Source organism: Pelophylax lessonae, assembly GCF_965119305.1.
Source record: "Pelophylax lessonae genome assembly, chromosome: 3".
Lineage (NCBI taxonomy): Eukaryota > Metazoa > Chordata > Amphibia > Anura > Ranidae > Pelophylax > Pelophylax lessonae.
The window spans coordinates 157,376,936-157,503,911 of NC_138770.1; the positions used below are offsets into that span (position 1 = coordinate 157,376,936).

The 126,976-nt window shown below is 47.1% G+C and overlaps 1 protein-coding gene across 1 annotated transcript; it reads left to right on the forward strand.

The window, feature by feature from the left end:
- Positions 1-6,978: 6,978 nt before the first annotated feature.
- Positions 6,979-106,002, forward strand: LOC309550417 (ribonuclease H1-like; the record flags this gene model as incomplete). The annotated part of the gene is made up of 9 exons (XM_082250800.1): positions 6,979-7,069; positions 10,615-10,804; positions 13,184-13,305; positions 22,447-22,632; positions 34,228-34,327; positions 56,433-56,487; positions 101,951-102,035; positions 102,134-102,258; positions 105,853-106,002. 9 exons carry the CDS (start codon positions 6,979-6,981, stop codon positions 105,946-105,948), a joined length of 1,050 nt encoding a protein of 349 aa, XP_082106926.1. The 3' UTR covers positions 105,949-106,002.
- Between the last annotated feature and the right edge of the window lie 20,974 nt (positions 106,003-126,976).

Here is a 126,976-nt window from a genome sequence, read left to right on the forward strand (position 1 = left end):
TACTCTGTCCTCGTTGCTGACTCGCATGCAAGCTCTAGGCCTGATGGCATCTACCTTCGGGGCGGTTCCGTTTGCTCAGTTCCACACGAGACCTCTGCAAAGGGGTATTCTTGTCAAGTGGAGCAAGGATCCAAAATCTTTGGACAATCTGATTCGGTTGAGTCAAAAGTGCTCTTCTGTGATGGCTCCGTTCCTTGGCCCTGGTCAGGGCAAGCCCTTCCTTCCATTGTATTGGATTGTGGTAATCACGAATGCCAGCCTGTCTGGCTGGGGGGGGGGAGTACTTGGAAAGCTGTGTGTCCAGGGGATCAGGGGAATGGTCCCTGCACCCGGATGTGTTTCACCTGTTGTGTGCCCGGTGGGGACACCTGATGTAGACCTGTTAGTTTCTCGGCTGAACAAGAAGGTACAGAGGTTTGAAACCAGGTCTCTGGATCCTCTGCCTGGCGCCACGGACGCACTGGTGGCTCCTTGGGGTCACTATCGGCTGATCTATGCGTTTTCTCCGCTTAAACTTCTGCCAAGGCTTCTCCGCTGAATAGAGGTGGATGGAATTTTCCGCAGATTCTGGTGGCCCCAGACTGGCCTTGCTGGTCTTGGTATGCAGATCTTGTAAGATTTGTCGCAGATGCTCCTTGGAGACTTCCTCTCAGGGAAGATCTGCTGTCTCCAGGGCGGATCTTCCATCCTGCTTTACAGTCACTGGCTTTAACGGCGTGGCTGTTGAAAGCCAGGTATTGAAGGACAGGGGTCTTTCTGACTCAGTGATTCCTACACTGTTGAAGGCTAGAAAGTCTACTTCTAGGAAGATCTATCACCGTACGTGGAAATCGTACATCTCATGGTGTGATCGCTGAAGGTTCATCCACGCTCCTTTTTAGTGGCTAGGATAATGGCTTTCCTCCAAAGAGGGGTTGAGCAGCGGTTGTCCTTGGGTACTATTGAAGGCCAGGTGTCAGCTTTGGCAGTGTTTTTTCAACACCCTTTAGCTACGCATTCTTTGATTCACACTTTTATCAAGGGAGTTTGTGATGTGGCTTACAAATGGTATATATATATATATATATTACCCTTTGTCTTTGTTTGGTTTATACAGCCATATTTTTTAATTTTAGACCAACAGAAGTCACATCTTGTTTTGTGTCTTGTATAATACAAACTATGCTGACAGTTGTGCAAACATGGGAGGAACCATGGACTCCCATTAGCACGCTCGAGTATTGTTTACTTCCGGCCATATGCTAGGATAAGGAAGGAAGGGGCGGTCCTCTTACGTCATACGTGGGCGCTTCCTCTCTTAACAGAGTGGCGGCGTCTTCCGTATTCATCATAAAGAGGAAGCCGCTGTAAATAGGATCCGGTCCGCTCATCCAATCTCAGAGCGGTGAAGGGGCGGTCTTCAAACGTGGGGCATCGTCATTTCCGCTCTATAGAGAGCGGAAGTGTACTCTGTAGTCCTGGCGATGGAGGTCAGCCAATGAGAGGATCCCGTTTTCCGGTCCAATTAGCAGATATGGTGGTATATTTAAGGGGCGACGTCTACTACCTACCTTCACATACCGCTGAAGAAGTCCCCGCCCATTGGGGGACGACACGCGTCCGGGGGAAGGAGGAGCTTGCAGACGTTGCCCACTGCTGTCTGGAGATCCGGTGAGGTACCTACGGGACCCGTCGGCATGATTGTTTGATGCGATTTTACCTTTTAATACAAGTAAGAGGCTGTCTTTAACTTCATTTTTTGAATAAAGTGTATCAGTGTTACGCTATGGGCTTGCCCGGTGTTTTTCCCTATTTCATGGTTTTAAGGGGAGCTACTGACTGAAGCCTATCTGTGAGCAGTGCATAGTCCGCTCTGGGAACATTGTGGTGTTGTGTCTGTTCAGTGTGAGGTCTCTTGGAGGTGAAGTACAAGAAGGAGTGCATCCCATCCACCGTTCATGTTAAGGGGAGATCGCTATAAGAGTTTTTGAGTCATATGCTTATATCCAATAAGCCTAAGGTGAGAGGCCATTTCACTCGGTGGTGGATTCTAACACTTAGAGCACCTGTCGATCCTGCCAGAAAGTGTTCACTTTTCATCACGGGCTTGGTGCATGGACTCTGATTTCTCCCTTTATATTTTATGATTTTATGATGTTATTAGTGTGTTATTAGTGTGTTTTTAGCGCTGCCTATTGCATTACATATTATTTTACACAGGAATTGTATTTTGACCTGAGGAGTGCAGCTGCTTTTCGATCTATTATTGTCCATTCTGCGTCGATATTATTCTTTTATATTTGTGGCTTGGCACTGTCTGTTCTTCAAAAACCTCCCTTTGAAAACTTAGGGAGATTCCACTGCTTACACTGTCACAGGTAGCCTTTTTGGTGACTATTACCTCTGCCCGCAGAGTGTCTGAATTGGAGACGCTGTTCTCCTCCTCCTCCGGTGGTCCAGAAATTAAGTAGTACTTCGACCATCAGTCGTTTCTTCCTAAGGTGGTTTCTGATTTCTGTTGAATGAGAACATTGTGCTGCCTTCACTCTGTCCCAAACCCAAGCATCCCAAGGAAATTGCCTTTCATTCTTTGGCTGTGGTTCGAGCAATTAGGTTTTGCCTGGCAGTTACTAAGCCTTTCAGGAAATCAGACTCTCATTTTGTCCTCACGGTAGGACCTCGGAAGGGATTGGCTGCGTCTGCTCAACCATATCCAGATGGATCAGGCAGGAGATGGTACAGGCGTATTCACTTAAGGGTCAGGTTCCACCTTTTCCTGTGAAGGCCCATTCTGCTAGGGCGCTGAGTGCCTCTTTGGCCTTTCACCATCAGGCGTCAGTAATACAACTTTGCAAGGCGGCAACATGGTCGTCTGTGCACATGTTCACTAAATTTTACAAAGTAGATGTGTTGGCATCCTCAGATGCTTCTTTTGGCCATAAGATTTTTCAGGCTGCTGTTTAAAAGAGCATTTTTTTCTCTTTGATGGTATGTTGTTCCTGGTTAAGCTCCATGTTACCTGGTTGGCTAAGCGAATTACGTTCTTTCTTTGCATTTTTTTTTCCCACCCCTCATGCAAATACTGCTTTGGGACATCTCAAAGAATATGGAGCTGCGTCTGTCAATGAACGATAGAGAAAACTGTATTTTTTACTTACCGCAAAATCCTTTTCTCTAAAGTTCATTGACAGACGCAGCACCCGCCCTGCTATTTCTGAGTGGGTTGGGGTTTTTACTTCTGACACTGCTTGCAACAAAACTGAATCCTATAGCATAGCATATAGAGTTGAGTGGGTGTATGCCTTCAGGGACTGCCCCATAGGCGTGGTTAAAAAAAAAAAAAAAAACCTTTGTTTTTTTTCTCTCTTCCTAGTGTTCTACTCCTGTAGGGGGACAGCATAACCCAATGGTTAAGAAGAATAGGTACTGTGTCTGTCAATGAACTTCAGAGAAAAGGATTTTACGGTAAGTCAAAAATCCAAGTTATTTGTCCTCCCGGATGGACCTCGCAAATGGTTGGTCACGTCGTCCGTGACCATTTGCAAATGGACAAGACGGGTGGTGGTGCAGGCCTATTCCATCGGTTCAGGTTCCTCCGTTTCCTGTTAAGGCACTTTCTACGTGGGCGCTTAGTGTCTTTTGGGCCTTCCCCTATCAAGTGTCAGTGGTGCAGTTGGCAAGGCGGCCACCTGATTGTTTGTGCACACTTTACACAAAATTTTATACAATAGACGTGCTGGCATCTGCAGATGCTGCTTTTGGCTGCCATTCTGTCTCCATGGGTAGCGATTGCGGGTGGCTGGCAGACTTTGCGTCCACCGGACGTGCTGATTAACTCCCCCTCTGGCCAATTGGCGCGTGTACGCGCCGCTCTGTCTATTACACGAAGCGACATACAGGTGTATCGTTTCGCATAATAGAGCCGACCTGCCACTGTAAAGCTACGGCGGCTGGTCGGCAACTGGGCAGCACAGTGGTGTAGCGGTTAGCACTTTCACCTAGCTGGTACGAATCCCAACCACGACACTACCTGCCTGGAGTTTGCATGTTCTCCCTGTGCCTGCGTGGGTTTCTCCGGTTTCCTCCCACACTCCAGACATGCTGGTAGGTTAATTGGATCATGTATAAAAAAAAAAATTGGCCCTACTGTGTATGTAATGTGAGTTAGGGACCTTAGATTGTAAGCTCCTTGAGGGCAGGGACTGATGTGAATGTACAATGTATATGTAAAGCGCTGCATAAATTGACAGCGCTATAAAAGTACCTGAAATAAATAACTCTCCCTCTGGGCTCCTGCCAGAGTGTTTGCTGAGCGTTACTATAGACTTGAATGGGAAGCGTTGAAGGGCTTCAAACACCCCCTGTGTCGACATGAGACTTCAATTTTGAAGGGAAGCGAAGCGAACGCTTCATGTTTTTATATTGTCTATTGTATCATTGTATCATTTGCATAGGCGTTTGAGGAGCATTTTAACGCCCCTCAAACGCCTGCTTTTATTGCCAGTGTGAACTCAGCCTAAAAGTGATCAAAAATTTTAAAAGGAAAGTGTAAAAATAGACCAATAACCATTTTTCAAAGCGCTCCTGTCCCCTTGTGCTCGCACGCAGAAGCGAAAACGCATATGTAGGTCACGCCCACATATGTAAACTGCATTCAAACCACATGTAGTTAACGTGAACGCATTAATTATGGCACAGGACCTCCTCTGTAACTCTAAACTGGTAACTTGTGAAATTTTTTAAAGCGTAGCCTATGAAGATTTTTAAGTACCAGTTTGCCACTTTTCCACGAGTGTGCGCAATTTTAAAGCATGACATGTTGGGTATCTATGTACTCAGCATAACACAAAATTGGGCTAAATTTATTATTTTGTATTTTTTATTTTTTTAATTCATGAAGGTGACACTGAAGTGTATTTCTGATGTGGGCGTAAGGTTTTATCCATAGCTCTCTGGAAGGTAGCTGGAGCGGAATGCAAGCCAAACGGCATTCTTTTATACTGGAAATGGCCATCTGGGGTGGTAAAGGCAGTCTTTTCTCAGGCTTCCTTCGTTCAAGGGATTTGCCAGTAGCCTTTGATGTCTAAGGTAGTGATGTATAGGGCTGGTCCCAACCTCTCTAATTCATCTTCTCGGGGCATCGGATATGCATCTAACTTCGATACCTCATTGAGTTTACTGAAATCATTACGAAAACGCAGAGTCCCGTTGGGGCTTTCCAACACAATCAGGCTCGACCACTCGCTCTGCGATTCCTCACTGATATCGAGTTTGAGTATTTCCCGGACTTCCTCTAACACTACTTTCCTATGTGCCTCGGGGATGTGATAGGGTTTAACTCGAACCTTCACATTATGTTCTGTGACCATATCCTGTTCAATAACTCTGGTAAGACCTGGCAGTCCTGATAACTGCTCTCTATTCCTCTGTAAGAACTCCTTTACCTGCTGCATTTGCGGCTTGGTTAAGGAGGTGGAAACTGGTACCAAGTTCTCCCCTACCGGGGGCTTAGGACTAACCTCTGCCAGGGCAACTTCCTGCTTTACGGTCCTTCCCCAAGGTTTTAGGAGATTTACATGGTATATCTGATAGGGCTTCCTTTTCCCAGGTTGGTGTATCTTCTAGTTAACCTCCCCATCCTTTTCTACCACCTGAAAAGGCCCCTGCCACCTGGCCAGGAACTTACTTTCCACCATAGGTATAAGCACAGACACCCGATCCCCAATCTGGAACTGTCTAAGTTTGGCAGACCGGTTGTACACCCTTCTTTGTGCCTCCTGCGCCTTTTGCATGTGCTTCTTGACCAGAGGCATCACCTTCGCAATCCTCTCTTATATGTTCTAAAACTGTCATATGAGGAGAAGACTCCCTTTTCCATGTTTCCTTCACTAAGTCAATCAGTCCCCGTGGCTTTCGCCCATACATCAATTCAAACGGAGAAAAACCTTTGCCTAAGGCAAAACATCAATGCTAGGAGTAGACAGTCCCAGTCTTTACCATCTTGTTGCACAACCCTAAGCATTGACTTGAGAGCTTTATTCAACTGCTATACCTGTCCATCGGTCAATGATAGACCGATGTGTGCAGCTGCTTGATTTGGAACAACTTGCACAGATCTGCCATCACGAGACATGAATGGGGTGCCCTGGTCTGTCAAGATTTTCTTTGGGAATCCTGTCCTAGAGAACATTAGAACTGCCTCTGCCTCTGGATACCTAGTGGCATAATCGGGTACCACAAGGATGTATGGTAAAATCGGCTCTGGACCACCAAAAGGGCCCACCAAACTCATCGCAATGCGCTCAAATGGTACCTCGATAATGGGCATCGGCACCAATGGGTTCCTCAAGTGGGGCATTGGCGGGGTCAACTGGCAAGGTGGGACATGAACTGCAATAACGTCTCACCTCTGCTGTCACTCCTGGCCAGTAGAACCAGTCTGCTACTCGTGTCTGTCTTGTCAGCCCCCAGGTGACCCCCCCCCAATGCGTTATTGTGAGCTAAGTTGAGCACCATGCGTCTGAAAGGCTGTGGAACCAATAACTGGTCCACCACTTCTCCCCTAACCTCGGTAACTCAGTATAGCAGCTCACCGATGACCACAAAGTGGGAAAACCTTTTTTCGGCCTCAGGGACTAGGGACACCCCATTAAGTACGGTAACCTGTTCCCAGGCATTTTTCAGTGTGGGATCCCTCTTTTGGGCAGAAGAAAATCTCCCCCCCCCCCCCCCCCCCCGTGACACCTTGAGATCAGGATGGGCAAGATTAGAGGAGCTTTCTCCCTTGTCGTCCTCTGACATAAACTGCAGAGGGGGGGGGAGGCTTTCACTATGTTCTCCCCAGCCATGACTTGCATTAGAGTGGGTTCCCCCACCTCAGGGGTCCCTTTAGCTGGGGGACCTTCTGCTCCAGGGAACAGAGCAGTCCAGCTGTCCTGGTAGTCCTTTGTTCACATAGTCCCACAGTTCAAATAACGGGCAGTTCCTTCCTATGATAACATGGATGAGGTCGGGTACCAGCCCAACAGTTTGTCAGAGGACGACAAAGGAGAAAGCTCCTCTAATCTTGACAATTGTGCCACAGGCTGTGGTGATTGTCACTGATACCAGTGGGTATTCCTTGGTGTCCCCATGTATGCATACCACCCTCAGGGTTCTTGCTCCCGACTCACTTCCCTAGCTACTTCTGGAGTCCCAACGGTGTTCGGGCATTAAGCTCGTTCACCCAAAGGTCACATTCAAACCGCCCCCCAGTTAGGTCCAGGTGGGCAGCACAGACCATCTGGGCATAAAACAAAATCCTTTGTAGAGCACCACACTCCATGGGTTCCTCCTGCAGGGGACAGTGGATCTGGATATGACCCTGGGAGTGGCACAGCATGCCCTCGTTCCTGCGTGCTGGAGCAGAGCTCTGGGATGCTAGGGTGGTCGCCCTTTGACTCTCCAGGGTGCCGACTCCCTGGTTTATGGATGGCTTGGCTCTTCTCACGGCAAGTGTCCTCAAGGCTTGACAGGTCCCAGTAGATCCTCCACCACAGCGTGTCTCTCAACCATTTCCACTAGTTCCTCTGCGGTCTTGGGGTCCCCATGACTCACCCAGCACTGAAGGTCATGTGGCAGTGACCTCAGGTACCAGTCTAACACGACCCACTCTACATTCTGGGGACCCGTTAACAACTCGGGCTGCAGCCATTTTTTGACCAGCTGACTCAAGTCATGCATCTGAGCCCTTGGCGGACAGTCCCAGCGGTACCTCCAACGGGTGTACCCTTTGAGCCCGCATAGCAGTAGTCACCCCAGGGCAGGCCAGGATTTCTGCTTTCAGCCGTTTGTAATCCTTAAAATCAGCAGATGACAGTTTGAAATAGGCCTTCTGGGGATCTCCAGTGAGGAACAGAGCAATATAACCAGCCAACTGGTCTGGGGGCCATTCCTCTCTTTCTGCTGTTCTCTCAAAACTAAAAATAAATGCCTCCACATCACTGGGTGTCAACTTTTGCAGGTAGTGGCCGGCCCTTACGGCTGCCTGGTTGCTAGGAGCAACAACCATGTGTTCCTGTCCCTGTGCGAGATGCTGCACTTTTTTCTTGTAAACCAGCCACCTGTGCTTGAGTGGTTTGCTGCTGGACTGTGAACTGGGTAAGCAGCAAGTGAGTGGTTTCCTTATGGTGACGGTTGGCCTTTGCAGCCAATGGCTCCCGCTGCTGTCAAAAGCCAATTAGGACTACGAGTCCCCAGAGAGACAAGGTTCTCGTGGATATCGCTGGATTGAGAGGGAGCTCAGGTAAGTAATAGGGGGGACTGGGGTGCTCCTGCACACAGGTTTTTTTACCTTCATGCATAGAATGTGCATTTACAAACCACAAACGGACTGCCGCAAGCACATATACTGCGGCGGTCAGCCCCGTGCAGGCAAAGTGACGTATGGGTACATCACTTGCCCGCGAGCCAATAGGGGGCGCGCTCCCGCCTGGTCATCTCCGCGCGAGTAACCGGCGGCTCCCATGTCCGCCGGTCACTCGTGATCTCCCGCTGGAGAGGGAGAAAGGCAGGCGGCTGATGTAAACAAAGCCGCCTGTCATTCTCTCTGATGTAACAGCAGAGATCATATGATCCTGCTATGTAGGATCCTATGTCTCTGTGGTTACATCAAAAGCCACACCCCTGAACCCTAGCCTTAGCCTCCCTACTCCGGCCTTGCGCGGGTTGGGTGGGAACCACCCTGCTCCCCGCCCACTTTGCCCTATAGTACGTTTTCACTTTGTGATTAGATTTGTGGCTGAAGTTGTGGGATGGGGGTGGCAGATGGTGGGGAAGCCCGTGGGTGGGTCACCAACCCCACCCACTAGTGCACGTTACAGTAGCTTCATGTGTTTAAAATTTCAGCAATGATACTGAGTGCCTTGTTGTTCCCCATCATCCCTATGGCTCATGTAACATTGTCGACTGTTATGGGTTCCTGTTGATCCCCCGCTTTTGTTTATTTTGCATACCCTGCCTCATTGCTGTATTGTTACTTGTCTTTTATTTTCTTAAATAAAGATTATATAAAAAAAAGCCACACCCCTTTACAGTTAGAAACACGCCCCTAGGGACACACTTAACCCCTTGCTCTCTAATAGTTAATCCCTTTGCTTGTAGTGTCATTTTTACAGTAACAGTGCATATGTATAGCACTGATTACTGTAGTAATGTCACTGGTCCCCCAAAAGTGTCAAAAATGTCAGTCAAAGGTCCGATCTGTCCGCCGCAAAGACGCAGTCCCGCAAAAAAAAATCGCAGATCACCGCCATTACTAGTTAAAAAAAAACAATAAAAATTACATAAATCTTTCCTGTAGTTAGTAAACGCAATAACTTTTGCGCAAACAATCAAAATACGCTTATTGCGAATTTTTTTTTTTTTTTTTTTTTTTTTTTTTTCCACCAAAAATATGTAGTGGAAAACAAATTGGCCTAAATTGTTAAAAAAAATTTGATTTTCTTTCTTTTTTTTTTGGGGGGGGGGGGGGGGGGGGGAGTAATTTCATTTAAAAAAAAAAAAAAAAAATTTGAAAAATATTGTTGTTTTTTCAAAATTGGCGCTCTTTTTTTATTTGTAGCGCAAAAAGTAAAAATCGCACAGGTGATCAAATACTACCAAAAGAAAGCTCTGTTTGTGGGAAAAAAAGGGAAGTCAATTTCATTTGGGTACAGCGTCGCATGTCCGCGCAACTGTCTGTTAAAGTCACGCAGTGCCAAATCGCAAAATAGGCCCTGGTCTTTGAGCAGCCAAATCCTCCGGGGCTTAAGTGGTTAATACATAGAACTATGCGGTACCAAAAAAAAAATCGCGGGACGCAATACGCTCCAAAGAAGGTCTTGTACTTTCTTTTTTTTTTTTTGCGCGATGTTACCGCGATTCGGCAGGCGGAAATCGCGGCAACATCGCTCAGCGTTTGGGGGGCTATTGCAAATCAACGGGCAATGCACAGGCGTCCCGCGATTTGCAATAATCTCCAGATCGCGGGCGGAACCACGGCTGTTCTGCCCGCGATCCATACGCTGACATGTGAACGGAGCTTTAAAGACCGAGTGCAATGTTTGTTTGTTTGTTTTTTTTGTTTTTTTATGGTTAACTTACAAACACTTTAAGGTGCAAGTAAAGGCAGAACCTAACTAACTCCAAGCCTGCTCTCACTGTAAGATTAATCTATCTAGCTCTGTAATGATCGCTATACTAACCTATTTTGAAGCCTGTCTGGTCTCCGGGGGCACCCTCTGTGTGCAGGAGACAGGCAACAGCTGTCTGCTGCCTCTTCTACACACTGAAGCTGCCACTGACAGATCAGCCTGGAACCAGAACGGAGCAGCTGCAAAGTATACCAACCTATGTGGCTCATGGCCAAAAGTTAAAAATGCTTTACTTCCACTCTAAGGTGGCCACAAGAGCCACAGTGAGTGGCTCTTGTGGGTATGGATACCCCCAGATGCCTCCAGTTGGGTTATCATGAAAAATAGTTTTCACACAAAATGAAACTTTGATTGTTTCTGTTTGCCTGCCTGACATCTGATGTCTATGGTGGGCTTAAAAAAATAGTTGTTAATCTGGACCTTATTGGAATGCTAACAAGTATTTTTTTCTTCTGCTCTTCAGGATGGACTGTGCTTATTAGTGATTTTGCCGCTTCTCCAAAGTGTGGTAGATGGGAGATGTTTAAGCTATCTTACAGTGTCTTGCCTTCCTCTCGATTACTGTGTGCTGCCATTGGAAGCGCACAGGCGTTGATGGTTAGAATGTTCTATGCAGTAAGAAAAGGACGGAAGCCAGGAGTATACAACACATGGTAAGAGATGCAAAATCTGCATAACAAAATACTAAGATTAAAGTGTTTGTTACCCCCAATATTTCATATTCCTGATATGTGCCTGCTGTACCATGTACTTGTATTAAAAGGTATCCTGTTCTCTTTATATTGCTTCCTTTGTGTGATATCCCTGGTGTTACTGCCAGTCCCTCTGCTTTCCTATTAAAAACTGACCACACTAAGCAGGGGGGAGCACATCATGGTAAGTTCTCTAGCTGTGCTGGGAAACTCAGCCGGCTTTCCTTCATTGATCAGACTTGTCCTGAATCGCCCCCACTGCACAGCGTCTGAACTGGCAGTGTGCTGTTTTTTTCTTCTCCCCCAGCTCTTATGCAGCTGAGAACAGAGGGAATGCTTTGTATGCATTAGGATAAAAAACCTTCTGTGTGCAGCAGCCCCTAGCACCCCAATACTTGAGCCCATCTCTATCCTGCGATTGTTGCAGGGGTGTCTATGCTGCCTGGGACTCCCCTCCTCATTAGCTGAGACAGCAGTGTGGCGCAATTGGCTCCGACTGCTGTCAATCAAAATCATTCAGTAAATCAGGAGAGAGAGGGGGGTGGGGCCGGGTCATGGCTCTGTGTCTGAATGGACACAGGGAGCTGTGACTCAAGTCTGATGTGTCTAAAGCAAGCTGCTTGCTGTGGGGGTACTCAACAGGAGGGAGGGGCCAGCAGAGCCAGTGGGACCTGAGAAGAGGAGGACCCAGGCTGTTTTTTGCAAAACCAACTTCATAGAGCAGGTAAGTATAACATGTTTGTTATTTTAAAAAAAAATTAAAACGAGACTTTTGCAATTACTTTAAAATTTAAGTGTATTAATATTTACAGTATGAGTTTGTTGCTTACAGCTAATCATAAGGGAAATCATGTTATGGTCACTGATACCAAGATCTTTTATATGAACATTAGTAATAATCTCTGCATGGTTTGAGATTACCAGGTCCAGCAGAGCATCATTCCTCGTCGGGGCCTCAAACTGGATGATAAAATTATCTTGTAATAGGTTTAAAATTTTTGCCCTTTAACTGTTCCAGCAGTGCTATTACGCCAGTCGATTCCTGGGTAGTTTAAAATCCCCCATTATTATCACTGTCCCAGCCCTTGCAGCCCTGTGAGTGTCTGTGTTGGTGCAAGTGCTTAACTATAAAGTTGATTTTAAACTTCGGAAGTGTGTGTGGCTCCATTTCCTTAAAGCGGCGCTCCACCCTAAAGGGGAAGCTCTGCTTATTCCACATTTGGCACCTTTCGCGGCAATCGTTGTGCGGCGATCTACGCAATTTCCGGCCCCTCCTCCTTCACCCCCTTCTGCTGCCTTCTGGGAGACCCACAGGTCCCAGAAGACAGCGGGACCTTTAAGAGAGCACAGTGCGACTCGTGCATGCGCAGTAGGAAACAGGCTGTGAACCCGTAAGGCTTCGCTTCCTGTGTCCCTTATTGTAAAGATGTCGGTGCCTGCACCCGAAGCCTATGGATGGATCAGGTTCGGGTGCCCATATTGGGGGATCCCTGGACAGGTAAGTGCCCTTTTATTCAAAGTTGGCAGCTTCAGTATTTGTAGCTGCTTACTTTTAATTATTTTCCCCCAGGCTGAAACTCCCCTTTAGTGCCAGTTCACACTTATGCGATGCGGGAAGGCTGGGAATTTGCAGCCTGTTCCCGCATCGCAAACGCACCCCTGGCAGTTCACACTGCCATATGCGATACGCTGGGGGTGTCAATGAAATGTAACGACACCCCCAGTTTGATAGCATATCGCAGTGCGATCTTACAGTTTGCACAGGATCGGATCACACAAGTGTGAACCACTGTGCGATCCGATCCTGATGCGGCTGCAAAAAAGGGTCCTGTGCGTCTTTGCTGTGGGTGCAGTGCGAATTTAGCCATACAAAGTGTATGGCTGAACTCGCACCGCACAGCCGATCGCTTGTAATGAAGGAGCAGTGCGCTCCGACATTACATGTGATCGCCGTCCGCAGCCGCACATGTGAACCGGCACTTAAGGCTTGTTGGAAATGTTTGACAGAAATTGTTTATCAAGTCTGAATTTGAAAGTTACTTCTTATTGCACACTGGTGGCATTAATGAAAGTACCAAAATAACCCCTAGGTAGCAGAGCAAAATTTACCTTTTTATTACCTTCTTTCTGTAACCTGCTAATTGGTTGCCCTGGGTTATATAAGTTTCCATATTCTTAGTTCAGGTAACTGTTGACATCCTTATTGCTGCATTTCCTACTGTTTTTTGGTATAAGATCTCCTTAGATGAGTAAACAAAACTGGAAGTAGCAGACTGTTTCTAGAATCAAGTCTGAAAAGGTTGGAACGCTGAATTTGTCTTATTTTATTTTTCATCTCAGGGATGAATGCAAGGAACAAGTGGATCGCTTTGCAGGCGCCAGGTACAAGAAGTTTGCCTCCGAGGAAGAAGCCTGGAAGTTTATAGGAGAACCAGAAGGAGCACCCTCAAAAAGTTCAGAAAGTAAGTTAAGGAAGGAATCGTAGAACTCAGGTGTACTAAGGCATCCTTAGATTCTCAAACCCTGTTTGGTTTCAACTTACCTTTCTGCTGTAGACCTCTTCACTTGCAGGAAGCAGGTGTATCTTATTGTCAATTTGTTTTGTGTTTGTGCATGGTTATAAAAGTTCTAATACCCTCTTGCCCTCACCCTTCGAAGCCCAGGTCTCTAATATTTTGGGTATTGTTTCCTTTTGGCCAAATCTGAATAATCTGATTGATCTGCCCTGTACGCCTAGATTATGTAGTAGACTGTATAAGAAATCCTATTTTACATACTTTATTACGTCTTTACTTAACTGCTGGCCCCAGTTAGCCAGTAAATTAAACTAGTCCTCCTAGCTATTTCCACATTATCATCAAAGTACAGCTAAAGGTTCCTGTGTGATAGTCCAAACCAGTCCCAAATCTAGTTACTATGTGATGCTCAAGCCTTATAAGGTAAACAAAAAAAATGTCCTTTACCTACTCTAAACCAAAGCCTTCTTTTATGTCTCGCACGCTCTCCTCCCAGACACTGCAGCTCATAGACTGAGGGTTTCTGCAAGAGAAGCACTGCTGTGACTCTAGAAAGCAGAGAGCAGGGCAGGGCTGGGTGTGGCCAGGTGCTGATTGACAAGCTACAGGTGTGCCAATCAGCAGTGACCATGTCAAAAGCCACACCTCCCTGCAACATTTCTCTTACGTCCACAGTCGCCTCCCACTCATTCAGTCATCAATGGGTATTGACCTCTTATCCATAGGAGCAAGCTAAGCATAAGACTTGTTAAAAACAAAGTAATTTACATAGATGGACCAATGGGACAGCCCCTATAGGTTTAATACCCCCCTGCTATCAGCATCCCAACTCAGTTTTGTCTTCTGCCTAGTTAGGAGTAAGATAGGCTATCCCTGTGCTGGGGCTACAGTCTCTGCCTTTTCCTATGTGTTTTATTACTTTTTTATTTTATGAAAAGTGTTTTCTTGCACTACTAGCTTTTTATTTGTTCCTGCACTTAGTTGGATCTTCGGAAGACTACAGCGTTTGCGGAGCTGGGAGTCGGACTGGTCGTCCTGGTGTCCCAGGACAGAGGGCCTTATGGAATCCCAGCCCGCCATCGAGCGTTTAGAAGGCTATGCGTACGCCCTGGCCTCACAAACGAACTGTCCCGGTCTTTAGGACGAAAGCCCGCGAGGTAGCCACCTTGCTTGGACGTCTCAACCGCGGTTCCGTGCGTTGCTTGAGTCCTTTTTGGCTGACGGCATCCCCACCACCTTGGGTGGGAGGCTTCTCGTCGCAGAGAGGCACCCACGCCATCGTGGTACGGTGAGTACATTCTGTCTGGGGATGGCAGTCGGTTACGTCTGTGTTATCCCTTCATGTCTGTGTGTCTGGGGCTCGCGCTACTCCCGGTCCCTGCGGGGGCTCGAACGTGTCCAGGGCGCTCTGTGGGGGGTTATTGGGGTCCCTAACCTCCGTGGCACTATTGTGATAATGCTGGGTTCAGACATGCTTAGGTGACCCGCAGCGGTGAAAAACCGCATCACCGCCATTTTGGGTGTGGGCGGCTGCTTTGGCTTCACTGTGGGAGCTTCAGCAGCCATTTTCCTTGCAGTGTATTGTGCCCTTCGGGCGCCATCTTGTGTGTGGCGTCTGGCTTTATACAGAGTGTTCGGCAGCCATTTTCCCGGAGCCTCCCATTGTTTTCTATGAGCAACCATTTTCCCTTAGTATACATCCTGTTTAGCCTCTAGGGCGTGACATTACTTCCTTTCTTCACATACAGAAGGATCGTCGGCAGCGTGGTAACACTTCTGGGGGGTCTGTCCTTGCTGTTTTTTGGGGAATATCTCTTGGCTATCAGTTATATTCCTGCCTGAGGGGGTTTTCAGTCTAGTCCCTGTTTGCAGTGCATTGCAGTGGGATCGCTGCTATTGTGATTTAAAGGGCCAGCTCCATAAAGTTTTTCACCAGCTTTGGTGGATGATTCAGGTACATCTGAATCATCTGCGATTACTGCTGCACTTGCGACTTTAGTGTCCAAAGTGGATCTTTTGATGTCTGAACGGGTTTCTGGGAAAAGGCCTAGGTTTTCTCACTCCTCTGATTCAGAGTCTGACATGGTTGCCATAGACATTGTGCCCCTTGAAGGGTCTCAATCCTTCCAGTCTGAAGGGGAGGTGGAGGACGAGGAGGGGGATGATTCCCCCCCCTGGGACGGCCCGAGAACGCGCTGCTATGGCAGCGCTTATTACCGCTGTAAAGGATACACTGCATTTGGAGGATGAGCCCAACACTCCGGGTAATCGGTCCTCATTTGGGACCCGCAGAACCCAGAAGGCGGCACAGGTGTTTCCTTGTCCCGCTGAGTTTCACGAAACGGTGAACGAGCAATGGCGCAATTTTGTACCGAAACGGTTTCCACCCGGTTATCCCTTTGCGTCTCCTATGGATTTGCGCTGGTCCGTGGTCCCTAAGGTGGATCACACAGTGTCCAGGTTAAATAGGGCCACTTGTACCCACTGAGGATTCTCCGGTGTTCAGGGACCCCACAGATAGTCGGATGGAATCTCTAGCTCTTCACTCCTATATGGTGGCGGGTTCCTTGTTGAAACCTATTTTCGCCTCCGTCATGGTGTCTCAGGCTGTGGCAGATTGGGCCAAGGTGCTCAGACGCACTCTCGTGGCTGATTCCGTCCCTCCTACTACTTTGGAGATGGTGGGCCAGATTATTCAGGCTGTCCTGTATCTGTGTGACGCGGCCTTGGATGAGGCCACTTTAGCCGCGCGACTGGTGTCGGCGGTGCTTACCCTTCGCTTGGTATGGCTGAAAAGCTGGTTGGCCGACCAGACTTCCAAGAAGACGGTGTCTGACATCCCTTATGCGGGGACTCGCCTTTTTGGGGACTCCCTGGACGAATTGGTTAAAGGGGGTCACTGGGGGCAAGAGCACTCTGCTGCCTCAGAATCCCAAGGGTAAGTTTTTTCCGCGGTAAGCGGGGCCCTTCCTTTAAACCAAATCAGGGGTCCTTTCGTGCCTTCAAAGCACAGGACAAGGGGAAACCTTTCAAAGGCCATGGTGGCCAGAGGAAGGGCAAGTCAAAAGCCGGCCAAGCTGGCGCGGCGGCCCAGTCTGCCTCGATCTGAAGGGACGCCCTCACCCGTTCCAGGGCTGGGGGGACGTCTGCGCGGTTTTCTCAAACCTTGGCTGCTCCGGATTCCGGACCGGTGGGTTCAGGAAATCATTTGATCGGGTTACAAGATCAAATTCCTTTAGCGGACAGGTTCTTTCCCTCAAATCTTCATTTGACCCCAGATCGTTTACAAAATCTTCATCGGGCGGTTCAGGATCTTCTCACCCCCAGGGGGTGATCGTCCCGGTGCCACATCGGGGACAGATTTTGGGGGTTTTACTTCAATCTGTTCACTGTGCCCAGAAAGGAGGACAAGGTACGTCCAATTCTGGACTTGAAAGCTCTGAACCGCTTTGTGCAGGTTCAAACATTCCGCATGGAATCCCTCCATTCGGTGGTAGCCTCCCTTAGTCCGGGAGATTTCTTGGCCTCCATCGACCTCAAGGATGCGTATTTAGACATCCCCCATATTCGAGGGTCATCAGAGGTACCTCCGCTTCGCAATCGCGGAGGAACACTATCAGTTTGTGGCGTTGCCTTTCGGTCTCGCTCCGGCTCCAAGGGTGTTTACCAAAGTGCTGGCTCCTGTTCTAGCCCTGTTGCGGGCGCAGGGAGTTGCGATCTTGGGATATCTGGACGATCTCCTGTTAAGGTTGAGTGCCAGTCAGAGCCTACTGCGCGATCTGTCCACTACGGTTCAGACACTCCAGGAGTTCGGGTGGACCTTCAACGTTCAGAAGTCGACTTTGTCTCCTTCGGTTCGTCTTCCCCCTACTTGGGGATGGTCCTGGACTCCGCCCAAGCCAAAGTGTTTCTGCTGGAGGACAAGCTCCGGACTCTGCAGACCGAGGTCAGGTCCCTCAGGGACAGCGAATCCTCATCACCCAGGTCCCTGGGATTGATGGTGTCAGCCTTCGAGGCGATACCGTTTGCACAGTTCCACACACGATCTCTTCAAGCGGAGATCTTGGCCAGGTGGGACAGGCATCTTCAATCCTTGGAAAGGAGGATATCTTTGAGTCGCCAAACCAGAGAGGCTCTTCTGTGGTGGCTCCAGTCTCCGGCCATGACGGAAGGGAAGTCTTTCCAGTCGTTGTTGTGGACGGTGATCACCACGGACGCCAGCCTATCGGGCTGGGGTGGGGGCACGATGTCTGCCCAGAGCACTTGGTCGGAGGAGGAATCCTCCCTGCCGATAAATGTCTTGGAACTGCCAGCGATCAGACTGTGCTTGCTCCGTTGGTCAGATCATCTTTGGGGCCGTCCTGTGCGGGTGCAGACGGACAGTGCCACTGCGGTGGCTTACATCAATCACCAAGGGGGCACCAGGAGTGCCCGGGCGGCCAAGGAAGTGACCAAGATTCTGTCTTGGGCCGAGACGCACGTCCTGGCGATTTCGGCATTTCACATTCTGGGTGTGGAGAATTGGCAGGCCGATTATCTGAGCCGCCAGACCCTGGACCAGGGGGAATGGTCCCTACACCCGGAGGTGTTTCAGATGCTGTGTGCGCGATGGGAATCCCCGGATGTGTATCTGTTCGCATCACGGCTGAACAACAAGGTAGAAAGGTTCGTGGCAAGAACGTGCGATCCTCTGGCAGACGCCTCGGATGCGCTGGTGGTGCCTTGGAATCAGTATCGCCTGATTTTATGCCTTCCCTCCGATTCAGTTGTTGTCCAGGTTCCTAAGCAGGTTGGTCTCGGAACTGAAGTTGTTGATTCTGGTGGCCCCGGACTGGCCGCGGCGGTCTTAGTACGCGGACATCATGCAACTTGTCGTCGAACCTCCTTGGCGGCTCCCCTTACTGGACGATCAGCTTGTCTCAGGGGCCGATCTTCCATCCTGCTTTATGGTCGCTGGCTTTAGCTGTTGAAAGCCAGGTCCTGAGAGATCGAGGTCTCTTGTCAGTGATCATTCCTACCCTGCTTAAGGCTTGTAAGGCCTTTTCCGGAAAAATCTATTAACGTACCTGGAAGGCTTATTTTGCCTGGTGTGAGTCCAGGGGCATCCATCCTCGCTCCTTTTAGGTGGCGAGGGTGCTGGCCTTCCTGCAAACTGGTGTGGACCAGTGTCTTGCACTGACCACAATTAAGGGTCAGTTGTCTGCGTTGGCAATCCTTTTCCAACGCCCCTTGGCGTCAAACTCTTTTGATACGCATCTTTATTCAGGGTGTGCGTCATTTGGCTCCTCCTAGGAGAGCGCCTTTACCTCCTTGGGACTTAAATTTGGTCCTGTCCGATTTGCAACGTCCTCCCTTTGAGAACATCAGGGAGATTCCTCTGTTTGTGCTGTCCGGAAAGGTTGCCTTTCTGGTGGCGATCACATCTGCCTGCAGAGTGTCGGAGCTGGCGGCTCTGTCTTGCCGCTCCCCTTACCTGGTGGTTAACAAGGATAAGGTGGTCTTGCGACCTAACCAATCTTTCCTACCTAAGGTGGTGTCGGATTTTCACCTTAACGAGGATATTGTCCTGCCTTCGCTGTGTGCGAATCCCAAACATCCTAAGGAGTTTGCTTTGCATTCCTTGGATGTCGTCCGGGCGATCAGGGTGTACCTGGCGTCTACTGAATCCTTCAGAAAGTTAGATTCCCTTTTTGTCCTTCCCGAGGGCTCTCGGAAGGGTATGGCTGTGTCTGCGGCGACCATTTCAAAATGGATCAGGCAGACGATTGTACAGGCCTATTCTATTAGGGAACGGGCTCCGCCCTTCCCTGTCAAGGCGCACTCTACCAGAGCGGTGAGTGCGTCATGGGCTTTCCGACATCAGGCTTCGGTGGCCCAGGTGTGCAAGGCAGCGACTTGGTCGTCTGTGCACACCTTTTCCAAATTTTACAAACTTGATGTTTTGGCATTAGCAGATGCCTCCTTTGGCCGCAAAGTTCTGTGTGCGGCAGTGCTTTGACGGGGCCTTGGCGTTGGCCGGCCCCGTCTGTTGGGGTTGTTTTCTCCCCTTTTTTGTTGTTTGCTTTCCTGAGTTGTTTGCTCCAGTTGAGCTTTTCTGTTGCCCAGAATTTTTACCTTTCTGCTCAGATAAGGTTCCTTTCTCTGACCTGGGTGCTGCATTGCCTTTGTGACGGTTGCACTTCCCACCCCTCATGTCTACACTGCTTTGGGACATCCCATTGGTGAAGACTGACTGAGTGGGCGGCGACTGTCAGAGAACGTAAGAGAAAACCAAATTTTTGTAAAATTCCTTTCTCTAAATCCTCTGACAGTCGCCGCCCCCGCTCCTCTAGTGGGGTTCTTTTGGACTTTAACTGCTTGCTACCAAACTGAGTTGGGAATGCTGATAGCAGGGGGGTATTGGACCAGTGGGACAGCCCCTATAGGTGTGTCTATGTAAATTACTTTGTTTTTAACAAGTTTTATGCCTAGCTTGCTCCTATGGATAAGAGGTCAATACCCATTGGTAAAGACTGAATGAGTGGGCGGCGACTGTCAGAGGACTCAGGAATTTTACAGTAAGATTTTACAAAAATTCAGTTTTCTCATCTCGCCTATAGTGCAAGCAGGCACAGTCTAGATGAGAGAAATTCTGCTCTGAACTCAAGTCGTAGAGCCTTGTTGCCAACCCTCATAGAAAGCTGCAAGGGGTGGGCTTCGCTGGCAGGATAAACAGATATTTGTGGGACTTTGCCAGGAGTATTAAAGGGGTTGTAAAGTCAGTGTTTTTTTTTTTTTTCACTTAAAACGTTTAACCTTAAAAAAAAAAGATTGATCCTGTTCCCTTTAAGCATGTTATACGGAGCTGTGCTGTGTAATCTGGTCACTTCGATCGCCTAAAAAATCTGGCTGATCCTGCATGGCTATGTCCCCTCTGTAAACTGACCATGGTATACCATGGCTGCTGAGTCCTGACGTGACCCCCCCCCTCTTTTCCTCTCCTTCGGACTGACGCCAGCGGGGAATCCACGGCCCCGCCCACTGCAGCCGTCAGACAGGGTGAGGAGAAAGCTGGCGGGTCACGTGAGCGGCAATCGGCGCTCTGAAAACCTGGTAAAGAACGGCTAATTTTTATAAAACATAGACACAGGGGCACAGAGGATTATTAAACAGACAGGTTGGTATAAAGTGGCTTAACCACTTCAATACAGCCCCTTCCTACCCAGGACAATTTTCAGCTTTTAGCGCTGTTGCATTTTGAATGACAATTGCGCGGTCATGCAACACTGTACCTAAACCAAATTTATGTCATTTTTTTTCCCCCACAAATAGAGCTTTCTTTTTGGTGGTATTTGGTCACCGCAAGGTTTTTTCTTTTTTGCTAAATAAATAAATAAAAAAAAGACCGAAAAGTTTGAAAAAAAAAATAAAAAATTTTTTTTGTTTGTTATACAATTTTTTGTGAATAGATAATTTTTTTATTTTTTTTTTCCTGCACTGGTCAGGCACGAACTAAGGAAAGCCGATCAATGGGTCTTCCTGTGTTCTATGTGACCAGCTGGAATCCAACCAAACACAGGTGGGACCGCTCTAGGTGAGGTTTAATTCAGGTGCAGGTCGGATACACCATCCAGATAGTCAAACATAGAAGAAAGTGACTGCACTCCGAAAATTCGAATCAAAAAGGAGTAATTTTATTCTTCATCACAGGCATCAAAAATAAGACTGGTGAGACATGGGACAATAAAAGGTTGACACGTTTCACGACACAAGGGGTCGCTTACTCATAACCACAAGTGTGATTGGTCACATGGTAAAGAGCCTACGTCAGTAGGCTCTTTACCGAGAGTATGCTCTTTACCGAGATCGGAGATGCAGTGCGTCAGAGTGACACGCCGCATCACCGGGGGTGCGCAGAGCGCATTATCCTGCCGCCGTCATATGACGTCTGGTCAGGATAATGCAACCACTTTCCTGCCGTCAATCGCCTATAGGGCGGGAAGTGGTTAACAGCCACTTTAATGCATTCTATGCATTAAGGTAAAAAAACTTCTGTGTGCAGCAGCCCACCTAATGCTTACCTGAGCCCCCTCTTGATCCAGCAATGTCCATTTCTCATTGGCTAAGACAAAGCAGCGGCACCATTGGCTCCTGCTGCTTTCAATCAAAGTCCGTTATCCAGTGAGGAGAGAGGGGGCGGGGCCGAACCGCAACTTCATGTCTGAATGGATACACAGAGCTGTGCCTCTGCTCAGGTGCTCCCATAGCAAGCTGCTTGCTGTGGTGGCACTCAAAGGAAGGGAGGGGCCCGGAGAGCTGATGAAGAGAATCCAGGCTGCTCTGCAAAGCCAACTGCACAGAGCAGGTAAGTTTTTAATAGGGTTTGTTATTATTGAAAAAGAAAAGACTTTACAATTTAAGAAAAGTAATGTAAATACAGATGCATATATTTCCCCACCCATCTTCCAGGACAGAAGCCTGACAAATGATTGATTCCTCCCTCTACAGCAGGGTAGGCAACCTTTTGAGAGGTGGAGATCTACCTTAACAACCTAAAGAGAGCAAAGATCCGGTGTTCAGCACTTTAAACAAAACCTTAACTAGCAAGGCCTAACTAAAAAGTAAGGAAAACTTACAAAAATATAATAGAAGAAATGTCACTGTAAAAATATAAATTTAGCTACCTTTACAGTGGACAGCGTCTGTTGGGACAGAGGTTGGTCTTGGTAGAAGAGTTGTCAGTCAGTAGAGTAGTAGATGGTGTCAGTAGTTTTTTTACACTTTTTAAAAAAAAAAAAAAAAACTTTAAAATACTATTTTTACAATTATTTTAGCAGCCCTGTTTGGGGGGGGCTCTTTGGTGACATATCGGGTCTCGGCTCACGCCTCAAGTAACTGTGGATTCTGATTAAAATGGTCAATTGGTAGATTCCAATCGAATCCCCCCGCTCTACAGGAAAAATGAGCCAGAATAGTGAAAATCCAGCCCTCCACCCCCCTCGTCACATTGCAAGTGAATCAAAAATCGTTTGTTAAAACCTGAACTTCTGAAGTGGGTATTGTGTTTGCTTGCCTTGCCTAAAGAATTGTGAATTGCATTTTTTCCAGGTAGTTGTGTCACACAGATTCCTTCCACAAGCAAAGAAAAGCCGTGCCATGTAAAGCCTTCATTCTGTGCCAAAAGGCCTCTTCAGCCTTCAAGTTCTACGAAAAACCCGCCTTCACCTAAACGGACCAAACTGATTGAATTTAGTTCCTTACCACCATTGTTTGGACAGTCATTTTCTCAAATGGGTATATTATTGTTTATTAATAATATAAATATGTGTATATATACAGTATATATAAAAAGTCTACTCACCCCTGTTAAAATGTCAGGTTTCTGTGATGTAAAAAAAATGAGACCAAGATAAATTCAGAACTTTTTCCACCTTTTTTAATGTGACCTATAAACTGTACAACTCAGTTAAACAACAAACTGAAATCTTTTAGGTGGAGGGGAGTAAAACTAAAATATGGTTACATAAGTGTGGCCCCCCCTAAACTAATACTTTGTTGAAACACCTTTTTGATTTTATTACAGCACTCAGTCTTTTTGGGTATGAGCCTACTATCAGCATGGCACATCTTGACTTGCCAATATTTGCCCACTCTTCTTTGCAAAAACACTCCAAATCTGTCAGATTGTGAGGGCTTCTCCTTTGCATAGCCTTCTTCATATCACCCCACAGATTTTCAATTGGATTCAGGTCTGGGATCTGGTGTGCACATTTATGCAACCACTTTTTTTTTTTTTTTTTTTTTTTTTTTATTTTTAGTTTTACTCCACCCCCCTCCTCCCAAAATATTTCAGTTTGTTTTTCAATTGAGTTGTACAGTTTATAGATCACCTTCAAGGTGGAAAAAAAAATCTGAAATGATCTATCGCTGTCTTAATTTTTTTTTTTTTTTTTTTTTTACATCAAGAGAAACCTGACATTTTAACAGCGGTGTGTAGACTTTTTAAATTCACTGTGTGTGTATGTATATGTATATGTGTGTGTGTGTAGTGTATATGTGTATATGTATGTGTGTATATATCTATCTATCTATCTCTCAATCTCAGACCGACCTTGTTTTGGATAGAATGGGTGGAAATGTGTTTTTATTTATAGCTGTGTTCAGTTATGTTGAGGCGATTACACTTTACATCCTGACCCATCACAACTATTTTGTGAAGTCCAAAAACATCTTTCAGCGAGGACACACATCTATACAAACTGGACATAAACTTTATACCTTTTTTCACTCCAATTCAATCACACAAACATGTTGGTTAGAGTTCCACTTTATATCTGATTACTTTAAGGTTATTATAAACCGTAACCATTAACTTATTTGCTCTCTTTTGGTCAGTTGAATATATCAGTAAAAGGTTTTACGATAAATTGTAAAAAAAAGTATACTTGTAGATCCTGCTAAAAAAACTTCTCAGCTGACATTTTCCTGTGCTCTCTGCCTGTATTGCACTCTTATCAGTTACGTTGTTCCCAGCTTTGCCTGCGGACTACAGAATTCCTCCCCTGTGTGTAATGTGGAAGAGGAGAGGGGAAGGTTCTGTAGGCCTGGTGCTTTTGCATCTATACAGTATGGTGAGTCAGCATTGACAACCTAATACAGCAAGTGTGGTACTGGCAGGACCACCAAATGAAAATCATGGTGAAAAAAATCTCTTAAGCAGTCATCACATCTCTGGACTTGTAAGCTGCAATATATTATATGTTTGCTTTTTAGATACACTCTTTAAGCTTTGGTGCCCTTTCACTCTTTGCCATGCTTCTTCCACCCATACCTGGCAGACCAGTAACTTCACACTTTCTGGGAATACGGCCCGGCTGCGCAAAATCACGTACATGTATGTGATTTTTGTGCAGGAGATGTCAGGGGCACGCGCCACTCTTGCTGTGGTATGACACAGCAGTTTCAGCGGCCGCAATGGTTGCCGGGACCCGCCGATCGTTCGGCGGAATGACAGAATGGCATTCTGCCTATGTAAAAAAAGGCAGACCACTGTTCTGTCAGAGAGGAAGAGAGAGATCTTGTGTTTCAGCTAAGCTGAAACGCAGATCTTTTCCTCTTGTGCACATATGTCACGCACAAGGCCCATGGGCCAAATCCGACCCACCAGGCCATTTTATGTGGCCCTCACACCTCTCCTGCAGCTGCGGCGCCACCTTTGTCTCTGCCCCCAACCTCCACTCCGCACATAGGGAAGAACTCCTCCAACATACCCTGTGCTTCTCCATGCATCTGCAGAGAGGCTTGTCTCTGACCCCCCCCCATCCCAGAAGTTGGCAGCAGACACGAGGACAGAACTCCTCCTCTTTGTGCGCAGCTGCAGCACCCCCTCGTCTCCGTCTTCCCTGGTCTTAGTATTCAGCAGGCTCAAGCCCTCCTCTGTTCCTCCTCCAGACTGCACTTTCTGCATCCAAACTCCTCCAGCTTCTTCCCTCCAGCAGCACAATGTAAGGGGGGGGGGGTGCACTGTTAGGTAAGAGAGGGTGAGGGGCCTCTTGAAATGTGTATGTTGGGGTGCTCTGGACATCGAGTCTTACAGATGCAAACTGGCCCTTTGAGGATGACTGTAATGCTGATGTGGCCTGCAACAAAATTGAGTTTGACACCCCTTTTTAGTGCATCCACTCCCCCTACAGTTAGAAATCACTTCCTAGGAGCACATTTACCCCCTTGAGTGCCCCTGGTGTTAACACCTTCCCTGCCAGTGTCATTTATACAGTTACTGTGCATTTTTTTGTTAGCAATGATCACTGTATTGGTGTCACTGGTCGCCAAAAAGAGTCACTTATGCCCCATACACACATGCAGATTATCTGCAGACTTTTGTCTGCAGACTTACCAAAACCATATAATATGAGGTCAAACCTAAACACTTTCAATTTGTATGCAATCCGGCAGGCCCTTGCACTACATAGAAAAGGTAAGTCTGCAGACAAAAGTCTGCAGATAATCTGCACTTGTGTATGGGGCATTAGTGTCAGTTTTGTCCGCTGTAGTTTCCCATGCCTGCTAAAAATCACGGATCGCCGCCGTTACGAGTAAAAACAATAAAAAAATAAAGCCTGAAAATCTATTCCATCGTTTGTAGACTCAAACGAATCAATATACACTTTTGATTTTTTTTTTTTATCAAAAATATGTAGCAGAATCAATATTGGCCATATATATATATATATATATATATATATATATATATATATATATATATATATATATATATATATATATATATATATATATATATATATATTTTTTATAGTGCAAAAATAAAAACCGCGGAGGTGATCAAATACCACCAAAAGAAAGCTCTATTTGTGTGTGTGGGTGGGGGGGGGGGAGATGAACATCAAGTTTATTTATTTGGGTACAGCATCGCACAACCACGCAAATGTCAGTTAAAACAGCGCAGTGCCGTATCGCAAAAAAATGGGCAGTTTATTAACCACTTTACCACCGGAGGATTTTCCTGCTTTACGTCCAGGCCACTTTTTGCGATTCGGCACTGTGCAACTTTAACTGACAATCGCGCGGTCATGCAACGCCGTACCCAAACAAAATTTACGTCCTTTTTTTTCCCACAAACAGAGCTTTCTTTTGGTGGTATTTGATCACCTCTGCGCTTTTTTTTTTTTTTTTTTGCGATATTAATAAAAAAAAGCGACAATTTTGAAAAAATAACAATAGGTTTCTACTTTGACAGTTAAAAAATATCTAATATATTAAATTTTTGTCATATTTAGGCCAAAATGTATTTAGCTACATGTCTTTGACAAAAAAATTCTCAATGAGCTTATTTTTAACCGCTTTAAGACCGGATTTTACCCCATTCCTGACCAGGCCATATTTTGTGATTCGGCACTGCGTTACTTTAACGGACAATTGCGCGGTCGTGCGACGCTGTACCCAAATTAAATTTTATGTCCTTTTTTCCCCACAAATATAGCTTTCTTTTGGTGGCATTTGATCACCTGTGCGATTTTTACTTTTTGCGCTATAGACAAAAAAGGGCAACAATTTTGGAAAAAAAACAATATTTCTCTTACGTCCTCCGACAGTTGCCGCCTCCTCTAAGTCATCACTATTGGGTATTGTCATCTGCTCCGCAGGAGTAGCTAGGCATATAGACTTAGTTAAAAACAAAAGGCATTTCCATGTATACACCCCTGGGGGCTGTCCTATCTGGTCAATACCCCCCTGCAGTGTCCACTCCCAACTCAGTTTTTAATTTGCCTAGCATCAGGAGTAGTTAGGCTTTCCCTGTGCAGGGGCTTCGGTCTCAGCCTATCTTCTTTATTTGATTTTCTTGGAAAATGTAAGTTTTTCTTTCTTTACTAGCTGTTTATTTGGTCAGCTTTAGTTTTTAGTCGACTCTTCGGACGAAGATGGACATGCGGTGCTGGGATTCGGACTGACCGCCCTGCTTCTCCAGGGCACAGAGGGTCAGATGGACCCCCAGCCCGCCATCGAGCGTTCAGCTATGGTTCGCCCTGGCATTATGAACGACCCATCCCTGTTCGCAACAGGGATGCAGCTGTGAGGTGGCTACCTCACTGGACACATCTGCGACTTAGCAGTGTAATGTCCCTGGCAAACGGCATTCCCTGTCAGATGAGGACAGCGGATTTCCATTCGGTGAGGCTCCCCACGCCATCGGGTACAGGTAAGTGCTTCTGTGTGGGGCCTCTGTGTGGGGTGGCAGTCCTGGTTGCTGTGTGTTCCCCATGTCTGCCTTGTGTGACACCCTGCTGCGATCCCTGCGGGGATCGCTTGTACATGCGCTGCGGCGCTGTGTGTGTTTAGGGGTCCCCTCCCTGGGTCACTTAGGTGTTTGGGGGTGCAGACTGTGTAAGACTGTGACACCGCGCGGTCCGCCATTTTTTATACACTGGGCAGGCATGTGAGCTTCTCTATGGGCAAAACTACATGCTGAATTGGCGCCAATCGCCGCCATTTTTGCGGTGACCGATCGCTCGGTTCGGCCACATGTCGGCGGCCATTTTGGTGGAGTCTCCCATACGTTCCTATGGGGCAGCCATTTTCCCTGGGTGATGCAGCAGATGGTTCAGCCTACTTTTACAGCACTTCCTCTTTCTTCTGAAGCTGGACAGCGGTGGCAACACTCTGCGGGGGCTCTGCAGGTTATTGCTCTCAGTATATCTCTGTACTGTCGCTTCTGGCTGTTTTGTCTCCTTCCTGTTTGGGGGTCTTTTTCTATCTTTATAGCTGGAGCGGTGGGCTGCGCACTCGCAGCGCTTTTAAGGGGACAGCACCTAATTCTTGCACTGTCCTTTTTTTCTCACTTGAGCATGGATTCTCAGGATAGCAAATTTCCACCAGCCTTGGTGGGGACCCCCAGTTCTCCTGTGGCCCCTCTGAGACCTGATTTGGCCGCTGTAGTGGCGACTTTGGTGTCTAATATGGAAATGCTGATGGCTGAACGTGCTGCTCGTAAGAGGCCCAGATTGTCCCTCTCCTCTGATTCAGATGGTGATATGGCTGCTGCTGCTGCGAGCGTGCCCTTTTCAGGGTCCCGCTCATCCTTGGACCTGCAGGGGTCTGAGGGGGAGGCGGAGGTAGAGGGGGTTGATACCTCTTCTCCGGGGTCGCCCGAGGAACGGGCGACCATGGATGAATTATTTCTGTGAAGGACACTTTACATTTGGAGGATGAGCCCAGTCCCCCGGGCGTTGTCTTCTTTTGGGACGCACAGGACCTGCAAGTCGGCGCAGTTTTTTCCCGGTCCCGCTGAGTTTCATTACACTGTTAATGAAGTGTGGCGCACGTTAAAGCGTCCGTTCGTGGTGCCTAGTCTGTTCAAATTGCTTTATCCCTTTGCACCGGCTACGGAATCGCGCTGGTGTGTACCTCCACAGGTGGATCACACGGTTGCAGTGTTGAATAAGGCTACCTTGGTTCCTACGGAGGATTCCCCGGTTTTCCGGGACCCAACGGACCGGCGTTTGGAGTCTTTGGCCCGCCATTCCTATACGGTGGCGGGCTCTCTGCTCAAACCGATTTTCGCAGGCGGTTGCTGATTGGACTAAGGTGCTTAGGAGCAACCTCGTGTCTGATGATGTTCCGCCTGCCCGGCTGGAAATGGTGGATCAAATCCACCAAGGAATCGTGTATCTGTGTGATGCGGCCTTGAATGAGGTCCCCCCGGTGGCTCGCCTCTCCAGTGTCGCAGTGCTTAACCGACGCCTGATATGGCTGAAGAGCGTGTTGGCCGACCAGTCCTCGCGGAAAACGGTTGCTGATTTTCCCTATGCTGGCTCTCGCCTTTTTGGCGAGGCGTTGGATACCCTGGTAAAAGGCGTCACGGGGGGCAAGAGCACTATGCTGCCCCAGAACCCGAAGCACAAGTCCTTCCGGGGCAAGCGGAGTTCTGCGCCTAGATCCAGTCAGGGTTCCTTTCGTGCCTTTCGGAACCAATCCAAGGGCAAGCCCTTCAAGTCCCAGGGCGGACAGAAGAAGCCCTGGGCGGGTAAGCAGAAGTCAGGCAATACCGCTTCGACGGGCCAGTCCACTTCTGCCTGAAGGCACGCTCTCACCCGTTTCTGGGGTGGGGGGACGTTTGCGCGGTTTCCTCCAACCTTGGCTGCTCCGGATTTCGGACAGGTGGGTTCAGGAAATCGTTCGGTCGTGATACAAGATCGAGTTTCTTTCCCGGCCAGCCGACAGATTCTTCCCCTTGAATCTTCATTTGCCTCCGGGGCGTCTGCAGGACTTGCACCGTGCGGTTCAGGACCTCCTTGCTCAGGGAGTGGTTGTCCCGGTGCCTCACCGAGACAGGTTTCGGGGCTTTTATTCCAATCTGTTCACTGTGCCCAGAAAAGAGGGCAAAGTGCGTCCTATCCTGTACCTGAAAGCTCTGAACCGCTTTGTGCGAGTTCGAAAATTCCGTATGGAGTCTCTCCGATCGGTGGTGGCTTCTCTGAGCCCAGGAGAGTTCCTGGCTTCGATAGACCTCAAGGATGCGTACCTGCATGTCCCCATCTTCGAGGGTCTTTAGAGGTACCTTCGGTTTGCCGTCGCGCAAGACCATTACCAGTTTGTGGCGTTGCCTTTCGGTCTCGCTTCGGCTCCCAGGGTCTTTACCAAGGTACTGGCGCCGGTTCTGGGCCTACTGAGGGCTCAGGGCATTGCGGTCTTGGGGTATCTGGACGATCTCCTCATAAGATCGAGTGTCAGTCAGGACCTGGTGCGCGATCTGTCCATCACGGTCCGGACGCTTCAGGAGTTTGGATGGACCATCAACATTCAGAAATCATCGTTGTGCCCTTCGGTTCGTCTTCCCTACCTGGGGATGATTCTGGACTCTGCTCAGGCGAAGGTGTTCCTGCCGGAGGACAAGCTCCGAACATTGCGGGACGAGATCGGGTCCCTCAGGGATGTTCCAGCATCGTCACTCAGGACCTGTATGCGGGTCCTGGGGTTAATGGTGTCGACCTTCGAGGCGATACCTTTTGCTCAGTTCCACACGCGGGCTCTCCAAGCGGAGATCCTGGCCAAATGGGACGGACTGGCTCAGTCCCTGGATCTGCATATCTCCTTGAGTCGTCAGACAAAATTGGCTCTTCTGTGGTGGCTCCAGTCCCTGTCGGTGACGGAGGGCAAGTCTTTCCGTCCGTTGGTTTGGACGGTTATCACCACGGATGCCAGCCTGTTAGGCTGGGGTGGGGTCCTGGGCACCCTGTCTGCTCAGGGCACCTGGTCGGAGGAGGAGTCCTCCCTTCCGATCAACGTCCTGGAATTGCGAGCGATCAAGCTCTGCCTCCTCCAGTGGTCGGACCGTCTACAGGGTCGTCCTGTCCGGGTACAGACGGACAATGCTACCGCGGTGGCTTACATCAACCACCAAGGGGGCACCAGGAGTGCTTGGGCGGCCCGGGAGGTGACGGACATTCTGTCTTGGGCCGAGCTTCATGTCCCAGCAATCTCAGCGGTTCACATTCCGGGTGTGGAAAATTGGCAGGCAGACTACCTGAGTCGCCAGACCCTGGACCAGGGGGAATGGTCCTTATACCCGGAGGTCTTCCAAATGCTGTGTGTGAAGTGGGGATCCCCGGACGTGGATCTGTTCGCATCTCGGCTAAATCGAAAGGTGGGAAGGTTCGTGGCATGAACGCGCGATCCGTTGGGGGACGCCTCGGATATGTTAGTGGCCCCTTGGCATCGGTATCGTCTGATGTATGCCTTTTCTCTAATTCAGTTGCTGTCCAGTTTCCTCCGCAGGCTATCCTGGGAGCTGCACCTGGGGATTCTGGTAGTGCCGGACTGGCCTCGCCGGTCCTGGTAAGCCGACGTGGTTCACCTGGCAGTGGCGCCTCTGTGGCGTCTGCCCATGCGGGAAGATCTTCTGTCTCAAGGACCGATCTTCCATCCTGCTTTACAGTCGCTGGCTTTAACAGCCTGGCTGCTGAGACCCAGGTCCTGAGGGACAAGGGTCTCTCCCCTGAGGTCATCCCTACTCTGATCAAGGCTAGGAAATCCTCTTCTGGTAAAATCTATTACCGTACTTGGAAAGCTTATTTCGCCTGGTGTGAGTCCAGGGGGTTCTCCCCTCGTTCTTACTCGGTGTCGAGAATCTTGGCTTTCCTCCAGTCTGGAGTGGATCAGCGCTTGGCGCTGGCCACGATAAAGGGTCAGGTGTCTGCCCTGGCTATCCTTTTCCAACGCCCTGTGGCGTCTAATTCCTTGGTCCGCACCTTCATTCAAGGTGTGCGACACTTGGTTTCTCCCAGAAAGGAGCCTTTACCTCCATGGGACTTGAACTTGGTTCTGTCCGTGTTACAGCGTGCTCCCTTTGAAAATATCAGGGAGATCTCTTTGCCTCTGCTGTCAAAGGTCGCCTTTTTGGTGGCGATCACTTCGGCTCGCAGGGTGTCGGAGCTGGCGGCGTTGTCTTGCCGCTCCCCTTACTTGGTAATCCATAAGGATAAGGTGGTGTTGAGAACACTTCCGTCCTTTCTTCCCAAGGTGGTCACTGAATTTCACCATAATGAGGAAATTGTTCTGCCTTCGCTTTGCACGAAGCCTAGGCATCCGAAGGAGATTGCTTTGCATTCTTTGGATGTTGTCCGGGCGATCAGGGTTTACCTGTCAACTACAGAATCCTTTTGTAAAACGGATTCCCTGTTTGTTCTTCCTGAGGGATCTCGGAAGGGCTTGGCTGCGTCCGCAGCAACTATTGCCAAATAGATCAGACAGACCATTGAGCAGGCTTATGCTTTGAAGGATCGGGTTCCACCCTTCCCTGTGAAGGCGCACTCTACTAGATCTGTGAGTACGTCCTGGGCTTGTTGGCATAGGGCCTTGGTGGCCCAGGTGTGCAAGGCTGCGACTTGGTCGTCGGTGCACACTTTCTCAAAGTTCTACAAAGTAGATGTTCTGGCATCAGCTGATGCTTCCTTTGGCCGCAAAGTTCTCAGTGCGGCAGTGCCATGAAGGACCCTTGTTTTTTTATGGGTCTCTGGCTGTTGGTATTTGCTTTCCTGGGCGGTTGCTCCTGTTGAGCATTGTTTTTTTATTTTTTATTTTTCTGTTGCCCAGTGGGTTCTCTTACAGTGTATGTAAGGTTCCTTTCTCTGATATGGGTACGGCGTTGCCTCTTCTACTGTTGCGTCTCCCACCCCTCATGTCTATACTGCTTTGGGACATCCCAATAGTGATGACTTAGAGGAGGCGGCGACTGTCGGAGGACGTAAGAGAAAACTGAATTTTTGTAAAATCTTACCTGTAAAATTCCTTTCTCTGTGTCCTCCGACAGTCGCCGCCCCCGCCCCTCTATGGGGTTCTTGTTACTTACTGCTATGCTACCAAACTGAGTTGGGAGTGGACACTGCAGGGGGGTATTGACCAGATGGGACAGCCCCCAGGGGTGTATACATGCAAATGCCTTTTTGTTTTTAACTAAGTCTATATGCCTAGCTACTCCTGCGGAGCAGATGACAATACCCAATTGTGATGACTTGGAGGAGGCGGCGACTGTCGGAGGACTCAGAGAAAGGAATTTTACAGGTAAGATTTTACAAAAATTCAGTTTTTTCACATTTTTTTTATATGAAATTCCCCCCCCAAAAAATGTAAAAATCAAAATTTAACATTTTTTGGCCAATTGTTTTTTGCTACATATGTTTGGTAAAAAAAATCACAATAGGCGTATTTTGATTGGTTTGCGCAAAAGTTATCGCAGCTACTAACTACGAGACATTTATGTCATTGTTATTGTTTCTTTTTTAACTAGTAATGGTGGCGATCTGCAAATTTTTTTGCGGGACTGCGACATTGCGGCGGACAGATCGGACCCCTAACTGACATTCTTGACACTTTTGGGGGTACCAGTGACATTACTACAGTAATCAGTGCTATAAATATGCACTGTTACTGTAAAAATTACACTGGCAGGGAAGGGGTCAACTTTTATTGGTGATCAAAAGGTTAATGTATGCCTGGTGCTTACTGACGTGTGTGGGGGGAGGGGACTGTGTGACACAGGCACAGATCGCAGGTTCAGCTATGCTGAATCCTGTAATCTGTCCCTGCCTGTCACTTAGGAGATCTTCCCGCTTTGTTTACACAAGCAGGCGGATGGAAGATCGGCGGTAATCACCGCCTCTCCTCCGCTGGCCCGACTCCCGCTGTGTCTGAATACAGCGGGAGCGAGCCTCCGGCGGCGCGCGGCGCCCACAAGTGGAGGAGTCCAGCGACATAAACCTACGTCGCTGGACGATAACGAGCCACTTTGCCGCAGTACGCTCAATGTGACCGGTCGGCAAGTGGTTAACCACATCCCGCCCGCCCTATAGCAGAATGGCAGTGGGAATGTGGTTGTGTTATCCTGACCTGAGGTACAGTGTTGCATGACCGCGCAATTGTCATTCAAAATGCAACCGCTAAAAGCTGAAAATTGGCCTGGGCAGGAAGTGGGTGAAAGTGCCCTGTATTGAAGTGGTTAAGGCGGTAAAACCTTCCGGAGCTGAAGTGGTTAAAGCAGAATATCCATGCAAAATGTATAGCTATTTGATTTAGGATGCATCAGCTGCTCAGAGCTGATGTATAGTATATGTGTAAATTGTTACCTGCAGTTTTTTAGACCTATTACAGTTCACAGGGGAAAAAAAAACGTATTACATTTGCAAGTAATTGAATATAACGCAGATGGTCATAATTGTAGTTCTGAATCCTGGTTAAAGTTCCCCTTGATGGTATCTTGCAACCTTTGTTGATTCAGAACACCCACCCAGCGCTGTTTTATCCTACTGGGCTTCCTCCATACAGGGGTAGGGAAGCCATGATCAGCATGTGAAATGCTACAGATAGGATCTTACCAGAGTCATTTTGTTTCATTTTTTTTTTTTTTTTTGCATGCACAAATGTTTCCTGGAAACGTTTATAAATTAATTTAGAAATGACATTCTAGACAACCTGCCATAGAAATGCACCGCATAAAGATACCTCACAAAGTAGCAAACATACTGTATCCAAATAAAATGCTTAGCACTCATGCCCATTGCCCTAATACTTTTGCACAAACTTCTAAACATTAAGCATGACAGTGACTGTGCCTCTCCACCCCTCAATGCATTGCTCAGTGCCTGAATAACCTGTTGCCATATCCAAGAACACATGAGGAGTCTGGGGTATAGTCCTCATTTTCATAGTATGTTTGAGGGTTCATGTGGGGTTCGGAATGATGCCTGCTTTACAGCTGCAAGGGCAGTTTGATTTGTATGACCCAGTGACAATATCTCTCTAGTTTGTCTTGCATTTGTGGGTCAGTCAATAAAGTGATAACAAGGTATATGTAATGCTACATGTGGATTCTGACAGGAGATGCCACCGTGGTGTACACTGATGGTTGCTGCTCACGAAATGGGAGACTGAAATCACGAGCTGGAATTGGCGTTTTCTGGGGACCAAACCACCCTCTGTAAGTAGTTTAGCAATTGTTGCTTACCCAGAAAAATATTGGAATGAAATCGGTTTTTGTTCTGAATTGGTGTTTTTTATTTATTTTTTTAAAAGCCGAAGTTTAGGTAATTTGTGTGTGTGTGTGTGTTTTTTTTTTTTTCTGTAAATTTAACAACCTCCCACCCGCTGTGTGTTCAAATGGCGGGCGGCGCTATCGTTCTGGGATGACGTCATGTGATCTCAGTGATGGTGCACTTTGTCCCTGGGGCACGCCGCATCACTGATCTCAGTAAAGAGTAGATGACAAAGCTCTTTACCTATGTGGTCAGCTGTGTCCAATCACAATTGATCACATGTAAACAAGAAAATGCCTGTTATCGGCATTCCTCCCCTCACCCTGACAGCATGTGGGGAGCGGCATTTCCACACAGGGGAGATATCAGTACCCTGAATATTAGTGCAGCCCCAACAGTGACCAGCAATGATGCCAGTCAGTGCCGCCCATCAGTGCAGCCTCATCAGCGCACATCCGTGAAGGAGAAAAATTACTTTTCTTACGTCCTCCGACAGTCGCCGCCTCCTCTAAGTCATCACTATTGGGTATTGTCTTCCTATCCGTAGGAATAGCTAGGCATATAGACTTAGTCAAAAGGCAAAAGGCATTAGCATATACACACCCATGGGGGCTGTCCCATCCGGTCAATACCCCCCCTGCATCACCACTCCCAACTCAGTTTTAATTTGCCTAACGTCAGGAATAGTCAGGCTTCCCTTGTGCTGGGGCTTCTGTCTCATCCTTCCTAATCTTTTATTTGATTTTCTTTTGAATATGTCAGTTTTTCTCTTACTTTACTAGCTGTTTATTTTGTCAGCTTCTAGTGTTAGTCTTCTCTTCGGATGAAGATGGATCATGCGGTGCTGGAATTCGGACTGACCGCCCTGGTTCTCCGGGGCAGAAGGGTCAGATGGACCCCCAGCCCGCCATCGAGCGTTCAGCTATGGTTCGCCCTGGCACTACGAAAGACCCATCACTGTTCGCTGCAGGGATGCAGCCGTGAGGTGGCTACCTCACAGGACTCGTCTGCGGTGCTGCAGCGTAATGTCCCTGGCTCACGGCACTCCCTGTCAGATGAGGACAGAGGTTTATCCGTGCATAGAGGCTCCCCCACGCCATCTGGTACAGGTAAGTACTTTTCTGTGTGGGGCCTCTGTCTGGGGTGGCAGTCTGTGTTGCTGTGTGTCCCCATGTCTGTGCCTGTGTGACTCCCTGTGCGATCCCTGCGGGGTTCGCTTGTGCAGATTTGTATGTTTGCCAGGGGGTCCCTGTCCCATGTTCGGGGGTGCAGACGGCTGTGATTGTGCGGCGACCGCTGCGGGGCAATTTCGCGCAGTCCGCCATGTTTACTGTGGGCACACGTGTATAGCTCCTCTGGGGCGATTATACATGTCATTTTGGCGCCATCCGCCGCCATTTTGTGGGCGGTGGAAGGATCGGTCCGACCGCATGTCGGCGGCCATTTTGGCGTAGCCTCCAATGCATTCCTATGGGGCAGCCATTTTCCCGGGGTCTGGCTTATAGTCCAGCAGCACTTCCTTTCTCCATCAGCAGCAAGGACACTGGCAGCAACGCTCTGCAGGTTATCACTCTCATACTTCCCTCTGTATATCGCTTCTGGCTCAGTTTCTTTTCTCCTTTGGGGGTCTTTCATAGCTGTGACAGTAGCGGTGGGCTGCGCACACGCAGCGCTCTTAAAGGGGACAGTACACCGTTTTTTGCACTGTAGTTTGTTCTGATAACTCGAGCCATGGATTCTCAGGAAAGCAAGTTTTCTCCAGCTTTAGTAGGGGGCCCCAGTTCTCCTGTGGCCCCGCTGCGACCTGATCTGGCTGCTGTAGTAGCAACCTTGGTGGCAAATATGGAAATGCTGATGGCTGAACGGGCTGCAAAAAAGAGGCCCAGGTTGTCTCTCTCTTCTGATTCAGATGGGGATTTGGCTGCTGCTGCGAGCGTGCCCTTCTCAGGGTCCCGCTCATCCTTGGACCCCCCGGGGTCTGAGGGGGAGGCTGAACTGGAGGGTGTTGATACATCCTCCCCAGGGTCACCTGAAGAACGGGCGACCATGGATGAGTTGATTGTTTCTGTGAAAGAAACTTACATTTGGAGGATAAGCCCAGTCCTCCGGGCGTTGTGTACTCATTTGGGACACACAGGGCCCGCAAGTTTGCGCAGGTTTTTCCCTGCCCAGCGGAATTTCATTACACTGTTAATGAAGTGTGGCGCACGTTAAAACGTCCATTCCTGGTACCTAGTCGGTTCAAATTGCTTTATCCTTTTGCGCCGGCTACGGAATCACGATGGTGTGTGCCTCCACAGGTGGATCACACTGTGGCCGTGCTGAACAAGGCTACCTTGGTTCCTACTGAGGACACCCCTGTTTTCCGGGATCCCACGGACCGGAGGTTTGAGTCCCTAGCCCGCCATTCCTATACGGTGGCAGGTTCGTTGCTCAAACCCATTTTCGCGTCCGTTCTGGTGGCTCAGGCGGTGGCTGATTGGACTAAGATGCTTAGGAGCAATCTTGTGTCTGATGGTGTTCCGCCTGCCCGGCTGGAAATGGTGGATCAAATCCACCAAGGAGTCATGCATTTGTGTGATGCAGCCTTGAATGAGGCCCCCTTAGTGGCTCGCCTCTCTAGTGTCGCGGTACTTAACCGGCGACTGATATGACTGAAAAGCTGGTCGGCCGACCAGTCCTCATGGAAAACAGTTGCTGATTTTCCCTATGCTGGCTCTCGCCTTTTTGGTGAGGCGTTGGATACCCTGGTGAAGGGCGTCACGGGGGGCAAGAGCACTATGCTGCCCCAGAACCCCGAAGAAAAAGTCTTTCCGAGGCAAGCGGAGTTCTGCGCCTAGATCCACTCAGGGGTCCTTTCGTGCCTTTCGGAACCAATCCAAGGGCAAGCCCTTCAAGGCCCAGGGCAACCAGAAGAAGCCCTGGGCGGGTAAGCAGAAGGCCGGCAATGCCGGCTCGGCGGGACAATCCGCCTCTGCCTGAAGGGACGCCCTCACCCGTTTCCGGGGTGGGGGGACGTCTGCGCGGTTTCCTCCAACCTTGGCTGCTCCGGATATCGGACAGGTGGGTTCAGGAAATCATTCGATCAGGTTACAAGATCAAATTCCTTTCCCGGCCAGGTGGACAGATTTTTTTCCCTCCAATCTCCATCTGTTTCCGGGGCGTCTGCAGGACTTGCATCAAGCGGTGCAGGACCTGCTTGCCCAGGGAGTGATTGTCCCGGTACCTCATCAGGACAGGTTTCGGGGGTTTTATTCAAATCTGTTCACTGTGCCCAGGAAGGAGGGCAAAGTGCGTCCTATTCTGGACCTGAAAGCGCTGAACTGCTTCGTGCGTGTTCGGAAATTTCGAATGGAGTCCCTCCGTACGGTGGTGGCCTCCTTGAGCCCAGGAGAATTCCTGGCTTCGATAGATCTGAAGGATGCATACCTGCACATCCCCATTTTCGAGGGTCATCAGCGGTACCTTCGGTTTGCTATCGCAGAGGACCACTACCAGTTTGTGGCGTTACCTTTCGGTCTCGCTTCGGCACCCAGGGTGTTTACCAAGGTGTTGGCACCGGTCCTGGGCCTACTGCGGGCCCAGGGCATTGCGGTCCTGGGTTACCTGGACGATCTGCTTCTGAAATCGCGTGCCAGTCAGGACCTTGTGCGCGACCTGTCCATCACGGTACAGACGCTCCAGGAGTTCGGATGGACCATCAACGTTCAAAAATCAGCGTTGTCTCCGTCGCTTCGCCTTCCCTATCTGGGAATAGTTCTGGACTCTGCTCAGGCAAAGGTGTTCTTGCCGGAGGACAAGCTCTGGACTTTGCGGGACGAACTCAGGTCCCTCAGGGACAATCCATCCTCGTCACTCAGGACCTGCATGCGGGGCCTGGGGTTGATGGTGTCGGCCTTCGAGGCGATCCCCTTTGCTCAGTTCCACACGCGGGCTCTCCAGACGGAGATCCTGGCCAGGTGGGACAGACTTTCTCAGTCCTTGGATCTGGATGTCTCCCTGAGTCACCAGACCAGATTGGCTCTTCTGTGGTGGATCCAGTCCCCGTCGGTGGGGGAAGGCAAGTCCTTCCGTCCGTTGGTGTGGACAGTGGTTACCACGGATGCCAGTCTGTCGGGCTGGGGTGGGGTCCTGGGCAACCTGTCTGCCCAGGGCACTTGGGCACTGGAGGAGTCCTCCCTCCCGACAAATGTGCTGGAATTGCGAGCGATAAAACGGTCTCTTCCAGTGGTCGGACCGACTTCGGGGCCGTCCTGTTCAGGTACAGACGGGCAATGCTACCGCGGTGGCTTGCATCAACCACCAAGGAGGCACCAGGAGTGCTCAGGCGGCCCGGGAGGTGTCCAACATTCTGTCTTGGGCCGAGACTCATGTCCTGGCGATCTCGGCAGTTCACATTCCGGGTGTGGAAAATTGGCAGGCAGACTATCTGAGCCGCCAGACCCTGGACCAGGGGGAATGGTCCCTACACCCGGAGGTCTTTCAGATGCTGTGTGCGAGGTGGGGATCCCCAGATGTGGATCTGTTCGCATCTCGGCTAAATCAAAAGGTGGAAAGGTTCGTGGCAAGAATGCGCGATCATTGGTGGACGCCTCGGATGCGTTGGTGGCCCCTTGGCATCACTATCGTCTGATGTACGCCTTTCCTCCGATTCAGTTGTTATCCCGGTTCCTGCGCAGATTGGCCTCGGAACTGCACATGGTGATTCTGGTGGCACCGAACTGGCCACGCCGGTCCTGGTACGCCGACGTTTACCTGGCAGTGGCACCTTCGTGGCGCCTGCCTCTGCGGGAAGATCTCCTGTCTCAGGGTCCGATCTTCCATCCTGCTTTACAGTCGCTGGCTTTAACGGCCTGGCTGTTGAGACCCAGGTATTGAAGGACAAGGGTCTATCCTCTGAGGTTATCCCTACCCTGATCAAGGCTAGGAAATCCTCCTCTGGTAAGATCTATTACCGTACCTGGAAAGCCTATTTCACCTGGTGTGAGTCCAGGGGGTTATCCCCTCGTTCTTACTCGGTGTCGAGAGTTTTGGCTTTCCTCCAGTCTAGAGTGGATCAGCGCCTGGCGCTGGCCACGATAAAGAGCCAGGTGTCCGCACTGGCTGTCCTTTTTCAACGCCTTGTGGCGTCTCATTCCTTGGTGCGCACCTTCATTCAAGGTGTGCGACATTTGGCTCCGCCCAGGAAGGAGCCCTTACCTCCGTGGGACTTGAACTTGGTTCTGTCCGCGTTGCAGCAGGATCCCTTTGAATATATCAGGGAGATATCTTTGCCTCTGCTATCAAAGAAGGTTGCCTTTCTGGTGGCGATCACTTTGGCTCGCAGGGTGTCGGAGCTGGCGGCGTTGTCTTGCCGTTCCCCTTACTTGATACTTCACAAGGATAAGGTGGTTTTGCGACCACCCCCATCCTTCCTTCCCAAGGTGATCTCTGAATATCACCTTAATGAGGACATTGTCCTGCCTTCGCTTTGTACGAAGCCGAAACATCCTAAGGAGATTGCTTTACACTCCTTGGATGTTGTCAGGGCGATCAGGGTTTACCTGTCGTCGACGGAGTCCTTTCGGAAGACGGACTCCCTCTTTGTCCTTCCTGAGGGACCTCGGAAGGGCATGGCTGAGTCCGCAGCGACTATTGCCAAATGGATCAGACAGCCCATTGAACAGGCTTACGCCTTGAAGGAACGGGTTCCGCCCTTCCCTGTTAAGGCGCACTCTACCAGGTCTTTGAGTACTTCCTGGGCCTATTGGCATCGGGCCTCGGTGGCCCAGGTGTGCAAGGCGGCGACTTGGTCGTCGGTGCACACTTTTTTTTCAAGTTCTACAAAGTAGACGTTATGGCATCAGCTGATGCTTCCTTTAGCTGCAAAGTTCTCAGTGCGGCTGTGCCATGATGGACCCTTGAATTTTCTCTGGGTCCCTGGCTGTTGGCATTTGCTTTCCTGGGCTGTTGCTCCTGTTGAGCTTTGTTTTTTCTGTTGCCCAGTTGGTTCTTACGGTGCATGTAAGATTCCTTTCTCTGATGTGGGTACTGCGTTGCCTTTTCTAGGGTTGCGTCTCCCACCCCTCATGTCTATACTGCTTTGGGACATCCCAATAGTGGTGACTTAGAGGAGGCGGCGACTGTCGGAGGACGTAAGAGAAAACTGAATTTTTGTAAAATCTTACCTGTAAAATTCCTTTCTCTGAGTCCTCCGACAGTCGCCGCCCCCGCCCCTCTTTTGGGGTTCTTATTACCTACTGCTATGCTACCAAACTGAGTTGGGAGTGGTGATGCAGAGGGGGTATTGACCGTATGGGACAGCCCCCATGGGTGTGTATATGCTAATGCCTTTTTGTCTTTTGACTAAGTCTATATGCCTAGCTATTCCTACGGATAGGAAGACAATACCCAATAGTGATGACTTAGAGGAGGCGGCGACTGTCGGAGGACTCGGAGAAAGAAATTTTACAGGTAAGATTTTACAAAAATTCAGTTATTTACAAAATGTTATAACCGAAACTAAAAAAAAAAAAAACATTTTTTTTCTTTTTTTTTTTTCAAACTTTTAGGTGTTTTCTAACAAAAAAGAAAAAACCCAGCATTGATTAAATATCACCAAAATACCACTGTCTTAAAAAAAAAAATAACTTTTGTTTGGGTACAGGGTTGCATGGCCGCACAATTGTCATTCAAAGTGTGAGAGCACTGAAAGCTGAAAATTGGCCTGGGCAGGAAGGGGATAAAAGCGCCCAGTTGTTAATTACTGCAGTCAGATACCTTGCCGGTAATTAAGTATGTCCCATGTAATGTAGGGTGATGGTACCTGTAGAAATCTTATCTCTCGTGATGCTCTTCCTCTCCACAGTGCTTAACTTTTCGTGCTGCAATAGTGAATAGCTTTGAGTCTAAGGGTCCTTTCACGCGAACGATCCGCTCAAATCCGTCTGTCAGTTTTTCATGCAGACCTGATCGGATGCCCCATGCATCCCTATGGGGCAGCGGATGTCAGCGGAGTCCTCTCCGCTGATACCCATTGCTATCCGCTTTCCATCTGATCCGTGAAATCCGGACGGATGGAAACCCTATTTTCCATCCGTCTGGCGGATCGGATGAGAACGGACAGGCGGTCCGTTCTCATCCGATCTCCCCATAGAGAACAGCGGGGAATCTGACAGCTCCGTCTCTGCACACAGAGCGGAGATGGAGCAGTCATCCGCCTGCTCACCGGAGATCGTCGGTTCGATCCCCTGCTGAGCAGAACGGACCTCATCGGACACTCCGCCGTGTGAAAGGACCCGAACACTGAAGATGGTCCCAATGTGCACACACTCCTCACTGTATTCTTCTTCATGAACAGAAGTGATTTTCATTGTTTTTACAGAATGCAGAGAATGTGTTGCTGCCTGTTAAATTAAATTCAAGGACTTTTGTCCATGGAGAAGTGCGCATCAGGACCTTCTTAAATGTACTGCAATGTTAGACTGAAAGCTATTAATTCCCAGCAGCATCAAAAGTAAGTGCTATGAAGACGATGCATCACTGGAGAGAAGATTTCCACAGGAGCGGTCAGCCTGCAGGGCTTGGGACATGCTTCATTACAGATAAGTTGTATACCCAAAAGCTGTAGCAAAAAATTAACTAAGTGTCAGCCTTAAGCGTCACGTCGTTTTTTTCATTCTGTTTATGTAACTTTGTAATAAACACACAATCTATATTGGAGAGAGCCCATTCTTGGGGATTTAACCACTTTTCTACCACTTGTCTAGCATGTTCCCACTTCTGCAGTGTCTGCTGCATCTAGTGACAGCAAGTGGAGGGATCTTCTCCACCTGCTGGCTGTCACTATTTAAAAAAAAAAAAAGTGTCTCTGCATGCCTGGCTGTGCCATTCATTCAGAGTTCTGTGAATAGGATACTACAAGTACCGACATCCTTTCCAGCTGTCGGCTTGTAGTTCTTAATGAACTACCATGGCGCTGTTGAGCTCTCTTTACTGTTCATGGTCTTACTGTCAGGGTATCTGCCTGCGAGTATGTGCAGATGAATACACTGACAAGTCTGTAGGAGTCCTGCATGGCTCCCCCGATCTGCTGATTGTGGGTGCAATGCTTTACAGGCTCTAAGTAAATGAAATAATAAATGCACATTTCTCTTTTGTTTGATAGACACAGCTAACTATCTTCTTGACCATTGGTTTATACTGCCCCCCTACAGAAGTAGGCCACTAGGCAGGAAAAAGCTTGACGCTTATGGGGCAGTCCCAGGGGGTATACTCCCACTCTCAGCTATAGGCACTCAGTTTTTTTTCTGCCTAGTCAGGAGTAAGGACCCAGTTCCTTGCTGGGATATCTGGTCCTGGCAATTTTTTCCTATTTTAAATTGAACTTTTCCCTATCTTTATTTTGTTCCTGTGAGAGTCTACAATCAACGGGGGGGCGGACTGGATAATCTAGATCCAGAGTCCCCCCAGTCTGACCAGCGAGTGCGCACAGGTCTCAGCTCCGCGCTAGGTCGGCCGCAACATAGCCTCACTAGTCTGGCCTGCGCGTTCATCATCTCGCGAGGGCGCTTACGACCTGGGCTCGGCCTGAGTTGCAGCGTTCCTCCAGGGCTGTGGAGTCGGAGGAAATTTTGGGTACCTGGAGTCTGAGTCGGCAAACAATGCACGGACTCCGACTCCTACTAAATTTAGATTGGAATTTAAAAAAAAAGCAAGTTTAAAATGTCCCAATTCACAAAAAGTTATAATTAATGACTTAGTATAAGGAAACTTATAATTGAGAAGGCCAAATGTAAAAAGGAAGAACTACAGAAAGTTCTGAAAGGACGTTTTGTCTTCCTTAAAACGGATGCATGCACACGTCAGAGTCAATTATTTTGCTATTAATGTTACATAGTTACATAGTTACATAGTTAGTGAGGTTGAAAAAAGACATCAGTCCATCCAGTTCAACCTATGATGTGTGTGTGTGTTTGCTTTTAGCTGTACATTGTATACCCCTGTATGTTGTGGTCTTTAAGGTGTCCATCTAACAGTTTTTTGAAACTATCAATGCTCCCTGCTGATACGACTGCTTGTGGAAGAGAATTCCACATCCTTACCGCTCTTACAGTGAAGAACCCCTTACGCATTTTAAGGTTAAACCGCCTTTCCTCTAGTTTTAGTGAGTGGCCACGTGTCTTATTGTATCTCCTTTCTCTGAATAGTTTGTTCCTTATGCTCAGGTCGCCAGTACAGTATTTGTACATTGATATCATATCCCCCCTCAATCGTCTCTTCTCCAGAGAGAATAAGTTCAGGGCTTGTAGTCTTTCCTCATAGCTGATGTCCTCCATCCCCCTAATTATTTTTGTTGCCCTTCTCTGGACTTTCTCCAGTTCCAGCACATCCTTTCTGATGACCGGTGCCCAGAACTGGACAGCATACTCCAGATGTGGCCGGACCAGAGTCTTGTAGAGCGGGAGAATAATCTCTTTATTTCTGGAGTGAATCCCCTTTTTGATACATCCCAGTATTCTGTTGGCTTTGCTTGCGGCGGCCTGGCATTGCATGCCACTGCCAAGCCTGTTGTCTACCAGTACCCCTAAGTCCTTTTCCATCCTAGACTCACCCAGAGGTTCCCCCCCTAGCGAGTAGCTTGCTTTCTGGTTTCTGGCCCCCAAGTGCATTACTTTACATTTTTCAACATTAAATCTCATCTGCCATGTAGTTGCCCACTCCGTTATTTTGTTCAGGTCCGCTTGCAAGGTTTCCACATCCTGCATAGAAGATATTGGCATGCCTAATTTAGTATCATCTGCAAATACTGAGATTGTACTCGATATCCCCTCCTCCAGATCATTTATGAATAAATTAAACAGGATTGGTCCCAGCACAGAACCCTGGGGGACCCCACTTTCCACACCCGCCCAATCTGAGTACTCCCCATTAATCACCACCCTCTGTACTCTCCCCTGGAGCCAGTTCTCTATCCAGGTACTCACCTTATGGTCCATACCTATCTTCCTTAGTTTGTACAGTAAGCGTTTGTGGGGAACGGTGTCGAAGGCCTTTGCAAAGTCCAGATACACCACATCCACAGGCTTACCTTTTATCTAGGTGGCAGCTCACTTCATCATAGAAGGTTAATAGATTGGTTTGGCACAAACGATTTTTCATGAATCCGTGCTGATTAATACTTATAATACCGTTTTCATTACTAAAGTCTTGTATGTGGTCCCTTAACATCCCCTCCAATATTTTGCAGACTACAGATGTTAGGCTGATCGGCCTATAGTTACCCGGGATATATCTCGGCCCCTTTTTAAATATTGGTACCACGTTGGCTTTTTTCCAATCAGCTGGCACCATACCCGTCTGTAAACTATCCTTAAAGATCAAGAATAATGGTCTGGCAATCACCTGGCTGAGCTCTTTAAGAACCCTCGGGTGCAAGCCATCCGGTCCCGGGGATTTATTTATGTTAAGCTTCTCTAGTTTAGCTCTAAGTCTATCTTCTGTTAGCCATGGCGGCACTTCCTGAGGTGTATTATTTAGTTCGGCCTTACAAGCTGGGTTCGTGTAGCCCCCCGATTCCTTTGTGAAGACTGAAGAAAAGAAATTATTTAACACTTCCGCCTTTTCTCTGTCCTCAGTGGCCATTTTTCCTTTATCATCTTTTATGGGGCCAATGTGTTCTGGCCTCGCTTTCTTACTGTTTATATACTTCTTGGGGTTCTTTTTACTCTCCTCCGCTATATGTCTCTCGTGTTCTATTTTAGCCGCCCTGATTTCATCTTTACATTTCTTATTACACTCTTTATAATGCTTAAATGCTGCCACTGACCCCTCAGTCTTGTATTTTTTGAAGGCCTTTTCTTTAGCTCTAATATACATTTTTATGTTGGAGTTTAGCCACCCAGGGTTTAGTTTTGCTCTTTTAAATTTATTTCCCTGTGGAATGCACTGGCCCACCCCCTTGTTAAGTATGCTCTTGAAGCACTCCCATTTTTCCTCCGTGTTCTTTGTTCCCAGGGTTCTATCCCATTTTATATTTTCTAGCAGTGAGCGCAGTTTAGGGAAATTGGCTCTTTTGAAATTCAGCGTCTTAATATTACCCTTGTGTTTCCTATTACTGTAATTAATACTGAAACCAATTGACCTATGGTCACTGCTCCCTAAGTTTTCCTGTATTTCTATATCCGTGAGCAGGTCTGCATTGTTGGTAATCAGTAGGTCAAGTACCGCATTGTTTCTTGTCGGTGCATTCACCATCTGACCCATGAAATTGTCCTGCAAAATATTTAGGAACTGCCTAGCCTTGGCTGAGTGCGCGGTTCCTTCTGCCCAGTCTATATCCGGGTAATTAAAGTCCCCCATTATAATGACATTTCCCATCCTTGCTGCCAATCCTATCTGAAACATGAGGTCCGCCTCCCCCTCCTCACTCTGGTTGGGGGGCCTATAGCATACGCCCAATATTACCTTCCCCACCGTGCCTTCCCTTTGTAGCTCTACCCATAGGGATTCTGCCTCGTCCATAGCTCCATTATTATCATCCCTCATATTTTAGGGATGTTAGATTTGTGGATGAAAATAACAAAACAATAACACGGACCCTCGGATTACAGGACACTCAGGCACATCATTCCAGTGATTACCTTCAGAAGTTAGTAGAGGGTGTTATAGAAGATTTTGAAATTACAAAGGAACAGATTTTTTGTGTTGTGACAGATAACGCTTATAACATGTTGAGCACAATTGAGAAGATGAACGCAAATGAAGAAGGTAACAAACAGATATTGGAGTTAGAGGAAGTTTTTAGCAACCCCCTATTTCCCCCTGGACTAAATATCAAAGCTTTCCATTGGTGGCTTAACAAGGGCCTATTTCGCATTGGACACTCTTTCCCACACTGTGTCAATTTCCTCAAAATGCCCCTCACTGAGAGATCGCCACTCCCAGATATCACTTTTCCTCCACTCCATATGGGACGATAAACCTGACCCTCCACAAATTACTCTTTATGAACGTTGGTGCTCGGAAGCCAGGGACCCAAGGGGAGGGATTTCCCTCATCTAATCAATACTATCCAACAGCGATGTCAAACCTGCATATGCGCTAGCCTGGGAGAGGGACCTGGAAATGAAGTAGGACCTGGGTGACTGGGGTTTTCGCCTTCAACGCTCCTTTACAGGTATACTGAATTTTTCTCTCATCAAAACTGTTAAATTGCTCACCAGATGGTACCTGGTCCCTACCCGCATTGTGGCCATGTTTCCAAACCCCTCTCCACAGTGCTTTAGGGGCTGCCGTTCATCTGGTGACCACTTGCACACTTGGTGCCTGCCCCAAGATTAGGCTATTCTGGAATAAATTATTCCAGATCATTCGTAAAGTACTTGATCACCCCATCGCTCAGTCCCCACAAATTGCACTTCTCAATGTCAAGGTCCCTTAACTCTCTAAACCTGCTCAGAAACTCCTCCATTTTATGCTCCTGGGAGCCAAACTCACCATAGCCAGAGCATGGAAAACACCCAGGGTGTCCATCAGGGAAACCATACTTAAGATCTCCTGGATCATGTCACAGGAAAAAATCTTAGTATTATCAATAATAATGTGGTTAAATTTGAGACCATCTGGGAACCCTGGGCTAAATATGTACAGGTTTCCATTTGATCTGGCCGCCAGGCCCTCTTTCTTTTTCCTCTTTTCTCTCCTTATTTCAGCTAACCTCTTGAGCCTCCTATTCTCTTATTCCCTTCTACCCCCTTCCAGTCTATCCTACCTTACTCCCCCCCCCCCCCCCCCACCCTTCTTTGCCGCCCTACCACTCTTGGGGGCTTTCCCTGGAAGGGGAATGTGCTGGACCTATGTCTCGCCACCCATTGGGGGCATGGTGTCACCTCATACTTCCCCTCCTGGAGATACCCTCCGCCTTACCTCGTTGTATATTCAAAAAATTATGATGTAATGGTAGAACCAAAATTGTAAGGAATTTGTAGATACAGTAAGGGAGCTAGGTGGGGGAGGATAAACATATGGAAGAAAGTAGAGAATAAGGAGAGTTGGAGAGAGAAGGAAAAGTTTGCTGGGGATCAGTGGAGTGGCTTTCTAGAAACAACTAGCACAAAGAGTCTTATACCTTTAGAAGGTAAAGCGTCAGAGCTACAAATCTTAGGATTATGTTGACTTAAACAAACATGCGATTCCCTGTAACTGTTGGAACTTTTAAAGTCAAACCAGCTGGCCCATACAGTGGCATGTCTTGTGGTATTGCCCTGTAAGTAAGCAAGACAAACCTCATTAACTCTATGTAGCCATTGTTTTAATGAAGGTATTTCAGGCCGGCCCCACGTAGCCGGAAAGAGGGCTTTTGCCATGTTTAGTAATAATAATGGATCGCCTATAGGGGCCAACTGACTCTTGGGTGCAATGCAATAACACCGTCACGGGGATCGAGCGGAATGGAAAGTTTAGTTATCAAGTTTATACAATGAATAACCTCAGTCCAGAATGGTTGGATCAGTGGGCAATCCCACCAAATGTGAGAATTAAATGCAGTGTTCCCACAGTTCCTCCAACACAAGGGGGATCTGGAGGGGAACATTTTATGTAGCTTGAGGGGAGTGTAATGCCATCTGACCAGAAGCTTGTAATTAGTTTCTGCCATCTTTGATGAGATTGAAGAAGAGTGCGAGAGAATTCGAATTTTGTCTTTCTGCTCTTCCGACAATTGAAAGTGAAGCTCCGATTGCCATTTATCAAGGTATTCTGGTTAGGGCGGTCCCCGAAGTGAAACGAGGGCCTTGTAAAAACTGAGACACAGTGAGACTGAGGGGACTTGTGCTTGAGTATAGCTTCAATTGGATTCAGATCTTTTAAGTCTCTCAATGGGTGAGGCAGGGAATGGAGGAATTGAATAAGTTAGTTATATCTCCATTTGTCCATAAATTTGGGTGTTTGGGTTCCTGTAAGGGGTTTGGGAGAGTGTGACTGAACAACATGATGGAGTAACAAGGGGCCCTTAGGGGACCATTGTTTGAAGCCTTTATCTAATAACCCAGGTAGAAAGAAATTATGATTGAGTAGTGGCATTAAAGGAGAATTATAAGGCCAAGAATCTTTTTTTTTTTTTTTTTTTTTTTTTTTTTTGTGCGAAAGGTCCCATATATCCAACAAGGAAATAGATGTGAAGTAGACAAAGTGAGACATCTTGATGAACATGAAACTTAGACTCCAGTTGCACCCATATGATGTTAATTTTACCCAACCAGGAATCAGGGAGGGAGGCCCATCTTCGGAGGTCCGATTTTAACATTCTTTAGTAAAGGAATATAATTGTGTTGAAAGAGAGACAAAAGACGGGTGTGAGGTAAATACCTAAATATTTAAGACTGTTAGATTTCCATGCGTAAGGGAAGAGGGGTTTTAACAATTTAGCTTCTGTGGATGGGAAGTTGATATTTAAAATTTCAGATTTCATAAGGTTTATTTTAAAACTGGAGAGCATTTGGAATGTCCGGAAGGCCTTTAAAAAATTTCTTGGAGATACAAAGGCGTTGGATGAAGAGCAAGATGTCGTCCGCATATGCACAGATTTATGAGGTGTGGAGCCTTTTGTTACCCCCTTAATGTCACTGTTGTTCCTAATAAAGGCCAGAAATAGTTCTAGCGCTATGGGGAACAGTAGAGGGATAGTGGACATCCCTGCCTAGTACCATTATGTAGGGGAAAGGAGTTGCTGAGAAGGCCATTGATGCAAATCTTTACAATGGGATACGAGTATAGGGATGAGATGCGATTGTGCATTTTTGGACCCACTCCGAGATGGAGTGTCGTCAGGAGGTAGTCCCAATCCACCCTGTCAAAAGCCTTTTCGGCATCTGTGGAGAAAAATAGTGTGGGCTGCGAACACCTCTGGACAAAGTGGTTTATTGAAAGCGAGCACAGGGAGTTGTCCCTAGCCTCCCTGCCGGGTATGAAGCCAGTTTGGTCTGCTGAGATCCATTTTGGGAGGAGATGTAAAAGTCTAGTGGCCAAAACCTTGGAGTATAATTTTACATCAATATTTAGCAAAGAGATGGGGTGGTAGCTGCTACAGCAAGTTTGCCACAGGCTCTTAAGGGGGACTTGTTTGAGTTGCTGCGCAGCGGGGGTTAGAGCAGGGTTCCTTTCCACCCTGGGGGTTGGTGACTAGGGCAGGGATGTCCTCTGCGCTCCCTGCTGCAGTTGTTGGGCTGGAGAAGCGGATGTTTTGGAATTCTGCGGGTCCCCCCTTAACCCGGCCGGATTGGGCCAAAAATTTAGGCCACGGCTTTGCGGCCTACTGGTCGGGAACTATGTGGGGCGCCCCCAGTGGGGGTGGCTGAAGCCACTACCCTCCATTTGGGCATTTGCCCTCAACTGCCCCTGTGTGGTTGGCTCCGCTGGGGCTCGCACCAAGCGGCTGGACGTCCACAAAACTTTAGGCCACAGCCTACTAGGCCGAGTCGGGCGAGTCTGTTGGGGGTGGCTTCAGTGAGGTTAGCTGAAACCCCCACTCTTATTCTTTTGGGCATCTGCCTGGCTGGGATCTGTGCACTTGCGGCTGGGCCTCCTCAAAAATTTGGGCCACGGCTTGAGGCCTACTAGGCCATGTGGCCAGCTTGGCGCCTCCCTTGGAAGGGCTTGGCGCTGTGGGGGCAGTTTTTATTTTTTTAAGGCAGCCATGTTGTCATTGTGTAGGGCACCTGCCCCTTTTTAGCGCTGCAGGACCATCAGGGTACCCTGCTTTCGTGTCACGGGGGATGGCCCACTTTTAGGGGGCTATTTCCTTTTATGCGGGCCTCTATAGAGGAGCTCGGAGGGCGACCCCCCCCCTTGCTTTTTTTGGAGGGTCCAGTAGGTGGTCCATTCATGGGCCCTTGGTCGGCGTCCCCTTTGCGGGATCGCAGTCGGCGCCCTCCCTGATTAGGTTTTCCGGGTGAGCTTAATATATAGCGCCCCCTGCCTCCTCTGTCTCATCAGATCCTGAATATGTTTTGGACATCGTGGACGCGAGTCACCCTACTAGGTCTGCGTCCACGCCCCCTTGAGTGCTCCGATAGTGAGGATGATTCCTCTGCTCCTCTAGCGCGCATAAAAAGGCGCTGGTGGATGCACTGATTGTGTCAGTGCCTGAAACGTTAAAATTGTAAGATGCAGCTGATGCTGCTTCAGGGGCACCGGTCAGTTTTGGCACCCACAGGCCCTCCAAAGCGCAGAGGGCGTTCCTCTTTTCTACCTACTTTGACAACATTGTCACAAAACAGTGGGGTTGCCCAAAACGCACTCTTGTGGTCCCTAAGCATTTTGCTATGCGGTATCCTTATGAGGATTCCCTGCTTAAAAAGTGTACGGTCCCACCCGTTGAGGACTCGCCGGTTTCCAGGTTAAATAAAGCTACCTTAATTCTGGTCGAGGAGGCCCCTGCCTTTAAAGGCCTTTTTCATCCCTCAGGGTCTCAAGACAAGGGACAAAGCCCTTCAGGGCTTCCACTTGAGGTTCCAAGAGGACCTGGTCTGTCAAGCCACGAGCGGGCTCTTCCAGACCTGCGGACAAGGCTTCCTCTGCATTAAGGGGCACCCTCACATGTATCTGGGGTGGGGGGATGTCTTTGCTGGTTTTCCGGATCCGAGGACCTCCCTGGTACAGGACAAGTGGGTCCACTAAGTTATTTATTCCAACTACAAGATCGAGGTTCAGTCTTGCCTTCCAACTTGCACTTTTTCCCATATTCCTTACAGGGTCTCTTTGGGGCAGTGCAAGACTTATTTCAAGGGGTGGGTAATTGTTCAGGTTCCAACTTCAGAACGTTTTCAGGGGTTTTACTCCAACCTCTTTACAGTTCCCAGGAAGGAAGGCAAGGTACGTCTAATTCTGGACCCTAAATCGCTAAACTGCTTTGTACGGGTACAGACATTCCGAATAGTCCATTCGCACGGTAGTGGCATCCCCTACATCAGAGGGATTTTCTCGCTTCTATCGACATCAAGGACGCATACCTTCACATTCCAAGTTGTGCCGGTCACCAGCACTATTTACGCTTTGCCGCGGGTGAGGAGCAATATTAGTTTGTGACATTACCCTTTGGCCTCGCCTCTGCTCCTCGGGTCTTTACAAAAGTGTTGGCCCTGGTGCTACCATTGTTGCGTCAGTGGGGGATCGCAGTACTGGGGTACCTGACAATCTTTTTCTGCGAGCAGAGCCTCCGACTTCTCTTATGGACAACTTGGAGCTTACTCTGCGAGGGAGTTCAGTTGGATGCTGAACCTTCAGAAGTCTGCTCTGGTTCCATCCACAACTGGACTATCTGGGTCTGACTCTAGACTCGGCCTCAGCCAGAGTGTTTCTTCCTCTGGAAACATTCCAGATATTGCTGGAGGCAATTCTGTTTTTTTTCCAGCAGGCGGTTATCCCTCCGGGCTTGCATGCTGGTGTTGGGCCTGATGGTGTCTACCTTTTTTGAGGTGGTTCCATTTGCACAGTTCCACACAATATCTCTAGAAAAATATTCTGTTGAAATGGGACAAGAATTCACGGTCTCTAGAGGTGACTTCGTTCTCCGTCACTTTGACAGGGAAAATCCTTTCCCCCTCTGTACTGGACGGTTATCGCCACGGATGCCAGCCTGTCCTATGCTGTTAAAGGCTAGAAAATCTACCTCTAGGAAGACCAACCATCGTACTTGGAACACGAACATTGCATGGTGTGTGTCTCTTGGGGTTCCCCCTTTTTCCTTCAAGGAGGGTTTGAGCAGCGCCTGGCTTTGGGTACCATTAGGGCCAGGTTTTGGCCTTGGCGGTTTTCTTTCAAAGTCCATTGGCCACACTTTCCTTGGTGCGTACCTTTTTATCCAGGCAGTTCGGCACTTGGCTCTTTCAGTAAGGTGTCTCGATTGCCGCTGTGGGACCTCAATTTGGTTGTCCATTCTCCAGAAACCTCCCTTTGAAAATAATCGGCTTTTGTCCCAGAAGGTGGCCTTTTTGGTGGCTAAGAGCTGGCAGCGTTGTCTTGTCCAATTTACCTAGTGGTTCACAGAGATAGGTGGTTCTTCATCCCTGCCATCGTTCCTTCCAAAGGTCAGATGTTCTACATCCAACACTGCTATTTTTTTTTTTTTTTTTTAGGTGTGCAGTGGTGCTTTTAAAATGTTTAATTTTATTTTACTTTATTGCTCCCTATGTGATAGCATGGGCAGGTGACTGGTACTCTTTATGGAGACATTGAGGAGTTTATTAGATCCCCAATGTCTCCCCTGCCCTCCATTGCAGCTATTTCAGCACAGATTGTGCTGGGATAACTGCATCCTTGGTACACTAGCTGAGGAGAGACAGCTGTGATTGTGGAAAAGATGTAATGCACGCCACTTCTGGGGTCAATAGTCACATCTGTTCCCTGAGTTCTTCCTGCTTACTCCGGGTAAGCACTTTCTTGTAGTCCCGGGCTCCCTGGTGGAATGGGAGAGCCCTGGAAACGCTGTGAGTACTGCTGACTTTGCTGGCAGTGGGTATCCCTTCGAGAGTCCCTTAAAAGTGATCAGGCAACTTTAGAGCCACTTGATCACTTTAATTGGAAAGCCCTTCGCCGGCTCTTACAGCTGGTATCGGGCTCACAGCTTCAACAGCTGTGAACTTAATTTACATACTTGTCTACCATTACATTTATAAACTTACCTTTTTATAGACAAGTGGTTAAAGTATTCTGACATTTTAATGAACCTAGCATTTAGTTATATATTAAAGTGACCCTTTCGTGTTTTAACCACTTAAGGACTGCCTGCCTGCTGATCACCTCAATAAGTACTATAAAAAAAAAATCCAATATATATGCCACAGTTTGTAGAAACTACAACTTTCATACAAACCAATCAATATCACTTTATTGGAAATTTGTTTTTACCAAAGACGTAGCAGAATAAATTTTGGCCTAAATTGGTAAAGAAATCTTTATTTTTTTTATTGGATATCTTTTATAGCAAAAATAAAAAAGTAACTTTTTAATTTTCTTTATTGTTCATTGACGGACGCAGTCTTCTGATATTCATAGCAGTAGGGTTATACTGCCCCCTACAGGAGTAGGACACTAGGCAGAAAAAAATTCTGTGTATGCCTATAGGCAGTCCCAGGGGAGGGTATACCCTCTCTCTCCCTGCTATAGGATGTCCGTTTTTTAATCTGCCTAGTCAGGAGTAAGGATCCAGTCCTTGCTGGGATCTCTGGTCCTGGCCGAGTTTTTTTCTTTCTAGATAGGTTTTTTTCAGGTGGGTCTCATCTTGTTGTTCTGAGGAGTCCTGGTTGGCTATGGTTTAGTCTTGGGGACTTATTTTTCTGCTGTTCCCACCCCTCATTTTATGGCACTGCTTCGGGAAGTCCCTACTGATTTAAAGATCAGAAGACTGCCTCCGTCAATAAACGATTGAGAAAACTTGGATTTTTTTCTTACCGTAAAATCCTTTTCTCTGAAGTTCATTGACGAACGCAGTACCCGTCCCTCTATTTTGAGTTGGGTTGGTATTATTTTCTCTGACACTGCTTTGATAAAAAACTGACATCCTATAGCAGGGAGAGAGAGGGTATACCCCCCTGGGACTGCCCATAGGGGTACCCAGAATTTTTTTCTGCCTAGTGTTCTACTCCTGTAGGGGGCAGTATAACACTACTGATATAAGGGCGGCACAGTGGTGTAGTGGTTAGCACTTTCACCTAGCAGCAAGAGGGTCGCTGGTTCAAATCCCAACCACAACACTACCTGTTTGCATGTTCTCCCTGTGCCTGCGTGGGTTTCCTCCGGGTACTCCGGTTTCCTCCCACACTCCAAAGACATGCTGGTAGGTTAATTGGATCCTGTATAAAATTGGCCCTACTGTGTATGTATGTGAGTTAGGGACCTTAGGTTGTAAGCTCCTTGAGGGCAGGGACTGATGTGAATGTGCAATGTATATGTAAAGCGCTGCGTAAATTGACAGCGCTATATAAGTACCTGTAATAATAATAATATGAAGATCAGAAGACTGCGTCCGTCAATTAACTACAGAGAAAAGGATTTTACGTTAAGGCAAAAATCCAATTTTTTTCATTTACATAATAAAAAAATAAACCCAGTGGTGATCAGGTACCACCAAAAGAAAGCTCTATTTGTGTGAAAAAAAACTACATTTTGTTTGGGTACAGCATTGCACAAGCTTTATTTCCGAAAAAATAACATATAAATGTACACCTAAAAACTACTAGAACCCACTCTCCTCTATAGCGCAATTGGATGGAAACAGACTGTCTGTTTCCATCCGATGCCATCTGATCCGATCCACGGGATGGATAGAAAATAGAACCACCATCCGTCTGTTTTTGGCAGACAGGATCAGATGGCAGCAGATTACTGCTCCATAGAGGAGACTCAAGGGTCCGATCAGGTCTGCCTGAAAAACTGACAGGCGGACCTGATCAGACAGCCCGTGTGAAAGGGGCCTTCGGCTGTGGCATGGCGATGAGGGGAAAAAAAATAAAAAAAAAAATATATAGATAGATAGATAGATAGATAGATAGAATATGGACAGGCAGGGGAAACAGCCATTAGTTACTGCTTGTCAAACTCCCGGCCACCACAAGAGGGCGCCAGTTCCCCGTTCTCTCACTGAAGAAGGCCGAAAAGCCGCGGCCTCAATTTTCGGAGGGTGCAGAAGTCCGTGCACTCGGTGAGTGGTTGGGGGGACACCAAAGGGACTGCAAACCTTGCAGTGCAACCCAGGCGCCAGGTCGCTAATTCTAGTCGCCAATGCGACCTGGCGCCCGGGGTTTGTCGAGCCGTGTGTGTGTGTGTGTGTGTGTGTATGTGTATATATATATATATATATATATATATATATATATATATATATATATATATATATATATATATATATATATATATATATATATATATAAATATAATTACACAAGCGCTAATAAATAATTGTATTTGACTTTTCATGAATTTTGAATTTATTGTATGCCATTATCGGTACCTTTTTTGAAGTAATGTTAAAAACCCTGCTTGTTGCATTTTTTGGTGCATATTTGGTCAGTTAAAAAAACAAAAATGAATCCAAAACGTACCAAGAAATCCCATGTTGCATTTTTTGAGTCCCATGACCTATGAAAAACAAGTAAGGTAAAATCGTGGGCATGTTCGGAAGCTGAAATTTCGGTGCATCACTCTGCATTGTGTATTCTACAATTCTGTTCTACTGTGATGAAGGAAGTAGTGGTGTGCAATAGCTTTTAGTGAGCAGTCAGATATCCGGTTTTATAAGTCTACTGTAGTGTGAGTTTTCATATCCCCTTTTTTGTCCATTAATTCCTGTATGTAATTTTTTATTTACCCCTCTGAAAGGAAGAATAATGGCCATTTCACATCAGTGCATTTTAGGGCAGCTATGCAATGCAGATCAATGAAAGGACATCTGAAAAACAATAATTTCCAATGTGTCCTATTCATACAAAAATGTTGCGTTGTGCTAAAATGCAAAATGTATGCCAACGGATGTCAAAATATATGTCAGCGCGCATTAAAATGCAACTAAAAGAGATGGAAATGTAAATGCATTTTAGCACAAGTCCGTGTGAATTGGCCCAATGCTTGGATGTAATAACTGATACATGACTTGACTTGTATAGGTTCTGCAGAAACCCTGAAGCTTATTTACAGGGGCTTTGTGCATGTCAGAATGGAAGAGCTCCCCAATACAGTACACATAGCCACCAAATTTTGTTGGTATAAAAATGTATTTCCTTTATGAAGACTAGATTTATGCCAGTTGGCATAACCCGTGAGCCATGATGAATTTGTATCCACGATGAACTGATCTGAATGGGGGTTTCCAAAATGTTAAAACAATGCCTTTGTTCCACTAAAAATGAATTCCAATATGTTTACAAAATGATCACATTGCCAGACTGAGAATAAAAAAGTATTCAATTCATTCTATTCTAAGCATTTAAATGCACTTTGTGTATGCCAGTGCTACCTGTGTGCCAAAGAGTCAGTGTTTTCCCAGCTTCTGTTTATGCGTTTCTTGTGTTTAAATAGGAACGTGGCAGAAAGACTCATGGGAAGACAGACTAATCAGCGAGCAGAGATTCAGGTAGTTGATTTTTGTAGTAAAATAGTGTTTTTAATATTTTTCTGTGGATTTAGTTGAAAATGTATGTAGATTTTACTCATGTACATATAATAGAAGAAGATATAATGATACCCTTTAAGGATGCCCTTACTTGCTTCACTTGGATGCAATTTTCTGTAACAACTGTCGCCATTGCTTATAAATATTTTTTGCCTATCGTTCATTGACAGACGCAGCTCCATATTTTTCTTGACCTTTGGGTTATGCTGCCCCCTACAGGAGTAAGACCCTAGGCAGGAAAAATCTTTACCACGCCTATGGGACAGTACCTGCAGGCATACACCCACACACTCTGCTTTAGGCCCCTTTCACACAGGCGATCCGATACGTTTTTCAGGCGGACCTGATCGGATGCTCCATGCATCCCTATGGGGCAGCGGGTGTCAGCGGAGACCACTCCGCTGACACCCACTTCCATCCGATCCTGTCCGTTTAATCCGGACGTATGGAAACGCTTTTTCTCTTACGTCCTCCGACAGTCGCTGTCCACTCGTACAGTCTTCACCAATGGGTTATTGACTTCCTCTCCACAGGAGTAGCTAGGCATAAGACTTGTTAAAAAAAAAAAAGAAAGCATTTTACATAGACACACCCATGGGGGCTGTCCCACTGGTCAATTCCCCCCCTGCAATCAGCCATCCCAATTCAGTTTGTCTTCTGCCTAGTGGAGTAGATAGGCTTCCCTGTGCTGGGGCTACAGTCTCAGCCTTCTCTTTTTATGATTTATTTTCTGCAAATGTCATTTTTTCTTTGCATTGCTAGCTGTTTATTTTGTCAGCGTTAGTCGGATCTTCAGATGAAGAAGGCGTTTGCGGAGCTGGGAATCGGACTGGTCGTCCTGGTTCTCCAGGATAGAGGGTCAGATGGAATCCCAGCCCGCCATCGAGCATTTAGCAGGCTATGTGTTCGCCCTGGCCTCGCAAACGACCCATCCCTGTCCTCAGAGATGCAGCCTGTGAGGTGGCTACCTCACCGGACACATCCACGGTTCGTCCATGCACTACTTTTCTCTATCGCTCATTGACAGACGTAGTCTTCTTGATTCTCAAGAGCTGGGTTATGTTGTCTCCGCAGGAGTAGGACTAGGCAGAAAGACAAAACGTTCTGGCTCCACCTTAGAGGCAGTCCCTGAGGGTATATCCTCCCTCTCTCTGCTACAGGGAATCAGTTTTTTTCTGTCTAGTCAGGAGTAAGGACCTAAGTTCCTTGCTGGGATCTTTGGTCCTGGCAAGACTTTTTTCTTTAAGAAAAAGACATTTTTTAGGTAGTTTTTCTCGTGTTTTTCCTGTGAGATCTTCAAGCAAAAATGCCGGACTGGGCGACACTTGTGGTCACCCCAGCCAGCCTACGAGCGCGCGCAGACCATGGCATTGCGCTTGGTCGGCCGCGACACATTCAAGTAAGTATGCGGGGCCGGGCGACGGGCTGGATGTTGAGATCCAGTGGTCACCCCGGTTTTCTGCCTACGAGCGCGTGCAGACCAGAGCTCCGCGCTGGGAGGGGCTGACCTTGCGAGTTAAAAGTCTCGCTTGGACGCCAGGAACCTGAGAGTCGAGGCGTCCGGAGTGGTCCACAAACCCCCACCCCGGTGGAGAGGGTATTGTGAAGAGAGGGTGCCTGTCGGTTCGGTATGGTGAGTAAACGTTCCCTTTTTTTCTTTCCTCGTTATGAGGCAGTATGAATTATGGGCCCCTCCATATATGGTCAGTATATATCTGATACTTACAAGTCCCCCTTGTAATACAGCATGTGTTTGTGGGAAGTGGACTTGGTTTGAGAGCTAACACTCTACCCAGCAGACTGTAACATTACAGCAGACATAGGAGGTATAATCCTACCTTATTTGTAGTGTATCTCCTGTAGATCCATATATCGCCTCTTAGCAGAGATGCAGGTGGATGTGCTGGGAAAACGATTTCGGCGGTCCGCCGCCATTTTGCCGTAGACCAAGTGCATGTATGTCCTCAGGTCACGCCGGCCGCCATGTTTTTGGAGTCTTATGTCTCTTCTATGGGGGCGGCCATGTTTCGTGAGCCCAGCTACCTCGTGGAGAGCTGGGAACACCGGAAGGCGTACACAGGGGGCGGAGCCACGTCCTTCTACCCGGGAAAAAGCAACAGCTCCTTCCAGTCTGTGTAAGACAGACGCTGACTGCAGTTGGTTGGAAACTTCACTGCATCGGTTGGTGAGCCTTGGGGGTCCCTCTCTCTCTCTGTGGGATCGAGAAGCAGGTACTCTGAGGGGCGCTATTGCGCTAGGGGGAGACACACAAAAAAAAAAAAAAAAAGAAAAAGTTTTTTTTTTTGTTTTGCTGGCAAAGGTGTCCTGAATTAACATGGACCCTGCCACTCATGTATCTCCTCCGGATCCCCTCGAGGGGTCTGCAGGATCCTCCAGCACCCCACTGACAATTGAATCATTGTCAGCTATTATGGAAACTTTTGTGTCCCGGGTGGAAGTGGCTTGTCAGGGACAGGGCGCAAGAAAGCGACCCCCGCCTAACCCCTTATTATCTGAAACCTCGGATTCAGACTCTGAGCCTATTTCTGCAGTTGCAGGTACTTCATCTGGGATTGGTGTCTCGGGTCCTGTCTCTTCAGACAGCGAGGAGGATGTTTCGGCATCCGCCATAGCCCGAGAGGAAGCGTTGGTAAACGCACTCATTGTATCTGTTCAAGAAACCTTAAGGTTACAGGGTATTCCATCGGAAATAGCTGAAACTAAAATACCTTTTGGGACTAAAAAACGCATCAAAGTGGCGAAGGTTTTTCCATTGCCCAAATGTTTTGGCAATCCAATCGAAGAAGAATGGCGTCTGCCAAAACGCACTTTTACTATTTCTAAACGCATTGACAGGCGTTATCCGTTTGAGGAAACCCTCATTAAGAAATGGACAGAACCACCTGTGGTGGATTCACCAATTGCTAGATTGAATAAAGCCACGGTTATTCCTCTAGAAGACGCTCCGTCTTTTAAAGATCCAGTGGATCGCAAGATAGAAGCTATGTCTCGCACCATGTTTTCCTTGATTGGATCAGCTTTCAGACCTATAATAGCTATTGGTCTGGTTTCGCAGGCTGTAACTGAATGGACCAAGTGGTTACGCCGGGACTTAGAAGAGGTCCCTCAGGCGGTATCAGATTTGTTGGAACAAATGATACAGGGGTTACAGTTTGTATGTGATGCGGCGTTAGACGCCACTCCATTAATGGCGCGAGCATCAGTCTCAGCAGTGGTTCTCAGGCGTACACTGTGGCTAAAAGGTTGGTTAGCCGACCAAGGTTCCAAAAAAGCATTGGCTAATATCCCCTTTTTAGGAGAGCGTCTATTTGGAGCCAACTTAGATGAGATCATTAAGGATCTCACGGGTGGAAAGAGCACCTTTTTACCGCAAAATTTTAAAGGTAAAGGAACTCGTCAAAGACGAGGGCCTTCTTTTTCTGCTCACAAGAGGTTTTTTTCGTCCCGCGGGTGAAAAAATTAAGTCCTCCAAAGCTCCTGCAGGAGGCGTCAGGGGTCGTTGGTCGGGCAAGCAAAAGCCCGCCCCCTCCAGACCTGAAGATAAACCGTCCAAAGCCTGAAGGTGCGCCCCCACCCATAACTGGGGTGGGGGGACGTCTTCGCCGGTTCCCGGATCCATGGCTTTCCAGAATCCCGGACAAATGGGTTTGCGAAGTCATAAGGTCAGGGTACAAGATCGAGTTTCGATCTCTCCCACCGGCGCGATTCTTCCCTTCCAATATCCGACTATCCCCGGATCGTTTAGAAGATCTGCGGAGAGCAGTCACAGATTTACTACAACAAGGAGTGGTAGTCCACGTTCCTTGGACAGAACGGTTTCAAGGGTTTTATTCAAACCTATTTACAATACCCAGGAAAGAGGGCAAAGTGCGTCCAATTCTGGACTTAAGGGCACTCAATTCTTTTGTCAACATAAGAAGATTCAGAATGGAGTCCATTCGCACAGTAGCAGCCTTCCTGCATCCAGGGGATGTCCTAGCGTCCATAGACATCAAGGACGCATATCTTCACATTCCCATTTTCGCAGGACATCAGCGGTTTCTACGCTTTTCCGTAGAAGAGAACCACTTATCAGTTTGTGGCGTTACCTTTCGGTCTCGCCACGGCTCCGCGGGTCTTCACGAAGGTGTTGGCCCCAATGTTGGCACTTCTGCGCCAAAGAGGCATATCGATCCTTGGTTACCTAGACGATCTTCTGCTTCATGCAGAGTCTCCTCAGACCTTGCTACAGAACATAGAAATTACTATGATTTCTTTACAGGAATTCGGGTGGCTGGTGAACCAGCAAAAGTCATTTCTGGTTCCCACCCAGAGGCTCGAATATCTGGGTCTAATTCTAGACACAGTCAGGACAAGAGTTTTTCTTCCGGTAGGGAAACTTCGAAAGATTCAATCAGCAGTCCAGTTGTTACTGTCCAACAGCTGGTCTTCCCTTCGGACTTGCATGAGGGTTCTGGGGTTGATGGTGGCTTCGTTCGAAGCAGTCCCATTTGCCCAGTCCCATACCCGAATTCTTCAGCAAGAGATTCTTCTCAGATGGAATCGGAATCCGGAATCCCTGGACAATCAGATCCGATTGAGCAAACGGACCAGAGAGTCTCTGGTCTGGTGGCTTCGGTCTCCGATGCTCAGCCAGGGAAAGTCATTTCTGCCAATATATTGGACGACAGTGACCACGGATGCCAGTCTATCCGGATGGGGAGGAATTCTCGGTCAGTTATCTGTCCAGGGACTTTGGTCCCCGGAAGAATCCAGGTTACCGATAAATGTATTGGAACTAAGAGCGATCAGACTTTGATTCACTGGACCGAGCAGCTTCAGGGCAGCCCGGTTCGGATCCAGTCGGACAATGCCACGGCCGTGGCTTATGTCAATCACCAGGGGGGCACCAAGAGTGTCCGAGCGGCCAAAGAAGTGGCTTGCATTCTTCGCTGGGCGGAACGATTTGTTCCAGCAATCTCTGCGGTGTTCATTCCGGGGGTGGAGAATTGGCAGGCAGATTATCTCAGCCGTCAGACTCTGGATCAGGGGGAATGGTCCCTCCATCCAGACGTTTTCCACCAGTTGTGCCTACGGTGGGGCACCCCGGATGTGGATCTGTTGGCATCACGATTCAACAGGAAAGTTCAGAGATTCGTGGCTCGCTCCCGCGATCCTCTAGCAGAAACCGCAGACGCACTGATCGCCCCGTGGGGGCAATACCAGCTAATGTATGCCTTCCCTCCTCTCGCGTTACTGCCAAGACTTCTTCGCAGGATAGAGGAGGAAGGAATTCCAGTAATTCTGGTAGCTCCGGACTGGCCTCGTCGAGCTTGGTACGCCGACGTGGTCAGACTGGTGGCGGACGTCCCGTGGAGACTTCCTCTCAGGGAGGACCTACTGTCTCAGGGACCGATCTTCCATCCTGCTTTACGATCGCTGGCTTTAACGGCCTGGCTATTGAGACCCAGGTGCTGAAGGACAAGGGATTGTCAGCTTCAGTTATTCCTACTCTAGTTGAAGCAAGGAAAGCGACTTCCAGAAAGATTTATCATCGCACATGGAAGTCCTACATTGCATGGTGTGAACCTTTGGGGTTCCGTCCTCGGTCTTATTCGATTAGTCGAATATTGGCTTTTCTGCAACAAGGGGTTGAGCAGAAACTGGCCTTGAGTACTATCAAGGGTCAGGTCTCAGCATTAGCTATCTTCTTTCAGAAGCCTTTGGCTACTCATTCCTTGGTGCGGAATTTCATCCAGGGGGTGCGACATCTGGCTCCGCCAGTGCACGCGCCGTTACCCCCCTGGGATCTTAATTTAGTGTTGTCGGTTCTTCAGAAACCTCCCTTTGAAGATATTAGGGAGATTCCTCTACCTACGTTGTCCCAGAAGGTGGCCTTCTTGGTGGCTATTACTTCTGCACGCAGGGTGTCAGAACTGGCCGCATTATCTTGTCGTTCACCATATCTGGTGGTTCATAGAGATAAGGTGGTTCTTCGTCCGAATCCATCCTTCCTACCAAAAGTGGTTTCAGAATTTCATCTGAATGAAGAAATTGTGTTACCTTCCCTGTGTCCTAAGCCCAGTCATCCTCGAGAGTTTGCTTTACACTCCTTGGATGTGGTCCGGGCGATCAGGGTATACTTGAAAACGACAGACTCGTTTCGCAAGACGGATTCACTTTTTGTGATCCCGGATGGACCCAAAAAGGGGTTGCCTGCATCTGCCGCGACCATTTCCAGATGGATCAGACAGACGGTAGTACAGGCTTATTCTATTAAGGGTCGGGAGCCCCCGTTCCCTGTTAAGGCGCACTCCACTCGGGCGCTTAGTGCGTCATGGGCCTTAAGCCATCAGGCGTCAGTGGTCCAGGTGTGCAAGGCGGCTACCTGGTCGTCGGTGCATACCTTTACTAAACATTATAAAGTTGATGTAATGGCATCGTCTGATGCCTCGTTTGGCCGCAAGGTTTTGCAGGCCGCAATTTGAGGAGACCAGTGGTCTACCTCGAGGGTTTTTTTCCGTTGGAAATTTTTTTCTTTAGTCTCATTCTTTGTTTATAATGAGCCTTTAAAACTTCTAGTTTGGCACTGGTTGGGCCTTCTAGATTGGATTTGATTTTGTCAATCCCACCCCTCATTTGTGGCACTGCTTCTGGATGTCCCAGCTCTTGAGAATCAAGAAGACTACGTCTGTCAATGAGCGATAGAGAAAAATGGATTTTTGTAAGATCTTACCGTAAAATCCTTTTCTCTTAAGCTCATTGACAGACGTAGTACCCGCCCCTCTATCATTGAGTTGGGTTGGGTTAAATTCTCGGTTACTGCTTTAGAACAGAACTGATTCCCTGTAGCAGAGAGAGGGAGGATATACTCTCAGGGACTGCCCCTAAGGTGGAGCCAGAACGTTTTGTCTTTCTGCCTAGTCCTACTCCTGCGGAGACAACATAACCCAGCTCTTGAGAATCAAGAAGACTACGTCTGTCAATGAGCTTAAAGCGGAGTTCCACCCAAAAGTGGAACTTCCGCTTTAGGGAGTCCTGACCCCCCGACATGCCACATTTGGCATGTCATTTTTTGGGGGGGGGGAGCGGGTACCTAGTTTTGACAGGTACCCGCTCCCACTTCTGCTCGGAGCGCCGCGGCGCCCTGAGCGGAAGTTCTCCTCTCCCCCTCCCTCCCTGCAATATTCTGGGACATGTCAGAGGTCCCAGAAGATTGCCGGCCAATCATGGCGCGCGGCGCGACTCGCACATGCGCAGTGGGTACCCGGCTGTGAAGCCGCAAACTGTAACAGCCGGGTGCCCACAGCAGTGATGCCGGCGCCGAGGGAGAGGATCGAGGCTTCCGGCGGCCGCATCGCTGGACCGTTGGACAGGTGAGTAAATGGCTGGAACTCCGCTTTAAGAGAAAAGGATTTTACGGTAAGATCTTACAAAAATCCATTTGTGTCCTGCGTTTTTTGGCTGACGGCACCCCCTGCCATCTGAGGGTGGGCGGTTTCCCGTTTGATGAGGCACCCCACGCCATCGAGTACAGGTAAGTACGCTCTGTGTGGGGCCTCTGTCTGGGGCTGGCAGTCCTGTGTGTCTGTGGTGTCCCCTATATCTGTGCGTTTTGGGCTCCCTGATCCCGGTCCCTGCGGGGGTTTTTTCTCTCACAGCCAGCGCTGTGTGAGGTTTTTGGGGGGTCCCTCTCCAGTGTCACTTTAGGGTGCTTGGAGGTACAGACACATGCGGCCACCGCTGCAGGGGTTAAAAACCGCTGGTCCGCCATTTTAGGTGTGGGCAGCATGTCTGGCTTCACTATGGCAGCTTATACAGCATAGTATGTAGTGTATTTTGGCGCCATCTTGTGTGTGGAAAACGATCGTTCTGAGCACATGTCGGCGGCCATTTTACCGAAGCCTCCCATTACTCCTCTATAGGCAACCATTTTTCCCTAGCCTGCAGCCTCAGTTCAGTCTCTGGCGGTGACATCACTTCCTTCTTTCACTCAGGAGTGACCGACGACGATGGTAACACACTTGTGGGGCTCTGTTCTGCTGTCTTTCTTTTTCTCCCTTGTGCAATCTTCCTGACTTTCAGTTTGTGCCTGCGGCGGGGGGGGGTCTGTGTTCCAAGGTCATTGTAGCGGTGTGCTGCGGGGGTCAGCGGCGCGCTTAAAGGGCCAGTACCTTACAAAACTTTTTTGCAATGGAATCCCAGGACAGCAAATTCCCTCCAGCTTTGGTGGGGGATTCAAGTTCCTCTGAATCCTCTGCCCTGACTAATTTGGCTGCTGTAGTGGCGACTTTGGTGTCCAAAATGGATGTGCTGATGACTGAACGTGCTGCTAGAAAAAGGCCTAGAATTTCTTTTTCTTCTGATTCTGAATGTGACATGGTTGCTGAAGGTAGCGTGCCCCTTTCAGGGTCTCGCTCTTCTCATGACCCGCAAGAGTCTGAGGGGCAGGCGGAGGTTGCAGGGGTGGATAATTTCCCCCCTGGGACGCCCGAGGAACGCGCAGCTATGGATGCGCTGATTCTTTCCATGAAAGAAACACTACATTTAGAGGATGAGCCCAATCCTCCGGGCATTGTGTCCTCTTTTGGTACACGCAAGACGGCGCAGGTTTTTCCTTGCCCCGCTGAGTTTCATCACACAGTGAATGAGCAATGGCGCAGTTTAAAACACACCTTCACGGTGCCAAAAAGGTTTCAACTCCTTTACCCTTTTGCGTCTCCTACGGATTCGCGCTGGTGTGTGGCTCCCCAAGTGGATCACACTGTGGCCAGATTGAACAAGGCTACTCTGGTTCCCACCGAAGATTCTCCGGTATTAAAGGAAACCTACGGATAGGAGGCTGGAATCGCTTGCCCGCCATTTTTACATGGTGGCGGGTTCCATGCTAAAACCTATTTTTGCTTCTGTCATGGTGGCGCTCAGGCTGTGGCGGATTGGACCAAGGTGCTCAAACGCACCCTCGTGACTGATTCTGCCCCCCCTACTACTTTGGAGATGGTGGACCAGATTTATCAAGGGGTCATGTACTTGTGCGATGCGGCCTTAAATGAGGCCCCATTAGCTGCGCGCCTGTCCAGTGTCGCAGGGATTAACCGTCGCCTGATATGGTTGAAAAGCTGGTCGGCTGACCAAAAATCCAGAAAAACGGTGGCTGACATTCCCTATGCGGGGTCTCGTCTTTTTGGGGATTCCCTGGATGAATTGGTTAAAGGAGTCACTGGGGGCAAGAGCACTCTGCTGCCCCAGAATCCTAAGGGTAAGTTTTTCCGCGGTAAGCGGGGCCCTTCCTTTAAACCAAATCAGGGGTCCTTTCGTGCCTTCAAGGCGCAGAACAAGGGGAAACCTTTCAAGGGCCAAAGTGGCCAGAGAAAGCCCTGGGCGGGCAAACCAAAATCCGGCCATGCCGGAGCGGTGGCTCAGTCCGCCTCTGCCTGAAGGGGCGCCCTCACCCATTTCAGGGGTGGGGGGACGTTTGCGCGGTTTCCTCCAACCTTTGGTCTGAATTCCGGACAGGTGGGTTCAGGAAATCATTCGATCAGGGTACAAGATCGAATTCCTTTCATGACTGGCGGACAGATTCTTTCTCTCAAATCTTCATTTGACCCCAGGGCGGTTACAGGACTTGCATCACGCGGTGCAGGATCTTCTCGCCCAGGGGGTAATCGTCCGGGTGCCTCATCAGGACAGATTTCGGGGGGGGTTCTACTCGAATCTGTTCACTGTGCCCAGAAAGGAGGGCAAGGTGCATCCGATTGTGGACTTAAAAGCTCTGAACCGCTTTGTGCGCATTCGGAAGTTCCGCATGGAATCGCTCCAATCGGTGGTGGCCTCCCAGAGTCCAGGAGAATTCCTGGCCTCTATCGCTCTGAAGGATGCGTATCTAAACATCCCCATTTTCGAGGGCCATCAGAGGTACCTCCGATTCGCTGTCGCGGAGGAGCATTATCAGTTTGTGGCGTTACCTTTCGAAGGGTCTTTACCAAAGTGTTGGCGCCTGTTGCGGGCACAGGGCATTGGGGTCTTGGGTTATCGGGACGATTTCCTGTTAAGATCGAGTGCCAGTCAGAGCCTGTTGCGCGATCTGTCCACTACGGTCCAGACGCTCCAGGAGTTCGGTTGGACCATCAACGTTCAGAAGTCGACCTTGTCTCCTTCGGTTCGTCTCCCGTATTTGGGAATGGTTCTGGACTCTGCTCAAGCAAAGGTGTTCTTACCGGAGGACAAGCTCCGGACCCTGCAGTCCGAGGTCAGGTCCCTCAGGGACAACTAATCCTCGTCACTGAGGACCTGTATGCGGTCCCTGGGGTTGATGGTGTCAGCCTTCGAGGCGATACCATTTGCACAGTTTCACACGCTATCTCTCTCCAGACGGAGATCCTGACCAGGTGGGACAGACTACCTCAGTCTTTGGACCTGAGAGTGTCTCTGAGTCGCCAAACCAGAATGGATCTCTTGTGGTGGCTTCAGTCCCCGGCTGTGTTGGAAGGAAAATCCTTGCGGCCAATACTGTAGACGGTGATAACCACAGATGCCCGCCTGTCGGGCTGGGTTGGCGTCCTGGGCAACCTGTCTGCCCAGGGCATTTGGTCGGAGGAGGAATCCTCCCTTCCGATAAACATATTGGAGTTGAGAGCAATCAGGCTGTGCCTGCTCCATTGGTCGGATCGTCTTCAGGGCCGTCCTGTACGGGTGCAGACGGACAATGCCACTGCGGTGGCCTACATCAATCACCAAGGGGGCACCAGGAGTGCCCAGGAGGTGACCAGTATTCTGTCTTGGGCCGAGACTCATGTCCCGGCGATATCAGCAGTTCACGTTCCGGGTGTAGAGAATTGGCAGGCCGATTATCTGAGCCGCCAGACCCTGGACCAGGGGGCATGGTCCCTGCACCCGGAGGTATTTCAAATGCTGTGTGCGAAGTGGGGATCCCTGGATGTGGATCTGTTCGCGTCTCGCCTAAACCACGAGGTGGAAAGGTTCGTGGCAAGAACGCGCGACCCTCTGGCAAATGCCTCGGATGCGCTGGTGGTGCCTTGGCATCAGTATCATCTGATACATGCCTTTCTCTATCGCTCATTGACAGACGTAGTCTTCTTGATTCTCAAGAGCTGGGTTATGTTGTCTCCGCAGGAGTAGGACTAGGCAGAATGACAAAACGTTCTGGCTCCACCCTAGGGGGCAGTCCCTGAGGGTATATCCTCCCTCTCTCTGCTACAGGGAATCAGTTTTTTTCTGTCTAGTCAGGAGTAAGGACCTAAGTTCCTTGCTGGGATCTTTTGGTCCTGGCAAGACTTTTTTTCTTTAAGAAAAAGACCTTTTTTAGGTAGTTTTCTCCAGTGTTTTTTTCCTGTGAGATCTTCAAGCAAAAATGCCGGACTGGGCGACACTTGTGGTCACCCCAGCCGGCCTACGAGCGCGTGCAGACCATGGCATTGCGCTTGGTCGGCCGCGACATATTCAAGTAAGTATGCGGGGCCGGGCGACGGGCTGGATGTTGAAATCCAGTGGTCACCCCGGTTTCTGCCTAAAAGCGCGTGCAGACCAGTGCGCTGAGTCGGCCGCGACGGAGTCCCAGTAAAGGGACTGACTTTGCGAGTTAAAAGTCTCGCTTGGACGCCAGGTACCAGAGAGTCGAGGCGTCCACAAACCCCCACCCCGGTGGAGAGGGTATTGTGAAGAGAGGGTGCCTGTCGGTTCGGTATGGTGAGTAAACGTTCCCTTTTTTCCTCATTATGAGGCAGTATATATTATGGGCCCCTCCATATATGGTCAGTATATATCTGATACTTACAAGTCCCCCTTGTAATACAGCATGTGTTTGTGGGAAGTGGACTTGGTTCAAGAGCTAACACTCTACCCAGCAGACTGTAACATTACAGTAGACATAGGAGGTATAATCCTACCTTATGTGCAGTGTATCTCTGTAGATCCATATGTCACCTCTCAGCAGAGTGCAGGTGGATGTGCTGGGAAGACGATATCGGCGGTCCGCCGCCATTTTGCCGTAGACCAAATGCATATATGTCCTCAGGTCACGCCGGCCGCCATGTTTTTGGAGTCTTATGTCTCTTCTATGGGGGCGGCCATGTTTTGTGAGCCCAGCTTCCTCGTGGAGGGCTGGGAACGCCGGAAGGCGTACACAGGGGGCGGAGCCACGCCTTCTGCCCGGGAAAAAGCAAACAGCTCCTTCCAGTCTGTGTAAGACAGACGCTGGCTGCAGTTTATTGGAAACTGCACTGCATCGGTTGGTGAGCCTTGGGGGTCCCTCTCTCTCTCTGGGATCGAGAAGCAGGTACTCTGAGGGGCGCTATTGCGCTAGGGGGAGACACACAAAAAAAAAAAAAAGAAAAAGTTTTTTTGTTTTTGCTGGCAAAAGTGTCCTGTATTAACATGGACCCTGCCACTCATGTATCTCCTCCGGATCCCCTCGAGGGGTCTGCGGGATCCTCCAGCACCCCATTGACAATTGAATCTTTGTCAGCTATTATGGAAACTTTTGTGTCCCGGGTGGAAGTGGCTTGTCAGGGACAGGGTGCAAGAAAGCGACCCCCGCCTAACCCCTTATTATCTGAAACCTCGGATTCAGACTCTGAGCCTATTTCTGCAGTTGCAGGTACTTCATCTGGTATTGGTGTCTCGGGTCCTGTCTCTTCAGACAGTGAGGAGGATGTTTCGGCATCCGCCATAGCCCGAGAGGAAGCGTTGGTAAACGCACTCATTGTATCTGTTCAAGAGACTTTAAGGTTACAGGGTATTCCATCAGAAATAGCTGAAACTGAGATCCCCTTTGGGACTAAAAAGCGCATCAAAGTAGCAAAGGTTTTTCCATTGCCCAAATGTTTTGGCAATCCAATCGATGAAGAATGGCGTCTGCCAAAACGCACTTTTAATATTTCTAAACGCATTGACAGACGTTATCCGTTTGAGGAAACCCTTATTAAGAAATGGACAGAACCACCTGTGGTGGATTCACCAATTGCTAGATTGAATAAAGCCACGGTTATTCCTTTAGAAGACGCTCCGTCTTTTAAAGATCCAGTGGATCGCAAGATAGAAGCTATGTCTCGCACCATGTTTTCCTTGATTGGATCAGCTTTCAGGCCAATAATTGCTATTGGTCTGGTTTCGCAGGCTGTAACTGAATGGACCAAGTGGTTACGCCGGGACTTAGAAGAAGTCCCTCAGGCGGTATCAGATTTGTTGGAACAAATGATACAGGGGTTACAGTTTGTATGTGATGCGGCGTTAGACGCCACTCCATTAATGGCGCGAGCATCAGTCTCAGCAGTGGTTCTCAGGCGTACACTGTGGCTAAAAGGTTGGATAGCCGACCAAGGTTCCAAAAAAGCATTGGCTAATATCCCCTTTTCAGGAGAGCGTCTATTTGGAGCCAACTTAGATGAGATCATTAAGGATCTCACCGGTGGAAAAAGCACCTTTTTACCGCAAAATTTTAAAGGTAGAGGAACTCGTCAAAGACGAGGGCCTTCTTTTTCTGCTCACATGAGGTTTTTTCGTCCAGCGGGTGAAAAAACTAAGTCCTCCAAAGCTCCTGCAGGAGGCGTCAGGGGTCGTTGGTCAGGCAAGCAAAAGCCCGCCCCCTCCAGACCTGAAGATAAACCATCCAAAGCCTGAAGGTGCGCCACCACCCATAACTGGGGTGGGGGGACGTCTTCGCCGGTTCCCGGATCCATGGCTTTCCAGAATCCCGGACAAATGGGTTTGCGAAGTCATAAAGTCAGGGTACAAGATCGAGTTTCGATCTCTCCCACCGGCGCGATTCTTCCCTTCCAATATCCGACTATCTCCGGATCGTCTAGAAGATCTGCGGAGAGCAGTCACAGATCTACTACAACAAGGAGTGGTAGTCCACGTTCCTTGGACAGAACGGTTTCAAGGGTTTTATTCAAACCTGTTTACAATACCCAGGAAAGAGGGCAAAGTGCGTCCAATTCTGGACTTAAGAGCACTCAATTCTTTCGTCAACATAAGAAGATTCAGAATGGAGTCCATTCGCACGGTAGCAGCCTTCCTGCATCCAGGGGATGTCCTAGCGTCCATAGACATCAAGGACGCCTATCTTCCCATTCCCATTTTCGCAGGACATCAGCGTTTTCTACGCTTTTCCGTAGAGGAGAACCACTATCAGTTTGTGGCGTTACCTTTCGGTCTCGCCACGGCTCCGCGGGTCTTCACAAAGGTGTTGGCCCCAATGTTGGCACTTCTGCGCCAAAGAGGTATATCGATTCTAGGTTACCTAGACGATCTTCTGCTTCATGCAGAGTCTCCTCAGACCTTGCTACAAAACATAGAAATGACTATGATTTCTTTACAGGAATTCGGGTGGCTGGTGAACCAGCAAAAGTCATTTCTGGTTCCCACCCAGAGGCTCGAATATCTGGGTCTAATTCTAGACACAGTCAGGACAAGAGTTTTTCTTCCGGTAGGGAAACTTCGAAAGATTCAATCAGCAGTCCAGTTGTTACTGTCCAACAGCTGGTCTTCCCTTCGGACTTGCATGAGGGTTCTGGGGTTGATGGTGGCTTCATTCGAAGCAGTCCCATTTGCCCAGTCCCATACCCGAATTCTTCAGCAAGAGATTCTTCTCAGATGGAATCGGAATCCGGAATCCCTGGACAATCAGATCCGATTGAGCAAACAGACCAGAGAGTCTCTGGTTTGGTGGCTTCGGTCTCCAATGCTCAGCCAGGGAAAGTCATTTCTGCCAATATATTGGACGATAGTGACCACGGATGCCAGTCTATCCGGATGGGGAGGAATTCTCGGTCAGTTATCTGTCCAGGGACTTTGGTCCCCGGAAGAATCCAGATTACCGATAAATGTATTGGAACTGAGAGCGATCAGACTTTGTCTGATTCACTGGACCGAGCAGCTCCAGGGCAGCCCGGTTCGGATCCAGTCGGACAATGCCACGGCCGTGGCTTATGTCAATCATCAGGGGGGCACCAAGAGTGTCCGAGCGGCCAAAGAAGTGGCTTGCATTCTTCGCTGGGCGGAACGATTTGTTCCAGCAATCTCTGCGGTGTTCATTCCGGGGGTGGAGAATTGGCAGGCAGATTATCTCAGCCGTCAGACCCTGGATCAGGGGGAATGGTCCCTCCATCCAGACGTTTTCCACCAGTTGTGCCTACGGTGGGGCACCCCGGATGTGGATCTGTTGGCATCACGATTCAACAGGAAAGTTCAGAGATTTGTGGCTCGCTCCCGCGATCCTCTAGCAGAAACCGCAGACGCACTGATCGCCCCGTGGGGGCAATACCAGCTAATATATGCCTTCCCTCCTCTCGCGTTACTGCCAAGACTTCTTCGCAGGGTAGAGGAGGAAGGAATCCCAGTAATCCTGGTAGCTCCGGACTGGCCTCGTCGAGCTTGGTACGCCGACATGGTCAGACTGGTGGCGGACGTCCCATGGAGACTTCCTCTCAGGGAGGATCTACTGTCTCAGGGACCGATCTTCCATCCTGCTTTACGATCGCTGGCTTTAACGGCCTGGCTATTGAGACCCAGGTGCTGAAGGACAAGGGATTGTCAGCTTCAGTTATTCCTACTCTAGTTGAAGCAAGGAAAGCGACTTCCAGAAAGATTTATCATCGCACATGGAAGTCCTACATTGCATGGTGTGAACCTTTGGGGTTCCGTCCTCGGTCTTATTCGATTAGTCGAATATTGGCTTTTCTGCAACAAGGGGTTGAGCAGAAACTGGCCTTGAGTACTATCAAAGGTCAGGTCTCAGCATTAGCCATCTTCTTTCAGAAGCCTTTGGCTACTCATTCCTTGGTGCGGAACTTCATCCAGGGGGTGCGACATCTGGCTCCGCCAGTGCACGCGCCGTTACCCCCCTGGGATCTTAATTTAGTGTTGTCGGTTCTTCAGAAACCTCCCTTTGAAGATATTAGGGAGATTCCTCTACCCACGTTGTCCCAGAAGGTGGCCTTCTTGGTGGCTATTACTTCTGCACGCAGGGTGTCAGAACTGGCCGCATTATCTTGTCGTTCACCATATCTGGTGGTTCATAGAGATAAGGTGGTTCTTCGTCCGAATCCATCCTTCCTACCAAAAGTGGTTTCAGAATTTCATCTGAATGAAGAGATTGTGTTACCTTCCCTGTGTCCTAAGCCCAGTCATCCTCGGGAGTTTGCGTTACACTCCTTGGATGTGGTCCGGCCGATCAGGGTATACTTGAAAACGACAGACTCGTTTCGCAAGACGGATTCACTTTTTGTGATCCCAGATGGACCCAAAAAGGGGTTGCCTGCATCTGCCGCGACCATTTCCAGATGGATCAGACAGACGGTAGTACAGGCTTATTCTATTAAGGGTCGGGAGCCCCCGTTCCCTGTTAAGGCGCACTCCACTCGGGCACTTAGTGCGTCATGGGCCTTTCGCCATCAGGCGTCAGTGGTCCAGGTGTGCAAGGCGGCTACCTGGTCGTCGGTGCATACCTTCTCTAAACATTATAAAATTGATGTAATGGCATCGTCTGATGCCTCATTTGGCCGCAAGGTTTTGCAGGCCGCAATTTGAGGAGACCAGTGGTCTACCTCGAGGGTTTTTTTCCGTTGGAAAATTTTTTCTTTAGTCTCATTCTTTGTTTATAATGAGCCTTTAAAACTTCTAGTTTGGCACCGGTTGGGCCTACTAGATTGGATTTGATTTTGTCAATCCCACCCCTCATTTGTGGCACTGCTTCTGGATGTCCCAGCTCTTAAAAATCAAGAAGACTACGTCTGTCAATGAGCGATAGAGAAAAATGGATTTTTGTAAGAACTTACCGTAAAATCCTTTTCTCTTAAGCTCATTGACAGACGTAGTACCCGCCCCTCTATCATTGAGTTGGGTTGGGTTAAATTCTCTGTACTGCTTTAAACAGAACTGATTCCCTGTAGCAGAGAGAGGGAGGATATACCCTCAGGGACTGCCCCCTAGGGTGGAGCCAGAACGTTTTGTCATTCTGCCTAGTCCTACTCCTGCGGAGACAACATAACCCAGCTCTTGAGAATCAAGAAGACTACGTCTGTCAATGAGCTTAAGAGAAAAGGATTTTACGGTAAGTTCTTACAAAAATCCATTTTTCCTCCGATTTTCAGTTGTCCCGGTTCCTTCGTAGGTTGGCCTCGGAACACACACTGGTGATTCTGGTGGCACCGGACTTGCCACGCCAGTCCTGGAACGCGGACATCGTTCACCTGGCTGTCGAGCCTCCTTAGCGGCTGCTGATGCGATATCTGCTGTCTCAGGGACCGATCTTCCATCCTGCTTTACAGTCGCTTGCTTTAACGGCATGGCTGTTTGAAAGCCAGGTCCTGAGAGACAGGGGTCTCTCCTTAGAGGTCATTCCTACTTTAATCAAGGCTAGGAAAGCCTCGTCTGTTAAGATTTCTTACCGTGCGTGGAAAGTTTATTTTGCCTGGTGTGAGTCCAGGGGGGTCTCTCCTCGTTCAAACTCGGTGGCGAGAGTGTTGGCTTTCATCCAGTCTGGTGTGGACCAGAGCCTTGCGTTGCTCACGATTTAAGGGCCAGGTTTCTGCACTGGCTGTTCTTTTCCAGCGCCCTGTGGCGTCTAATTCTTTGATTTGCACCTTTATTCAAGGTGTGCGTCACTTGGCACCTCCTAGAAGGGAGCCTCTACCTCCATGGGACTTGAACTTGGTTACATAGAATGTGTCGGCAGATAAGAACCATTTGGCCCATCTAGTCTGCCCAATATATCTGAATCCTATGAATAGTCCCTGGCCCTATCTTATATGAAGGATAGCCTTATGCCTATCCCATGCATGCTTAAACTCCTTCACTGTATTTGCAGCTACCACTTCTGCAGGAAGGTTATTCCATGCATCCACTACTCTCTCAGTAAAGTAATACTTCCTCATATTACTTTTAAACCTTTGCCCCTCTAATTTAAAACTGTGTCCTCTTGTGGTAGTTTTTCTTCTTTTAAATATGCTCTCCTCCTTTACCGAGTTGATTCCCTTTATGTATTTAAAAGTTTCTATCATATCCCCTCTGTCTCTTCTTTCTTCCAAGCTATACATGTTAAGGTCCTTTAACCTTTCCTGGTAAGTTTTTTCCTGCAATCCATGTACTAGTTTAGTAGCTCTTCTCTGAACTCTCTCTAGAGTATCTATATCCTTCTGGAGATATGGCCTCCAGTACTGCGCACAATACTCCAAGTGAGGTCTCACCAGTGTTCTGTACAGCGGCATAAGCACTTCTCTCTTTCTACTGCTTATACCTCTCCCTATACATCCAAGCATTCTGCTGGCATTTCGTGCTGCTCTATTACATTGTCCTCCCACCTTTAAGTCTTCTGAAATAATTACTCCTAAATCCCTTTCCTCAGATACTGAGGTCAGGACTGTGTCAAATATTCTATATTCTGCCCTTGGGTTTTTACGTCCCAGGTGCATTATCTTGCACTTATCCACATTAAATTTCAGTTGCCAGAGTTCTGACCATTTTTCTAGTTTTCCTAAATCCTTTTCCATTTGGCTTTTCCCTCCAGGAACATCAACCCTGTTACATATCTTTGTGTCATCAGCAAAAAGACAAACCTTACCATCGAGGCCTTTTGCAATATCACTTATGAAGATATTAAACAAAATTGGTCCCAGTACAGATCCCTGAGGTACCCCACTGGTAACATGACCTTGTTCTGAATGTTCTCCATTGACTACAACCCTCTGTTGTCTGTCACTCAGCCACTGCCTAATCCACTCAACAATATGGGAGTCCATGCTCAATGACTGCAGTTTATTGATAAGTCTTCTATGTGGGACAGTGTCAAAAGCCTTACTAAAATCTAGATATGCAATGTCTACTGCACCTCCACCGTCTATTATTTTAGTCACCCAGTCAAAAAAGTCTATAAGATTTGTTTGACATGATCTCCCTGAAGTAAACCCATGTTGTTTTTCATCTTGCAATCCATGGGATTTAAGATGTTCCACAATCCTATCCTTTAATAGGGTTTCCATTAATTTGCCTACTATTGATGTCAGACTCACTGGTCTATAGTTGCTCGATTCCTCCCTACTACCTTTCTTGTGAATGGTTGTGTCCGTGTTACAACGTTCCCCGTTTGAAAACATCAGGGAAATTTCGTTACCTCTGCTGTCTAAAAAGGTTGCCTTTCTGGTGGCGATCACTTCTGCTCGCAGAGTGTTGGAGTTGGCGGCGTTGTCTTGCCGCTCCCCTTACCTGGTGGTTCATAGGGATAAGGTGGTCTTGCGACCTAACCCGTCCTTTCTTCCAAAGGTGGTTTCAGATTTTCACCTCAATGAGGACATTGTTTTACCTTCGCTCTGTGTGAATCCTAGGCATCCTAAGATGGTTGCCTTGTATTCTTTGGATGTTGTCAGCGCGATCAGGGTTTACCTGTCGTCGACTGAATCCTTTCGAAAATCGGATTCTCTCGTTGTCCTTCCTGAGGGACCTTGGAAGGGTATGGCTGCGTCTGCGGCGACCATTGCAAAATGGATCAGACAGACAATTGTACAGGCCTATTCGTTGAAGGAACGGGTACGGCCCTTCCCTGTCAAGGCGCACTCTACCAGATCGGTGAGTGCGTCCTGGGCCTTCCGGCATCAGGCCTCGGTGGCCCAGGTGTGCAAGGCTGCAACTTGGTTGTTGGTGCACACCTTTTCCAAATTCTACAAAATTGATGTTCTTGCATCAGCTGATGCCTCCTTTGGCCGCAAAGTTCTCTGTGCGGCAGTACCATAGGGGACCCTGGTTTTGTGCGGGTCCCTGGCTGTTGGGGTGGTTTACCCCTTTGGTTATTTGCTTTCCTGGGTTGTTGCTCCTGTTGAACTCTGTTGTTGCCCAGAAGTTTCCCTTGCTGTTAATGTAAGGTTCCTTTCTCTGATGTGGGTACTGCGTTGCCTTTTCTGACGGTTGCGCTTCCCACCCCTCATGTCTACACTGCTTTGGGACATCCCCATTGGTGAAGACTGTATGAGTGGGCGGCGACTGTCGGAGGACTCAGAGAAAGGAATTTTACGGTAAGATTTTACAAAAATTCCGTTTTCCATCCATCTGGAGGATCGGATGAGAACGGACAGGCGGTCCGTTCTCATCCGATCTCCCCATAGAGGATAGCGGGGATCTGACAGCTCTATCTCTGCACACAGAGCGGAGACGGAGCTGTCATCCGCCTGCTCAGCTGGGATTGGCGGATCAATCCCCCGCTCAGCAGAACGGACTCTGTTAGGCGCTGTGTGCCCCTCTGAAAGGGCCATAGACTTTAGTTTGTTTCTGCCTAGTTTAGGAGTAGGACCTAGTTCCTGGCTGGGACTTCGGTCTTAGCTTGCTTTTTTATTTTAAAGGGAACCTTTCTTAAATTAATTTTTTTAGCTAGTTATGTTCCTGAGAGAACTGCAATCAACAGCCGGACTGGGTTTCGGAGGTCTCCCAGCCCGGCCAGCAAGGCCGTGCAGGTTATAGCCCAGCGCTAAGCCTCGCTACGACAGAGCCCCAGTGGACGGGGGCTGGCCCGCGAGTGAAGCACCTCGCTGGTACGCACAAGAGCGTACCCCTTGGCCGTCAGCACCCCCCTCCCAGTGGAGAGGCAATCTGTCCAGAGTGGTGCCCACCTGATATCGTTGGTATGGTGAATGTGTCCTTCCATACCTCTGGTGGTCTTAGGGTAGACATGGGCCCCTCCCTGAGAAAGTCGGACCCTCAGGTACCCTTCATTTCCCCTGGCCTCCCAGGCTTCCCCAAGGCCTCCCTCCCACTAGTCTATGGAGGTCCCTACCTCAGTCAGCGACGTGGCTGATCGGGGGGTGGAGGTACCGAAGCCGCTATAGCGGATCCGCTGGGGGTGGGTGTCCCTGCCAGAGACCCCCTGATGCTGCTTATCGTTTGAATCCCTTAAGGGGTCCTGGAGACTGCATTGCATGCTGTGGGGGCTGCCATTTTGCTGTATAATCGTTCAGCCTCGTTTTGAACATTTCTCCATTGAAATGCATGGGCGGCCATGTTTTTATGGTTTCCCCTTAAGAATGCATTGGACAGCCATTTTCTTGGAGCCTGCGATTGCTGGACAGTCAGGAGCAGCTAGGCCTTTACTCTAGTGAATGAGCCAGGTATTTCCTCTTCCTGTGAAGATGTTTTTCTTTTTTTATTTTCTACATAGCAGAACGATCCTGTTCTCCTCCTCCATATCAATTGGTGGTATGTATTTTGGGGTCCCTGTATGTCTTCCTCGCTCACCCTGATATCGGCAGTGCTAGTGGCTGGGACTTGTAGTACCGCTGGTGCAGCGGTGCGGTTAGTTTATTTATTTTTTTGCAGTTTTCTTAACGTGACACTGCGTTATTCCAGGGTTCATAAAGGAGCCCCAGGAACAAATTTCACCTACTGATCCCCCTCCTTGCGGTTATGGGGACCTCTGCATCGCAACCCCTGTCTGCCTTAATGGCAGTTTTGGAAAACCTGGTGTCAAAAGTGGATATGGTTATCAAAAATACCACTAGTAAAAAGCGCCTATGCCCTCCCCTGCCTCTCCTGTATCCTCAGATTCTGAGGTAGATATGGCCGCCGCGGACGCAGGTTATTTCCTAGGGTTATGCGTCATCGCACTCGGATGGGATATCCTCGTCTGCAGCCGCATGGGAAAACAAGCTGGTGGAGGCACTCATAGTGTCAGTGCGGGAAACTCTAGAAATTGTGGATAATTCTGCAGCGTCGGGGACGCAGGTGTCTTTTGGCACCCGCAAATCCCAGAAGCTGGCCAAGGTGTTCCCTTGTCTGGAACTTTTTGACACTGAACAGTGGGGGGCTCATCAAACAGATGTTAGTAGTGCCAAAGCGTTTTAAAAGCCGCTGCCTATTCAGGGGACGCAGTGTCCACAAGATGAACCGTACTGCCGAAGGTGGACCATCCGGTTTCCAGTCTGAACAAATCTACTGTGGTCCCGGTCGAGGAGTCCCCAGTCTTTACAGACCCTGTAAATAGATGGATTGAGTCTGTCTCGCCTTTTACACGTGATAGCAGGCTCAATACTTAAGCCGCTCTTCGTAAACACTCTCTGGTTTCCCAGACCATAACGGAATGGGCAAAGTTACTAAAAAGTGACTAAGAAACAGAACAGCTCTCTCCGAGTCTGACAGAGCCAATGGACCAGATGATCCAAGCCCTACTATTTATGTGATGCATCGCTGGATGCGGCCCCCCCCTTGTAGCCAGAGTGTCCTCTGTAGGGGTAGGTATTAGACGCATGGTGTGTCTAGAAAGCTTATCTGCAGATCAGGCCTCAAAAAAGGCTCTATCAGATCTCCTCTTTTTAGGAGACTGTTTGTTTGGTTCCTCATTGGATGAGTTAATCAAGGACTCACAATCTGCCGAGGGCAAGCCACCGCATAATAGACAGGGGCCTTATTTCACAGCACACTGTCCACGTGCCTCTGGCGAGCAGGAGAAAGGATCTAAGCCATTTAGGTCTTCTGGGGGTTCCAAGAAGACATTGGTCTGGTAAGCCGAGAACAGGCCAATCTAGACCTGCAGACAAATCCCCGTCTGCATGAAGGGACGCCCTCACTCGTATCTGGGGTGGGGGGACATCTTCGATTCTTTCCGGAACTAGGGACTTCCTTGATTCAGGACAAATGGGTCCACAAACTGATCCAATCGGGTTACCAGATCGAATTCCGTTCTCGATCGTCAGACAGGTTCTTCCCGTCCAGTCTACACCTATCTCCAGACCGGTTCGGGGATCTATGAGAGGGGGTACAAGATCTGCTGTCACAAGGGGTGATTGTCGGTTCCTTCTCTGGAACACTTTTAGGGGTTCTATTCAAACCTGGAAATCCTGGAAAAGTCATGGGATTTTTACATGACACTTTCCAGGCCTGGGAATGTCATGGAAAATGAGTAAACCCCAATAGGTTTTGGAAAAGTCATGGAATATGAGTCAGAACTCGCCACTGTGGAGGAGCGGGGAGCGGGTGTTTAATTATTTCATTTTATTGCCTAATGATTTTATTCCACATATTTAATTTGGTGTACGCGTCTATGTCCTTCCGGGTCCGCGGCTTGCCTTACTGTCACTGGCCAGCTGCAGCTGAGGAGATGAACCAATCAGGCAGCGGGGAGGGCCGGCCGCGGTTTGCCCTGAGACTGTGATTGGGCAGCAGCACCAGGGAGATTACAACCAATCACGCAGCGGAGGCGCATAGTCACTGGAGGGCGGGCCGGCTGGATGAACTTGATGACGCGGAAGGGGGCGGTAACCGCGGCCAGCCCTCCCCGCTACCTGATTGGTGCATCTCCTCGGCTGCTGCTGGCCAGTGACAATAGGGCAAACTGCGGACCCGGAAGAACAGCTACCAGTCCTATACGCTTACACCAATGTAAAATATATGTCAATAAAATTATTAAGCATCCGATCCAATGAGTGGCGCCTTTCTGTTAACTCTTTTCTACCTGTTTGTGGGACTGTAGGTTCGGCCTAAGAGTAGTAAGCGCCGCATTTTGTGCATTTAACTGTGCCATCCATATCACAGTGTCCAGCTGCACCTTCATGACTGCATGAACTGCTTTATTCCGGCAAGCAGGAGCACCCATTTACTGTTCTTTCTCCAAGAGTAAGTGCCGCATTCGTGCATCAGATCTGTGCCATCCATACCAGTCCGCCTGCACCTCATGACTGTGGCTTGGGCCTAAAAGAGTAGGTGCTGCATTTTGTGCATCTGACTGTCTGTGCCATCCATACCAGTTCGCCTGCACCTCCTCCGTTATGACTGTGGCTTGGGCCTAAAGCGTAAGTGCTGCATTTTGTGCATCTGACTGTGCCATCCATACCAATCCGCCTGCACCTCAATCATGACTGCCTGAACTGATGCTTTATCCCCAAGCAGGAGCGGCCAATAATCTTTCTCCAGTTACAGTATATTGGTCAAATTACAACTGGGGTAACACAGTTTCAGCTAAAGTTAGTGTGTTCACAGTGTTACAGCAATGCCAGGGAAATGCAGCTTTAAAAATGTATGGCTTCATGACGAAAAGTATGAGAGGTGGCTGGAGAAAGATCAGGACCCGGGACGTGCTAAATGTACAGTGTGTCGTAAAACGTTTGACATTTCGAACATGGGAGAGGCAGCGCTGTCTAGCCACGCTAAAGGTGCAAAGCACCAGTCTGCAGCTGCGTGCTCGACAGCTTCCAATCCGATCTCTGGCTTTCACCTGTGCGCCTGAAGTGACACCGGCTCCCAGCTGCGGCAGCGGTGCTTCCATTTCATCCACTGTAAAACAAGGGACCATTTTGAGTCACGCTGTATGCAGAAACAAAACCCTAACTGCAGAGGTACTGTACACTACAAAGCTTGTCATTTATTTTAGTATTGTATCGGTTTGTTGGTACCTCAGGCCAATAAGAAGTGGGACTTTTAAGGCAGGTATGGGGTATAAGATAAAGTACAAGCAAAAATTGCTAATAGTAACTAAATAATAATAATGATAATAATAATAAATGTTTAATTCTTAAAACATATGTACAGTGAAGTACAGTTGCGTGAAAGGGTTATAGACCCTTGTGAAGTTGTGTAATAGAAGGAGGGTTAGTGACATGTGAGAAATAGTGACTTTTGAGGGTATATCTCTGTCTGTTCCTGCTGTTAAGCTTGGGTGGTTCAGATCAGAGGTGTCTCCTATATCCTACGCGTTTCGGCCTTTAATTGGGCCTTTTTCAAGGTTGATTGTCACTATTTCTGTTGATAAAATGCAGGTTTTTATTAAATATAAGTATCACCACTTTTTTAAAAAAATTAAATAGTGGTGAATTTTTCAAAAATAGTACATACATGTTGTTTTCTTTGAATCCTTTTGTGTTGAAATGGCTCCCTCTTTAGCACAGCGAGAACCATGCGGTTTCCTGAAAAATTATACGTGTATATATATTTATGAGATACAGCTACAAAGTTGATAGTGGTTCTACAGGTGTGTAGTTGAACTTACATGGGCTGTGTCTCATATCTGGGGTAGATCATATGAATCTCCCCTGGTGGTTAGTTTTGATTCCGGTGTGTGTGAAACCGGTTCTGGGCAAGGATATCCTTGTGCCTTTAAATGGTACAGTTCTATATAAGACAGGTACATGTATAGGAAGATTTTATATCTGTGATGCAATAATGCAGTATATACAGTATATAACATTTTGGGTTTGTTTTTACCTTCATTATCACTTTGCAACAAGTGTTGTCCCATGCGGTTTCCAGCTGGGTCACACTTGAAAAGAAGGAGAAAAGACTCCTTCAGTAATGTATCTCCTTTTCAGGGTGGAGTAAGTGGTAAGGGTGGTGTTTCAAAACTTACAATTTTTCTTGTGCGCCGCTCTTGGTCCTCTCTCGTCCCCATTCAGTTGTGGAATGAGAGAGGCAGAGGTTCCCCGGCCTTTTATCAGGCTCGCGCATGCGCTGTGAGCGCCGCACGTCTGAAACCAGATTACATACAGCTGGTGTGTGTCTCTGGTGCGCCTGCGTCCTATGGACGAGTGCGCTTCCAGTTTCCACCGCTGTTGCTCACTGGCGCGGCCGCCGACACGGAGAGGACACAGGTCACAGACTGGCAGAGTCTGAGGCGCCGATGTCGCTGGCTGTTACGTTGTGCCTGTAAAAGGCCCCTGGGAGGGAAAACAGTGAGAGATCCCCCCAGGGGCTTACCGTGCCGGGTGTGCTAAAAGTATGTGGAGATTTCTTCAACAAGGATTCAGTACAAGGCATAAGTGCATTATAATTTGCAAACAAGAGGTATATAAAAAGAAAAAACAGGGGAGAACATTCCATGAAATTATTAGCAGTTTTAATAGCAGTGTAATGAATAGTCAGGTATAGAGGGAAAGGAGGGGGAATTTTCCGGTTATATCCCCATTGGAAAAGAGTGGGGAAAGTCTGTCAGATCGGTCTTCTCAAAGCTTATGGAGTCTAAAAAGGGACGGAATTCCGCATCTTCAATTCGTGTTTTTGATAAAAGATATAAGATGTGTATATATATATATATATATATATACATCTTTGGACGAGTTTTTTTGTGAATGGATTGGATGATGTAAATGGAGGATGATTATAAGTATGGGGTGTGTCAATGATTGCTTCATTGTATTTTTTCTTTTTGGTAGCGAGATTTGTGTGGCTGATGTTTTTTGAACAAGAGTTTTTGTGAATGGACTTTCTCACAGTTTTATGATTTTTTCATTTTTTGATGAAGGTTTTTTATTCTAATCAGTTTTCCCTGATGAGAAACCTTCTAAAAAGGGGGCATAGCTTTCTGCTTCATTTAGGCCTGGAAAGGTGGTTGCGTTGAGACGTTTTATCCATCTCATCTCTAATTGAAGCAGGGTTTTGTTCCAATCACCCCCCCTCCTTGGGATGTGGATCCGTTCTAGGGCCATGAACGATATTTTTGGCATCTTATGGGCGTGTTTATAGGCCACGTGTCGACCCAGTGGTAGATGGAAATTGCACATTTCCATTGAATTTACGTGTTTGTTGATCCTCTTTCCGAATTCCTGTCTTGTCTTACCTATGTAGAATGCGTTACATTCGCATCTCATCATATACACCACGCCTTTAGTCCGACAATTGGTGAAGTGTTTGGGTTCAAAAGTTTCTCCATTCGGTAGAGTGGTTTTAGTGCATTTTCTTATGACTTTGCATTGGTCACATGACCCACATGGGTATGTGCCTTTTGTCTTGCATGGGTCTTTGCGTGAACCTTCTTTAAAGTCGCTATGAACTAGTCCTTGTTTGACAGATCCCGCCTTTCTGTACGTGATTGGCGGGTGGTCTGTGAGGAAGTCTTTCACTGTTGGGTCCTCTTTCAGAATTGCCCAATGTTTTTCCAAAATTGCTTTGATTTTTTTATTTTCGTTGGTGTATCTTAAAATGATTCGCGTTTTTTGGTCGGGTTGTTTGGGGTCCTGGGATGGTTTTTTAAATAGTAACTCTTGTCTTTCCTTGGAGTTGGCCTTGTTGTAGGCTTTCCTTAGTGAGGTTTTGGTGTAACCCCTTTCCATCAGTCTTGTGGTGAGTGCATCAGCTTCTTTTTTGTATACTTCTTTTTTGGTGCAATTCCTTTTAATCCTTAAGTATTGACTGTAAGGTATGGCTTTTTTAGTGGGGGTGGATGGAAGCTCGTGGCATGTAGAATTGAATTGCCTGCGGTTTCCTTCCTATAGAGTGCGGTTTGTATGCGTCCATCGTGTTCCTTGTGGATCCATGTGTCAAGGAATGGAACTTTTTTGTTACTGTAATTTAAGGTGAAATACATATTGTATGTGTTGTTGTTTAATGCGTTTTTTAGATCTTTGATTTGGTTTTCTGGTCCTGTCCACACTATCAGAATATCGTCTATGTATCTTTGCCATAGAAGTATATTATCAGTTAGCCAGGCATTTTCTTCTTTGATGAGAAAGTCTTCTTCCCACTCTCCTAGATATAAATTGGCGTAGGTGGGGGCACAGCTTGTGCCCATCGCCACCCCGCAGGTTTGAAGGTAGTAGCGACCATCGAACGTAAAGAAATTCCGATTTAAGATGAATTCAAGCATAGTAATTATAAAGGTGTTAAATTTTTCATCCTGTGGGCTTAGCTGGTTGAGAGCATTCTTGATTGTTTCCAGTCCTTTATTGTGCGGTATATTGTTATACAAGGCCTCGACATCCACAGTGATAAGAAAGGAATCACTGGGGATGGTCATGTCGTTCATTATCTGTAACAGATGCATGGTGTCTCTAGTATAGGAGGTCAGTTTTGAGACATGTGGTTTTAGATATGCGTCAATCACTTTGCTTATGGCTTCGGTGATGTTGCCATTCCCAGATACTATTGGCCTCCCGGGTGGATCGATCGGGTTTTTGTGAATCTTTGGGAGTGAGTAGAAAGTTGGTGTCTTCGGGTGTCTTGATCGGATATAGTTCCAAAGTGTGGGGGAGATAGTTCCTTCAATTCCAGCTTTGTCAACTTTGGCATAAAATTCTTCTTTGTATTGTTCAATCATGATGGGCATGATTTGTTTATAACATTTTCGGTTGTTTAGAATTGTTTCACACATGTCTTTATACTTGGTGTTGTCCATCACGACAACATTCCCTCCTTTATCTGCAGGTTTGATGGTTATGTTTTCGTTGTCTTGTAACTCTCTTAGGGCTTTTCTTTGACTTTTGGTTAAGTTTTGTTTGTTTCTTGTCATGGTCATTTTTTCAAGGTCTTTCGTGGTTTCCCTGACGAACAGGGCTATGGCTGGGTTCTGGTTGATCGACGGGAATTTATGTGATTTTTTCTTAAACTGTGCGTTGATTTTTTCAACTATTGTTTTACTAGTATTAGTGGAGGTTGTGGTTTCTTCCTCATCGCTGTCAGTCCAACATTCTAGTCCCCCTTCTTCTAGGAGGAGGTTTAGGTCCCGTATAGCCCTGTATTCTGCCGCCGATAGTGCTGTTTGAGGTTCTGCTGTTTCGGGTTTCTTGCTGTACATAATTTTTTGTAATAGGTTCCTTGCAAAAAGGTTTACATCTTTTATGGCCTCAAACTTGTCTGCTGGTTTGTTGGGGCAGAAGGAGAGTCCTAATGTAAGGACTTCTATTTGTTCCTTGGTTAATGTGTGTGAGGAGAGATTGACTATCGTGATGGTTTCTTTGTTCATTCCTGTGTTTGGTTGTTGGTGTGTTATTTTTCTTTCGTCTGTTTCCGCGCCTTCCCTAAAAAAGGTCCTTGTTTGTTTGGAGGTTGCAGTCTCTGATTTTCCCGTTGAGATCTTGTGAAGATTTTATGAAGTTTTGCTGGTGGGTTGGTCTCCTCAGTCTCTTGTGCATTCTGTTCTGTGGTTTCATTATCCTCATCCGTGTTTTGTGGGTCTTCATTGGATCTTTCTGTTTCATATTGGTTTTCCCTTTGTTCTCTGTTTTTGGGTGGGAATCTTCTCCTCTGAGGGTTTGCCTCTGTTCCAGATGTGTAGGACGATGAGTCTGAGGAGATGTAATTTTGTGGGTTCTTTCTCTGTCCGGATGGTGCATTTTTCCTCTGGTTTTTGTTGTTGTTCCAGCGGTATGCTCTGTTTTGGCCAAATGCGTTCTTATCGCGCCAGTACTTTTTCTCTTTCTTCCTTAGGATGTCCAGGCTGTGTTGTTCAATATGTGTTTTTAACTTTTTTTCTTGTTCCGAATATAGGGGGAGTGGTTTGAGGGGGGTCAACAGATCATATGTTTCTTTTATTTCTTCATCTAGATTTTTGAGTTGTCTTTCATACTCATTTTGTAGGAGTATCATCAGATTTTTTGAACATTCGTTGAGTATGGCCTCCCAGTCTTTTTTCATTTGTAGGGTGATATTATCCATAGTGGGAAAGATTTGTATTCTAAGTCCCACTGGGTTGATGTTTTCCTTTATGTAGCGTTGAAACGATTTGATGTGCCAATACAAGGCTGATTTTCTTTCAAGATGTCTCCGTAGTGTATTAAAGAGTGCCGTGACGTCAGAATTCTGTTGTTCATTGCCCTGAAAGTCTTTTTGAATCCCGGTCATAAGGCTCTCCCACTCATTGCCAATTAGATTTCCGTTTGTCTCCTCCTCCATTTTGTCTTTATCCTTTTTAATCCAAAGACAATTATTATTCTTTGGGAAATTGGGTGTCTTTGGATTTTTTACACAGTGGGGTGTCGTTGATCAAATTCCTCTCTGTTGTTACTGCCCTTGGGCATACAGTTTGGAGAAGATCATTATGTGATTCCACTTGTGTATAATGAAATGCGATGTGATGGTAGTCCTGCTAATCGGCTACCATAGGTGAGTAGGGGAGGTGAGGTGTTATAGAGATCGTGAGGTTTTGGATGTGTTTTCCATCCGGGTAATAATGTAGAAGGGGTTTTTGATCTCTATGACCCTATGTATAGTTGGGTTTGCCGTCGTCCCTGGTTGAGTATTGTATCGGTTTGTTGGTACCTCAGGCCAATAAGAAGTGGGACTTTTAAGGCAGGTATGGGGTATAAGATAAAGTACAAGCAAAAATTGCTAATAGTAACTAAATAATAATAATGATAATAATAATAAATGTTTAATTCTTAAAACATATGTACAGTGAAGTACAGTTGCGTGAAAGGGTTATAGACCCTTGTGAAGTTGTGTAATAGAAGGAGGGTTAGTGACATGTGAGAAATAGTGACTTTTGAGGGTATATCTCTGTCTGTTCCTGCTGTTAAGCTTGGGTGGTTCAGATCAGAGGTGTCTCCTATATCCTACGCGTTTCGGCCTTTAATTGGTTAAAAACACATATTGAACAACACAGCCTGGACATCCTAAGGAAGAAAGAGAAAAAGTACTGGCGCGATAAGAACGCATTTGGCCAAAACAGAGCATACCGCTGGAACAACAACAAAAACCAGAGGAAAAATGCACCATCCGGACAGAGAAAGAACCCACAAAATTACATCTCCTCAGACTCATCGTCCTACACATCTGGAACAGAGGCAAACCCTCAGAGGAGAAGATTCCCACCCAAAAACAGAGAACAAAGGGAAAACCAATATGAAACAGAAAGATCCAATGAAGACCCACAAAACACGGATGAGGATAATGAAACCACAGAACAGAATGCACAAGAGACTGAGGAGACCAACCCACCAGCAAAACTTCATAAAATCTTCACAAGATCTCAACGGGAAAATCAGAGACTGCAACCTCCAAACAAACAAGGACCTTTTTTAGGGAAGGCGCGGAAACAGACGAAAGAAAAATAACACACCAACAACCAAACACAGGAATGAACAAAGAAACCATCACGATAGTCAATCTCTCCTCACACACATTAACCAAGGAACAAATAGAAGTCCTTACATTAGGACTCTCCTTCTGCCCCAACAAACCAGCAGACAAGTTTGAGGCCATAAAAGATGTAAACCTTTTTGCAAGGAACCTATTACAAAAAATTATGTACAGCAAGAAACCCGAAACAGCAGAACCTCAAACAGCACTATCGGCGGCAGAATACAGGGCTATACGGGACCTAAACCTCCTCCTAGAAGAAGGGGGACTAGAATGTTGGACTGACAGCGATGAGGAAGAAACCACAACCTCCACTAATACTAGTAAAACAATAGTTGAAAAAATCAACGCACAGTTTAAGAAAAAATCACATAAATTCCCGTCGATCAACCAGAACCCAGCCATAGCCCTGTTCGTCAGGGAAACCACGAAAGACCTTGAAAAAATGACCATGACAAGAAACAAACAAAACTTAACCAAAAGTCAAAGAAAAGCCCTAAGAGAGTTACAAGACAACGAAAACATAACCATCAAACCTGCAGATAAAGGAGGGAATGTTGTCGTGATGGACAACACCAAGTATAAAGACATGTGTGAAACAATTCTAAACAACCGAAAATGTTATAAACAAATCATGCCCATCATGATTGAACAATACAAAGAAGAATTTTATGCCAAAGTTGACAAAGCTGGAATTGAAGGAACTATCTCCCCCACACTTTGGAACTATATCCGATCAAGACACCCGAAGACACCAACTTTCTACTCACTCCCAAAGATTCACAAAAACCCGATCGATCCACCCGGGAGGCCAATAGTATCTGGGAATGGCAACATCACCGAAGCCATAAGCAAAGTGATTGACGCATATCTAAAACCACATGTCTCAAAACTGTCCTCCTATACTAGAGACACCATGCATCTGTTACAGATAATGAACGACATGACCATCCCCAGTGATTCCTTTCTTATCACTGTGGATGTCGAGGCCTTGTATAACAATATACCGCACAATAAAGGACTGGAAACAATCAAGAATGCTCTCAACCAGCTAAGCCCACAGGATGAAAAATTTAACACCTTTATAATTACTATGCTTGAATTCATCTTAAATCGGAATTTCTTTACGTTCGATGGTCGCTACTACCTTCAAACCTGCGGGGTGGCGATGGGCACAAGCTGTGCCCCCACCTACGCCAATTTATATCTAGGAGAGTGGGAAGAAGACTTTCTCATCAAAGAAGAAAATGCCTGGCTAACTGATAATATACTTCTATGGCAAAGATACATAGACGATATTCTGATAGTGTGGACAGGACCAGAAAACCAAATCAAAGATCTAAAAAACGCATTAAACAACAACACATACAATATGTATTTCACCTTAAATTACAGTAACAAAAAAGTTCCATTCCTTGACACATGGATCCACAAGGAACACGATGGACGCATACAAACCGCACTCTATAGGAAGGAAACCGCAGGCAATTCAATTCTACATGCCACGAGCTTCCATCCACCCCCACTAAAAAAGCCATACCTTACAGTCAATACTTAAGGATTAAAAGGAATTGCACCAAAAAAGAAGTATACAAAAAAGAAGCTGATGCACTCACCACAAGACTGATGGAAAGGGGTTACACCAAAACCTCACTAAGGAAAGCCTACAACAAGGCCAACTCCAAGGAAAGACAAGAGTTACTATTTAAAAAACCATCCCAGGACCCCAAACAACCCGACCAAAAAACGCGAATCATTTTAAGATACACCAACGAAAATAAAAAAATCAAAGCAATTTTGGAAAAACATTGGGCAATTCTGAAAGAGGACCCAACAGTGAAAGACTTCCTCACAGACCACCCGCCAATCACGTACAGAAAGGCGGGATCTGTCAAACAAGGACTAGTTCATAGCGACTTTAAAGAAGGTTCACGCAAAGACCCATGCAAGACAAAAGGCACATACCCATGTGGGTCATGTGACCAATGCAAAGTCATAAGAAAATGCACTAAAACCACTCTACCGAATGGAGAAACTTTTGAACCCAAACACTTCACCAATTGTCGGACTAAAGGCGTGGTGTATATGATGAGATGCGAATGTAACGCATTCTACATAGGTAAGACAAGACAGGAATTCGGAAAGAGGATCAACAAACACGTAAATTCAATGGAAATGTGCAATTTCCATCTACCACTGGGTCGACACGTGGCCTATAAACACGCCCATAAGATGCCAAAAATATCGTTCATGGCCCTAGAACGGATCCACATCCCAAGGAGGGGGGGTGATTGGAACAAAACCCTGCTTCAATTAGAGATGAGATGGATAAAACGTCTCAACGCAACCACCTTTCCAGGCCTAAATGAAGCAGAAAGCTATGCCCCCTTTTTAGAAGGTTTCTCATCAGGGAAAACTGATTAGAATAAAAAACCTTCATCAAAAAATGAAAAAATCATAAAACTGTGAGAAAGTCCATTCACAAAAACTCTTGTTCAAAAAACATCAGCCACACAAATCTCGCTACCAAAAAGAAAAAATACAATGAAGCAATCATTGACACACCCCATACTTATAATCATCCTCCATTTACATCATCCAATCCATTCACAAAAAAACTCGTCCAAAGATGTATATATATATATATATATATATACATCTTATATCTTTTATCAAAAACACGAATTGAAGATGCGGAATTCCGTCCCTTTTTAGACTCCATAAGCTTTGAGAAGACCGATCTGACAGACTTTCCCCACTCTTTTCCAATGGGGATATAACCGGAAAATTCCCCCTCCTTTCCCTCTATACCTGACTATTCATTACACTGCTATTAAAACTGCTAATAATTTCATGGAATGTTCTCCCCTGTTTTTTCTTTTTATATACCTCTTGTTTGCAAATTATAATGCACTTATGCCTTGTACTGAATCCTTGTTGAAGAAATCTCCACATACTTTTAGCACACCCGGCACGGTAAGCCCCTGGGGGGATCTCTCACTGTTTTCCCTCCCAGGGGCCTTTTACAGGCACAACGTAACAGCCAGCGACATCGGCGCCTCAGACTCTGCCAGTCTGTGACCTGTGTCCTCTCCGTGTCGGCGGCCGCGCCAGTGAGCAACAGCGGTGGAAACTGGAAGCGCACTCGTCCATAGGACGCAGGCGCACCAGAGACACACACCAGCTGTATGTAATCTGGTTTCAGACGTGCGGCGCTCACAGCGCATGCGCGAGCCTGATAAAAGGCCGGGGAACCTCTGCCTCTCTCATTCCACAACTGAATGGGGACGAGAGAGGACCAAGAGCGGCGCACAAGAAAAATTGTAAGTTTTGAAACACCACCCTTACCACTTACTCCACCCTGAAAAGGAGATACATTACTGAAGGAGTCTTTTCTCCTTCTTTTCAAGTGTGACCCAGCTGGAAACCGCATGGGACAACACTTGTTGCAAAGTGATAATGAAGGTAAAAACAAACCCAAAATGTTATATACTGTATATACTGCATTATTGCATCACAGATATAAAATCTTCCTATACATGTACCTGTCTTATATAGAACTGTACCATTTAAAGGCACAAGGATATCCTTGCCCAGAACCGGTTTCACACACACCGGAATCAAAACTAACCACCAGGGGAGATTCATATGATCTACCCCAGATATGAGACACAGCCCATGTAAGTTCAACTACACACCTGTAGAACCACTATCAACTTTGTAGCTGTATCTCATAAATATATATACACGTATAATTTTTCAGGAAACCGCATGGTTCTCGCTGTGCTAAAGAGGGAGCCATTTCAACACAAAAGGATTCAAAGAAAACAACATGTATGTACTATTTTTGAAAAATTCACCACTATTATTTAATTTTTTTTTTTTTAAAAAAGTGGTGATACTTATATTTAATAAAAACCTGCATTTTATCAACAGAAATAGTGACAATCAACCTTGAAAAAGGCCCAATTAAAGGCCGAAACGCGTAGGATATAGGAGACACCTCTGATCTGAACCACCCAAGCTTAACAGCAGGAACAGACAGAGATATACCCTCAAAAGTCACTATTTCTCACATGTCACTAACCCTCCTTCTATTACACAACTTCACAAGGGTCTATAACCCTTTCACGCAACTGTACTTCACTGTACATATGTTTTAAGAATTAAACATTTATTATTATTATTATCATTATTATTATTTAGTTACTATTAGCAATTTTTGCTTGTACTTTATCTTATACCCCATACCTGCCTTAAAAGTCCCACTTCTTATTGGCCTGAGGTACCAACAAACCGATACAATACTCAACCAGGGACGACGGCAAACCCAACTATACATAGGGTCATAGAGATCAAAAACCCCTTCTATGTCATTTATTTTAGTAAAAAAAATGCTGGGTGTGACATGGATTTTCTTCTTATTTAACATGTATACATAGATATTTCATGAAACATTAGGTCATGAATATTTACATGAAGTCATGGAAAAGTCATGGAATTTTATTGGTGAAAATGTGTATGAACCCTGCTTGGGGTCTGTAGTGACTGATCTGTGCGTTCCCTCTAAAACTCCTGCTGAGGCTTCTGCGCAGTATAGAGGTAGAAGGGATTCTGGTCATTCTGGTGGCCCCAGACTGGCCCTGCCGGTCTTGGTACACAGATCTAGTGAGGCTGGTCGCCAATGCTCCTTGGAGACTTCCTCTCAGGGAAGATATGCTGTTTCAAGGGCCATCTTCCATCCTGCTTTGCAGTAGCTGGCTTTAACAGGGTGGCTGTTGAAAGCCAGGTATTGAAGGATAAAGGTCTTTCTGATTCAGTAATTCAGACACTGTTGAAGGCCAGAAAGTCTACTTCTAGGAAGATCTATCATCGTACGTGGAAATCGTACATCTCATGGTATAATGGCTGAAGGTTCATCCTCTCCTTTTTCCGTTGGCTAGGATTTTGACCTTTCTTCAAAAAGGGGTTGAACAGCGGTTGGCTTTGGGCACTATCAAAGGCCAAGTGTCAGCGTTCGCTGTGTTTTTCCAACGCCCTTTAAGCTACACATGCCTTGATTTGTGCTTTTACTCAAGGGGATCGCAAAATATGGCTCCTCCGAGGGGATCCCCGCTACCTCTGTGGGATCCTTATTTGGTATTCTCGGTTCTTCAAAAACCTACTTTTGAGAACATTAGGGAGATTCCTCTGCTTACTGTCTCAGAAGGTTGCCTTATTGGTGGCTATTACTTCTTCCTGCAGAGTATCTGAATTGGTGGCGCTGTCCTGTCAATTACCTTATCTGGTGGTCCACAGAGCTAAAGTGGTACTTCGACCTAATCAGTCGTTTCTTCCTAAGGTGGTCTCTAATTTCCATCTGAATGCAGACATTGTGCTGCCTTCTAAGCCCAAGCATCCCACGGAAATTGCTTTGCATTCTTTGGATGTGGTTCAGGCAATTAGAGTTTACCTGGCGGCTACTGAATCTTTCAGGAAATCGGACTCCCTCTTTTTCCTCACTGAAGAACCGCAAAAGGGATTGGCTGCGTCTGCTGCGACCATATCCAGATGCATCAGACAGACGGTGGTACAGGCTTATTCACTGAAGGGTCAGGTTCCTCCTTTCCCTGTGAAGGCGCATTCTACTGGGGTGCTGAGTGCCTCTTGGGCTTTTTGCCATCAGTTGTCAGTGATGCAAGTTTGCAAGGCGGCAACTTGGTCGTCTGTGCTCACGTTAACAAAATTCTAAAAAGTAGATGTGTTGGCATCCCCGGATGCTTCTTTTGGCCGCAAGGTTTTGCAAAACTGAAGCCTATAGCAGAGTGTGTGTGGGTGTATGCCTGCAGGCACTGCCCCATAGGTGTAGTAAAGTAGGGGGCAGCATAACCCAATGGTCAAGAAAAATATGGAGCTGCATCGGTCAATGAACTACAGAGAAAAGGATTTCACGGTGTCAAAAATCCAGTTTTTGTGACTTTCTGCCTTTTTTAAAGCTAGCTGTATGCTAAAGAAAAAGGTCAAACTAGGCAGATATGTTCTTGGCATCAGTGGCTTTGGGTTGCCTACTCAATGTTTACATCCTCCATCACTGCTTACCATTGTAAACCAGCCCTACTTGTAATCAAATGCAGGCACAGCTATCGGCAATATTACTGGCTGGCCAACATTGAAGAATGCAAACTCAGTGGGCACTTTACGGTGAGGCAGATACAAAGTTATTTTGAACATGCTTTGGTAAAAAAACTAATGATTTGAGTACACACCATTACAAAATGACATTTTATCAGAATAAAAAGGTGTTTAGTAGGTTAAAGGTAGCTTAGAACACACACACTCTGTCTAAAAGGGGCCTGTAGATGTCAAATTTTTAGAGACTGCAGAGTTCCTATTGCCTGCAGTTAGACAAACCAAGTTTGCTAGCTGTCAGTTCGATGCAGTGGTCAGCACAATATCGTGCAACATTTCAAAAAAAGTCAAATCTAGCCATTGTACATAATGACTAAATGAGCCCGCCCAATTAATAAACTTTGATTACTTTTAAAATGCTTTCATAACGGACATTGAAAATTGATTTTGATGTTCATAATGAACACATACATATACGAAGTAGACATGACATAACTTATAGTGTCTCTTTGTTTATTACTATTGTCAAAAACAATTGCATTAAAAAAAAAAAACCTAGGTTGATAGCCTACAATTATTTTTGTGCATTTGTCAGTCTATATTAACAAAAATAGAACAGTGTGATGTTTGTTTTTTTATGTATTAAATTTGTTTTTTTTATGTTCTTTAAAGTGTTACTAAACCTAAAAGTTTTTCACATTAATGCATTGTTTGCATTAAGGTAAAAATACGTGTTTAGTTGCTCTGTGCCCCCTTCCTCTGTGTGAAGGGAAAGAGAGGGGAGAATAGATCAGCTCTGTGCACAGCTGCATCCATTCTCCCCCTTTTCCTCTTCACACAGCATTTGAACAGAAGCCATTGGCTCTTGCTGCTGTCAATCAGATGCAGTGACGAGGAGGGGGGCAGGCCTAAGTCCCGCTGTGTAAGTCTGAGTGCTGCTCCACAAACACAAAAGTTGGGAGTGGGCAGACTGCGCTCTCCCCATAGTCAGCAGCTGGCTATGGTAGTCCTAAAAAGAGGAGGAGTCAAGATTGCTGCCGGGGACCCTAGAAGAGGAGGATCCGTGTGCAATACCACTGCACAGAACAGGTAAGTATAATATGTTTATAATAAAAAAAATTTTGACTTTAGTAACACTTTAAGTAATATAGAAAATATATATAGGTAGGCATATTAGTAATAGTTTTTCTCTGTCGCTCATTGACAGATGTAGTCCTCGTTGATTAATGACAACTCGGGTTATACTGCCCTCTACAGGAGTAGGACTAGACAGGAAAGAAAACGTTCTGGCCACACCCTAGGGGCAGTCCCAGAGGGTATATCCTCTCACTTCCTGCTACAGCAAATCCGTTTTTTTTCAGTCTAGTTAGGAGTAAGGACCTAGATGCCTTGCTAGGATCTTCGGTCCTTGCAGGATTTTTTTCTTAGATTTTTTAGACAGCTCTTTTCTCCAGTTTCCTGTGAGATCTTCAAGCAAGTAAGCTGGAACTGGGCGACGGGCTGGATGTTGAGATCCAGTGGTCACCCCAGTTCAGCCTACGAGCGCGTGCAGGCCATAGCTCCGCGCTGGGTCGGCCGCGACATAGTCCCACTGGACAGGGACTGACCCTGCGAGTTAAACGTCTCGCCTGGACGCCAATGACCAGCAGAGTCACGGCGTCCGTATTGGACGACAGCCCCCCCACCCCGGTGGAGAGGGGTTCTGTCAGGAGTTGGCGCCCACCTGGTTCCGGTATGGTGAGTAGTATGTTCCCCCTCTCCCACTGTCGGGTTTGTGGTGGACGCGGGCCCCTCTCTGGGATGGTAGGATGGATCTCCCCCCTATCCTATAATAAGTCACAGATCCCCCAATTTGAGTGTGATTTTTGTGAAAAATAACCAGGAGGCTTGGTTTGGGAGCTGACGATCTAAATTCATTGTAAGTCTGTAAGGATGACTGAAGTCAGTGGCAGCACTAAAAGGGCGTTACTATTGAAGTAAAAGGTATCCTACCTGTCAGAGGTACACAGGCTGATGCCTATGCCTGAGTACTGCAGTCCAGATCGCCATTCCTCCAGCTTCCACGGGCTGCACAGCACTGTTTTGTGGCATCTCCCGACGACCCACGGACCGCATGCGGCCCGCCAGGGTCCTGTACCGCCGGCCAGGCTTATCACCATCCAGGGTGAAGTTTGTGGGGCCGATGCACTCCCGCAGGCCGCTAAGCCGAATACAGCATCCCGCAGGCCGCTGCTAAGCCGCCGCTATCCTAACAGGCCGCCGCCATTGTCTTGTAGATCACACGAGGCCGCCATATTGGCGTAGCCTCGTGTCTCCAGCATGGGGGCGGCCATGTTTGAGGTGACCAAACACCTCGTGGAGCCAGGAGGAGGCGCCTCCTTTACCCAGGAAAAAGGGCCAAAGACTTCCTGTCTGTAACAGGACAGCACTGAGCAAGCTGATAGAAAACTTCTGTGCATCAGGAATGAGCCTTGGGGTCTCTCTCTCTCTCTGTGGGGTCCAAAAATGCAGGTAACACTGAGGGGCGCTGTTGGGCTGGGGGATTATAAAAAAAAAAAAAAAAGTTTTTTACTTTGTCATTTTTTTGTCGCTGGCAAATGTCTTGTATAATCATTGACCCTGCCGCATAGATATACCCACCTGATCCCCTCAGGGTGGCCGCAGGACCCTCCAGTACCCCACTTGTTTTTAATGCATTATCGGCAGTTTTGGAGTCTTTGGTATCCCGGGTGGAGGTGGCCTGTCAGGGACGGGGGTCAAGAAGCGACCCCCGCCTACCCCTATTTTTTATCTGATAGTTCAGATACGGATTCAGGGCTGGTCAATGCAGCTGCAGGTCCCTCTTATGAGGCTGTTGTCTCAGGTAATGTCTCCTCAGCAGTGGGGAGAACGTTTCTGCCTCCGCCATAGCACAAGAGTGGTGGATGCGCTAGTTGTGTCCGTCCGGGAAACCTTTTAGCCTTGAGGTTACACCGGCAGAGGTAGCGGAGACTGAGATTCCTTTTTGGTACTTGTTAGCCTACCAAAAGGGCGAAGGATTTTCCTTTACCCAAATGGGGTCGTTTTGAAACGAACCCCTGCTATTTCCAAACGCATGGCTAGGCGCTATCCGTTTGAGGAATCCCTCTTTATAGGATAGACGGTACCACCTGTAGTGCTGGGGGCAAGAGCACTGTCGTGCCACAGACTGTTAGGATAAAAGGACCTCGTAACTAACGAGGACCTTCCTTTTCTGCTCATAAAGAGCTTGTTCATTCCGCGAGGGCGGGCGATAAGGCGAAACCCTCCAAAGCCCCTTCAGAGGGTTTTCAAAGGGCGCTGGTCGGCTAAACAAAAATTCTGGCTCAGCCAAGCCTGAAGAATACAGCCTGATGCGCCCCTACCCAGCTCTGGGGTGGGGGGATGTCTTCACTGGTTTCCGGATCCATGGCTTGCCAGAACCCCGGACTAAGGGGTTCGCGAGGTCATACGGTCAGGATACAGGATCGAGTTTCGATCACTTCCACCGGTGCGATTCTTCCCTTCTAACATTGAACGGTTTCAGGGGTTCTATTCGAACCTGTTCACAATGCCCAGGAAAGAGGGCAAGGTGCGTCCAATTTCTGGACTTGGGGAAAAATGGAGTCCATTCGAACAGTGGTGGCCTCCCTGCATCAGGGGTATTTCCGGGCGTCCATAGACATTTAGGATGCCTATCTTTATATCCCCATCATCGCAGGACATCAGCGTTTTCTTCGCTTTCCCAAAGATCATCCCTGGTTCCCACCAGGAGACTGAACTATCTGGGCCTAATGTTGGATACATCCTGGGCAAGAGTTTCTCCTTGCGGAGAAACTCCAGAAGGTTCAGTTAACGATTCGGATGTTGCTGTCCGTCAATTGGCTGGGACTGATGGTGGCCTTCTTAGAGGCAGTACCGTATACCCAGTCTCATACCCACATTCTCCTGAAGGAGATTCTTTTCTAATGGAATCAGAATTCCGATTCCCTGGACAATCGGATCCGGTTGAGCGAGCGGACCAGGGAGTCTCCGATGCTCAACCAGGGGAAGTCATTCCTTCCGATAGTATCCAGGTTACCAATAAGGGTATCGGAACTGAGAGCGATCAGATTTTGTCTGATTTACTGGATCGAGCAGCTCTAGAGCAGCCCGATTCGGATCCAATCGCACAATGCCACGGTCGTAACTTATGTCAAGAAAGGGGCACTTGGAGTGTCCCGGTGGCCATCGAAACGACTAGCATCTTTCGTTGGACGGAACGGTTTGTTCCGGATCTCCCCGCAGTGTTCACTCCGGGGGTGGGAAATCGGCAGGCAGATTATTTCAGCCATCCGATTCTGGATCAAGGGGTATGGCCTCTTCATCCAGAGGTTTTTCACTAGCTGTCCCTTCATTGGGGCACCCCGGATGTGGATCTGTTGGCACCTTGGCTCAACAGCAAGGTGCGGAGGTTTGTAGCTCGCACCCGCGATCCTCTAGCGGACGCAGCAGAAATGCTGATCGCCCCGTGGGGGCAGTATCCGCTACGGCATGCCTTCCATCCTCTCAAGTTACTTCTTCACAGGATAGAGGTGGAGGGAATTCCAGTTATTCTGGAAATTCCGGACTGACCTTGTCAAGCCTGGTACGCCGACTTGGTGAGGCTAGTCGCGGACGCTCCTTGGAGACTTCCTTTCAGGGAGGATTTGCGGTCTCAGGGACCGATCTTCCATCTTGCTTTACAATCGCTGGCTTAATGGCCTGGCCATTGAGACCCAGGTACTGAAGGACAAGGGAGTGTCAGCTTCAGTTATTCCTACCTCTAGTTAAAGCAAGGAAAGCGACTTCCAGCACATGGAAGTCTTATATTGCGTGGTGTGAATCTCTTGGATTTCCCCCACATACCTATTCGGTGACCCGAATCTTGGTCTGTCTGCAACAAGGGGTTGAGCAGAAACTGTCCTTGAGCACATCAAGGGTCAGGTTTCAGCGTTAGCAATCTTCTTTCAGAAACTTTTGGCTAATCGTTCCTTGGTGCGGAATTTCATCCAGGGGGTGCGACATCTGGCTCCGCCAGTGCGTGCACCCTTACCGCCTGGGATCTTAATTTAGTGTGGTCGGTTCTTCAGAAACTTCTCTTTGAAGATATTAGGGAGATTCCCTTGCTTACATTATCCCAGAAGGTGGTCCTCTTGGTGGCCATTACTTCTGCACGCAGGGTGTCAGAACTGGCCGCATTATCTTGTCGTTCCCCATATCTGGTGGTTCATAGGGATAAGGTGGTTCTTCTTCCGAATCCATCCTTCCTTCCTAAGTGGTTTTCAGAGTTTTCATCTGAATAAAAATATTGTTACCTTCTCCGTGTCCTAAGACTAGCCATCCTTGGGAGTTTGCATTACACTCCTTGGATGGGGTTCAGACAATCGGGGTACACTTGACTACTACGAACTTGTTTCGTAAGACGAACTCACTTTTTGTGATCACGGATAGCCCTAGAAGGGGGTTGCCTGTGTTTGCCGCGACCATATCTAGATGGACCAGTCAGACGGTGGTACAGGCTTATTCTATTAAGGGTCGGAATCCTCCGTTCCCTGTTAAGGCGCACTCTATTCGGGCGCCTATTGTTTCCTGGGTCTTCCACCATCAGGCGTCAGCGATCCAGGTTTTCAAGGCGATGACTTGATCGTCGGTTCATACCTTTACATAATTTTATAAAGTTGATGTGATGGCATCGTCAGATGCCTCTTTTGGCCGCAAGGTTCTGCAGGCCGCAATCTGAGGAGACTGTTGGTCTACCTCAAGGGTTGTTGGGTTTTTCACTTAGGTCTCATCTTTTTGCTCGATGAGTCCTTGATGCTTCTGGTTGGCTCAGGTTGGGCCTTCTGGATTTTGATTTCTGTTATCCCACCCCTCATTTGTGGTACTGCTTTGGGACGTCCCGAGTTGTCATTAATCAACGAGGACTACGTCTGTCAATGAGCGACAGAGAAAAATGGATTTTTGTAAAATCTTACCGTAAAATCCTTTTCTCTTAAGCTCATTGACAGACGTAGTACCCGCCCCTCTGTTTTTGAGTTGGGTTGGGTTAAATTCTCTAAACACTGCTTTGTGACATAACTGATTTGCTGTAGCAGGAAGTGAAAGGATATACCCTCTGGGACTGCCCCTAGGGTGTGGCCAGAACGTTTTCTTTCCTGTCTAGTCCTACTCCTGTAGAGGGCAGTATAACCCGAGTTGTCATTAAATCAACGAGGACTACGTCTGTCAATGAGCTTAAGAGAAAAGGATTTTACGGTAAGATTTTACAAAAATCCATTTTTATTGTCATGTTAGCTGATGCTGTTAAAGTAAAATTCCAGCTTTTGTTATTACTATTAATATTTTGTTTGGTATAATAAAGCTTGAGTTCTACTTTAAATTTGGCCGGGCACCTTTTTAATTCCAATTATTTTTTACAGGCATTCATAGAACGCCGGCAATTTACACAGCACAATATATTATATATAGATAGATATATCATTTATCAGTCCCTGTCCTCGGGGAGCTTACATTCTAAGGTCCCTAACTCACATTCATACATACACATACTAGGGCCAATTTAGACAGGAGACTATTAACCTACTACTATCTTGCCTTTGGAGTGTGAGAGGAAACCCCGGAGTACCCAGAGGTAACCTGTACAGGGAGAACATGCAAACATTTAAAATGTTAAAGGTGTATACTGTTGTGCACCTATGCTTATGGCTCTTCCGTAATCCTTTTTTTTTTTTTTTAAAGCATTAAACGGTTATATAAACTGCTTTGTGACATATTAAAAGTGGTTTTAATGAAAAAAAAAAACAAAAATGTAATGTATTGTAGCTTACTGATCCTTAGATGTGGCTGATTTCACCTGGTGACCCAGCCAGTATAACCTTCTGGTCTTAAGCTGGCCATACAGTAGTCGTGTTTTTTTTTTTAATTCAACCAGCACGCTGAACATTCATCTGGTTTCTGCTGAACCGGCCAAATTTTGATCCATCTGACTGCTTTTAGGCTGTCTGCATTCTGGATGAAATAGTAAAGCTGAAGCCTTTGGACAGCAGCATTCAGTCTAGGAAGAGAGTAATGTTAGACTAGCAGATTTAGATGGACTTGACTAACAAATTAAAGCTGAACTCCTTAACAGCTAACACTTTTTAAGCAGTTACAGTAACAGTTTTTTTTTTTGAGATAAAGGTATTGCATGACTCCATAAAAGTTGACTGTGTATTAGGCACTCCTGTCAGTGTTAACTGGGTTGTCTCAACCCTTTAACCGCTTGCCGACCGCCGCAAGTACATATACTGCGGCTGTCAGCCCCTCACAGGCAAAGTGACGTATCGGTACGTCACTAGCCTGTGAGGCTCTGGGGAGCGTGCGCGCGCCGCCGGATGCGCGCTCCCGCTCGGTCACGGACCCTCCCCCGCGTGTGCCCGGCGGACCCAATGTCTGCCGGGCACTCGCGATCGTCCGTTACACCGGGAGAAAGGCAGGCGGCTAATGTAAACAAGCCGCCTGTCATTCTCCCCTGTGTAAGAATGGCGATCATACGGTTCTGCTATGTAGGACCGTTGATCACTGTTCTTACACCTCAAGCCACAGCCAATCAGTTAGAAGCACGCCCCTAGGGGACACACTTAACCCCTCCCTCTCAAAAATAGTTAACCCCTTCACTGCCAGTGTCATTTTACAGTAACAGTGCATATGTATAGCACTGATTACTGTAGTAATGTCACTGGTAACCCCAAAAGTGTCAAAATGTCAGTCAAGGGTCCGATCTGTCCGCCGCAATGTCGCAGTCCCGCAAAAAAAAATCGCAGATCGCCGCCATTACTAGTTAAAAAAAAAAACAACAAAAATGACAAATTTTTCCCTTAGTAAACGCAATAACTTTTGCGCAGACCAATCAAAATACGCTTTTTGCGTTTTTTTTTTTTTACCAAACATATGTAGCAGAAAACAAATTGGCCTAAAATGTTAAATTTTGATTTTTACATTTTTTTGGGGGGAATTTAATGTGAAAAATATTGTTGTTTTTGCAAAATTGACGCTCTTTTTTTTTTGTTTATAGCGCATGATCAAAAAATCGCACAGGTGATCAAATACCACCAAAAGAAAGCTCTGTTTGTGGGAAAATAAGGACGTCAAATTCGCGCAATTGTCCGTTAAAGGCACGCAGCGCCGAATCGCAAAATAGGCCCTGGTCAGGAAGGGGGTAAAATCTTCCGGGGCTTAAGTGGCTAACTGCTACATAATAGCTATATAATACATGCATAAGTGAACAGACTCAAGTATCGGGTATGTAAATTAATACATAGAAACAAAACTTATTGCGGAATGCCTGAAGGCAGTGGTAAAGCTTGGTCTACTAAAGAAAGTTGACCAATAACAGATTTACTAGCTGGAATGCCTTGTGAAATTAAAAAGCCTAAATAAGCTGCAAAATATTTAATGTTTGGGTTTATTACCAAATATTGAAACTGTGGTATATTGGTTTGAAATAGAAATGAAGAGAAGTAACACTCAGTATTTCCTGCAGGCAGCATGCAAAGCCGTAGAACAGGCAAAAAGCCAGAATATCACAAAGCTTGTGCTGTACACGGACAGTATGTTTACAATAAATGGTAAGAGCCATGGGGGATCATATTTGCCACAGTATTCCCATTTGTATGCCCTATTTGTAGGTGCTTCATAGATTATGCATATGTCTCTGTTAATTTAGGGATTACTAAATGGATACATACATGGAAAAAGAATGGCTGGAAGCTAAGCACTGGTGCAGACGTCATAAACAGAGAAGACTTTGAAAAGCTGGACAAGCTAATAGATGGCATTGATGTCAAATGGGTTAGTATAACATGTATGCTGCCTCTGTTTTTTGAAATAAGCGACAGCATATTTGCTTCAAGTATACAAATCTTATCACATTGCAAAAGTGTTTTGTGCCAAAGTACATTTAAGGTGGTTGTAAAATCAAAGGTTTTTCATCCTAAAGCCTTCTGTGAGCCGCAGCGCCCCTCAGTCACCCCCTAATACTTCAGGTCTATCTAGATCCAGTAATGTCCATGAATGCCTCGGCCGTCTGGGACTCTCCCTCCTAATTGGCTGAGAAACAGCAGCACTGCCATTGGCTAGCGCTGCTGTCAGTCAAACTCAGCCAATGAGGGGAGAGAGGAGGCGGGGCCGAACCATGGCTTAATGTCTGAAAGCATACATGGAGCTGCGGCTTGGCTTGGGTGCCCCATAATGTTTAAAGGGATTGTAAAGGCCAGAAGCCTTTACAATCCCTTTAAGCACATTATGGAGCCCTCTAAGATTCTAAACTGTACATACAGATTTGACTGCTGCCCAAATAAGAATTTAAAGTGGTGTTCCAGCTGGGAAAAAGAAAATTTAAAGTCAGCAGCTACATATACTAGGGCTGAACGATATTCGATGTAACATCGAATATCGTGCTGCGGGAGTGGGCGATAGTCACATCGCCGGATCAGCCGATATTGGGGACTCGCAGTGAAGGAAGGTAGAAGAATACAGCCCGACCGCCCGCTTGTTAAGTCCGTCCTGCAGCTCTCCTGACTGAGCGGTGAGCAGCGGCACAGGGAGCCAATCACGCGTGCCTGCACACCTGATTGGTTCGCTGTGCCGCTACTCACGACGTGATTGGTTCGCAGTGCTGCCCTCACCGCTCGGACAGGAGAGCTGCAGGACGGACTTAAAATGTGGGACGGATGTCGGGCTGTATTCTTCTACCTTCTACCACCACTGTGAGTCCCGATTTCTCTGCTTATGCCTAAGTTCCACAGCACAGTCACACACTGTCATGATCATCTTATTAACCTGCAGTTCCCTACATTACCATTAACCCTGGCCTGCCCTGTATGGTGCAACTGCAATGACATTTAGAAGGCTGCTGCTGCACTACTTCCCAAATCCTAACGGGCCCTGTAGTACAATCAGAAGAAGGCTGCTGCACTGAATCCCTACAGTAACATTAACCCTGTATTTAGCCTGGATTGATGGCTATCGCAATATATATCGTTGGGGAGAAAAAATATCGCAATGTACTTTTTTTCCAATATTGTGCAGCCCTAACATATACTGTAGCTGCTGAGTTTGATTTTATATAGACACTTACCTGTCCAGCGAGTTCACGATGTCAGCATCCCAGCCAATTTTTGGTTCAGCTGCAGGATGTTGCCCCCGCCATTCGTTCTAAGGGAAACCGGCAGTGAAGCTTTTTGGCTTCACAGCCAGTTCCCTGCTGGAGGAGGGGAGCCGAATTTCTGAGGGATGGCGCTGTCAAAAAAACGGTAACTCCCCTCCCCCGAAAGGGGCCAAATGTGGCACCAGAGGGGGGGAGGAAGCAGATGAGCGTAAGTTCCACTTTTGGGTGGAACTCCCCTTTCAATTTTTAAATGGCAGAGCTTCAGTGGGCTGTGTAAAGGCTATGGGCATTTGACAGTTGATAAGAGGTGGAACATAATGCCAAGAAGGGGTGGGGTTTCACCTTGACTCAGGCATAATTGAAATCTCCATGTACTGTACATTTATGGGCCTTAAATCCTAAAAAAAATTCCATGACAATGCACTTTGCTTCAAGACTAATGCAGGTATGCTCAGGCACAACAAACTACATGTACTTCAGAACTGTTGTTGGCTTACAAACTTTAGAAGCTGAACTCCAGGTAGACTGAAAATACACAAATTAACGCAGCTGTAATCATTAATACAATATCAAATGTATCATTTTAAATGCAAGCAACTGCACAGCAGGACTGGAGTATCAGAGAAAGTAGAAGCACGAGGAGCCAATTGAATAATGTGGAAGCATGTTGATGGGGATAGACATCAGAGTGACTGAAAGGACCTCATCACGGTGCTGCTTTAACTTTCACTGTCTAGTCATATGCTGGGGCGGATTCAGCACAAACTGTTTATAGGAAGAGGGTTGAATGATAAACGGGTCCCCATCCATCTGCTTTTAATAGTTAGAGCGTATGTCGATGGGTGTCAACGGACACCTGTTTTTTTTGACACCCACTGTCCCATAGAGAACACTAGAGGGTTCGATCGGGTCCGCCTGAAAAACTGACAGGCGGATCCGATCGGACCGCTGGTGTGAAAGAGTCAGGTTAATTTTAAATGCACCCTCAGACAATACTGTTCACGAGTACGAACACATGCAATGCTGTGAGAGATCCAACTTTTCCTTTTATCCTGTATCTAAATTGAGTCCTAAGCCTGGGAGATTCAAAAGCTGAAATGTCATTTTTGGATGTAGATGCTGTTCTCACCAGCAACTCAATCCTCTGTGCTGGCTAATTGATTTATTTTTTTCTTCAGTATCTTAGCCTGCTGTTCAACCAAATGACAGAAACCAATACAGTATAATGCAGGCCCTCTATTAAATATGCAAAACATTCTTTAACTTTTGATTATTTGGGGTTAAGTGGTAGTGAAGTCAATGTTAATCCGCTGACAGGCTGGGTTTTTATAATGATGGAGACCCTCAAGGTCTCTTTTGTCATAAATGTCCCCCTTGCTTGTCAGCAGCAATGTGATCTGAGCGCGGGCATGCACAACTCAGACCACATTTACGGGCCACTCTGTGTGCCGCAGCGATGTGACTACCGTGCCCATGCCTGGGAGTGATGTCACTGCAGCCCAGGAATTCAAGCAGCCGAAGATACCAAAGTCGGAAAGAAGACTGTGAAGATGGAAGCACCGGGGGAGCCATGGCTGCAGTGCGCTAAGGTAAGTCTGTTATAACATGCTAGTATGCTGTGTAGAATAGTTTATTATGACTTAGGCTCCATGTACACGGGACGCTGGAAATGGCCGTTAAGGAGCAGTTGGGCGTTTTTTTCAGAAGCCCCTGAACCCATCTACATTTTATCTTATCTGTCCATGTACACCAGGTTGTTTACAGTCATTTGCAGGCAGTTGCGTTCAGGGACTGTTTTTAGAACGCAATTATTTTCGTTCGAACGAGTGTTTCCCGGCGTTTCAAACGCACAAACGCGCCCGAACGCGTCTGAACGCGTCTGAACGTGATGGCCCGCGTTTAGCGTTCGCGTTTTTCCATTTTAAAAGGGGAATCATTTTTTTGACCTCTAGGAACGCTTCTAAACGCAAACGCTGCTAAACGCGGGTACAAACGCGACCGAACGGACGTTTTAAACGTCCTAAAAATTCCAGCATTCAAAGGGACTTTTAACAACGTCCCGTGTACATGGAGCCTTAAACCTGCAGGAGGCCCATTTTTTTACCTTTTCTCGTGCAACTTTAATACCCCTTTACTTCACAGCTATTTTTCCTGACCCATCATAATTGTAGTACTGGTAGTTTGTTTTTGATCTTGCCCCATATCTCTTTTCATCTCTTTTGGGTTATTCTAGTGTTTAAGACAAGTTGTGTAACCCTTTCTACCTTGCCTTGCAGATTCACATCCCTGGACATGCTGGCTTTGGAGGAAATGAAGCTGCCGATAAACTTGCTAGGGAAGGAGCTCAGAAACCTGAAATAAGTTCACTTTAGAACTTATTCTTTTAAAAAGCTTAAATAAGCTTTGCTTATAAGACTAAATACATGGAAGTTTCATAATAAGAACTTATTTTTATTTACTACACGTATGAATTAAGAATCGCCCCTAATGTTTTCCAGACACCATGAACACCTGTGCTTACCTGAAATGTACTGTCTACAACTATCTTTCATTGTTGACGTTGAGAGAGAGAGATGACAGGTGTATTATGACTGTTTACTTCACTGTCCTCTTTACTTTATGGGTGCTGAAGGTTGAAGTAACCTTTTATTTTTATTTATATAGGAAAACTTGAAAAAAGATGGGTTGCATGACTGACCTCCTAAAAATGTTGGGTATCTGGCTGCCTGTAGTTGCAATATTGACAAAATTCACTTGCCTGTAGCAAGTATGCAGTTCTGACTTCACTTGCTGTAAACTTGTTTCAGGTCTGTTAGATGGGTAGTATCGAAGTCCGAAATCTGTTTAAGGCAAATTGAATTTTCAGGAGGTCCAAAGTGGCAGCTGCCATATTTTTATTTATTTTTTTTCCCATACAGGTTTCCTTTTATTGTAGACATATGCTGATTGGAAATAGTGCTACTCATATTGACAAATGCCTCATCACTTCATTGTCTGCTGTAAAAAAAATTATTTTTGCTATGAGGCATATTTAATAAAATTTTGTAAATGGAAAATTAAAACATGGAAATGTATTGCTCTTATTACAGTATATACATGGGCAATTGCCTTAGGAGTATCAGGTGCTAATCACTTCCTGATGTTTGGGCTACATACAGACATCTTTTTATGACCACAATAAAAAATAGAAATCGCATCCATTCAGCAAATATGTTTCAATAGCATGAGAAGCTTGATCGAGCCAAACCTACTTGTTTTAATACAAACGTTTTTATTAGGTTTTAAGAACAGACAAAACCAAAGTATATAATAGAAAAGTACAAGTACATAGTACCCCAAACATGTGTGAGTGGAAACATACGATAAGGAAGAACAAAAAGGTCTAGTATGACGGCATAACAAATATGAAAGACACATAAACCAGCAAGACATCCAATATAACAAGGATGCAACAAAATAATCGCAGTGGTCAGAGAGTAAAGCAGTGCAAACTCCTAACTGTAGATAAAGGAGTGCATACGTACAGTGCAACTAGTATACCATAGGATTGTAGAACCTACATAGATTAATATACTATTTGAAAAAGGCATACTTCAGATAACAAATAATAACAGTAATATTTATACATTCCTGAGAAATGAGGTAAAACTGTGTGGTTGAAACATCTAGGTAGGCCACCAAGTGCTGAGTCCGGCCAAGAAAAAAAAAAAAAGAGAACCTAATCAGCCCGTAGGCCAATTCTCCCATTATTTATAAAAAAACATGCATAGTATCATACAGTGTGTGATATACCCTTTCCATACTTCTGATCGCCTCCATTCTCGATAGTACCTGAGTCCAAGGGACCGTCTCCGATCGCCAGTTAAAGGCTATAGTCCACAGCACCGAGCAACAGAGTGTGTGTGCCAATCTCTGGGTGGGTGCAGGAGCGCCTGGGATCTTAGCAAATAATAAGCACATTTGGGGGGTAAGAGAGATCCTCGAATCAAGCATTCGAGAAATCATATCCGAGACCCTATTCCACACCACAGACAACCGGCCACACTCCCAAAAGGTATGGAGCACGGTACCCGCCACGTCACAGCCCCGAAAACAGCAATCAGAGACTCCAGGATAAAGCCTATGAACCCTGTCGGGTAAAATACCACCTGGTGTGTAGCTTCACTACCGTATCCTTTATAGACATAGATTTAGAACATTTATGCATATTCTGAAGCATAGACGACCACGTCTCAACGGACATCTCCACCCCGAGGTCAGCCTCCCATGCGAGCATGGCCCAAGACTTGTCCGGCAGGTGCAAGCCATTGAGGTAGCCATATAGGCTCGAGATCACCCCCCTGTCCCTAGAGGAACTGCGGCATATCGACTCAAAAAGGGAGGATTCAAGACGGCCAGTCAAAGGGCCCAAAGAGCCATAGAAATGCCTGATCTGAAGATACTTATAAAATTCAGAGTCGTGGATACGATAGCGACTTTTAAGGCCTTCAAAGGAAGGAAGTTCCTCGAAACAGAGCATGGAGGGTGGTCAAGGAGTGTATTTCTCACCAGCTGTAGGTATCCGGAGACATGAAAGCCAGCTCAAAACTCTTATTACCCACAAAAGACAACAATGGAGGTCTAGCAGAGCGTAGTTGAAACTTGTCCCTACTTGTTTTAATTTTAATAAAGTGGTAAAGTATTACTGTTTTCTCCTAGGATAGCAGAAAGAGCAATTCTTTATACTCTTAACAAGTGTCGGCTATGCAAGCTTCTCAAATCTCCACAAAAGCCATTAGCTGTCCCCCACCCCTGGAACTGATGGAGGCAGGCCTTAAAGTAACATTAAAGCCTCCTTTTTTTTTTTTTTCGTTTTAAAATAACTAACATATCATACTTACCTGCACTGTGCAATAGTTCTGCGCAGAACAGTTCCCATCCTCCTCTTCTGGGGTCCCCCGCCGATGCTCCAGGCTCCTCATCTTTGGCAAGTGCCCCCTTAGCAAGCCGCTTCCTATGGGGGCACTCCTGTAGGCTCGCTCCCAAGCTGCCTTGCCTGCGTTCATTGACAGACAGGATGGCTTGGCCCACCCCCCTGCTCTCTTGTTACAGAATTTGTTTGACTGCAGCTCCTGCGGAGGGGACAAAGCCAGATGAGCCACTGCTCTCATGCACATCGCCGGATTGAGATCAGGCTCAGGTAAGTACAGTATGAGGGTGGATTTAGGTAAAAAACCCAAAGACTTTACAACCACTGTAATGCAGTAGTGTATTTACCTGTGGGCCTGGGGCCCTTTTGTTTGTCACAGCGTTTCGACTATACTGAGTGTGAGGAAGTAAAAAGTCTTGTGGGTCAGGGAACTGGAACCTGACTTGAAGGAATGATTGATGTATGATGCAAGATAGGAATGTGTGGGTCCTTGGTAGATGATTCAGTTAAGATATTTGCATCCGATGTTTTATACCCCTGCTCGCTTATTTCATATGAATATGTCATAAATTCCAGCTGAGTGAGGGTACATTTCTTCATATGGTGTGGGAATGCTCTAAAGTTAGGCCCTTCTGGTCCCAGGTGACGGAGTTGATTGCTGATAAGGTTTACCTCCCCAATATATGTAACTATTTTCATATGTTTGAGGATGAGGTGATGGATGCAGCCACAAAGTTGATTCTTATAGTCCTTTTCTTCAATGCTCATAAGCTTATTGCGAGGAGATGGATCCATCCTGAAAACCTTACTTTAGAAATTTGGTTGAAATTGGTTAATGCGAATATCCCGCTCTACCGAATGACATATGAGACTATGGGAGCTCCAAAAAAGCTTAGGAAGGGTTGGTTTCACTGGGTTGACTGCACTGACACATTAGAAAGGGAAGTCGATATCTGAATGGAGATGGGGTGGGATGTGGAGGAATAGTGATTCCTGGGTTGGTGAATTGGAGGGGTAATGTCTCACACGTTTACTGGGACTGGGCTGGATGATTTTTGCCTTTTTGTTTTCTTGCTGATGCTGTTTGTTTTGGTTATCGGATTATGAGATTTAAGGTAAACCCAGTTTGGGGGGGCGGGGGTACTTTTCAGCCCTTGAGGTGCTGCTCTAAAATACTTTGTGTTAAGTGTGAATATGGTAACAGTGTTTTGTACAGGTTATTCTTTATTACCTTTTTTTTGTCTCTGTATGGCTTTAGATATCTTTACTTGTAATGGAGATACTATTTGTAACCTCTGCTGATTGGTAATAAAAATGTTATCCAAAAACAAGTAAATGGGAACCAAGGGGTAAAAAAAACAGTATTGTCCATTTTCTAGGCTAATAGGCAAGGAGTTGTTAAACAAATACCATTGGGGAGGTGGTTGGGCACTGCCCTAAGAAACATGTAGCAAAGCAAAAAAATATCCGTTTGGCAGGGAGCAGTAACTTTGAAGTGGTTGTAAAGCCTTAATGTGGAATTCCAGGCAAGAATGAAAATCTCCCACAGATTTCTGCTTTCTGATATCCACATATGTATTACCCACGTTTTAGTTTCCTGAATGGTTATTTAGAAACCACTATCTAATCAAGCCAATAAGGACCCCTCCTCTCTTGTACCAGCAACATTTGATATGTGCAGCTGAATGTTCCTGCACGCTGTCACTTCAGTGTACTGTTGTCAGTCCTGGTGATCCCAGCCAGCTCCGCTCTCCCCCATTCAGTCCCCCTTACTATTTCCTTTGTATCCATGTCACATGCTCTGGTGCAGTTGTCAGTCTCAGATCTCTCAGCCAGCCAGCTCCATTCTGCCCCACTCATCTCCCCATCCCCTCTCACATTCGTTACAATGAGTGATGGGGCTATACTATCATGCACATGCCCACCAGCTGCTCCTGTGTTTGCAAATGACTTGGTTACGTAATAGGGCAAAACACTTAAAAAAAAAAAAAAAAAAAAAGGTAAAAAGACAGCAATTTTTAGTTTTTGGGGCATATTGAGAAGGTTTATGATTTGGTTAGGGTTGCGGTGGCTCATTCAAGGCATTAGGGCTTTAAACCCAATTTATAGGATAAGTCCTCCCTAACACTAAAATTCCTGCATCTATAGATCTCCATGACCTATCTAGCCCTTTAAAGAAGAAATCCGTATACTTACCTTTTTTAAAGCTGATCCAACCCAATTCCATGCTGAGCTGCCAGTCACGGCTTCGCTGTGGACGTGGGTGCAGAGGACACAGCCGACAATGCAAGTTCCATAGTAACTCTGAGTGTCACTTTCCATTCATTTGTTGTCGGCTGTGTCCTCTGCAGAGCTTCCATCGCTGGAGATCAGATCGCATCGGCTTCAAAAAGGTATGTACACTTGATTTCTTCTTGATCCAGCGTTGTGCCGGTCAGTACTGATCATTCAATACGTTCATTCATAACTGAAGCATGGTAAACTTACTTTACTATGCTTCAGTTTGTGAATGAACAGGGAGACTGTAGAGCTTCATTCTGTGCAGATGAGGCTGCAGAGATTGAGATTAAGGCCACAGTGCTCAATCTCTTTTCTCTGTCTCAAAAGTGAGACCTCGGGGATCTGTTTAGACCCCTAATATTTCCACAAAATCCCCCAACAGGGCTGTTTTTAAAAATTTAAATTGTAAAAACATAATAAAAGACACCATCCTCTGCCCTACTGACACTATATTCACTTTTAAGGTAGGCAAAGTTTAAATTTTTTTACATTGACATTTGTTTTATTATATTTTTTTAAGTTTTCCTTACTATTTAGATGGGTCTTGCTAGTTAATTTCTTAAAAAAAGCACCAAATCCCAGGGAACTTTGATTTTTCATGTTGTTCAGGTAGATCTCCACCTCTCAAAGGTTGTCTACCCAAGATCTAGAGATTTTTTGTCTTTTTCCTGATAAAATAAACATTTTCTCTTTCGTTCATTGATGGACACAGCTCCTGGTATTCATAACCATTGGGTTATACTGCCCCTTACAGGAGTAGGACACTAGGCAAAAAATGCTAGCTACACCCATGGGCAGTCCCAGGGGGTATACTCCCTCTCTGCTATAGCCACTGTTTTTTTTTATTTTTATTTCTGCCTAGTCAGGAGTAAGGACCTAGTTCCTTGCTGGGATCTTTGGTCCTGGCAATTTTTTTTTCTTTTTGGATAGAATTTTTTCTCCTGCATTTTTCCTGTGAGCTCTACAATCAACTGCCGGACTGGATGACGGGCTGGATAATCTAGATCCAGTGGTCACCCCAGTCTGGCCTGCGAGCGCGCGCAGACCTCAGCTCCGCGCTAGGTCGGCAGTGACATAGCCCCACTGGACGGGAGGCTGGCCTGTGAGGCGAACTCGCGAGGTCGCATGCGACCAGATCTGGGCCCGAGTCGCAGCGTTCCTCCTGGCGGACAGCCCCCCCCTATTTCGATGGAGAGGGGTTCTGTCTGGAGCGGTGCCCGTCTGGTTCCTGGTATGGTGAGTAGTTGTTCCCCTTTCTCCCCCTGGAGGGTTTTGGGGTGGACGTGATCCTCTCCATGGGACGGTCGGACCTCCGGGTTCCCCTTCTTCCCGCAGGCATCCCCCCCTTGCCGAGTCCCTCACCTGCCCCCCCCCACCCTCCACATCTGTTGGGGCTGTTTGGGTGGTCTGGCCACTGTTCCTGGGTTGGGGGCAGGGTGCTTACTAGCGATGGGGGCCAGGGGGGTGCGCCGCCGACGACCGATTGACTGTGCGGGGGGGGGGGGTTGTATCTGCTCCTGCCAGGGCCCCCACATCCTGCTTGGATCTGTCCCTGAGGCCTGGTCTCTTTCCTGGGTCCCAGTATGCCTCATGTTACTGCCATTTTGTTGTAGCCTGTGTGTTCCTATACAGTAAACCCCCGCTCCATTGCGGTTCAGTTTTTGCGGTCCCGGTATATTGCGGTTTTTTTTTTTTTTTTGTAATGTTATTTTACTATATAAATCATTAAAAATGAAATATTTTTGTTTTCCATAGATCTTGCTATGTCTCTCAGTATCTTTTATGTTTAAATGAGTTTCTATTGTTTTAAAAGTGTGTTTAAAGACCTTAAAATGCTTTGTCACATACAGTGACAGGAAAAAAAAAAACATGCCTACAATGCATTTTAATAGGGTTTTTCTATTTCGCGGATTTTCACTTTTCGCAGCTGGGTCCGGAACGTAACCCCCGCAATGGAGGGGGGTTTACTGTACACGGTGGTAATTTTACTGTGGTTTGCCATTGAACATAGCGGCAGCTATGACAGTGGTGCCCTGTGGGCGGTGATTTTGGCGGTGGGAGCCCCTCCTCATCCCCTGGTGCTGACTCCTAGATGATTTTACTTTCTGATTGCCGCATGTGTAGTGCGTTATCCTGGTGGCTACAGGCGCTTGTTTCAGTGGGTGATGAGTCAGGTGGGGTCCTCTCCCTCTCTACTGAGGATCACTTGTGCCTGGTGACCGGGTGGTGCTGCCAGCGAGGTGGGGGTTGTCCCTTAGCGGTGCGTTTACACCTTTTGTGGGGTCCCCCTGGTGACTCAGGGAGTCTTAGGAGCACCTTTCCCTGCCTATTTTGACAAAATTGTCCCAAAAGAGTGGGGACGACCAAAGCGTCCCCGTGGTGTTCCTAAGCACTTTACTAGGCGTTACCCCGATGAGGCAGTCCCTTCTTAAGAAGTGGTCTGTGCCACTGGTGGTGGACCCTCTGGTTTCCAGATTTAACAAGGCAACCATAATTCCAGTTGAAGAGTCCCCGGCCTTTAGGGATCCAGCTGACAGGAAGGCGGAGGCTGTGGCCCGCAATATGTACACTCTGGCTGGTTCGGCATGAGGCTGGTATTCACCATTGCCCTGGTGTTGCAAACTCTGACTGAGTGGGCTAAGCTCTTATGATGTGACCTGGAGGGGGAACAGCTCCCTCCTGCTTTTCCGGAGCTGGCAGACCAGCTGGTCCAGGGGCTGCAGTTTTATCTGTGATGCCTCTTTGGATGTGGCTTCCCTGATGGCTCACCTCTCTGTTTTAGCAGTGGTCCTTCGGGGGGTCTTTTTGGCTCAAGTGCTGATCTGCGGATCAGATTTCAAAAAAGGCCTTGACTGATCTTCCTTTCCAAGGAGATAGCCTGTTTGGAGCTACCCTGGATGAAGTCATTAAGTACTCTTCCCCCCCCCCCCCCCCGTGAGACCTTTTTCTTCTGCAAGGCTACTAAGGGCAAGGAACCTCATCGTAGACGTGGGCCTTCCTCCTCAGCGCATAAGAAGTTTTTCGTCCCTCAAGGTCGACTGACAAGGGCTCAAAGCCTTTCACGGCCTTTTTAGGAGGATCCAAACAAGCCTGGTCTGGAAAGCCAAGATCGGGCTTCTCCAGACCCGTGGCTAAGACTCCTTCAGCATGAAGGTGCACCCTCACCTGCTTTGGGGTCGGGGGATGTCTTCGCTGGTTTTCCGATCCGTGGACTTCTCTAGTGGGTCCACAAAGTTTCTTTGTGGGTGACGGAGACACGTACCCTGGCCACGGTGTCAGAGCTCAGCAGCCGTGATACACTGTAGTCAGTTCATAGGGAGGAGGGCAGAAACTGGCAGGATTAGCCAGGGTTTTTTTTTTTTTTTTAAACCTTTTCTGACCGCCCACCGTAGTATCACTGCGGCAGGGCGGCTCGGCTGCGCAAAATCACATAGTACTGCGAGATTTCGTGCACATGGTTTCCACACAGCGGGAGGCGAGCCGAGGGAGGAGCGGCGGTGATTGCCGCTGCCCTCTCGCAATCGTCAGGGAAACTGACCCAAGACCCGCCTGCTTATGTAAACAAAGCAGGTGGATCTTCTGTCACAGGCAGGGAGAGATCTGAAGTTTCAGCTAAGCTGAAACCACGATCTCTCTGTGCCTGTCACAGAACCATCCCCCCACACAGTGAGGAAGCACTTTAGGCATACATTTAACCCTTTTGATCACCCCCAGTATTAACCCCTTCCCTGCCAGTGTCATTTATACAGTAACAGTGCATAATATTTAGCACTGATTACTGTATTAATGTCACTGGTCCCCAAAAAGTGTCAAAAATGTCAGGGGTGTCCGATCTGTCTGCCGCAATGTCGCAGTCCCACTAAAAAAACGCTGATTGCTGCCATTACTAATAAGTCCAAAAATCTATCCTGTAGTTTGTAAACGCCATAACTTTTGCGCAAACCAATTAAAATACGGGGGGGGGGGTACCAAAATAGGTAGCAGAATACAAATTGGCCTAAACTGATTTTTTCCCCCCCAAAATTGTCTTTTTTTTTTTTTTAGTTTATAGCGCAAAATCTAAAAACCGCAGAGGTGATCAAATACCACCAAAAGAAAGCTCTATTTGTGGTAAAAAAAAAGACATTGTGTTTGGGTACAACGTGCAATTTTCGTTTAAAGTAATGCAAAAAATGGCCCGGTCATTAAGGGGGTAAAACCTCCCGGGGCTAAAGATGTTAAGTGTTACAGGGGGCCAAAATAACACCGCATGAGCACTGTGCTATAGAACTTGCTTTAAGGGAACAGGCTCTTCCTTTTTTTTCCTCCTCCTTTTTTTTTTTTTTGGGTAACAAACGCTTTAAGTGAAAGTCTGCTTTGAGGGAAACCTTTTTATTCCAAAAATAAATGAAACACCCAGAATAAGAATATTGTACCCCTCAAAGAAAAGCCTTTTTTTTTTTGTTTTTTTTTTGTTTTTTTTGCAGAGAAGCTTTGCAAAATAAAGTGTTTGCACTTGTCTAGTCAAAGCAAAAGCTTTGGAAAAATTGCTGACCGCAAATCGGCCAGAAAATAAAATGAAAGACAAAATATTCATGCGATAATAAAAATAATAAAAAGCAAAAAGCAGAAGTGTAGATTGCTTAAAGAATTTGAAATAAAAAATTAAAGTTAGGTTCCTTACTGACCCTAATTTCTTTCTATGCAGCTTTTCCCACAGCAGATTCCAATACTGTGACACTATGGTAGCTCCGTGCCCCCTTCCCCTCATAATGAGGAGACAGGCTTATCCAAAAGTGCCCTCATTGGTCCTTCTAATCAAGCTGGCCATAGTTTAACCACTTAAGCCCCGGAAGATTTTACCCCCTTCCTGACCAGGGGGTTTTTGCGATTTTTTTTTTTGTTTTTTTTTTACTGCGTGACTTTAACGGACAATTGCGCGGTCGTGCGACACTGTACCTAAACGAATTTGATGTCCTTTTTTCCCCACAGAGCTTTCTTTTGGTAGTATTTGATCACCTGTGCGATTTTTTTTTTTTTTTTTTTTTTTTTTTTTTTTTTTTTTTTATAGCGCGTAATGGCGGCGATCTGCGTTTTTCTTTTTTTTTTTTTTTGCGGGACTGCGCCATTGCGGCGGACAGATCGGACCCTTGACTGACATTTTTGACACTTTTGGGGTTACCAGTGACATTACTGCAGTAATCAGTGCTATACATATGCACTGTTACTGTAAAAATGACACTGGCTGGGAAGGGGTTAACTGTATTGGAGAGGGAGGGGTTAAGTGTGTCCTAGGGGCGTGCTTCTAACTGTGATGGCACATGTCTACTATTGTGAAAACAGAGATCAACGGTTCTACATAGTAGAACCGTCTGATCTCCATTTTTACACAGGGGAGAATGACAGGCGGCTTGTTTACATAAGCCGCCCGCCTTTCTCCTTCTCTACCGATGATCGTAGTGTGACCGGTGGACATCGGGTCCGCCGGTCACATGCGCGGACTCCTCAGTGAACGAGCCGGGGCGGGCGCGCGCCTCAGCGGGCTCGCGTTCACCCGCTATTGGCTCACAAGCCGGTCACAGGCTAGTGACGTATATATACGTCACTTTGCCTGGCCGGGTCTGACCGCCGCAGTCGGCAAGTGGTTAAAGAGGTTCTTTAGCCGGTTCTGCAAACATTAAAAGTCAGCAGCTACAAAAAATGTAGCTGCTGACTTTTCATAAAGACACCTACCTGTCCAAGGATCCAGCACTGTCCTCACCCAGGCAGGTTCTACGCCAGTCTTTGGGCGACTGGCACCAGCATGTAAAGCTGAAGGAAAGCTGAAAGTGACTCCTTGCAGCTTCCCACTGTGCATGCGCCAGCGGCGCTGCACTTTGTGTATGGTCCTGCAGCAAAGGGGGGCAGCTTCCCCTTTGTAAAATATACACCACACATCCTAACATAAGGAATCCTTGCCACAGCATAAATCCTAAACAAATAGAAGGGTCATAAGGGAAAGGTGAAACTGACAAAGCTCTGGTCCGAGTAACTTGGCAATGAATTACCAAGTGAACTGGCCTGACCTGAAGAGCAGAGTCTTGTGCTGCCTGGAACACCAACAGAAGTTTCACTGCTGACCTAAGGACTATTGCAGAGAGAACCCGCAGTATACTTAGAGGTTGTAAACCTGAAAGACAAAGGCATAATGAGCTAGTATGTACAGTGCCTTGCGAAAGTATTCGGCCCCTTGAACTTTTTGACCTTTTGCCACATTTCAGGCTTCAAATATAAAGATATAAAACTGTAATTTTTTTTGAAGAATCAACAACAAGTGGGACACAATCATGAAGTGGAACAAAATTTATTGGATATTTCAAACTTTTTTAACAAAAAAAAAAACGGAAAAATTGGGCGTGCAAAATTATTCAGCCCCCTTAAGTTAATACTTTGTAGCGCCACCTTTTGCTGCGGTTACAGCTGTAAGTCGCTTGGGGTATGTCTCTATCAATTTTGCACATCGAGAGACTGAGATTTTTGCCCATTCCTCCTTGCAAAACAGCTCGAACTCAGTGAGGATGGATGGAGAGCATTTGTGAACAGCAGTTTTCAGTTCTTTCCACAGATTCTCGATTGGATTCAGGTCTGGACTTTGACTTGGCCATTCTAACACCTGGATATGTTTATTTGTGAACCATTCCATGTAGATTTTGCTTTGTTTTAGATCATTGTCTTGTTGAAAGACAAATCTCCGTCCCAGTCTCAGGTCTTTTGCAGACTCCATCAGGTTTTCTTCCAGAATGGTCCTGTATTTGGCTCCATCCATCTTCCCATCAATTTACACCATCTTCCCCGTCCCTGCTGAAGAAAAGCAGGCCCAAACCAGGATGCTGCCACCACCATGTTTGACAGTGGGGATGGTGTGTTAAGGGTGATGAGCTTTGTTGCTTTTACGCTAAACATAAAGTTTTGCATTGTTGCCAAAAAGTTCGATTTTGGTTTCATCTGACCAGAGCACCTTCTTCCACATGTTTGGTGTGTCTCCCAGGTGGATTGTGGCAAACTTTAAACGACACTTTTTATGGATATCTTTAAGAAATGACTTTCTTCTTGCCACTCTTCCATAAAGGCCAGACTTGTGTAGCATACGACTGATTGTTGTCCTATGGACAGAGTCTCCCACCTCAGCTGTAGATCTCTGCAGTTCATCCAGAGTGATCATGGGCCTCTTGGCTGCATCTCTGATCAGTCTTCTTGTATGAGCTGAAAGTTTTGAGGGACGGCCAGGTCTTCGTAGATTTGCAGTGGTCTGATACTCCTATTTCAATATTATCGCTTGCACAGTGCTCATTGGGACGTTTAAAGCTTGGGAAATCTTTTTGTATCCAAATCCGGCTTTAAACTTCTCCACAACAGTATCTCGAACCTGCCTGGTGTGTTCCTTGTTCTTCATGATGCTCTCTGCGCTTTAAACGGACCTCTGAGACTATCACAGTGCAGGTGCATTTATACGGAGACTTGATTACACACAGGTGGATTCTATTTATCCTCAGTCATTTAGGTCAACATTGGATCATTCAGAGATCCTCACTGAACTTCTGGAGAGAGTTTGCTGCACTGAAAGTAAAGGGGCTGAATAATTTTGCACGCCCAATTTTTCCGTTTTTTATTAACCAAGTTTGAAATATCCAATAAATTTCGTTCCACTTCATGATTGTGTCCCACTTGTTGATTTTTTCTTTGAAGCCTGAAATGTGGCAAAAGGTCACAAAGTTCAAGGGGGCCGAATACTTTCGCAAGGCACTGTATTGCATACTAGCTCATCATGAAATATTTACCTTAGAACGAAGCCCCCGCAGGGCTTTCCACACACCGTCTTCCTTCCGAGTTCGCGTCCTCCGGCCATCTAACCTGTTTACGGCACACGGCTCTGAAGGAACGGCATGGGTGGCCAGTCCTTCAGAGCACATGCGCCAGTGATGTCACTGGCTGCATGTAAAGTACGGTAAATATCTCCTAAATGGTGCATGTTTAGGAGAGATTTACCGTACCTATAGGTAAGGCTTACCTATAGGTTACAGAGGAAGCTTTACTTCCTCTTTAATGAACTAGGAAAACCTGCATTTATTGGCTGACTGAAGAGACTTCCAGGATTTACAATATCTGGCCTGAATCTATCAGCAGCTATTAATAGTAAAAAGATAGTAGAAAAATCTTCAGATTCATGCAAAACACATAGTAGAAGGAAAGGGAGCATCCATTTTATTTGAACAAAAGAAATCCCCCTGGGGATGGGACTGTATAGGCAAGCACACTTCCAATGTAGATAAAAAATGTATTTTCTCTGTCGCTCATTGACAGACGCAGTCCTCTTTGATTAATATCAGTAGGGTTATACTGCCCCCTACAGGAGTAGGACACTAGGCAGGAAAAACGTTCTGGCCACACCTTAGGGGCAGTCCCAGAGGGTATATCCTCCCTCTCCCTGCTACAGGATGTCAGTTTTTTTTCTGCCTAGTCAGGAGTAAGGACCTAAGTTCCTTGCTGGGATCTCTGGTCCTGGCAAGCTTTTTTAGATAAAACTTTTTTAGTTAGTTTTTTCTCTCCATTTTTTTTGTTCCTGTGAGATCTTCAAGCAATTATGCTGGAGCTGGGCGACGGGCTGGATGTTGAGATCCAGTGGTCACCCCAGCCGTCCTACGAGCGTGTGCAGGCCCTAGCTCCGCGCTGGGTCGGCCGCGACATAGTCCCATTGGACGGGGACTGGCCCTGCGAGTTAAACGTCTCGCCAGGTCACCTACGACCAGTCAGAAACTGAGTCACGGCGTCCGTATTGGTCGACAGCCCCCCACCTCGGTGGAGAGGGGTTCTGTTAGGAGTGGGTGCCCGCCTGTTCCGGTATGGTGAGTAGAATGTTCCCCCTCCCCCCTGTCGGGTTTTGGGAATAGATGCGGGCCCTTCTGTGGATGGTCGGACCCTCATGATCCCGGGTCCCCTCTATCCTGTGACACACTCCACATATCTCCCTACTTGCAGGTATACCACTCCAGGAGGCTTGGTTTGGGATATAATGAAGAATGGGTCCGTCCAAAACGAGCCCCTGGTATTTCCAAATGGATTGCTAGACGCTATCCATTTGAAGAATCTCTCCTTAATAAATGGACGGTTCCACCGTCGGTGGATTCACCGATTTCCAGATTAAATAAAGCTACGGTTATCCCGGTGGAGGACGCTCCGTCCTTTCGGGATCCAGTGGACCGTAAAGCGGAATCTATATCCCGCTCTATATTTTCCCTGATAGGGGGGCGATAAGGCAAAGTTCTCCAAAGCCCCCCCAGGGGGATTCAAAGGGCGCTGGTCGAGTAAACAAAGGCCCATCCCTGCCAGACCTGAAGATAAGACCAATACAGCCTGAGGGTGCGCCCCCACCCATATCTGGGGTGGGGGGACGTCTTCACCGGTTTCCGGACCCATGGCTCTCCAGGATTCCAAACAAATGGGTTCAAGAGGTCATACGGTCGGGATACAAGATCGAGTTTCGATCACTTCCACCGGTGCGGTTCTTCCCTTCCAATATCAGACTATCCCCAGACCGTTTAGAAGCTTTGCGAGGGGCAATGACGGATTTAATGCAACAAGGAGCGGTGGTCCACGTTCCTTGGACAGAATGTTTTCAGGGGTTCTATTCAAACCTATTCACAATACCCAGAAAAAAAGGGTAAGGTGCGTCCAATTCTGGACTTGAGAGCACTCAATCTTTTTGTCCAGGTACAAAAATTCAAGATGGAGTCCATTCGCACAGTAGTGGCCTCCCTGCATCAGGGGGATTTTCTGGCGTCCATAGACATCAAGGATGCCTATCTTCACATTCCCATTTATGCAGGGCATCAGCGTTTTCTTCGCTTTTCCGTGGGAGAGAACCATTATCAGTTTGCGGCGTTACCCTTTGGTCTCGCCTCTGCTCCCCGGGTCTTCACAACAGTCTTGGCCCCAGTTTTGGCACTGTTGCGACAGCGGGGCATATCGGTTCTAGGCTACCTAGACGACCTACTCCATGCGGAGTCTCCGCAGGCTCTGTTACTAAACTTGGAGATCACGATGATCTCTTTGGAAGAGTTCGGGTGGCTGGTGAACCGGCAGAAATCATCCCTGGTCCCTACCAGGAGACTGAACTATCTGGGCCTAACTTTGGATACATCCTTGGCAAGCGTGTTTCTCCCGGTGGAGAAACTCAGGACGATTCTGTCGGCGACTCAGTTATTATTGACCGTCAACTGGCCTTCTCTGCGGACTTGCATGAGGGTTCTGGGACTGATGGTGGCCTCCTTCGAGGCAGTACCGTTTGCCCAGTCTCATACCCGGATTCTCCAAAAGGAGATTCTTCTCAAATGGAACCGGAATCCCGATTCCCTGGACAATCGGATCCGGCTGAGCGAACGGACCAGGGAATCTCTGGTTTGGTGGCTTCGATCACCAATGCTCAGTCAGGGGAAGTCATTTCTTCCAATCTATTGGACGATTGTCACCACGGATGCCAGTCTATCCGGGTGGGGTTCTCGGCAGATGATCTGCTCAGGGGCTCTGGTCCCTGGAAGAATCCAGGTTACCGATTAAATGTATTGGAACTGAGAGTGATCAGACTTTGTCTGATTCACTGGACCGAGCAGCTCCGGGGCAGCCCGGTGCGGATCCAGTCGGACAATGCCACGGCCGTGGCTTACGTCAATCACCAGGGGGGCACCAAGAGTGTCCTGGCGGCCATGGAAGTGGCCAGCATCTTTCGTTGGGCGGAACGATTTGTTCCAGCCCTCTCCGCGGTATTCATTCCGGGGGTGGAGAATTGGCAGGCAGATTTCCTCAGCCGCCAGATTCTGGATCAAGGGGAATGGTCTCTTCATCCAGAGGTAATTCATCAACTGTGCCTTCATTGGGGCACCCCGGATGTGGATCTGTTGGCATCTTGGCTCAACCGGAAGGTGCGGAGGTTTGTAGTTCGCTCCCGCGATCCTCTAGCGGACGCCGCAGATGCGCTGGTCGCCCCGTGGGGGCAGTACCAGCTACTGTATGCCTTTCCTCCTCTCAAATTGCTGCCGAAACTTCTTCGCAGGATAGAGGTGGAGGGAATTCCAGTTATCCTGGTAGCTCCGGACTGGCCTCGTCGGGCCTGATACGCCGACCTGGTCAGGCTGGTCGCAGACGTTCCTTGGCGACTTCCTCTCAGGGAGGATCTGCTGTCTCAGGGACCGATCTTCCACCCTGCTTTACGATCGCTGGCTTTAACGGCCTGGCTGTTGAGACCCAGGTGCTGAAGGACAAGGGGTCGTCAGCTTCAGTTATTCCTACTCTAATTAAAGCAAGGAAAGCGACTTCCAGAAAAATCTATCATCGCACATGGAAGTCCTATATCGCGTGGTGTGAATCCCTTGGGTTTCCTCCACGTTCCTACTCGGTGGCCCGTATATTGGCTTTTCTGCAAAAGGGGGTTGAGCAGAAACTGTCCTTGAGCACTATCAAGGGTCAGGTTTCAGCGTTAGCAATCTTCTTTCAGAGGCCTCTGGCTACTCATTCCTTGGTGCGGAGTTTCATCCAGGGGGTGCGGCACCTGGCTCCGCCGGTGCGCGCGCCCTTGCCGCCCTGGGATCTTAATTTGGTGTTGTCGGTTCTTCAGAAACCTCCCTTTGAAAATATTAGGGAGATTCCCTTGCTTACCTTATCCCAGAAGGTGGCCTTTTTGGTGGCTATCACGTCTGCACGCAGGGTGTCAGAACTGGCCGCATTGTCCTGTCGTTCCCCATATCTGGTGGTTCATAGGGATAAGGTGGTTCTTCGTCCAAATCCATCCTTCCTTCCTAAGGTGGTTTCAGATTTCCATCTAAATGAAGATATTGTATTACCTTCCCTGTGTCCTAAGCCCAGTCATCCACGGGAGTTTGCGTTACACTGCTTGGATGTAGTTTGGGCGATCAGGGTGTACTGGACTTCTACGGAATCTTTCCGTAAGACGGATTCACTTTTTGTGATCACGGATGGCCCTAGAAAGGGGTTGCCTGCGTCTGCCGCGACTATCTCTAGATGGATCAGACAGACGGTGGTACAGGCTTATTCTATTAAGGGTCGGGTTCCTCCGTTCCCTGTTAAGGCGCACTCCACTTGGGCGCTTAGTGCTTCCTGGGCCTTCCGCCATCAGGCTTCAGTGGTTCAGGTTTGCAAGGCGGCTACCTGGTCGTCGGTTCATACCTTTACAAAATTTTATAAGGTTGATGTGCTGGCATCGGCGGATGCCTCTTTTGGCCGCAAGGCTCTGCAGGCCGCTGTTTGAGGAGACCGGTGGTCTACCTCGAGGGTTTTTTTCTGTTGGGTTTTCAGTTGAGTCTCATCCTTTTGTCTGATGAGCCTTTAAGACTTCTGGTTGGCACCGGTTGGGCCTTCTGGATTGGATTTTGATTTCCATTATCCCACCCCTCATTTGTGGCACTGCTTTGGGACGTCCCTACTGATATTAATCAGAGGACTGCGTCTGTCAATGAGCGACAGAGAAAATTTGAATTTTTGTAAGAACTTACCGTAAAATCCTTTTCTCTTAAGCTCATTGACAGACGCAGTACCCGCCCCTCTATTTTGAGTTGGGTTGGGTTAAATTCTCTGACACTGCTTTGTGACATAACTGACATCCTGTAGCAGGGAGAGAGAGGATATACCCTCTGGGACTGCCCCTAAGGTGTGGCCAGAACGTTTTTCCTGCCTAGTGTCCTACTCCTGTAGGGGGCAGTATAACCCTACTGATATTAATCAAAGAGGACTGCGTCTGTCAATGAGCTTAAGAGAAAAGGATTTTACGGTAAGTTCTTACAAAAAATCCAATTTTATTGGTATCGTATAAAACAAATCATAGGATCAAAATATGCAAAAGATTGTGACTGTACAGAATAATAGTTACATAGTAGGTGAGGTTGAATAAAGACAATAGTCCATCCAGTTCAACCTGTGTAGGTGTGTGTGGCCGTAATCCTCTCGCATACCCCTGGATGTTCTGAGCCACCATACTTCCCACAGAAACCACCTCTTGTGGTAGAGAATTCCACAATCTTGTAGCCCTAACCGTAAAGAACCCCCCACGTTGCCTGAGGTTAAAACGCTTCTCCTCTAATCGCATTGTATGCCCTCGAGTCCTAATGCAATCCCTTCGCCTGAATAGCTGTTTTTCTATGCCGAGATCACCATTGAGATATTTATAAATTGCTATCATGTCCCCTCTCGGTCGTCTCTTCTCCAGCGAGAATAAATCAAGCGATTGCAGACCCTCTTCGTAATTAAGGTCCTCCAATCCCCTAATTAGTTTAGTTGCCCTTCTCTGGACTCTCTCCAGCTCAACACATCCCTCCTGAGGACTGGCGACCAGAACTGGACAGAATAATCCAGATGTGGTCAGACCAGAGTTTTATAAAGTGGAAGGATTATAGTCTTATCTCTGGAATACATCCCTTTCTTTATGCATGCTAATATTCTGCTGGCTTTGGCAGCTGCCGCTTGACATTGCATGCTTTTGCCTAGTCTATCATCTACCAAGACTCCCAGATCTTTCTCCATTTTTGATTCCCCCAAGGGTCCCCCCCCCCCCCCCTTAACGTGTATTGTGCTTTTATGTTTTTAGTCCCCAAGTGCAAAACCTTACACTTCTCCACATTAAACCTCATTTGCCTTGTCGTTGCCAACTCTGTTATTTTGTCCAGGTCATTCTGTAGGATATCTGCTTCATGCTGTGTAGTTATTGCCCTGCCCAATTTTGTGTCCTCTGCAAAAACTGATATAGAACTACTGATCCCGTCCTCAATGCTGTTTATGAATAAATTGAATAAGGTTGGTCCCAGGACTGAGCCTTGGGGGACCCCGCTTACCATCTCATACCAGTCTGAGTATGCGCTGTTTATTACCACCCTTTGGACACGCCCTTTTAGCCAGTTCCGTATCCAAGAGCAAACCCTGCGGTCGATACCTGCAGACCTTATTTTATAAATTAAGCGCTTGTGGGGAACTGTATCAAACGCCTTAGCGAAATCCAGGTATACCACATCCACTGGTCTGCCCCTATCTAGCTCACAGCTCACCTCCTCGTAGAACGTTAAGAGATTGGTTTGACAAGAACTCCCATTTGTAAACCCGTGCTGATTACTGCTGATGATGTTGTTGTCTTTAGCACACTCTACGATATAGTCCCCTTATCATCCCCTCCAGAAGTTTACATACTATCGATGTCAGACTGACAGGCCTATAATTTCCCAGGATAGGCCTCTGCCCCTTTTTGAATATCGGTATCACGTTTGGCTTTCCTCCAATCCCCTGGTACATTTCCTGTCTTAATACTGTCAGCAAAGATCAGGAACAGTGGTCTAGATATAGTTTTAATAAGTTCTTTGAGTACTCTCGGATGTACGCCATCCGGGCCTGGTGATTTGTTTGTGTTTATTTTATCCAGCCTTTCCCTGATTTCACCCTCTGTGTATTACTACTGACCATATAGTCGTGGTCCGTGTACCCCTCCTTTTCCTGTGTAAAGACTGAAGAGAAAAAAGCGTTCAGCACGGTTGCTTTTTTAGTGTCCTCTGTAACCATCCTCCCATCATCGTTAATTATGTGTGCAATATGCTTTGCCCTAGCTGTTTTGCTGTTGATATATTTAAAGAATTTCTTTGGGTTCTTTTTACTATCCTCCGCCATTTTGATTTCGTATTTACTTTTCTTATTTGCCTCCTCGTATTGCTCGAAAGACGATACCGTGCCCTCTGATTTATATTTCTTGAAGGCCATTTTTTTTCCCCTAATAAGTTTTAACGTTGTGGTTTAGCCAGCCAGGTTTTGGCTTTGTCTCTTCTAAATTTATTTCCCATAGGAATGCACTGCAAGATGCACTTGTTTAATATGTTCCTAAAGCATTCCCATTTTTCCTCAGTGGTCGGTGATCTCAGGGTTTGGTCCCAGTTTACCCTTTCCATCAATGAGCACAATTTTGGAAAGTTTGCCCTTCTGAAGTTTAGGGTTCTTATGTTCCCCACTTGCCTTGTTATATTATTTACACTAAATGTGATCATCCTGTGATCGCTAGAGCCCAGGTTGTCCTGGACTCCTACCTCCGAGATTAGGTCTGGGTCATTAGTGATCAATAGATCCAGGACTGCATTTTCTCTAGTAGGAGAATCCACCAACTGTGACATGTAGTTGTCCTGTAAGGTTTCTGTGAATAGACGGGCCTTCTGTGAGTGTGTAGTCCCCTCTTCCCAGTCAATGTCGGGATAATTGAAGTCCCCCAATATGATGACTGATCCCTGTTTTGGCACTTTACCCAACAGTGATATAAATTCCAGCTCTACCTCCTGCCTTTGGTTGGGTGGCCTATAGCAAACGCCCAACAATTACTTTTCCCTTTTCTTCTTCCCTATGGAGTTTTACCCACACGGATTCTAACTCCATACTCATCCCTTCCGTAATATCACTCCTATAATGATTACACAAGAGTACAAAACCTTTCTTTTTATTTTTCTTTCGTTCTTTTCTTTTGTTTTCACAGGGACGATGGCTTCCCATATCCAGGGTTTCTAATAACTGGGGATCTGTTACATTTTATTTAAACAGTCCCCATCCAGGCCAATTCTGACATTTTTCTTCTACATGTAAAAATCTGTAATTTTTTGCTAGAAAATTACTTGGAACCCCAAAACATTTAATATAAATGTATACAGTGCCTTGCGAAAGTATTTGGCCCCCTTGAACTTTGCGACCTTTTGCCACATTTTAGGCTTCAAACATAAAGATATAAAACTGTAATTTTTTGTGAAGAATCAACAAGTGGGACACAATCATGAAGTGGAATGAAATTTATTGGATATTTCAAACTTTAACAAATAAAAAACTGAAATTGGGCGTGCAAAATTATTCAGCCCCTTTACTTTCAGTGCAGCAAACTCTCTACAGAAGTTCAGTGAGGATCTATGAATGATCCAATGTTGACCTAAATGACTGATGATAAATGGAATCCACCTGTGTGTAATCAAGTCTCTGTATAAATGCACCTGCACTGTGATAGTCTCAGAGGTCTGTTTAAAGCGCAGAGAGCATCATGAAGAACAAGGAACACCCCAGGCAGGTCCGAGATACTGTTGTGGAGAAGTTTAAAGCCGGATTTGGATACAAAAAGATTTCCCAAGCTTTAAACATCCCAAGGAGCACTGTGCAAGCGATAATATTGAAATGGAAGGAGT